Source organism: Ceratotherium simum, chromosome 9 (assembly GCF_057802395.1).
Source record: "Ceratotherium simum simum isolate JZ-2026a chromosome 9, ASM5780239v1, whole genome shotgun sequence".
In the NCBI taxonomy this organism is placed as follows: domain Eukaryota; kingdom Metazoa; phylum Chordata; class Mammalia; order Perissodactyla; family Rhinocerotidae; genus Ceratotherium; species Ceratotherium simum.
Genome location: NC_141908.1, coordinates 2,816,492 through 2,960,670, shown reverse-complemented (window position 1 = coordinate 2,960,670; position 144,179 = coordinate 2,816,492). Strand labels below are relative to the sequence as shown.

General features: G+C 40.0%; 1 protein-coding gene and 1 pseudogene across 14 annotated transcripts; one reads left to right on the top strand and one right to left on the bottom strand.

Annotated features, from left to right (window-relative positions):
• Nucleotides 1-27,200: 27,200 nt before the first annotated feature.
• LOC101391723 (archaemetzincin-2 pseudogene) lies at nucleotides 27,201-28,292 on the top strand (annotated as a pseudogene).
• Nucleotides 28,293-39,633: 11,341 nt separating this feature from the next.
• Nucleotides 39,634-118,081, bottom strand: SAP130 (Sin3A associated protein 130). Of its 14 annotated transcripts, none has more exons than XM_087435004.1 (21): nucleotides 117,939-118,081; nucleotides 116,228-116,345; nucleotides 108,853-109,088; nucleotides 107,979-108,137; nucleotides 106,662-106,773; nucleotides 105,270-105,394; nucleotides 104,260-104,384; nucleotides 94,569-94,728; nucleotides 94,323-94,413; nucleotides 94,013-94,117; nucleotides 89,917-90,058; nucleotides 86,794-86,915; nucleotides 81,539-81,841; nucleotides 80,628-80,805; nucleotides 74,375-74,479; nucleotides 62,323-62,678; nucleotides 59,924-60,172; nucleotides 59,615-59,740; nucleotides 42,047-42,150; nucleotides 40,817-40,930; nucleotides 39,634-40,576 (listed from the first exon to the last, which is right to left on the bottom strand). In XM_087435004.1, the coding sequence occupies exons 2-21, from the start codon at nucleotides 116,337-116,339 to the stop codon at nucleotides 40,418-40,420; spliced, it is 3,183 nt and encodes a 1,060-aa protein (XP_087291130.1). In that variant the 5' UTR covers nucleotides 116,340-116,345; nucleotides 117,939-118,081; the 3' UTR covers nucleotides 39,634-40,417. The 14 variants fall into 14 exon arrangements, with proteins under 14 accessions (XP_087291130.1, XP_087291127.1, XP_087291129.1 ...); XM_087435001.1 differs by lacking the exon at nucleotides 117,939-118,081 and adding an exon at nucleotides 117,140-117,256 and having other exon boundaries at nucleotides 59,924-60,169; XM_087435003.1 differs by lacking the exon at nucleotides 117,939-118,081 and adding an exon at nucleotides 117,140-117,256 and having other exon boundaries at nucleotides 107,979-108,062.
• Between the last annotated feature and the right edge of the window lie 26,098 nt (nucleotides 118,082-144,179).

Sequence of the window (144,179 nt, the reverse complement as noted above, 5' to 3'; positions counted from 1 at the left end):
ATTCATAACATTATAGCTAATATAGTCATATCATTATAGCTTGACCAAACTAACAATAAAAGATTTCAAAGGCAAATACAAAAAGCTACATAGCTGTAAGCAAAACTTAACTCCTATTAAGAAGACTCAGTTTTACTAAGTAAGTAAAGACCTAAAAAAAGCAACACAAGAAAGTATTTTAATAAAACACAAAATTCTGTTTTCTATGCATACTACTTAAAAAGTAAAGTAGCTTTCACAATCTGTTATCAAAAGCAGACCATTGGCCCAAGAAAACCTTGTCCTTTTAACAGACAAGAAAGCCAAATTTTAATTTTTCATCAGCTTACTTTTGATATCAAAACTCATTCCTTCCAATCTTAGCCAGTCCTGACATCACATAAAATTTATTTCCCAAAGTTGCTTTCCAAAACCTTCTACAACTTTCTTTTTCATTCAGATTTTGTCCTATGTTTTTCTCTTTCCCATTCCAAAATAACCAGCCTCTCTTTAGGACAAAATTGCTTTCTTTTCCCTCAACAATATTCATTTCCGTTCCTCATACCTTCTTTCACCGAAACACAGATCCTACTTTCCTTGCACATGGAGATGTTTTCTTTTATGTTTCTAATAGCTTTAGTTACATTTATCAGAATTTTTAACACGTAGAATCCTTAATTTCTAGTGAAAACTAAAAAGTAAGCAATTTTGGATTGGCAAATTAATAATCTTTCAATGTGGCACAAGACATGGTTACTAACAGACCCAAATTTATCTTTAGTTTCTTTGCAATAGGAAGTCAAAGTAGATGAGCCTATGCTCAGTAATTAATGTTTCAGTATTTTGTCTTGTTTGGAAAATGATATAGATATTCAATGAAATTCTATCACTTAATTTAAATTAGCAAAACTCTAAAGTTTCAAGTTACCAAAAAGATTTTGGAAGGCATTTTTCAAGCACACATTCCATAACATAAAAATTGCACCAAAAAATTCTTAACCCATTTTCATCTATCTAAATTATTTGTTCCCAAAAATTATGTTTAGGTTACTCAAAAAACTTCATGTGACATTAAAGCAGTGAGCCATCTTCTTGACTTATTATTATTATTATTTTGGTGATGAAGATTGTCCCTGAGCTAACATCCTTGCCAATCTTCCTCTACTCTGTATGTGGGACACCTCCACAGCATGGCTGAAGAGCGGTGTGTAGGTCCACACTGGGATCTGAACCCATGAACCCCAGGCCGCCAAAGCAGAGCACGTGATGTTAATCAGTATGCCACCAGGCTGGCCACAAGTTATTATTTTTTGATGACAAATTTTTTTTTTAAATAATTTTATGTATTTATTTTCCCCCCAAAGCCCCAGTAGATAGTTGTATGTCATAGCTGCACATCTTTCTAGTTGCTGTATGTGGGACGCGGCCTCAGCATGGCCGGAGAAGCGGTGCATCGGTGAGCGCCCGGGATCCAAACCCGGGGCGCCAGCAGCGGAGTGCACGCACTTAACCGCTAAGCCACGGGGCCAGCCCTGATGACAAATTTTATAACAGAGATAACATAAATTTTATAAACCCAGGTAGAATGAAAGTTGTATGTCTGTATTATATTCAGCATTGATAACTTTAAAGATATGCCTGTTTCAATTAAACTAACAACCTTAAGCTAGCTTTTATTTATTAAAGATTAATCTTAGATTATATAAACTTTAAAAGCATTTGGATTAGTTTCTATTATATTTCTCAGATTTAGGAATACTTAATTTATAAGCTCTTAGTTTCAAGCCAATTAAATAAAGCTATTTTACAAATTAATTTTGTTAATACCATCTGGAGGTAGAAAAATATCACATCTCTATAACATACATATGTAGACATACATAACATACAGATATGTACAGACAGAGATGTTATACCTTTCATTTAAAAAATTTTAGCCATGTCCCAAGTACAAAACTCAAAAGAATAGTTGGATCCAAATATATTGCTGGCAGATGGACTAGGTTGAGTTTACTTGCTCAGATGGTCAAAGTCTTTTACTAAAGATTTTTATTTGCATGCTGTCAAACTCTAGAATTATTCCCCACTTTTGAGAGAAAGAAAATACAGCATAGCACTTTTCAAAGAAATTTTGGCCTAATAAGTGAATAGGAGTGAAGGTGCAGAAAAGAAAGAGGAAGATGGCATTAGGGGTGGAGCCTGAGCACCAGATAGCTGCCAGGACAGAGCCTGAGACAAAAGAGCTGGGGAAGACAAACAAAATGGCACCTGGGACAAATAAGTTGGGGACAGGGGAACTCAAAGAACATGAGGCTTCAAAAACCATTTTGTCCTCCTTCAGTCTTTCAGTTGTTTCAGCTAATTTAGATATAGTGTCTTGTAGTGAGGCAATTTTAGAGTTTTGTGAACGTTTGGAAGCCTCCAGATACCAATTAAAATAAACACACCATTTGTTTTGCTTCATTTTACAGACGTAGTCTTCCAATTTGGTTTTAATAAGTTTGCCGATACCAAAAGTTCCATAGTGGCCATTGTAATTCCAGACTACTCTTGTTCTCTTTGGCCCACTTGGGTAAAAATGCACATATGGGGTAGAGAGTGACATTAGCATCATGGCGGAGTGAGCTTTCTCCCTTAGACTCTCCCCCCCCAAGATACAACAAAAAGGACATTCATATACCAACAGAGGACATTCACGCAACACAAAAGATGTCTGAGACCCCCACGCAGCCTTACATCTGAAGGTAGAGGTGCTGGAACCCCTAAGAGAAAGTGGAAGGAGGTAAGGAGAACCACTCTCCATCCCCAAAGGCAGTGACTCCAGGTCCACGCAGCTCTCAGAGAGAGAGGGAGGAGAGACGGCCCTCTGTGGGAAAACTGTCGCTCACCAAGTTCTCTCACAGCCTGTGGGAAATTCCCATACAGAGGGGACTGAACTGTTGTGGGGGTGTCTTCATCAAGCTAGCACCCCAGGAGAGCAGAGAGCAAGGGAAACGCGAGAAGCTCCCAGGATCAGGCAGGCAAAAGATAGACCCCTCCCCCCATCCAGCCCACCAGCACAGCCCGTCAGCCAGAGTGCCTGTGGCTCACAACAGGCTTAGAATACACAGCTCTTGACCCCCACCCAGTGGCGGCAGGTAGAAGCCGCAACCAGATATCTTCAGCATGAGGAAAAATAACCCCACTCCCTTAAGCACTATGCAAAAATATATTAAATCTCCAGACCAGAAGGAAAATGACAAGCACCCAGAAATCAAACCTGAAGGCTCAGAAATTTATAACCTAAATGACTGAGAATTCAAAATAGTTATCATAAAAAAGCTGAATGAATTACAAGAAAATACAGATAGACAATTCAATGAAATCAGGAACTTTTTCACAAAAGAGATTGACACTATAAAGAAAAACTGATCAGAAATGTTGGAGATTAAAAACACAATGCAGGAGATAAAGAAAAATCTAGAATCTTTAAAGAACAGAGCTAACAATATGGAGGAAAGTATTAACAACATTGAGGATAGGAATGCAGAAGTGCTCCAGATGGAGGAAGAGAGAGAACTAGGACTAAAAGGAAATGAAGCAATTCTCTGAGAAATATCTGACTCAATTAGGAAATGCAGCATAAGGATTGTAGGTTTCCAGAGGGAGAAGAGAGGGAAAAAGGAGCAGAGAGCTTGTTCAAAGAAATAATAGCTGAGAACTTCCCAAACCTGGTGAAGGAGCTGGAAATACGAGTGAATGATGTCAGTAGATCTCCTAACTATGTCAACATGAAAAGATCCTCTCCATGGCATATATTAGTAAACCTGGCAAAGTCAATGACGAAGAAAAAATATTAAGGGCAGCAAGACAAAAAAAAAAAAAAACATACAAAAGGAATTCCTACCAGGCTCTCAGCCAATTTCTCTGCAGAAACTTTACAGGCTAGGAGAGAGGGGAATCATATATTCAAAATTCTGAAAGACAAAAACTTTCAGCCAAGAATACTCTATCCAGTGAAAATATCCTTCAGATATGATGGAAAAATAATAACTATCCCAGATAAATAAAAGCTAAGGGAGGGCCGGCCCCGTGGCTTAGCGGTTAAGTGCGCGTGCTTCGCTACTGGTGGCCAGGGTTCGGATCCTGGGCGCACACCATCACGCCACTTCTCTGGCCATGCTGAGGCCACGTCCCACATACAGTAACTAGAAGGATGTGCAACTATGACACACAACTATCTACTGGGGCTTTGGAGAAAAAAAGGAGGAGGATTGGCAATAGATGTTAGCTCAGAGCCGGTCTTCCTCAGCAAAAAGAGGAGGATTAGCATGGATGTTAGCTCAGGGCTGATCTTCCTCACAAAGAGAAAATAAAATAAAATAAAATAAAAGCTAAGGGAGTTCATAGCCACAAGACCTGCACTACAAGAAATGCTCAAGAAGGCCCTCATGCCTGAAAAAAAAAGAGAAAGTGGATACAAAGCTTTGAGCAAGGAGAAAAATAGGTAGATAAAATCAGAAAAATTGCAGCTGCTTATCAGAATAGTCTAGGAAATACTTAATTATAACATCAAAGATTAAGGGGAGGAAAACACCAAAAATATATATAACCTCATCACTCACCATAAACTTAACCATAAACTCACAACACAAGATAAAATAAGTTGTGACAATAATAACTTAGAAGGAGAAGAGGAAAGGGATGGAATCAACTTAGTTTAAGGAAATAAGAGAACATCAGAAAATGGATTATCTCATCTACGAGATTTTTTATACAAACCTCATGGTAACCACTAAACAAATAATCAGAACAGAGACACATACGATAAATAAAGAGAAAAATAAGAAAACCGTCATACAGAAATACTGAATTTGTAGTCTGAAACTCATGGGACAAGAAACAAAGGAAATGCTAAATAACTGGAAAATGAGCAATCAAATAGCAACATTAAACCCTCATAGATCAATAATCACTCTAAATGTAAATGGATTGAATTCTCCAATCAAAAGACAGAGAGTGGTGGGAAGGATTAAAAAACAAGATCTATCAATAGGCAACCTCCAGGAAACACATCTCAGCTCTAAATTAAAACACAGGTTCAGAGTGAAAGGATAGAAGACAATACTCCAAACTAATGGCAAACAAAAGAAAACAGATGTTGCCATACTTATGTCAGACAAAGTAGACTTCAAGATAAAACAGGTAATGAGAGAGAAAGAGGGAAAATATATAATGATAAAAGGAACACTCCACCAAGAAGACGTATCACTTATAAATATTTATGCACCCAACACAAGAGCACCAAAGTCCATAAAGCAACTATTAACAAACCTAAAAGGACACGTTAACAGAAACACAATAATAGTAGGAGATCTTAACACCCCACTTACATCAATGGATAGATCATACAGACAGAAAGTCAACAAGGAAACAGTGGGCTTAAACAAAAATCTAGACAAGATCGACTTAAAAGATATATAGAGAGCACTTCGTCCAAACACACAGCAGATTACACATTCTTCTCAAATGCACATAGAACATTCTCAAGAATAGACCATATGTTGGGAAACAAGGCAAGCCTGTATAAATTTAAGATTGAAATCATAATAAGCATCATTTCCAACCATACTGCTATGAAACTAGAAATTAGGTACAAGAAAAAAACAAGAAAGTGACAAAGATGTGGAGACTCAACAACATGTTATTGACAACCAATGGATCATTGAAGAAATTAAAGAAGATATCAAATATCTGGAGACAAATGAAAATGAAAATACACCATACCAACTCATATGGGATGCAGTAAAACAGGTCCTGAGAGGGAAACTCAAAGCAATACAGGCCCACCTTAACAAAAAAGAAAAATCCCAAATAAGCAACCTTAAACTATGCCTAACAGAACTAGGAAAAGAAGAACAAAGTCCAAAGTCAGCAGAAGGAAGGAAATAATAAAAATTAGATCAGAAACAAATGAAATTGAAACCAAAAAAAAAAAAAAAAAAAAAAGTAGAAAGGATCAATGAAACTAAGAACTGGTTCTTCAAGAAGATAAACAAAATTGACCAGACTTAGCCAGACTCACTAAGAAAAAAAGAGAGAAGGCTCAAATAAATAAAATTAGAAGTGAAAGAGGAGAAATTACAATGGATACCACAAAAATACAAAGAATTATAAGAGGATACTATGAAAAATTATGTCGGAGCCGGCCCAGTGGCTCAGCAGTTAAGTGTGCGCGCTCTGCTTCGGTGGCCTGGGGTTCGCAGGTTCTGATCCTAGCCGTGCACCGACGCACCACTTGTCAAGCCATGCTGTGGTGGCGTCATATATAAAGTAGAGGAAGGTGGGCATGGATGTTAGCCCAGGGCCAATCTTCCTCAGCAAAAAAGAGGAGGATTTGCATGAGATGTTAGCTCAGGGCTGATTTTCATTGTAAAAAAAAAAAAAACTATATGCCAACAAATTGGACAATCTAGAAGAAATGGATAAATTCTTAGACTCATACACTGTCCCAAGACTGAACCAAGAAGAAATGGAGAGAGCGGGTCGGCCCCGTGGCTTAGCGGTTAAGTGTGCGCGCTCCGCTGCTGGTGGCCCGGGTTCGGATCCTGGGCACAAACTGACGCGCTGCTTCTCCGGCCATGCTGAGGCTGCGTCCCACATACAGCAACTAGAAGGATGTGCAGCTATGACATACAACTATCTACTGGGGCTTTGGGGGAAAAATAAATAAAAATTATAAAAAAAAGAAGAAGAAGAAATGGAGAATCTGAATACTCAAATCACAAGTAAAGAGATTGAAACAGTAATCGAAATCATCCCACTTGTTTTGTTTCAACAAAACAAAGAATAAAAACCACATGGTCATCTCAATAGATGCAGAGAAAGCATACGACAAGATCCAACATCCACTTAAGATAAAAACTCTCAATAAAATGGTTATAGAAGGAAAGTATCTCAACATAATAAAGGCCATTTATGACAAACCCACAGCCAACGTTATACTCCACAGGGAAAAACTGAAACTGTTCCTCTGAGAACAGGAACAAGACAAGGGTGTCCACTCTCGCCCCTCTTCTCTTTTTTCTTCTTTTTTTTTTGATGAGGAAGATTGGCCTTGAGCTAACATCAGTTGCCAATCTTCCTCTTTTTTGCTGAGGAAGATTGGCTCTGAGCTAACATCTGTGCCCATCCTCCTCTATTTTGTATGTGGCATTCTGCCAAAGCATGGCTTGTTGTGTGGTGTGTCGGTCTGCACCCAGGATTTGAACCTGCAAACATGTGAATCTGTGAACCCTGGACTGCCGAAGTGGAGCACACGAACTTAACCACTATACCACTGGGCTGGCCCCTTGCCACTCTTATTCAACATAGTACTGGAAGTTTCAGCCAGAGAAATTAGGCAAGAAAAAGATATAAAAGGAATCCAAATAGGCAATGAAGAAGTGAAACTCTTGCTGTTTGCAGACGACATGATTTTATATATATAAAACCCTAAAGAATCCACTGGAAAACTATTTGAAATAATCAACAACTACAGCAAAGTTCCAAGGTACAAAATCAACTTACAAAAATCAGTTGCATTTTTATACTCAAATAACGAACTAACAGAAAGAGAACCAAGAATACAATCCCATTTACAATCGCAACAAAAAGAATGAAATAGCTGGGAATAAATTTAACCAAGGAAGTGAAAGACCTATACAAGGAAAACCACAAGACATTATTGAAAGAAATTGATGATGACATAAAGAAATGAAACGATATCCCATGCACATGGGTTGGAAGAATAAACATAGTTAAAATGTCCAAACTACCTAAAACAATCTACAGATTCAATGCAATTCCAATCAGAATCCCAATGACATTCTTTATGGAAATAGAACAAAGAATCCTAAAATTCATATGGGGCAACAAAAGACCCCAAATAGCTAAGGCAATCCTGAGAAAAAAGAACAAAGCTGGAGGCATCACAATCCCTGACTTCAAAACATACTACAAAGTGATAGTAATCAAAACCACGTGGTACTGGTACAAAAAGAGACATGCAGATCAATGGAACAGAATTGAAAGGCCAGAAATAAAACCACACAACTATCAATAGCTAATCTTCGACAAAGGAGCTAAGAACATACAAGAGAGAAAGGAAAGTCTCTTCAATAAATGGTGCTGGGAAAACTGGACAGCCACATGCAACAGAATGAAAGTAGACCATTTTCTTTCTCCATACACAAAAATTAACTCAAAATGGATCAAAGACTTGAAGGTAAGACCTGAAACCATAAAACTCCTAGAAGAAAATATAGGCAGTACACTCTGACATCCATCATAGTGGGATCCTTTCAAATTCCATGTCTACTCGGACAAGGGAAACAAAAGAAAAAATAAACAAGTGGGACTTCATCAGACTAAAGAGCTTCTGCAAGGCAAATGAAACCAGGATCAAAATGAAAAGACAACCCACCAGCTGGGAGAAAATATTTCCAAATCATATATCCAACAAGGTGTTAATCTCCATAATGTATAAAAAACTCACACAACTGAACAAGAAAAAAAATACAACCCAATCAAAAATGAGCAGAGGATATGAACACACATGTTTCCAAGGAAGATATACAGATGGTCAATAGGCACGTGAAAAGATGTTCAACATCACTAATCATCAGGGAAATGCAAATCAAAGCTACACTAAGATGTCACCTTACACCCGTTAGAATGGCTATAATCACCAAGACAAAAAATAACAAATGTTGGAGAGGTTGTGGAGAAAAGGGAACCCTCATTCACTGCTGGTGGGAATGCAAACTGGTGCAGCCTCTATGGAAAACAGTATGGAGACTCCTCAAAAAATTAAAAATAGAAATACCTTATGATCCAGCTATACCATTACTGGGTATCTATCCAAAGAACATGAAATCAACAATACAAAGAGGCTTATGAACCCCTATGTTCATTGCAGCCTTATTCACTATAGCCAAGAACTGGAAGCAACTCAAGTGCCCAACGATTGATGAATGGATAAAGAAGATGTGGTATATATACAATGGTATATATAATATTATGTGGTATAATACAATATTACTCAGCCATAAAAAAGACAAAATCGTCCCATTCGCAACAACATGGATGGATCTGGAGGGTATTATGTTAAGCGAAATAAGCCAGACAGAGAAAGACAACCACTGTATGATTTCACTCATATATGAGTGTCCACACATGGACAGAGAGAACAGTTGGGTATGTTGGGGGGTGGGCACATGGGGTGAAGGGACAAAATAATGTACAACTGAAATTTCACAATGTTATAAACTAATATGACATCAATAAAAAATAAAATAAAATAAATGTGCAAATGGGGGTCTGACAGTTCCTCAACATAAATCTGGCTGGGGTCCCTGAAAGAGGGCTACACTCACAGTATTTAGATGACTGGGATTACATTTCTCAAATTCTTCTGAAAACTCAAGAAAGTTGATAGAGTCCTAGCTCTGATTCTAGAAGGAATATAAAAACCAAAGAAGGTTGCTGGATTCCCAGACCTGATTCCAGAAGGAATCTGAAAGCAAAAGATAATTCCTGGATCCCAGCTAGCCTGATCCTCAAAAGGAACCTTGCTAGCCCATGCTTCAGAAAATAACTGAGTACTCACCAAGGGCAAAGCCTTGAACTGCGAAGGACAAAGTCCCTTCCCTGGAAAGATAAAGGCTTTTCTCATCCTGAAGAAAGTCAGAGAGCTCAAAATGCAAAGGGAATGAAGCTCAGAATCCAAGAGACTTACCAAACTGAATGTAGGTGGCAAGTCATGGAAGCAATGAGCACAGGGAGCTCAGTGCAGGTATCTTGCTCAATTCTGGGGCGTCATCGCCTTTGGATCCCACTTCTGACACCAAATATGTCAACTTAAAAAGTAAATTGGCCAGTTGTTTTACTTGCAAAGGATTTTATTTGGGGACAACCTAAAGAATTGCAATTCAGGCTATGCAGGCTATGGAGGACTATAGGCAAATCCATAGAAACAAAGGAAGGGGCTTGCTTTTTATTATTATTATTATTTTATTGAGGTCATAATAGTTTATAACATTGTGAAATTTCAGTTGTACATTATTATTTGTCAGTCACCACATATATGTGCCCCTTTACCCCTTATGCCCACCCGCCAATGGAAGGGGCTTGCTTTTATAGAGGAAAAGGGGAGTTGGGAGGGGCTGTAATAAACAAAAAGTCCATTGGAGGAAACTGGGAGTCCAAAGTGTAGAGGCTTCTCATTGGTTGGGTTGCTACAGTCTCTCACTGGCTCAGCTGTTGCAGGAGGTTGGGGCGTGGGGGTGGGGAGAGAAATCTTCCTTCCTCCCACTGGGTAGTAAAATAGAAAACACCTTCCCGTGGAGATGCAAGTGTAGGTCTCTTCCTGTTTGGAGTAATTGACATGTAAGACAGGGCATGAGAGTTCCTCCTGCAGGCCTTATAGACTCCAATTTAGTTGAGGTTTCTTTTAATAATTTCACAAAAATAAATGTCCCTGAATGTTCTAGGGGAAAAAAACTTGTTTGGTTAACTTAGGCCCATGCTAACTTGCATGAATGTTTCATATCCAGGCATAAGAGAGCTTAATGTTCAGAAAAGAGGCCAAATTAGGAGATTAATTGTTTTTTTTTTTTCCCTTGAAATGAGATGATAACATCAAGGCATTAGTAATGTTTGCTAAGAAGATGGTGAATGAAAGGGGAGTACTAAAATTGTTAGGAAAACAAAGCTAAAGAGAAAATTTTACACTGGGAAAAATATTTTCAACATTCTTAATAGTAAAAAGGTTAATATCCAGAATGATTATAGAGTCACTGCAAATCAATAAGAAAAAGAAAAAAAGACTCAGAAGAAAAACTGGCCATAATATGAACAGGCAATGTATAGTGTAAGTGATGTAAAGGGCTAATGATCATACACTAGAATCATCAAATCCTACTGGTGATTAGGAAAATGTAAATTAGAACAATTTTCCATCATTAGGCTGGTAAAATGTAAAACACTGACACTTTCTAGTGTAAGGGAACGTGGAGAAGTGGGGAGCGGTGCTGCAGCCCTTTTGGGGAAGTGACTTGTCAGCACCTCTCAAAATCCATCCTTAGTCCCACTTTCATTAGTGTACAGACACTGTGGTGTATTTCTAGGTTTGCATGTATTTCTCTGGTGCTTATCTATCTGCATGCCACAGCCTGGATAAAAGACTGGAAAGATTCATAGCAACCGTTAGCAATTTCTTCTGGAGAAATGCCTTTCTCAGAACTCCTTTTCTAGATATTTTTTGCACATGTGCACAAAAACATGAATACAAGGTTGTGTAGTATTGTTTATGATGCAAAAAAGAATTTTTACTGCCTAATTTCATCACTAGGGAAGGTGAGTCCAGAATGCACTATGGTGCATTATATAAGGAAGACCATGCAGCTGGGAAAAAGATCCTAGTGGAGCTCTACACCTGACAAAGAAAACTCTCCAAGAAATTATGAAGTGAAAAAGCCAAAGACCTCATCGGTCCCATTTCATTAGTGTAAAATCACTGTGATATGTCTCTGTACATGCTTATCTATCTGTGTGTCACTCTATGGATAAAAAGACAGGAAGAATATATATAACTGTCAACAGTGGTTTCCTCTGGAGAGAAGAGGGAGATTTGGAAGGGCAGGGGGAGAGGTGAAACGGTTCTTGTTTTCTTTCCTTGTGACTCGCCTGCAAGGCGGAGGGGCCAAATGTGAATTCCTCACGTCAGGGGGAGCCCCTTCTCACTGGACATATTAGACAATGCTGTTTTGAAAGTTTTTGTGCTTTTAATAATAAATGTTACTGGCATAAATTAATACATAAAAATTAAATAAAATATCTAGGATTGATATTAATTTTTATTAAAATAAGGAAACAAATATTTGTAAAAGGAGAGAAGGAAACTCTAAGTTTGAATACGGGTTTTGTTAGCCATAACCACACATATCTTTATTTTTTATAGAAAGAAAATGTAACCTAAGAGTTAGAAATTATCCAGTCCAAATTTTTCATTTTACAGACAAGGGAATTGAGGCCCCGAAAGGTAGAATGACCCACATATGCCACAAAAGAGTTGCCAGCCACTTCAGGAGCACCATCACAGTCTTGGAACCACCAGGCCAGTATTTATTCTGATGTATTAGAAGCCAGCTTTCCTAAAAAGCAGCATCTTCTATCCAAATACTAACCATCTTCACCATGTTGAACTTTTGTGATCAGAGATTTGTTATATTAAAGGTGCATTGGTGCACGTCGAGATTAGATCCTCCAGGCTAGCTACTAACTCCAGAGGCATGGATGGTGGGATGAGGAAAGAAATCTCAGATGTTCTATACAGAAATCTAGAGTGCATTCATTCCCTTCTACATTATCGTAATCATGCAGAGGTCTTCTGAGGTCATTCCTGTACCCAAATCCTGAACCTGATGCTGGGTAAACATGCTTAGGCTCTCACTTCAGTCTTTGGAAAATGCTTCTTTGACAAGGAGAGGGAGATCCAGGGGTAAAAGAGTTAAGCATTGAATAAATTTAATAGTATTTAGGCTCAAACTAATCTGTTATTCCCCAAAGCAAAACTTTACCCCTTACTAGCAAGAGGCTGATCTCTTTTCTTCCTACACTATCACTTTGAAAAGCTGAAAGTGAGAATAACAAACTTGTTCAAACCTTTAAAAAAAATCTGAGCAAAATAGCTGTTTGTCGTATGTGTACTTTCAAAAAATAACAGTTTTATAGAGATGTAATTCATATACCACAAAATTCACTCTTTTAAAGTGTACAGTTCAGTGGTTACTAGTATATTCGGCATTGTACAACCATCACTGCAATTGATTTTTAGAATGTTTTCATCACCCCAAAGAAAAACCCCACACCCTTTAGCAGCCACTTCTCATCCTTCCTTCCTCCAGGCCCTGGTAACCACTAAGCTGCTTCTGTCTCTATGGATTTGCTTCTTCTGGGCAGTTCATATGAATGGAACTATATAATATGTGGTCTTTGTGATCAGCTTCTTTCAGTTAGCATAATATTTTCAAGGTCCCTCCGTGTTGTAGCGTGTATCAGTACTTCATTCCTTTTTATGGTCAAATAATAATCAATTTTATGGATATACTGCATTATTTTTATCCATTCATCAGTTGATGGACATTTGAATTGTTTCCACGTTTTGGCTATTATGAATAATGCTGCTATAAACATTTGTGTACAAGTATTTTTGTGGACATTTGTTTTCATTTCTCTTGGCTATGTACCTAGGAGTAGAATTGTTGGGTCATATGGTAACTCTAGGTTTAACATTTTGAGAACTTCCAGATTGTTTTCCAGAATGGCTGCATCATTTTACATTCTCTCCAGCAACGTATGAGGGCTCCAATGACTCCATATCCTTGACAATAGTGGTTATTATCCATCTTGTTAAATTATAGCCATCCTACTGGGCATGAAGTGGTATCTAATTGTGGTTTTGATTTACATTCCTCTAATAAACTTTAATGTTTATATCTTTGAGTTGTATATCATTTTGGAGAAATATGTATTCAAATCCTTTATCCATGTTTTAATTGGGTTGCCTTTTTTTATTGTTGGGTTGTAAGTATTCTTTATATACTTTGGATACAAGTCATATATATGATTTGTAAATATTCTCTCCCAGTCTGTGGGTTGTATGTGTCCTATTTGTAGCTGGAAACTGCTTGGCATCTCACTTTCCTTCACAAAATGGGTTTGGCAGTTAGCTGCAGTTTATTACTTGAGAAATTATTCCTATCTATCTCTCACCCTGAAGTGCTGGCAGAACTATAGGTAGTGTTCAATTACTGATGGAAAAAGACACCCAAAGTTCTCAGTTTTGAGGAAAAAATGGGGCATGTATGACTGTGTCCTTGCATATTTGAGAGGATGCATTATTTATTTTGTTCTTGTTATTAAAAGAAATAAAGGTCTTGTAAAAGCCAAACTAACAAACATAATTCTAGTAGTGGCCCCATTTGGGGACTGGGAATAAAATCTTTTATGTGCGACCCACAAATTTGGCTTTTCTACCATAGGCACAGAACAAGTTAATGAGAATGAGCAATTTTCCCAACTGTGATTGTCCTAACTGCTGTATGTCTAGCAGTCTCCTATTAGTAAGGGTTCTCAATTTCAAATGACAGAAGTCTTCTGGCTGCTTTAAGGAGGGGAAGAATTTTTGGAAAGACACAGGCTTCTTTAGAGAGCTGGTGAAGCATCTTGGCTCCCAGGCTCTGAGGGGAGAACCATGGTCAAAACTGTACCTCACTAAGGTCCTGCAAGGATAGCAAGGCTGCCACTGATGGGTACAAGATCCCAAAGCTGATCCCATGGATCCAGTGCTGCTGGTGTTAGCACCCCAGAAAGGGGGTGTCTTTTTCACAATCCCTAGAAGCATAAGATTCTCTACCATTCCTGACTCTTTATAACTTAGTGAGGTACTTCAAGTCCAGGGAAGACAGACATGACTGGCTCGATCCAAGTCATGTGCCCTGGGTGACCTTCCTAGAGCTTGCCCATGTCCAGTCCTCCCTTTCTGTCAGGAACATTAGAAGTTATGCTCTCTTGTCCCCTTGCAGTTAAGACAGGACAAATTTCTGTGAATCAAATGGGATAGTGAAAGGGCTATGAGTCAGTGACAAGTCTCTCTTCTGGGCTAAAACATTTCATTGCCTGTGTGAACCCCTTCCAGAAATCTATTTCCTTGGGGTGTTGGCAGTGAGGGCCAGGTATTCCCAGTGTTGCAGCTACAAGATGGTGAACCTCTGTCAGTCTTTGTCTCAAGGTGACTGTGTGGAGCAGAGCCCTGGGAAAAACAGTGAGATATGTAACATAAGCAAGGAATGACTTGTTCTGCTGAGCCACTGAGATTTTGGAGTTGTTTGTTCCTGTAGAATATCATGACCGAGAGCCCATACTGACTACCTTAAATAAGACATTAAAACAACAAAAGCAAAGGGTAGGAGGAGGGGAAGAGGAAAGAAGTTTAACATTTTTCTCCTCATCTCTAAAAGAAAGGAGTCAATTATCTCCCTCTGTTTATAATATTTATATTCTATTTCAAACCATATTGTAAGTGAGCATAAGTGAGGCCATTTTGTTACACTAAATGGCCCCAGCCTCTCCTCTGTGTGACTACTCCCTGCTCTGCATGTACTCCAAAAAATTCACATGCTCTCCTGATTTATGGCCTCTGCTTATGTATGTACTCCCCAATAGCTGGATAAATTAAAAACTTTGTTCTATGAGTTTCTCTCCAGGATCAGGCTGACCACAGGTGGGAAACACACCTACAAGGTATCCATCACAGCTGAGAGAAGAATGGAACAGTGTAATGCCTGTAGCCCATCACGCCTGGAGCCCAGCATCTCTGGACCCCCTCCTCACTGCCCATTTTCCCTATATAACTGTCTCAAGATTTTGTAATCTTCGAAGATGGGTTTTTGAGACATTAGTCACCTGCCTTCCATTTTGCCAGCTAATCTAATTAAACTTCATTTCTCAGTCTCTAACTTGTTGTGATTAATTGGCTCAGATCACAGCGAGCAGAGCAAGCCCATTGCTCAGTGTCAATATTTCCCCTATTGTTTAATCTTGATTCTATATTTAACTTGATTCAGTTTTCATCTCCAATCCTTTTACCTTGACTTCTCTGTTGTCGAATTCTTTAATTTGAATCTTTCTTGTTTGGGTAGATTTTATCTTGAGTAGCTTTTCCAGCAGTCTGTTGCTCTTGTATTTGAATAGACATCTTGACTGTGTATAAGATTCTTAGGTCAGTCTTTCCCTCGGAACTCTGCAGACATTGCCCTATAATCTTTTGTCATTGAATTTGGCATGGAGAGGTCTTAGGTGAGTCTGAGTTTTGATGCCTTGAAGAAACTTGTTTTTTTCTTTTTTTAAACAGCTTTATTGAGATATAATTTACATACCATAAAATTCACCTGTTTAAAGTGTTAAATTTAATGGATTTTAGCATATTTATAGAATTTTTCAGCCATCATCATAATCTAATTTTAGAACATTTCTATTGCCCCAAAGAGAGACCTCCTATCCATTACCAGCACTCCCCGTTCTCTACTCTCTTCAGCTCCTGGCAATCACTGACCTATGGATTTGCCTCTTCTGGACATTTCACATATGTATGGAATCATGCAATGTTTGGCCTTTTGTGACTGGCTTCTTTCACTTAGCATAATGTTTTCAAGGTTCATCCATGTTGTACCATGTGTCAGTCCCATTTTATGGTCAAATAATACTCCACTGTATGAATGGACGTATCACATTTTATTTATTCATTAATCAGTTAATGGATATTTGGGTTACTTCCACTTTTAGGTTATTAATAATTTGTTATGAACATTTATACACAAAGTTTTGTGTGGACATACATTTCATTTCTTTTGGATATATACCTAGGAGGGGAATTGTTGGATCGTATAGTAACATTATGTTTAACATTTTGATAAACTGCCAGACTGTTTTCCAGAGTGGCTGCACCATTTTACATTCCAACCTGCAAGGTATCAGAGTTCCAACTTCTCCACACTTTGGACACACTTGTTGTCATCATCTTATTTATTATAGTAATGCTAATGGGTGTGAATTGGTATCTTATTACGGTGTTGTTTTGCATAAATAATGATGGTAAGCTTCTTTTCGTGTGTTTACTGGCCATTTATATATCCTCTTTGAATAAATGTTTATTCAAATCCTTTGCCCATTTAAAAAATTGGCTTATTTGTCTTAATATTGAGTTGTAAGAGTTCTTTAAATATTCTCGATACAAGTCCTTTAGCAGATACAAGATTTACAAATATATTCTCCCATTCTGTGGATTGCCTTTTCACTTTCTTGATGGTGTTGTTTGAAGCACAAAAGTTTTAAATTTTGATAAAGTCCAATTTATTAATTTTTTCTTTTATCACTTGTGCATTTGGTGGTGTATCTAAGAAATTATTGCCTAACTCAGTGTACTATGTTTTCTTCTGAGAGTTCTATAATTTTACCTCTTTTGGTTTTTGAGCCATTTTGATCCAATTTTCCATATAGTATGAGGTAAGGATTCAAAATCCTTCTTTTGCATGTGGATATCCAGTTGTCTTGGTATCATTTGTTGAAGACTCGTCTTTCCTCATTGACTTCTCTTCTCATGGAGGCTTGCTCTTTACGCTTGGATGTCTGAAGAATTGTTTATCCTTAAAGTTCAGAAACGGAAGCAGATAGGGACTTTATGGCAATTGTTCTGTGGCACATTTTCCTTGTGTCTGTCCCTTTGAGATGCAGTTTAGGTACGTTCATTTCAGGGAAAACTACTATACACTAGAAGAGGAATTTTTAAAAAAGAATGAACATCTCTTGTACTAAAATTTAGTAATTCCTTCCATTTCATTTTAGTTTCTTGGTCTTTAAGTTCAAGGAAAATAAAATTTAATGCTTTTATATAAAACAATAGCTTGTGTGTTACAATCCATTCTATAAAATGATTTCTGCCTTTCATCTAAATTATCTCACCCTTATTGCAGAATAATGTCTAGAGCTATGATCACCAAAGTTAAGATTGATTTTTTTCCTTAATTATAGTGATACCAAAAATCTTAATCTCAAATTCATGTGCCTGATGCACAGTAAGCCAATCACTGAGACGTCAGGGCTTGGAGAAAGGTTTATTTGAATTGGCCAAATTCTCTCAAATCTACCTTCCCAAGAGAAGAAAGCTGGGGTTTTTATAGAGCTAAAGGGCTTGGGAGCAGGAGTTTCAGAAAAGCAAAGATGAAACTCATGTTTCTTTCACATAAGCCCTTAGGCAATCTGACTTCTGGGCATCAATGGCAGCTGGGGGCTGGTTATCTGGTGATTGTATCTTCCTTGAAGGCATTCTTTTTCTTCTGCAAACAAGCTCATAAATCCTTGTGACTGTTGAGTCACCCCACAGGTTAAACTAGAAAACAGCAAATTAACAAGATTAAATTCTTGTCATCTATGTCTGTGTTGGGAACAAGGTTGAAGGGTAATCCTGTTCTTATTGAATATTTTCAGTAACCCTCAGGTACCCAGCTTCAGTAGAACTTTGGGATATTTACTAATTTATTCTCAAAATAAAAAGAATGTATAATTTTTATATAAAAGTAAAGTTATGACAAAAAAATTCACCATCTTCAGTTTTTCAAACACCTTTAAACATGTTTCAGAGTGATTTCATTCCTTACTGTCATTGCAATGTGATTACTAATCACACTTGACTAATTTTACTAATCTCTTTTACTTTATTAATCTTTTTTTCCAGTTTTATTGAGAGGTAATTGAAATATAAAATTGTATTAGTTTAAGGTGTATACCATAATGATTTGATATATGTATATATTGTGAAATGATTACCACAATAAGTTTGGTTAACATCCATCATCTCACATAGTTACAAATTTTTTTTCCTTCTGATGAGAACTTTTAAGATCTACCGTTATGGGACCTGCCTGGTGGCGCAAGCGGTTAAGTGCGCATGCTCTGCTGTGGCAGCCTGGGGTTTGCCGGTTCAGATCCTGGGCGTGCACCGTTGCACTGCTTGGCAAGCCATGCTGTGGCGGAGTCCCATATATAAGTGGAGGAAGATGGGAACGAATGTTAGCCCAGGGCCAGTCTTCCTCAGCAAAAAAAGAGGAGGATTGGCAGATGTTAGCACAGGGCTGATCTCCCCACACACACACACAAAAAGATCTACCCTGTTAGCAACTTTCAAATATACAATACAGTATTGTTAACTATGTCACCATGCCAGAATTACATCCCTGGAATTTATCTTATAACTGGGAGTTTGTACCTTTTGACCCTCTTCACCCAATTCCCCCTTCCCCAACACTTTACTAATTTCTGACCTAGAGATTCTTCCTCTTTGATCAAAGTAGCTAAATATTCATCACTGTCTGAATATTGGCCCTTTGGTACTAGCTCAAAGGCTTTGCACAGACTGTCCCATTTAATCATCTCATCAACACCTCAGAAATAGAAACTATTATTACCTCAGGTTCACAGATGTGGCAGTTGAGGCTTAGAGATGTTAATTAGCTTGCCCAAGGGTACCTGAGTAAATGCAGGAAAAAATATCCTATTTGGTGCCTTTAGTGCCCTCCACTTCCCTCTCCAAGCCCCTTCAAGAATTCTCAGGACTCTTATGGTTAAGTCAAGATTATGTAGCAGGGCACACAAGGCCCAAGACTTGGTCTCTGACACGTTTGTCATAATGTCTCTCATTAACTCCTTCCTCTTGCACCCTGCCCTTCAGCTTCGCCATTTCTTGCTTTTTCCTTTTTCTGCAAAAGTATTTTAAACCTCAACCAAGTGGCAGACTCCTATTTAGCCTTTAAAATTTATAGGGTTTCTCTCCTATGTGTTCTATCTCTAATCTACCAACTTTTTAATCTGCCTGTAAGTGAGCATAAGTGAGGCCGTCTTGTTACACTAAATGGCCCCAGCCCCTCCTCTGTGTGACTACTCCCTGCCCTGCACGTACTCCAAAAAATTCACATGCTCTCCTGATTTATGGCCTCTGCTTATGTATATACTCCCCAATAGCTGGATAAATTAAAAACTTTGTTCTATGAGTTTCTCTCCAGGATCAGGCTGACCACAGGCGGGAAACACACCTACAAGGTATCCATCACAGCTGACAGAAGAATGGAACAATTTAATGCCTGGAGCCTGTCATGCCTGGAGACCAACATCCCTGGACCCCCTCCTCACTGCCCATTTTCCCTATATAACTGCCTCAAGATTCTGTAATGTTTGAAGGCGGGTTTTTGAGACATTAGTCACCTGTCTTCCAATTTGCCAGCTAATCTAATTAAACTTTATTTCTCAATCTCTAACTCGTTGTGATTAATTGGCTCAGATCGTGAGCAGTGTGAGCCCATTGCTCAGAATCATGCCCACATTTATTTGGTTCAATGTTTGTCTCTCCCACCAGACTGTACATTCCTGGAAGGCAGACACCTTCTGACTCATCTTTCTACCCCCATGGTGTTGCACAGGGCTTAATAAATAGTTGTGAGTTCAATTTCATGACCCAGCTCAGTCCCTAACCCTACTCTGTCACTTCTGTCCTGTGATGATTTCCTTCTCTAAACCCTGAAAGCACTTTTATTTTATACCCCTGATTTATCACTTAGCACATGCTGATATCTATTGCTTCCTTTCTTTTTTATGTACACAATCTACAATAAAAGAGCCAGAAAAGAACAAACCATGCTTTGCTTTGTTGCCAGACTTAGTCCTAAGTCTTGCTCACATCAAAAACTCAAGATGTGATGATGATGATAACTGAAAAGCAAGCAGCATGTTTTCCAAAATGCAATTTTGTTACACACTTTAAAAAGACCCACTCTTAAACCCACTAGTGGTAGGCAGAAGTCTAAGATGGCCCTCAAGATTCCTATCCCTTGGTGTACATGACCTCTATAAGCTCCACCCCTTCAGTTGGGGGTGGGACTTGTGAATATAATGGGATTTCACTTCCATGATTTGGTTTCATTATATGGTAAAGCTGAAGGGATTTTGCAGATGTCATTAGGGTCCCTAATTAGTCAACTTTAAGTTAATTAAAAGGGAGATCATCCTAGGTGGTCCTGACCTAATCAGGTGAGCCCTAGAAAAGAACTTCCCTGAAAGGTCAGAGGTGAAGCCAGAAAGACACTCTTTTGGGTAAGACACCATAAGTTCAACAGGACACAAATTCTGCTAAATAGTATGTGAGCCTGGAAGAGGACTCAGATGGGATCCCAGCCCTGGATGGTACCATAATTGTAGCCTTGTGAGACTTGTGACCAGGCTCCCAGTTATGCTGTGCTGAGCTCCTGAATCATGGAAACTGTGTGCATTAGGGTTCTTCAGAGAATCAGAACCAACAGGAGGTATATGTGTATATATTTGCATATATCTGATATATGTATATATATCTTTAAAGAATGTGTGTGCACATACATATATGTATGTGTCTATCTATCTATCATCTATCTGGAGATTAATCTATTTATCATCTATCTATCATCGTTCTATCATCTGTCTGTCTGTCTATGTATCTATCTGGAGATTATGGGAACTTGCTCACTGGTTATAGAGGCCAAGAAGTCCCACAATCTGCTGTCTGCAAGCCTGTGATATAATTCAGTCTGATCCCAAAGGCTCAAGAACCAGGGGACTGCTGGTATAAGTCCTGGAGTCCAACAGCCTGAAAACTAGGAGCTCTGATGTCCAAGGGCAGGAGAAGATGGATATCCCAGGTCAAGAAGAGAGAGCAAATTTGCCCTTCTTTCACCTTTTTGTTCCATTTGGGCCTTCAGTGGGTTGGATGGTGTCTGCCCACATTGGTGAGGGCAGATCTTTTTACCCAGTCTCCTGAATCAAATTCTAATCCCTTCCAGAAATACCCTCTCAGACACAACCAGAAATGTTTTACCAGCTATCTGGGCATTCCTAGCCCAGTCAAGTTGACACTAAAATTATCACAAATCCACCCCTTGTCAATTTGACATATATACTTATACATCTCCTTAAACTGTACTCAATCTCCAGATAAACACAATAACAAGGTGATAATTCACCAGAACATGATACAACTATCCTGTATACAACCCAAAATGCACTAACCCCTTCCCCAGAAAAGGAAGTAAAGCCCTTGAGTAATGTTTACGCTTCTCCTTGATATCCTGTAACTTAAATATGTAGAATTAATAATACTTAAATATTATGGTTTAAAGTCAACATATCTTATGTGATAAGAGAATAAAAGAAGAAACAAAACAAAGATATTTGCTCAATATATGTATGTATACACACAAATGTATTCATAACAAAATAAGGAGGAAATACTCATGACAATTACAGTAACTAGTCATGTGATCATAGCTGGTATTTATAACCACCTTCTTCTACTACCCATTCTGTATTCTCTTTGCCTTCAGCAAGCACCTCAACTGGTTGTGGTTCTTTAGCTGGTGGGGTGACTCAAACCTTCATTCCTGAAGGGTCTCAGGTCATAGATAATGGATCCAGAGCATATAAATAGTATAGCTTTAAAGAATGTGTGTGTACAGATGTCCATTGCTAGTCCTGCCTGAATTGGGCTGTTGTGGTTTTCCATTGACCTTAATCACAGGGCATGATAATACTAAGAGACACCCTAAGGGATCTCCTGTGTTCCAGACATATTCTTCGTTATCTCCATCATGGAGTAGGAGTCCAGTTTCCCCTTGGTAGTTAGGATCCATCACCCCAGTAACTCCCTTCCTTACCTATTGATTCAGAGGCATGAGGAACACAAAGTGGCTGGGTGGCAACCTTAACTTCCAGTTCTATGGAATCACTGTTGTGTCTCCTGGTGGAAGCCATTTCTTCCTTTGGAAATAAAACCTCTGGGCCAGCATAGCATTAAGTCATAGGAATAGGACGCAAAAATTTTGCTAGTGGGTCACTAGGAGGTAATAGTGACTGGTACCACCCCCATTTTCACCCCTTGATTCCTGGATCTGTGAATCCTGGCTATAGGAGAAACGGCACCATATATTGGACACTGATTCAGAGTATATACAGCCTCCTGGAGAACCTTTCCCCAGCCCTGCAAGGTAGTGACACCTAGCTGGCACTGTAAATGACTCTTCAAAAGGCTTCTCCACCATTCTATCAAGACAGCTGCTCAGGATGGTGGAGAACATGGTAAGACCAGTGAATTCCTTGAGCATGGGCCCATTGCTGCACTTCTTTTGCTGTGAAGTGAGTTCCTTGGTCTGTAGCAATGCTGTGTGGAATACCATGGCAGTGGATAAGACATTCTATAAGTCCATGGATGGTAGTTTTGGCAGAAACATTGTGTGCAGGGAAGGCAAAACCATATCCAGAGTAAGTATTTCAGTTGGGATGATGGAAGCAGTCCAATGTAATCAATCTGCCACCAGGTAGCTGGCTGATTACCCTGGCGAGTGGTGCCATATTGGGGACTCCATGTTGACCTCTGCTGCTGGCAGATTGGGCACTCAGCAGTAGCTGTAGCCAGGTTGGCCTTGATTGTGAAAGGCCACATTGCCGAGCCCATTCTTGACACTATGGCCACTTTGTTCTTGAACCCGTTCTTGACAGGGGTGGCTGGGGAAAGAGGCTGACTGGTATCTATAGAATGGGTCATCCTATCCACTTGATTATTATTATTTTGTGTGTGTGTGAGGAAGATTAGCCCTGAGCTAACATCTGATGCCAGTCCTCGTCTTTTTGCTGAGAAAGATTGGTGGAGTAGGAAGCTCTAGGAATCTGTCCCTCCACTGAACCAACAATCAAATTGCCAGGAACCTTATGAAGCAACTACTTTGTAACTTGAGTGTAGTAGACCACTTGCAGCATCCAGGAAAGAGTTTGATGAAGAAGCTGGTAAATTTTTGTCAATTTCAGCTTTAGTGAGATGGTGGCTACCATTCACCATCCTCCAGCCGCAGAACAAGCAAGTATGGAGACAGTAGCCCACGTTCCTGGTGTGGCTTGCTGGAGCCAGAGTGGACAACAAAGACTTTGTCCCCCAAAAGTCAGGGTTGTGGTTTCTGATTGCTGTTTTTGATTGGTGAGAGGCAGGCATGGAGGTTGACTCCTGTTTCAACCCCCATGGGCTGAAATGCCTCTCATTCAGCCAAGAGAGAATTTAAACACATGGGATGTATTTTTTTCTCTCTCTTGGGGGCCAGACATTTAAGGAAATCTTTGTCAGGTCACTGGCTGATGGTAGATACAATAGAAGGGTAACTTCAGTGAACACACACAACAAAGAGTAAACACTTTGCAAAAATAGCATGGAAAAGACACAAAAGGATGGCTTCAGCCATCAACAAACAAAATATAGCAATCCCTGATGAGTGGGAGAATTAGAATTCCAGAGTTACCACAATATGATGCTCAGAATGTCCACTTCTCAACAAAAATTACAAAACATACAGAGAAATAGAAAAGTATGGTCCATTCACAGGAAATAAAGAGTTTGATGGAAACTATCCCTGTGGAAGTCCAGATTTTGGAATTATTAGTCAAAGATGTTACATAAACTATCTTTTTTTTTTCTTTATAATTTTATTTATTTATTTTTCCACCAAAGCCCCAGTAGATAGTTATATGTCATAGCTGCACATCCTTCTAGTTGCTGTATGTGGGACGCGGCCTCAGCATGTCCAGAGAAGCGGTGCATCGGTGTGCGCGCAGGATCCGAACCCGGGACGCCAGCAGCGGAGCACGCGCACTTAACTGCTAAGCCACGGGGCCAGCCCTACATAAACTATCTTAAATGTGTTTAATGAGCTAAAGAAAACCATGGACAAAGAACTAAAGGAAATCAGTGAGATGATGTCTGGACAAAATGAGAATATAAATAAAGAGATGGCAATTATAAAGAGCAACCAAAAAGAAATTCTGGAGCTGAAAATACAGTAACTGAAATGAAAAACTCACTAAAGGGATTTGACAGTAGATTTGAGCAAGGAGAAAAAAAGATCAATGAACTTGAAGATTAGACATTAAGAAATTATCCAATCTGAGGAGCAGAAAGAAGAAAGAAAAGTGAACAGTCTAAGGGACCTGTTGGACACCATCAAGCATACCAAAATATACATTATAGAAATCCCTGATGGAGAAGAGAGAGAGAAAGGGGAAGAAAAGATATTTTAAGAAATAATGGCCAAAAACTTCCCACATCTGATGAAGGACATGCATATACACATCCAAGAAGCTCAACAAACTCCAAATAGGATAAACTTAAAGAGATCCACATCAAGATATACTAAAGTCAAATTGCTGAAACTCACAAAGTGAGAGTCTTGAAACCAGCAAGAGAAGTGACTCCTCATGTACATGGGATCCTCAATAAGGTTAACGGCAGGTTTCTCCTCAGAAGCCATGAAGACCAGAAGGAAGTGGGATGACATCCTTAAATGCTGAAATAAAAAACCACCACCCAAGAACTCTATATCTAGCAAAACTATCTTTCAAGAATGAAGGGTAAATTAAGACATTTCCAGATAAACCAAAGCTGAGGGAGTTGATTACCAGTATACCTTTCCTACAAGAAATGCTAAAATGAGTTCTTCAGGCTAAAATGACAGAACATTAGACAGCAACTCAAAGACATAAAAAAATATTAAAGAACACTAGTAAAGATAACTTCATAGGTAAATATAAAAGCCAGTATTATTGTACTTTTGGTTTATAATGTCTCTATTTTTCCTATATGATTTAAAAGAAAAATGTATAATTATAAATCTATGATAATGGGTATATAATGCATAAAAATGTAATCTTTGACAATAATAGCATAAAAAGGGAGGGATGGAGATGTATAGGAGCAGAGGGTATGTATACTATAAGAACTAAGTTGATATTATTCAAAGCATATTGTCATAAATTTAGGATATTAATTGTAATCCCCAAAGTAACTCCTAATAACTTCACAGAAGACACACTGAAAACAAATAGCTAAACGACACAAGTAAACCTTTCTTTATCAGGATTCACATTAAATGTATGTGGATTAAACTCTACTATTAAAAGATAGAGATTAGCAGATTGGATTTACAAAAAAAAAGAACCCATCTATATGCTGTCTACAACACACTCACTTAAGATATAAAGAAACAAAAAAGTTGAAAGTAGAAGGATGGAAAAAGATATTGCATGAAAATAGTAATCAAAAGAAAGCTGGGGGCGAGCCCTGGCGGCCTAGTGGTTACGTTTCGCACGCTCGGCTTTGGTAGCTTGGGTTCGGTTCCTGGATGCAGACCTACACCACTCATTTGTCAGTGGCCATGCTGCTGCAGCGGCTCCCATACAAAAAGAGGAAGATTGGCAACAGATGTTAGCTCAGGGCAAATCTTCCTCATCAAAAAGAGGAAGATTGGCAACAGATGTTAGCTCATGGCAAATCTTTCTCAGCAATAAAAAAACAAACAAAAAGAGAGCTGAGGTGGCTATATTATTGTCAGAAATATATTTAACTGAAAAAAGATTAGAAGAGACACAGAAAGACATTTCATATTGATAAAACTTTCAATATAGCAAGAAGATATAACAATTATAAACATATTTGTACCTAAGGAGCCCAAAAATATATGAAGCAAAAATTGACAGAATTGAAAGGAGAAGCAGACAATTCTACAATAATAGCTGGAGACTCTATACCTCCCTCTCAATAATGTATAGAAGAGCCAGAAAGAAGATACATAGGGAAATAGGGGACATGAACAACACTATAAACTGATTAGACCCAAGAGACATATACAGAACACTGAGCAACAGGAGAATACACATTCTTCTCAAATACATATGGAACATTCTCCAGAATAGACCATGTGTTAGGCCACAAAACAAGTCTCAGAAAATTTAAATAGACTGAAATCATACACAGTATCTTTTCCAATCACAGTAGAATAAAACTGGAAATGAAAACAGAAAGAAAACTGGAAAATTTACAAATGTGTGGAAAGTAAACAAACACTCCTAGCCAATCAATGGGTCAAAGAAGAAATAACAAGGGAAATTAGAAAAGACTTTGAGACAAATGAAACAAAAACATAACATAGCAAAACTTATGGGATGCAGTGAAAGCAGTGCTTACAGAGAAATTTACAGCTGTAAATGTATATGTTGAAAAAAGAAGGAATATCTCAAATCAGTAACCTAATTGTACATCTTAAGGAATTAAAAAAAAAGGAGAGCAAACTAAATTCAAAGCTAGCAAAAGGAAATAATAATAGTAGAGCAGAGACAGAAGATAGAAAAAAATCAACAAAATTCACAGTTGGTTTTTTTGAGAAGATGAACAAAATTGATAAACCTTTATCTAGACTGAGAATAAAAGAGAGAAGACTCAAATTACTAAAATCAGAAACAAATGTAGAGACATTACCACCAATCTTACAGAAATAAAAAAGATAATACTATGAACAGTTGTACACCAACAAATTAGATAACCTAATCTAGAGGAAATGGACAAATTTCTAGAAACATATTCTACCAAAACTGACTCAAGAAGAAATGGATGTTTGCAAAGGCCACCATGGGAGGCTAGTGGGTGGTGTCAAGGCTTGTGGGAAGTGAAGGGACCCTACACAATTCTATGGTCAGGCCTACACATTCCTGTTCTTGTAAGGTACAATCTTCAACGGGAATCTTCCTCTGTAAAGATGCAAACAGTATGGCTCTCTGAACAGACACTAAAACAGCTCTTATCTCAAAGAATCCGGCACTTGTGTAACAGTAGAACTTAGATGCTGGGGAACAGCATTGGATGAACGAATCCTTCCAACCAGATGGTGATATCTTTGGACTCACTACCTTGCATTTGCAGTCAGATTGTATCACCTCCCATCACGAGGCTCGTGAAGACTTTGAACAGTTTTTCAATGATCACTACAGAAATGCAGTATTTACACACAGTCCATTGGCATATACCAGGTCTCTAGGGAACACCAGGATTACCAGTGAAGAACATATTAAATGGCATAAGGGTTACTAGGAAGCACTTTTCTATGGCTTGACACTAAACTCGCAGAACCACTGCCTGTTTCTGCACTGAAGTATTCCTTTAGGGTCAGTGATAACACACAAAGCCCACAAATTCTTGCAGGGCACATCCTCAAGTTTTCAAAAAGGAAGAAACCTGAAGATGCACTCTGTGTTGGGGGTTAACAATGACTGACCTTTCTTGAGAGACTCCTGGAATTTTCTCTTTGGACAGGCCTCTTTGACAGGTGGCGTGCAAATATTCAGCTCTGCCTGGTATGGCAGTAATTTTTATAGCTCATGATATGAAAACAAAGTGCAAGTGCTCCAGAAAATATCTTCAGGCGACTATTCAATTTTTGATAACTATTATATTCCAGTAATGCCTAGTATTTTGCTGCTTCAATCCCATAAGACTTAAATCTATGAGACAGAACATATATTTGGACTGCAACACTGTCAGGGGCTTGCATGCCTAATGCAAGGCTCCAACCACTTGGAAGAAGCCAACCATCATCTCTAGACCTTTAGCCCATCTATTTACGCAAGTTGCAGTGTGCTACTGGCTTCAACATATTGTAGAAAGATACAAATGCTGGTGAGGTGGATTGATAATAAATCTGCTGACATACCTGGACTCACTCTGAAACAGTGCTGAGGACAATGTGAATTTGCTGAAACTTGTGGAAACCTTTAAGAAATGGAAAGAGTGGATAATAAAATGCCTTGAAGTCCTCCAAAAACAAGGACCTTGAAATAGGAGCAGTTAAAGTAAAATACTTGCACATAAAAAAAAAAAAAAAAGAAAATCTGAATAGACTTATGCTATAAACTGGATGTTTGCGTCCCCCAAAATTCATAGGTTTAAATTCTAACATTTAATGTGATGGTATTAGGAGATGGGCCTTTGGGAGGTAATTAGGTCATGAGGGTGGAACTCTCATGACTGGGATTAGTGTCCTTAAAGAACAGACATGAGAGAGCTTGCTTCCTCTCTCTCTCTGCTCTCTCCCTTGTGAGGATACAAGATGGTCATCTGAAAACCAGGAACAGTGGTCTCACCAGACATCAGGTATGCAGCACCCTGATCTTCTCAGCCTCCAGAACTGGGAGAAATAAATGGTTGTTGTTTTTTATTTTATTTTTTTCATGAGGAAAATCAGCCCTGAGCTAACATCCATGCCAATCCTCCTCTTTTTGCTGAGGAAGACTGGCTCTGAGCTAACATCTATTGCCAGCCCTCCTCCTTTTTTTCCCCAAAGCCCTAGTAGATAGTTGTATGTCATAGTTGCACATCCTTCTAGTTGCTGTGTGTGGGACGCCGCCTCACCATGGCCAGAGAAGTGGGCATCGGTGCGAGCCAGGGATCCGAACCCAGGCAGCCAGTAGTGGAGCGCGCGCACTTAACCGCTAAGCCATGGGGCCGGCCCCAGTGGTTGTTGTTAAAGTGACCCAGTCTATGATATTCTGTTATAGCAGCCTGAATAATGATAACCTATAAGTGATAAGGAGATCGAATTAGTAATGAAAATTCTCACAACAAAGAAAATCCCAGAAACCAGATGGCTTCGCTGCTAAATTCTACCACACATTTAAAGAAGAATCAACACCAATTATTTGTAAACTCCTCCAACAAATTGATGAAGAGGGAATACTCCTAACTCACTCACAACTCACTCACTCTGTGAGGACAGCATTCCCCTGATAGCAAAACTATACAAAGGCACTACAAGCAAAGAAACTACAGATGAAAATCATTTATGAATATAGATGATTAATCAATGTAGTAAATCACATTAATACAAGAAAGGAATAAAACTACATGATCATCTCGATTGATGGAGAAAAGCATTTAATAAAACACTGTAAAAATACTCAATAAACCAGGAATAGTAGGGAAATTCCTCAACGTGTTAAAAGCCATATATGGAAAACTCACAGCTAACACCACACTGAATGGCGAGAAACTGAAAGCTTTCCTCTAAGATCAGGAACAAGACACCAGCACCAGCTTTCATCACTTCTGTTCAACATAGTTCCGGAGGTTCAGACCAGAGCGATTAGGCAAGAAAAATAAATACAAAAGCAACCAAATTGGAAAGGAGGCAGTAAAGTTATCTCTTTTTGCAGATGACATAATCTTACATGTAGAAAAATGTAATGATTTAACAAAAAACTGTTAGAGCTAATAAACAAATTCAGCAAATCTGCAGGATACAAAATCAACACACAAAAATTCCGTGATCATGGATTGGAGGAATTAATATAGTTAAAATGGCCATACTTCCTAAAGCAATCTACAGATTCAATGCAATCCCTATCAAAGTTCCAATGACATTTTTCATAGAAATAGAATAAAGAATCCTAAAATTTATATGGAACAACAGAAGACCCCAAATAGCCAAAGCAATCCTGAGAAAAAAGAACAAAGCTGGAGGTATCACACTCCCTGATTTCAAAATATACTATAGGGCCGGCCCCGTGGCTTAGCGGTTAAGTGCGCATGCTCTGCTGCTGGCAGCCCGGGTTCAGATCCCGGGAACGCACTGGCGCACCACTTCTCCGGCCATGCTGAGGCCACGTCCCACATACAGCAGCTGGAAGGATGTGCAACTGTGACATACAACTATCTACTGGGGCTTTGGGGGAAAAATAAATAAATAAAAAAATAAATAAAAAATTATTAAAAAAAACAAAATATACTACAAAGCTATAGTAATTTTATTTAAAAAAAATTTTTTTTGTGGTAAGGAAGATCAGCCCTGAGCTAACATCCATGCCAATCGTCTTTTTTTTTTTTTTTTTTTTTGCTGAGGAAGACTGGCCCTGGGCTAACATCTGTGCCCATCTTCCTCCACTTTTATATGGGACCCCGCCACAGCATGGCCCGACAAGCGGTGCATCGGTGTGTGCCTGGGATCTGAACCCGGGCCGCCAGCAGCAGAGCACGTGCACTTAACTGCTATGCCACGGGGCCGGCCCCTCAATATCGGTTTTTGCAGCATATTTTCAAATACCATGTCTGATGAGGCAAGCGAAACAAAAGAAAAAATAAACAAATGGGATTACATCAAACTAACAAGCTTCTGCACAGCAAAAGAAACCATCAAAAAAACGAAAAGACAACCTAACATTGGGAGAAAATATTTGCAAACCATATATCTGATAAGGGGTTAATATCCAAAATATATAAAGAACTCATACAACTCAACAACAAAAAAACAAACAACCCAATTAAAACAGGCAAAGGATTTGAATAGACAGTTTTCCAAAGAAGAAATACAGATGGCCAACAGGCACATGAAAAGATGTTCAACATCACTAATTATTAGGGAAATGCTAATCAAAATTACAATGAGAGGGAGGGGGGCAAAAATGATGATTAGGCCTATGTGTGTGGTGATGGATTGTAATTAGCGTTTGGGTGGTGAACATGATGTAATCTATGCAGAAATAGAAGTATAATGATGTACACTTGAAACTTATACATGATAAATCAATGTTGGCCCAATTAAAAAAAAAAGAAACACCTTAACTCAAGGAGAGATAAATAAATAAATACATACTTGGAAAACAAAACAAAACAAAATTACAATGAGATATCACCTCATGCCTGTCAGAATGGCTATAATTAACGAGAGAAGAATTAGCAAATGTTGAAGAGGATGTGGAGAAAAGAGAACCCTCATACACTGCTGGTGGGAATGCAAACTGGTGCAGCCACTATGGAAAAACCATATAGAGATTCCTCAAAAAATTAAGAAAAGAAATATCATATGATCCAGCTATTCCATTGCTGGGTATTTATCCAAAGAACATGAAAATATGAATGCATAAAGATATTTGCACTCCTATACTCATTGCAACAGTACTCACAATAGCAAAGACTTGGAAACAACTTAAGTGCCCATCAATGGATGAATGGATAAAGAAGATGTGATACATATACACAGTGGAATACTACTCAGCCATAAAGAAGATGAAATCTTGCCATGTGCGACATGGATGGACCTTGAGGGTATTACGCTAAGTGAAATACGTTAGGGAGAAAGTCAAATAGCATATAATTTCACTCACAAGTAGAAGATAAAAACAACAATGACAACAATAAACAAACATATAGATACAGAGATTAGAGTGGTGGTTACCAGGGAGAATAGGGGAGGGAGGAGGGAGAAGAGGGCGATTTGCACATGCGTACAGTGATGGGTGGTAATTAGTCTTTGAGCAGCAAACATGATGTAGTCTACACAGAAATCAAAATATAATGATATATACCTGAAATTTATATAATGATATAAACCAATCAATATTACCTCGATAAAAAAATTCAAAATAAAAAACAAATCAGTTGTAGTTTTATGCACTTGCAATGAACAAGTCAAAAGCAAATTTAAAAAACAATTCCATTTACAATAGCATCAAAAAGAATAAAATACTTTAGCAATACAAAATAGTAAAGCCACTACGGAAAATAGTTTGGTGGTTCCTCAGAAAGCTAAACACAGAATTATCATATCATTCAGAAATTCCACCCCTAGATATATATTCAAAGAAACTGAAACCAGGTACTTGAACAGATGCTTGTATGCCAATGTTCATTACAGCATTATTTACAATAGCCAAAAGGTGAAAACAATCCAAATGTCCATCAATAGACACAGGCACACATCCTTTCACTGTGCTTTGCAGACACTGCGTTTTTCACAAGTTCCTCCACTGGCAAAGAGATTACAACTCATTGAAGGGTCAGATGATGGTTAGCATTATCTAGTAATAAAGTATTTTTTTTTTTAAGTTTTTTTTTGTGTGTGTGAGGAAGATCAGCCCTGAGCTAACATCCATGCTAATCCTCCTCTTTTTGCTGAGGAAGACCGGCTCTGAGCTAACATCTATTGCCAATCCTTCTCCTTTTTTTCTTCCCCAAAGCCCCAGTAGATAGTTGTATGTCATAGCTGCACATCCTTCTAGTTGCTGTATGTGGGACGCGGCCTCAGCATGGCCAGAGAAGCGGTGCGTCGGTGTGTGCCCGGGATCCAAACCTGGGCCGCCAGTAGCGGAGTGCGTGCACCTAACCGCTAAGCCATGGGGCTGGCCCAGTAATAAAGTATTTTTTAATTAAGATATTTACATTGTTTTTTTAGACATAATTCTATTGCACACTTTAAACAGACTACAGTATAGTGTAAACATAACTCTTATATGCACTGGGAAAACAAAAAATTCATGTGACTCGCTTTACTGCGATATTCACTTTACTGCGGTGGTCTGGAACCAAACCTGCACCATCTCCACGGTATGCCTCTAAGTAGATAAAATAAAACGTGACATACACATATAACAGAATATTATTCAGACATAAAAAGGAATGAAGTTCTGATGCTGCCACAACCTGGATGAAAACTTGAAAAGCTTATGCTAAGTGAAATAATCCAGACACAAAAGGACAAATATTGTATGATTCCATTTATATGAGTGTTACTTAAAATGGCTAAAATGGCAAATTTTATGTTATACATTCTTTTACTACAATTAAAAAAATTAAAAATATATCAAAAACCACTGAACTGCATACTTTAAATGGGTGAACTGTACAGTATATGAATTATATTTCAGTCAAAGTTTCAAAATAAAGAATACAATATTTTAAAAATCAATTGTATCTCTATACTGTAGCAATGAAAAAAATTAAATTATTAAAGCTATTTCATTTACAGTAGTATCAAAATAATAAAAGTTAGAAATGAGTTTAACAAATGAAAAACTTTTACTCTGAATACTATAGAACACTGTTGAAAGAAATTAATACTAAATAAATGGAAAGATAGTCCATGTTCATAGATCGGAAGACTTAATCAAGTGGCAAAATTTCCCAAATTTATCTATAGATTCAACATAATACCTATCAAAATACCAGATGACTTCTTTGCAGAAATTGACAGGCTGATCCTAAAATTCACCTGGAAACTCAAGGGACCCAGGATAGTCAAAATAATCTTGAAAAAGAGTAACAAAATGGAGAACTTATACTTTCCAGTTTCAAAACTTCGTACAAAGTTTCAGTATACAAGACAGTGTGGTAGTAGCCTAAGGCTAGACACACAGACCAATGGAATAGAACTGCGAGTCCAGAATAAGCCTCCACGTATACAACTAGCGTATTTTTGACAAACTGCCAGGACAATTTGATGGTGAAAGAACAGTCTTTTCAATAAATGATGGTGGGACAACTGGCTAGCCACATGCAAAAGAATGAAACTGGACACTCTACTTCACATCAGATGCAAAAATTAACTCAAAATGTATTCAACTCCTAAATGGGAGTAATGGTACATGCAAGATGCAGGGCCTATTTTGGAGGCAATGAAAATATTGTAAAATTGATATAGTAAAAGTCATTGAATTATACACTTCAATAGGTGAATTGTACATTATGTGAATTATATCTCAATAAATCTTTTTAAAAAATGTAATGAAAGAAGTTTATCACTATTGATCCCACAGACATGAAAAAGATAATAAAGGAATACTATAAACAACTCTATGCCCACAAATTTAATAACTTAGATGAAATGGTCCAAATCCTTGAAAGACAGAAACCACCAAAGCTTACACATGGAAAGACAATCTTAATAGATCTGTATCTATTTTAAAAATTGAATCAATAATTAATAATTTTCCAAAAAAGACAGTACCAAGTCCAAATGTTTTCACTGCTGAATTTGATCAAAAATTTTAGGAAGAAATTATACCAATTCTCTACAAACCCTCCAGAAAACAGAAAACAAGCCGAGAGAACACTTCCTAACTCATTCTATGAGGTCAGCATTACCCCGACACTGAAATCAGACAAAAACAGGTACAAGAAAGAGACTGCAGATCAATATGTTCATGAACACAGATGCAACTAAATATTGGCAAACTGAATCTAACAACGCGTAGAAAGAACTATACAGCATAACCAAGTGAGATTTACTCTGGATTTATGCCAGTTTGACTGGTTGGTTGAATAACAAAAAACCAACTAATGTGACCTACTATATCAACATGCTAAGGATGAAAACTCGTATGATCATATCAGTGATGCAGAAAAGTATATGACAAAAACCACCATCCATTCTACGACAGAAAACTCTCGGCAAACTAGGAGTAGAGGAGAACTTCCTCAACTTTTTTTTTTTTTTTTGGTGAGGAAGATTGGTCCTGAGCTAATATCTGTTGCCAATCTTCCTCTCCTTTTTTGCTGAGGAAGGTTAGCCCTGAGTTAACATCTGTGCCCATTTTCCTCTATTTTGTATATGGGATGCCGCCACATCATCGCTTGATGAGTGGTGCTTAGGTCCTCACCCAGGATCTGAACCCACGAATCCCTGGGCTGCTGAAGTGGAGTTTGCAAACTTAACCACTACACCACTCGGCTGGCCTTAGAAATTCCTCAACTTGATAAAAAACATCTACAAAAAATCCTACAGGTAACATCACACTTCATGGTGAGAAACTGGACACTCTACCCCTAAGATTGGGAACAGGGCAAGAATATCCCTTCTCACCACTCCTATTCAACATCTAGTGCAATAAGACAGGAAAAGGAAATAAAACCTATACAAATTGGGAAAGAAGAAATAAAACTGTATTTGTTCACAGATGGCATTATTAAGTAGAAAGTCTCAAAGAATGGACCAAAAAACTTCTGTGAATATAGCAATATCACAGCATACAAGGTTAACAGTATATAAATGTTAATTGCTTTCCCACATACCACCAGTGAACAATTAGAATTTGAAATAAAAAACATATGGGCCAGCCCAGTGGTGCAGCAGTTAAGTTTGTGTACTCTGCTTCAGTGGCCCGGGGTTTGCAAGGTTTGGATCCCAGGTGCAGACCGATGCACCGCTTGTCAAGCCATGCTGTGGCAGCGTCCCATATAAAGGAGAGGAAGATGGGCACGGATGTTAGCCCATGTAGCCCAGGGCCAATCTTCCTCAGCAAAAAGAGAGGAGGATTGGCAACGGATGTTAGCTCAGGGCTAATCTTCCTCACAAAAAAAGAAAGCAAAAGATGAAATAAAAAACAGTACCATTTACAACTGCACACACAAAATGAAAACTTAGGCATAAATCTAAAGAAATATGTACAGGATGTATGAGGAAAACTATAAAACTCTGATGAAATAAATCAAAGATCTAAATAAATGGAGAGAGAGTCCATGTTCATGGACTAGAACACTCAACGTTATTAAGATTCAATTCTTTCCCAACTTGACCTATACATTCTATGTAATCCTAATCAAAATTCCTGCAAGCTATTTTGTAGATATTAACAGATTCTAATATTTATATGAAAAGGCAAAAGACCCAGAATAGCCAACACAATAGTGAAGAACAAAGTTGGAGAACTGATACTGCTCAACTTCAAGACTTACTATAAAGTTACAGTAATCAAAACAGAGTGGTATTGGTGAAAGAATGAATAAGTAGATTAATGGACCAGAATAGAAAGCCCAGAAATAGACTCACACAAATATAGTTAACCAATCTGCGACAAAGGAGCAAAGGCAATTTAACAGAGGAAGGATAGTCTTTTCAACAAATGGTGCTGGAATGACCGGACATCTGCATGCAAAAAAAAAAAAATCTTTACACAGACCTTATAACTTTCACAAAGATTATTTAGAAATGAATCATCATAGACGTAAATGTAAAACATGAAACTATAAAACTCCTATAACAAAATATAGGAGAAAATCTAGGTTACCTTCGGTTTGGCAATGAGTTTTTATATATAACCCAAAAGCACAGTTCATGAAAGAAAAAACTGATGTACTTTCCTAAAAATAAAAACTTCTGCTTTTCAAAAGGCACTGTTAAATAAATGGAAAGATAAGCCACAGTTGTGAGAAAATATTTGCAAAACGCATATCTGACAAAGGACTTGTATCCAAAATATACAAAGAACTCTTAAAACTCAATCAGAAAAGAAACAACCAATTAAAATATGGGCAAAGGTCTGAACAAATATTTCATCAAAACAATACAAAGATGGCAAATGAGCACATTAAAAAATGCTCATCTTATGTCATTAGGGAACTGCAAATGAAAACAGTGAGATACCATTACACACCAATTAGAACGGCTCAAGGCCAAAACATTGCTCACACTGAACGCTGGCGAGGATGCGGAGCAGCAGGACTCGCGTTAACTGCTGGGGGGGGGTGCAAAAGGGTGCAGCCACTACGGAAGACAGTTCGGCAGTTTCTTACAAAACTAAACATAGTTTTACCTTAGATCTAACAATCACACTCTTAGGTTTTCACCCAACTGATTTAAAAATTTCCACAAAAGAACTTAGATGCGAATGTTTATAGCAGCTTTAGCCCTAATAGTCAAAAACTGGAAGCAAGATGCCCTTCAATAGGGAAATGGATAAACAAATTGTTGTATATGCACACAGCTGAATACCACTCAGCAGTACAAGGAAACAACTTATGATACGTACAACAAATGGATGAATCTCAAATTATGTTGAGCAAAAAAGCCAGACACAAATAAGTATGTAGTATATGATCCTTTTTATATGAAGTTCAAGAACAGACAAAACTAATTTATGATAACGGACAGCAGATTGGTGTTTACGTTTGGGGGGGTGGAGCAGAGGTGTATTGACTACAAAGGGGCACTCTTTCTGGGGTTATGGTAGTGTCACGCATCTGTATTCGGATGTTAGCCATGGATGTACATATCTGTCAAAACGCATAAAACTGTAAATGTAAGATTTAGGTATTTTAGTCTATATAATTACACCACAAAAAAATTGGTTATTTGAAAAAAAAGTCAAGGCGGTTATTTCTGGGGGAGGCAAAGGGTTGGGTTGTGATTGGGATGGAGCAGTTGTGGGGCTTCTAAGGTGGCTAGCAAAGCTCTATTTCTTACTCTGGGTGGTAATTTCAAAGTTGTTCTTTTAAGAATTTATGAAGCTATACATCTGTTTCATGTAGTTTTCAGTATCTGTGCCATATTTTACAATAAAAAAGTATGAAAAATTACATCCTTTCAAAGGTGTGCATTTCATCACAGGTTGGGTTGGACTATATAACCTCTAACCTTTTAAACTCTAAAATTGTGTGATTCTATATAATTATGATAAAAATCACTGAAAATGAAAATACTATAAGGCATTTTCTATTTAATGATCTTTTGAAATATCTAGGTTTTAAAAAATAATATGAAAGATTTTCCAGACCAAGTAGAGGGGTTAAAACTCTTTTTCCAGATTTACATTTCTTTGAATTTCCACTGTAAAGAACAGAAGCCAAATCCAAGTCTTACCTCAAATATATTTCCAATTCTTTCTAATCTTTAAGTATGTGAACAATAGTTTTCTGGACCAAGAGTCACTTTGTGTCTGGACTTCTCAGCACTGTCTTCTGGTCATGAATCCCTGGAAATCAAAACTAATATAAAATCAATTAAAAACTGTGCATAAGCACATGTCCACACAAGGAACAGAGATGTGCAAGACAGGTGTATTTGTAATAACCCAAATCTGCTGACAACCCGATGTCTTCACACGGGCAGAGGGAGAAACAGCTTGTGGGTTATCCACACTATAGAATGCTCGCGACTCAGCAATAAGCTATGGAAACAAGCCACATGACTCAGTCTCAGCATAAATTTCCCTTATGTGGAGTAAAAGCCAGACTCCTTCCCTCAAAAAAGAACATACTGAATTTCATTCATATAAAATCCCAGAAAATGCAAGCTAATCTAGAGTGACAGAAAGCAGATGAACATTTGCCTGGAGATGGGGAGGCAGGTGGGACGAGAGTCGAGGAATCACAGAGGCCCAAGGAAACTTTTGGGTCTGATAGGTATGTTCACTATCTTGATTGTGGTGATGGTTTCATGGGTGTAGGCATGTGTCAAATCTTATCAAATTGTATACCTTAAAAGGCTTACTTTATGTCTATTAGTCCTCAATAAAGCTGTTTTTAAATAACATTGTGTACATGGACAAACGTCATGTCCCCTGCCTCTCTCAAGTTCTGATTGTATCATCCTCATAAGGTGAGGGAAAACTGAACACACTATTGCTCTAACTGCACTGACATCAAAGCTTGCAGTAACAGGCTTCTTTTGACCAGGGTTATCTAAGTTCTGTTTAAATGGAAGTGACGCTACTTTTAGAGAGAACACATCTGTAACGCAAGACCCCAAATACCCGAACCCTGTCCTTTACTAGCCAGCACACCACATGAGATCACCGGGATGAGATGCAGATGAGAACCTGAGGCAAAGACACACTGTTCTAGCACAGCCACACTACACTGGCGCCTAGCTGTCAATCAGGAAAATCTTCTAAAGTTGGCTCCATACCCCAATGAAACACTGGTGAAGCAGCCTCGATTGTTCCGAGGACTTCTTTAGCCTAGGCTACGCAGTCCTATGTGGCCTAACCGGAGGAAGGCCAAAAGCCTGCTTTGCTTCTTTCTTTTCCAATCCTATACCAGGTGAGAGCTTACCTTTCTGATTCGACTAAGGCTGTCTCAGGTGAGCCAGTCCAAGGAGAGCCAGAGCACTGGTCCCAAAGACCACGTCAGGACTGGCACAGACTCCCTGTCTCAAATCTGTTCAGATCAGGGCAAAGAGACGAGTTGGCAACTGGAAGCATGTCTAGCTGGAAGGAGACTATCCAGTTAGAAGGGAGAGAGAGGGTTGCTTGTGCCCAAAGGAAGCAAGGCTGGGCTACCTTAGCAACCCAGCTAGATCACAGGAAGCAAGAGCAACCTTGTGAAGAAAATCTACCCTCCTGGAAGCTCCACCCCCACTATTGCAGTCTTAATTGCCCTATAAATTGACCAATTTATATCTGCAACGGGATACAATATACTTTTATATTTAAGATAACCAAGAGCCAACAGACTTCACCATTGTGACATCTTCAAAGTACCTGGATAAGCAGAACTTTTTATGTGGAGTAACAAAACTTGAACAAAGTAGACTCAACCAAGCGTGAGAACCTACAGTAGCGTAAACACTCAAGAGTAGGGTAAACACTCAAGCGATGTTCAGTACAGCACTGATTAACTTTATAAAAAGATGCAAACTGCTCATGTGCAAAAACCTCTTTGAGTCCTTTATTAACGTTTGGAGATGTGTGGTACATACAATTAACAGCATCACACCAGCTACAGAAGTACAGGTAACCAAGAATGTACTTCAGAACAAGGATCTCAGAGCAACTTAGGGTGTTGCCTGCTCTGAACCTCCAAAAAAACTCAACTCTGACACACGCAGGACAGACAATATAACAATTTCACTTTGAAATGGTTCGTTAAAAAAATGACAAGAATTGATAGTTCAAACCCTTTAGAGCGTGAGATGGGGCAGATCGCTCGGTGCCATGGCGCTGCTGTAAAAGGCCAGCTTGGGAACTGGAAGGTCAGACAGAATAAGAACTGACTGGGGGGAGGGGAACAGGTTTGATTTTCAGTGTAGAGAGATAACAGATGGTCCGAGTGGAAACTTTCAGTCTAGGCTCAGTATGGGTCCTGCAGGAATCCATCAGATAAATACAGTTTGTGAACCGGAAGGCTGAAAAATGCCAGCCATTCATTTGTGTCACTGATTCCAACTGGTCGACACTGATGCATCAGGAGTCATATATGACACAGTAAGTTTAAGAGGGATACGCCTAAAGAAAGAATGGAGTTCACTGTGTCAGATCAGCTCTGATCCTTTTGTGCCACTGGATGCCATGGGTCCCTCTGCTTTCACGTGTGAATTAAGGAACGCTTCCTTTATTTCAATGTTCCACTTTCAAAATAACCAAAACCCTCCCCCCACCCCCACCATCATTCTTCATAAATTCTGTTTCCAAAGTCCTGATTCTTCTGGGTCTAAACTTTTTCTTTTCGCTTCAATTTTGACACCTTCTTGACAGTCCCATTTTTGTTTAGAAGCTTCAGGACACGATCTTTATGATCTAAAACCTTAAGCATGGAGTCTCTGGCCTCACTGATTTGATCCATCACAAGTTTACACCTTTGCATATTTCCCTGAAACAAAAGACATTACATTATCAATCAGTAATCTTGAGGATGACTAGCTTTTAAAGAACCTCTCACCTTTGGATTGAGGCCATTTTGAGGCTTTCATATAGAAAAAATATTTTAGTGTTTCTTGGTAACGCAAGTGGAAGTAAATAATAGGTTTTTACTAAAGATATTAGTGGAAGAGGGAAGAAAAGGGAGAAGTAAGACTATAGTCAACCCCATAAGGTGGTTGATCATTCCAACCTGTATTAGCTCATTTATTCGGTGTAGATCATCATCAGTTGCTGCTTTTTTCTTTGGGATGATCCCTTCCTGTAGGTTGGTCAGTCTTTCATAAACATCATGTTCTAGATTCGTCTGCAACACACAAGAGGGAGGGCATTGTGACTTCAGAGATACTTTTCATTGTCAACTTCAGGCAAATGAACCCACCTTGAACCACGTTTGTAAACTGGTATAAGAGCTGTTTGGGTGATAAAATCATTCCTCCCAATGACTAAGGTACTAAGGTATAGTAAGGGAAATTGATCAAACAGCAATTTACATTATAATTTGCCATAATTCAGAGTCCATCCTCAAGGATAACTTTTAAATACTGCCTTGAATTCACAATTCCTCCGAGAAACGAGTTTGCAAGTTTCACAGAAATATGCTTTTCTGCTAAGTACAAAAACTAGCCAAGGCACTACATTTGTTTTAGATATTCATAACAGACAATGTTCTTCAGATCATTGCTACTCCAAAGATGGAAAAACTTGATGAGGTTGTTGTTTTTGATCACCTCCCTTTCACCTCACTGGTCAAGGAAGGATTCCCACCCTAGGGTTATGAAAATGGCTGAACACAGAACACCCGCCAACACTGGACAGATGAGATCAACAGCAGTTTACTAGTCAATATACTCACAGCCCAGGGGAAGAGGACATCGCACACCACGCAGGGCCACACGGGGGCTGCACTCGGGAACAGAGTGAACAAGCAGGGGCTGTAGGAGGCAGGCTTTGTAGTATCAAGAGGGAGAGGTGCCCCCTGGTTCCCATGGGAGGATGTAAGTGGCTTATTTGAATACCATCACAAACTGGCAGAGAACTGAAGCCCACTATTCAGGGAGACTTGGGAACTGTGCTTGGTCCCCATGATAAGGAGCAGGGCGGAAGGGGATTACAGTTAGGCCATTTGAGGCTCCCCCTGTTTCAGATGTCACAGCAATACATAATACTGAACCTTAACTGTAGGTCTTACACAACAGCTGTTCAATATATTTTGGTTCTGGGTACCAGAATTAAGATATATTTAGATTATATCTATGGAATAGATATAATATTACATGGCACACATAAAAATTCTGCCATGACCCATGTTAGTTGGGAATGTTTCTGGATTACTCAAAAGAAAATGCTCTACGAACTCAGACGTCTCCAGCATCTGTTCCTCTCTTCAGCATGACTTAATGACTGCTAGAACTCCACCTACCAGCTGGAGCAACTGGGCAGCACAGAGGTGGACTTTCCAGCCTTGGGCACGACAGGATACTCCTTTCTGATTAGCTATTTCCTGTAGCATAGCTTTCTTCTCCTCTGGAACCATAAAAAAAACACATACATATATTTTTCTATTTTTATAAAGCTAAAATCATTTGTGTTCAAGCCGCCTAAGTGCTACTATTTGATCAAGAATTTCTTTACTTAAACATCTTTAATAAATCCTTTGCATTTAAGTCATTAGGAATCGAGGTCACAACATGAATAAAAGCTCTTTTTGGGGGCCAGCCCAATGGCATAGTGGTTAAGTTCACACACTCTGCTTTGGTGGCCCGGGGTTCACAGGTTCGGATCCTTGGGCATGGACCTGCATATCACTTGTCAGACCACGCTGTGGCAGCGTCCCACGTATAAAGTAGAGGAAGATGGGCAAAGATGTTAGCCCAGGGCCAATCTTCCTCACCAAAAAAAAAGCTTTTTGTCCACCTCAGAAGAATACTTTAAAGACATACTCTGATAATCTAGTGAGTTCAAAAGAGAGCAAGTTAATATTATAATCTCTTAAAAGAGAGGAAATAGTCTCTAGTGGGTTGGAGCCTTGCTCATATGTGATGCTTTTGCAAGCATGTGGAGAGCTGAGCATGAAGTCTTTGAAGCTCTTTGGTGTTATCTAGATCCTGGAGAAATCACAGGAATCAAATTTGAATAACATTTAAATTTGGGTAGAAAAGTCCAGTAACTAGAACTGTAGTGAAATAAATATGAAATGTATCATATGGAATGGGGAGAGACAAACTAGGATTGAGGGATACTTGTCAAAGGTGAGTATAGCTTTTTTGTGAAGTTTTAATTACTGTAACTAGGACTTAAAACGTATTTACACGTTACATGAATAATTGAAATTATTTTTTAAAATTAAAAAAATTTTAACTTATTATTTTAAAAATTAATCTTGAAAAAACCCTATCTATATATTCGTCAAAACCCATAGAATGTACAACACCAAGACTGAACCCTAATGTAAACAATGAACTTTGGGTGATAATGATGTGTCAGTGTAAGTTCATCAAATGCAACAAATGTAGCACTGTGATGGGGGATGCTGAGAGTGAGGGAGGCTATGCATGTCTGGGGACAGGGGATATATGGGAAATCTCTGTGCCTTCTGTTCAACTCTATTGTGAACCTAAAACTGCTCTAAGTAGCAAAGTTCATCAATTAAAAAAAAATCCCTATCTGGTATGCAAATATTAGCATGAATATGATTAAATAAGTTTTAAACTTTTTCGAGATAATTGTAGAGTTACATGCAGTTGTAAGAAATAATACAGCAAGATTCTGTGTACTCTTTATCCAGTTTCCCCCAATGGTAACATCTTGCAAAACTATAGTACAACATCACAACCAGGACATTGATAAAGTCCACCAACCCTAGCCAGATTTCAGCAGTTTTAGATGTACTTGTGTATTTCATTACAAGCATTTAAAAAAACTTTAGTTTGAAATAATTATAGGGCCGGCCCTGTGGCTTAGCGGTTGAGTGTGCGTGCTCTGCTGCTGGCGGCCCGGGTTCGGATCCCGGCACACACCGACGCACCGCTTCTCCGGCCGTGCTGGGGCCACGTCCCACGTACAGCAATTGGAAGGATGTGCACCTATGACATACAACTGTCTACTGGGGCTTTGGGGGAAAAATAAATAAATAAATAAAATTATGAAATAATTATAGATTCTCAGGAAGTTGCAAAGACAGTATAGACATATACCTGATAAGGGACTAGTTATTTAGAACATATGAAGAATTCTTACAACTCAATAATAAAAATCAAACCAATTAAAAAGGGACAAGGATTCAAATAGACATTTCTCCAAAAAAAATATACAAATGGCCAATAAACACGTGAAGATGTTCCACATCATGAGGCATTAGGGAAATGCAAATCAAAACTGCAGTGAGGTACCATTTCACACCCACTAGGGATGCTATAATCAAAAAGACACACAGTAAGTGTCAGTGAGAATGTAAAGAAATCATGCATTACTGGTGGGAAAGTACAATGTATCCACTTCAGAAAACAGTCTGGCAGTTCCTCAAATGTTAAATACAGAGTTACCAAACAACCCAGAAATTCCATTCCTGGGTATATACCCAAGAGAAATGAAAATAGATATCCATACAAAAATGCGTACACAAATGTTCACAGCACCATTATTCATAATAATCAAAAAGTGGAAACAACCCAAATGCCCATCAAGTGATGAATGGATAAGTAAAATGTGGTATATCCATAAAATAGAATATTATTTGGCAAAAAAAAAGGAATGAAGTATTGATACATGTTACAACATGGATGACCCTTGAAAACATTATGTGAAGTAAAATAAGCCAGTCACAGAACACTGTATATGATACAATTCCATTCATATGAAATGTCCAGCATTGGGAAACCTAGAGATAGAAAGTAGATCAGAGGTTGCCCAGGGTTGGGGGGGTAGGGAGGAGTGAAGATGGCAGGATTGGGGATGATAGCTAAGAGGTGTGGAGTTTCTTACTGGTGCAGTGAAAATGTTTTAAAACTAACTGTAGTGATGGATGCACAACTCTGTAAATATACTAAAAATCACTGAATTGTACATTTTAATAGGTGAATTGTACGCTACGTGAATTATATGTCAGTAAAGGCATTATTAAAAAAAATTAAAGAGAGGTTAAGTGTTTCCCTTCACCAGGTTTCCCCCACTGGTTACATCTTACATAACTACAATACAGTATCAAACCCAGGAAACCGCCATTGATGTAAAGTGTGAGTGTAGTTCTATGTCATTGTATCGCACGTGTAGATTCATGTGACCACCATCACAACTGAGATTCAGAACTATTGCATCACTACAAAGATCCCCCTTCTGCTCCTACACCTCTATGGTCACACCGCCCCTCCCCACCATTAACTCCTAGCATTCTCTATCTGTACAATCGTGTCATTTCAAGAATGTTATATAGACATAATATCTATATCCTTTTAAGATTGGCTTTTTCCACTAAGCATAAGCATAATGCCCTTGAGAGCCATTCAAGCTGTTACATGATCACTAGTTCTTTCCTTTTTGTTCCTGAGTAGTATTCAATGGTACCACAAGTTGCTTAATCATTTGCCTAATGATGGTCATCTGCATTGTTTCCAGTTTTTGGCTATTACAAAAAAAGTTGCTATGGACATCTGTGCACAGATTTTTCTGTGGACACAGGTTTTCATTTTTCTGGGATAAATGTCCAAGAGTGCAACTGTTGGATCATACAGTAAGTGTATGTTTAGTTTTTATGAAACTGTCAAACTATTTTCCAGAGTAGCTCAGCAATGTATGAAAGACAACTGACTTGTGGTATGACAGTATTCTGCTAACCTGCTCCCTAGTGAAACTGTCAAAATTAAACAACAACAACAACAAAAACCATTTAAACCTCTGGAAAAGGTTCTAACATTTGCAAACAGCAAATGCAGAAACATCTATTCAAGAAAATCTACTAAGATGTGTTAAGAACAGCAAGTCCGAGGTATCTGAACAAAGACTGTTCCCTCTCTTCTTCTCCCTCCCAGCTCAGTGAGGTGGAGACTCCATTCCAGGCTGCTAGAGCACAGAACACAGGGTTCCCTCTCCTCCAGTACCCAGGTGGAGGGCTTTCTTCCCAGGAGGAGCAGGACATCAGCATTTCTCATCCTGCTTCCCAGGCTGAGGTCTGGAAGGCCCATCCTGAGGCTCAGTCCCAGGTAAGTACAATTGAGATGTGGGGGCTCCCTTCTGTTCAACCTACACCCATGGAATGGAGACTGTACCTTAGGCAGGGAATGCTGAGAATACTGAAGGCCCAGGGAGCCCTTCTCCTTGCTTGTGAAGTGGTAGTTTCACGCTAGGAGAGGCAAGCCAAGCAGACCCTAGGCTGCTCACTCCTCTTCCCCTCCACTGAACACTCACCTCCTAGAGTAGGGTGTTAGACAGAAGGCTGCCATTGTCCCCACTGCCATTTCTAGAGCCCTAGGCTCAGAGATTCTGCTGGGGGTGGGATGGGTTGAGAAACAGGCCATAAAATAGGTAGCTTCTAATTTCTTCTCAAAGTAATCAACTCCATTTGCAACAGTGTGTGAAGTTCAAACATAAAGGTGCTCCCAAGAACGGTGAGGTTGTAGTGAAAGGCAACTGGGAGGAAATCTGTAGATCTCATGAAGATACAGCCTTGACTGTGGGCTGACTAGTTTACAGGAGACAACAAGGACGAAGAGAGCTGGGAGAAGCCCTCGTGGGGGCAGAACAAATATCAAACACTGACCTCAGAAACTATTCTGGCAATGAGCTACAATTTGACTACAGTAATTTGTGGAGGAATTTAATTTGTGTTCCACAGTAAATTCCAGAACTGTGCTCTAGTAGAGTAAACAGCAAGCAATTAGTGGGGTCTATCAGCTGAGTGTGGTCAGGGAAAGTGGGAGAGAGCCCTGCCAGTGCCACTGTCATCAGGCAGACTGTGGGCATACCCAGGGCTGTGTCTCCCTGAGTAACATCAGAGGCTCAACACCTGCACTGGTGCTGTGGGTGGGGGTGACGAGATGTCACTCCAACAATCCAGCCAGTCACTAACACACAAACAAGCAAATACCAACAACAATCCCCAGGGAGCCAGAGACCAGGATCCAGTGGTGCCTCCATATATACCTAAGTTTGTTTAAGTTATCCAGTTTCCAACAAAAAATCACGAGGCATGCAAAGAAACAAGAAAGTATAACCCATATGAGGGGAAAAAATACCAGGCAACAGAAACTGCTTGTGACAGTGGCCAGATGTCAGATTTATCAGAAACAGATTTCAAAGCAGTCACTATAAATAAATTCACAGAATGAAAGGAAGGCATGAGGGAAGAAGTAATGGAAGGTATGATGATCATGTCACATTAAATAGAGAATATAAAAAAAAAGATAGAAATCTTATATACATATAAAAAAGAACCAAATGAAATTTTGGAGTTGAAAAGTATAATCAACGAAATTTTAAAAATCCACTAGAGGGGCTCCACAGCAGATGTGAACTGGTACAAGAGAATTAATAAATTTGAAGACAGATATGCAAGCTGAAGAACTGAGAGAAAAAGGAATGAAGAAAAGCGAACAGGGCCTCAGAGAAATGTGAAACACCATCGAGAGTACCAACATACATGTAATGGGAGTACCAGAAGAGAGAGGAAGCCGAAGAAATAGTTAAAAAAAAAATGGCTGAAAACTTCTTAAATTTATTGAAAAACAATAACCTATACATCCAGGAAGCTCAAGGAACTCCACGTATGATAAATGCAAAGACACCCACAGACACACATATCATAGTAAAAATGTTGAAAGTTAAAGTTGAGAAAATCTTCAAAGCAGCAAGAGAAAAAAAATGATGCATCATTTACAAGATAACCCCAATAAAATCAACAGCTGATTTCTCAGGAGAAACAATGGAGGCCAGAAGGCAGTAGGATAACATAAAGCGCTCAAAGATCTAGCTTCTCTACACCTTCACTAGCACTTAGCATTATCAGTATTTTTTATTTCCGTTGTTTTGACAGGTGTGTAGTGACATCGCAATTTAAATTTCTCTAATGACTAGTGATGCTGAACATTTAACAAGTTTTTTTTACTGTTTTCAGTTCCAGGATCCAATCAACATACCATATCACATTTACTTGTCATGTCTCCTTAGACTCCTCCTGGCTTGATGGTTTCTCAGACTTTCCTTGCTTCTGATGACCTTGACAGTTTTGAAGAGTACTGGTCAAGTATTTTGTAGGATACCCTTCTATTTGGATTTGTCTGATGTTTTTCTTAGGAATAGATTGAGGTTATGGGTTTTTGAGAGACACAGAAAGGAAGTACCTTGACATCACAGCCTGTGAAGAGTACACGCTATTAACATGACTCATCACTACTGATGCTGACCTTGATCACTTGGCTGAGGTGGTGTTTGTCAGGAGTCTCCACTGTAAAGTCACTCTTGCCTTGACTCTCTTCCACATAGTACCCTCTGGAACAAAGTCTCTACGCACAGCCCACACGTAAGGACTCAGATTTATGTTCCCCTTGCGCATTTTCTCTTGTGCTTGCCATCTGTGTATCGTCTTTGTGAAATATTTCTTCACGCCTTTGTCCACGTCCTTTGTCCAAATGGATTATTGTTTTATTTACTGTTAAGTATTGAGAGTTCCTAATATTTATTCTATATGAGTCCTTTATGAAATATGTTGCTTGATAATATTTCTTCCCAGTCTATAGCTTGTCTTTTCATGCTCCTAACACGGTCTTTCACAGATAAGAAGTTTTTTATTTTTACAAATGTTTAATAATGTTTAATTAAAATCTCAAAAAATAAAAATTTCAACTTTAAATAATTTAATATTCATTAATTATAATTTGTAATTGGCCACTTATTTTATTTTTTTATTTTTTATTTATTTTTTAAATTTTTTGTTTATTGCAGTAACATTGGTTTATAACATTGTATAAATTTCAGGTGTACATCATTATACTTCTATTTCTGCATAGATTACATCATGTTCACCACCCAAATACTAATTACAACCCATTACCACACACATGTGCCGAATTATCCCTTTCGCCCTCCTCCCTCCCCACTTCCCCTCTGGTAACCACCAATCCAATCTCTGTCTCTATGTGTTTGTTGTTGTTATTATCTACCACTTAATGAAGGAAATCATACAGTATTTGACCTTCTCCCTTTGACTTATTTCACCTTGCATAATACCCTCAATGTCCATCCATGTTGTCACAAATGGCTGGATTTCATCGTTTCTTATGGCTGAGTACTATTCCATTGTGTATATATACCACATCTTCTTTATCCATTTGCCCCTTGATGGGCACTTAGGTTGCTTCCAAGTCTTGGCTATTGTGAATAACGCTGCAATGAACACAGGGGTGCATGTATCTTTACGCATTGGTGTTTTCAAGTTCTTTGGATAAATATCCAGCAGTGGAATAGCTGGATCATATGGTAGTTCTATCGTTGATTTTTTGAGGAATCTCCATACTGTTTTCCATAGTGGCTGCACCAGTTTGCACTCCCACCAGCAGTGTATGAGAGTTCCCTTCTTTCCACATCCTCTCCAACACATGTTGTTTCCTGTCTTGTTAATTATAGCCATTCTGACGGGCATGAGGTGATATCTCATTGTAGTTTTGATTTGCATTTCCCTGATAGTTAATGATTTTGAACATCTTTTCACGTGTCTGTTGGCCATCTGTATATCTTCTTTGGAGAAATGTCTGTTCAGGTCTTTTGCCCATTTTTTAATTGGGTTGGTAGTTTTTTTTTGTTGTTGAGATGCATGAGTTCTTTATATATTTTGGAGATTAACCCCTTATCAGATGTGTGGTTTGCAAATATCTTCTCCCAATTGTTAGGCTGTCTTTTTGTTTTGTTGATGGCTTCCTTGCTGTGCAGAAGCTTTTTAGTTTGATGTAGTCCCATTTGTTTATTTTTTCTATTGTCTCTCTTGCCCAGTCAGACATGGTGTTTGAGAAGATGTTGCTAAGACCAATGTCGAAGAGCGTACTGCCTATGTTTTCTTCTAGAAGTTTCATAGTTTCAGGTCTTACATTCAAGTCTTTAAGTCATTTTGAGTTAATTTTTGTGTATGGTGTAAGGTAAGGGTCTACTTTAATTTTTTTGCATGTGGCTATCCAGTATTCCCAACACCATTTGTTGAAGAGACTTTCTTTTCTCCATTGTACGTTCTTGGCTCCTTTGTCAAAGATTAGCTGTCCATAGATGTGTGGGTTTATTTCTGGGCTTTCGATTCTATTCCATTGATCTGTGTGTCTGTTTTTGTGCCAGTACCATGCTGTTTTGGTTACTACAGCTTTGCAGTATATTTTGAAATGAGGGCATGTGATACCTCCAGCTTTGTTCTTTTTTCTCAGGATTCCTTTAGCTATTCGGGGTCTTTTGTTGTTCCATATAAATTTTAGGATTCTTTGTTCTATTTCAGTGAAAAATGTTGTTGGAACTTTGATAGGGATTGCATTGATTCTATAGATTGCTTTAGGAAGTATGGACATCTTAACTATGTTAATTCTTCCAATCCAAGAGCACGGAATAGCTTTCCATTTCTTTGTGTCTTCTTCAATTTCTTTTAGCAATGTTTTATAGTTTTCAGTGTACAGATCTTTCACCTCTTTGGTTAAGTTTATTCCTAGGTATTTTATTCTTTTTTTTGCAGTTGTAAATGGGATTGTATTCTTAATTTCTCTTTCTGCTACTTCATGGTTAGTGTATACAAATGCAACTGATTTTTGTATGTTGATTTTGTATCCTACAACTTTACCGTATTCGTTTATTAATTCTAAAAGTTTTCTGGTGGATTCTTTAGGGTTTTCTATGTATAAAATCAAGTCATCTGCAAATAGTGACAGTTTCACTTCTTCCTTTCCAATTTGGATCCCTTTTATTTCTTTCTCTTGCCTGATTGCTCTGGCTAGGACTTCCAGTACTATGTTAAATAGGAGTGGTGACAGTGGGCATCCTTGTCTGGTTCCTGTTGTTAGAGGGATAGCTTTCAGTTTTTCAGCATTGAGGATGATATTAGCTGTGGGTTTGTTTCTTCTTTGATTTCTTCATTGACCCAGTCATTGTTCAGCAGCATTGTGTTTAATCTCCATGTATTTGTGGCTTTTCTGATTTTCTTCCTATAGTTGATTTCCAGTTTCATACTCTTGTGTTCAGAAAAGATGCTTGGTATTATTTCAATCTTCTTAAATTTATGGACATTCATTTTGCGGCCTAATATGTGATCAATCCTGGAGAATGTTCCATGTGCATTTGAAAAGAACATGTATTCTTCGGTTTTTGGATGGAATGCTCTGTATATATCTACTAGGTCCATCTGTTCTAGTGTGTCATTTAAGGCCAATGTTTCCTTATTGATCTTCTGTTTGGATGATCTATCCATTGGTGTAAGTGGAGTGTTAAAGTCCCCTACTATTATTCTGTTACTGTCTATTTCTCTTTTTACGTCTGTTAATAACTGCTTTATATATTTAGGTGCCCCTACATTGGGTGTGTAGATATTTACAAGTGTTTTATCCTCTTGTTGGATTGTTCTCTTGATCATTATGTAATGCCCTTCTTTGTCTCTTTTTACAGTTTTTGTTTTAAAGTCTATTTTGTCTGATATGAGTACTGCTACCCCAGCTTTCTTTTCATTGCCATTTGTGTGGAGTATCTTTTTCCATCTCTTCACTTTCAGTTTGTGAGTGTCTTTAGGTCTGAAGTGTATCTCTCGTATGCAGCATATATATGGGTCTTGGTGTTTTATCCAATCAGCCACCCTATGCCTTTTAATTGGGGCATTTAGTCCACTGACATTTATTTATTTATTTTTAAAATTTTTATAATTTTTTTAATTTATTTTTTTCCCCCTAAAGCCCCAGTAGATAGTTGTATGTCATAGCTGCACATCCTTCTAGTTGCTGTATGTGGGACGCTGCCTCAACATGGCCGGAGAAGCGGTGCGTCGGTGCGCGCCCGGGATCCGAACCCGGGCCGCCAGCAGTGGAGCGTGCGCACTTAACCGCTAAACCACAGGGCCGGCCCAGTCCATTGATGTTTAAAGTAGCTGTTGATAAGTATGTACTTACTGCCATTTTTTAACTTTTTTTCTCAGTGTTTTAGTAGTCCTTCTCTGTTCCTTTCTCCTTCTATACAGAATTGATGGTCTCTTTAGTTTGACCCCTGTCTGAAAGCTCTACTCTCTAACTCCCCTCCTCCCTCCTTTTATGTTTTTGATATCATATCTAACCTCTTTTTTGTGTATTTGTATCCACTGCCCTCTTATCATGGAAATAGATAATTTTTCCTATTTGTGGTCTTCTCTTTTCCCCTTAAATCAGTCCCTTTAACATTTCTTGTAGCACTGGTTTCTTGGTGACAAACTCCTTTAATTTTTGCTTGTCTGCGAAATTTTTGATCTCTCCTTCCATTTTGAATGATAATCTTGCTGGGTAGAGTATTCTTGGCTCTAAGTTTTTTCCTTTTAGCACTTTGAATATATCTTGCCATTCTCTTCTAGCCTGTAAGGTTTCTGCTGAGAGGTCAGCTGATAGCCTTATGGGGTTTCCTTTGTATGTAACTTGTCTTTCTCTGGCAGCTTTTAGGATTCTCTCTTTATCTTTAATTCTAGACATTTTGATTATGATGTGTCTTGGTGTGGGCCTCTTTGGGTTTATCTTGTTTGGGGCTCCCTGTGCTTCCTGTACCTGGATGTCTGCTTCCTTCCTTAGGTTAGGGAAGTTTTCATCTATTATTTCTTGAAATAGATTCTCTGCCCCTTTGTCTTGCTCTTCTCCTTCTGGGACACCTATAACACGGATGTTAGTGTGCTTGATGTTGTCCCAGACGTCCCTTAGACTGTCCTCACTCTTTTTAATTCTTTTCTCTTTTACCTGTTCAGCTTGGGTAATTTCTCCTAGTCTTTCGTCCAGCTCACAGATCCGTTCTTCTGTATCCTCTACTCTGCTTTTGAGTCCCGCTAGTGAATTTTTCATTTCCAGTATTGTATTCTTCATTTCTCATTGGTTCTTTTTTATATCTTCCATTTCTTTGTTGACATTCTCACTGAGTTCATCTATTCTTCTCCCCAGATCAGTGAGCATCCTTAACACTCTTAGTTTGAACTCCCTGTCGGGTAGGTTGCTCATTTCTGCTTCACTTAGTTCCTTTTCTGCAGTTTTGTCCTGTTCCCTTACTTGGAATGTATTCCTTTGCCTCCTCATTTTGCCTCTTTCCCTGTGCTTGTGTCTGCGTATTAGGTAGGTGAGCTATGTCTCCTGCTCTTGGATAGGTGATCTTATGTAAGTGATGCCTTTGGAGTCCTGCAGTGTGCTTCCCTTAGTTCTCAATGTTCCAGGGGTGACCCCTATGTGGGCTATGTGTGTCCTTCTGTTGTGGCCTGTTTTCTCTCCCTGTAGGCGCCCAGGTAGGCAGAGTTATGCTCCTGGTCAGCTGTTGTAATGCTCAGCTGTTTGTAGCTGTTGTGGGCCCTTCAGTCTCTTTATCAGGTGTGGGGAGCCCCAGCTCAGTTGGCTGCAAGTTCTAATACCACATTTGTGTTGCAGTATTTCTTTTAAGTGAGAAGGCCCCCAGCGTGGCAGGTTGTTAGGCTCAGGGGCTTACAATTGCTATAAGCCTCCAGCCTTTAGGTCTCTTGTCAGCTCTCTGAGGATTGCAGCTGGGTGGGGCTGGCCTCAGGCATGGGAGCACCCAATTGTTTCAGGCTTTGGAAGGTGGGGCAAACCCCCTATGTGGGTCTTTGAGAAGCACAAGTCGTCTGCAGCTGATAAGCCCTGCCACCCACAGGTCCACACACACAGTCAACACAGTACTGCCCCGTGTGTGCGCCCCGACCTCCCGAAGTAGACTCAGTCTCTCCATGGCAGGAGCCCCACACACTCCACCACTGCCCCACACTCTCCACCCGCTCCTTGTGCACGCTCTGCCCCACTGAAGTCAGCTCAGTTGCCAACTCTGCCCCACTGAAGTTGGCTCACTTGCCAGGCTGCAGAGAATCCAGTCACCAATCTATGCAGGCCCACCAGTTGCCTGAGGGCTTGTTGGGTGGGGCCAGTCTCTAGGGTGGGCTGCCCGCCCTGACTGAGCTGGATTAAATGGGTGCTCTAGTGGGTGGGGCAGACCTGGGCTAGCAGGCCCCAGGGAGAACTCCAATGGTGTCTGTGTCAGCAGACCACAACGGCCGCCGCCAATGTCCCAGTCCCTGGAGAGGTCTCACCTCTCACTGAGATGCACTCAGGGCCTATGAGGTGAGTCTCTTTTCACCAAAGCACTGTACACCTTTCTTTCTGGTGATTTTAGGATGTTTTCTGAAACAGGTGAGTTTGCGCATGGGCCCTTTAAGAGCTAATTTTAATTTCTTTGGGAACCAGGTTTTCTGGGGGTACTCCTCAATGTTTTAGTAGCAGGCAAAGTCAGATATTATGCCACTGGTCTCAATTGTGTTGGGTCCACAAAATGCCTACAGCAGGGACGCTCCCTGGCTCAGGGCCCCGTGCCTCCAGGGAGGCTGCGTACCTTTGGGTTGCTCCCGGGCAGCTGTGAAGCTGGCGGCTTGTGAAGGTGGTGTTTCTCCTCTCCAGAAGGTGGAAGAGTTTCTGCCTCTTCCACCTCAGTTAGGATTGTCCTTTGTTGCAGGAGTTCCTATTATCCAGTTTTCAGTTCTGTCTCAGGGGTAATTTTTCCACAAGTAGTTGTAAATTGGCTGTGTCTGTGGGAGGAGGTGAGTTCAGAGTCTGCCTATGCCGCCATCTTGACTTCAGACCTCAGATAAGAAGTTTTTATGAAGTCCAACTGATTGACTTTTTTTCTTTTATATAAGATGGTGTTTTTATTGTCCTAAGAATTGTTCTCCACGTCCTGGGTCCTGAAGACTTTCTCCTAGGTTTTTTTCCTAAAAGTTTTATATCTCCCATTCAAATCTATTATCCATTTTGAGTTAACTTTTAAGGTGTGAGGATTAGGTGGGCATTTTTTAAAATTTATGGATGTCCAGCAACACATGTTAAAAAGACTCTCCTTCCTCCATTGAATTGTGTCTGCACTTTGGTCAAACATCAGTTGAGCATAGTTGTGTGGGTCTATTTCTGCCTTTCCTAGTCTATTCCAGTCATCTATATACCAATTCTTCCGCAGATACATACCATTTTGACTACTGTAGCTAAATCGCTGGCTTTAAAATTGGTGAGAATGATTTCTCTTGTTTCTCAAGATTATTTTAGCTATTCTAGCTCCTGTGCCTTTCCATAGAAAGTTTAGAATAAGTTTTACTATGTCTACAAAAACCTCTCTGTGATTTTGGTAGGAACTGTATTAAATGTATCGATCAATCTAGGGAGAACTGACATCTTTATGTTGAGTTTTCTAATCCATGAACATTGTACGTCTCTTCATTTATTTAGATCTTCTTTCATTTCTTTCATCAGCACTTTGCAGTTTTCAGCAAAGATGTCTTGTACATGTTTTGCTCGATTTATACCTAAGTATATCATTTTTGGGGGAACAATCATAAGTGGTATTATGTTTTCATTATCAGTTTCCACAAATTCATTCCAAGTATCTAATATTACAATTGACTCCTGTGTGTTGATGTTTTTCCTGTGACCTTGCTGAACTCATTTACTAGTTCCAGGATTTTTTTAAATAGAATCCTTGAGACTTTCTATGCAGACACTGACGTCATCTGCAAATAAAGACAGTTTTATTTATTCCTTTCCAACTTGTATAGCCTTTTATCTCCTTTTCGCCTTGTGGAGGGGCTAGAGCTTCCAGTTCTCTGTTAAAATTGGTGAGAGAGGACAGCCCTGTCTTTTTGCTAATCTCAGGAAGAAAGCAATCAGTCTTTCACCATTAAGCATAACGTTAGCTGTTGGTTTTTTGTAGACATTTTTTTTATTAAGTTGAGGAAGTCTTCCAATTTTTGAGAGTTATTATCATGAAAAAGTGTTGAATTTTGTCAAATAGTTTTTCTGCATCAACTAATATGATCCTGTGATTTTTCTTCATTAGCTTTTGTTGTGCGTTAAGCTGGGTCCCCCCAAAAGATATGCTTAAGTCCTAACCCTTGATACCTATGAATGTGGCCTTACTTGGAAGTAGGGTCTTTGCAGAGGCAATCAAGTTAAGAAGCCATACAGAATTAGGTTGGCCCTAAATCCAATGACTGACATCTTACAAAGCAGGAGAGAACGAGTCAAGGCACACAGGCCTCTGTTGAGATGGAGGCAGAAAGTGGAGTGACGCAGTTGCAAGCCAAATAATAGCAAACCAAATGTCCGCAACCACAAGAAGCTACCAAGAGGCAGGGAAGGATTCTCTTCTAAGGCCTTCAGAGAGTATGATCCTGCTGGCATCTACATTTTGGACTGCTAGCCTCCAAAACTACGAGACAATACATTTCTGTTATTTTAGGCTATCCAGTTTGTGGTACTTTGTTATGGCAGCTCTAAGAAATACAGCCTGTTAATAATGGTGGATTACATTGATTTTCAAATGGTGAACCAGCCTTGCAGAACTGTAACAAATCCCACCTGATAAAAATGTAAAATTCTATTTATATATTGCTGGATTCAATTTGCTAACTTTTTTTTTTTTTTTTTTTTTGGTGAGGAAGATCAGCCCTGAGCTAACATCCATGCTAATCCTCCTCTTTTTGCTGAGGAAGACGGGGTCTGAGCTAACATCTATTGCCAATCCTCCTCCTTTTTTTTTCCCCAAAGCCCCAGTAGATAGTTGTATGTCATAGTTGCACATCCTTCTAGTTGCTGTATGTGGGAGGCGGCCTCAGCATGGCTGGAGAAGCGGTGCGTCGGTGCGTGCCCGGGATCCGAACCCGGGCCGCCCGTAGCAGAGCGTGCGCACTTAACCACTAAGCCACGGGGCCGGCCCTGCTAACATTTTGTTAAGGAATTTTGCATCTACATTTACAAGGAATATTGCCCTGCAGTTTTCTATATTTGTACTCTCTTTGCCTGGTTTTTCTATCAGGGAAATACTGGCTTTATCAAATATATTTGGAAGCATTCCCTCCTATATTTTGGAAGAGACTATGGAGAGCTGGTGTTGATTCTTCTTTAAACGTTTGGTAGAATTTCCCAGTAAAAGTATCTGAGCCTAGAGACTTCCATTTGGAAGCTTTTATAGATTCAACTTATTTAGTAGTTATAGAACTATTCAGATTGTCTATCTCTTTCTGGTTGAGTCTTGGTAGATTGTGGTTTTCAAAGAATTGGTCCATTTCATCTAAGTGGGTGACTGTATGAGCATAAAGTTGTTCACAGTACTTCTTTATTATGCTTTTAATGGCTGCACAACAATATCCTGTTTCGTTCTTGATATTCATGATTTATGTCTTCTCTCTTTTTTTCAGTGTTGCCTGAGATTAATTTTATTGATTTTCTCCCCAAAGAACCAGCTTTTTGTTTCACTGATTTTATTATTTTCCTGTTTTCAATTTCACTGTTTTCTGCTATCTTTACTATTTTCTTTCTTGTACTTGCTCTATGTTGTTCTTTTTCTAGTTTTTTTTTTGATGTAGAAACTTGGAGATATTTCCTCTTTCCTGTTGTAAGCATTTAGTGCTATAAATTTCCCTGTTGGTATTGCTTTCTTTAGTTGCCTCCCACATATTTTGATATGTTATATACATAAAAATAAATATTATTATATTATTTATAAATATTAAATATACATGTTTTTTGGTGAGGAAGACTGGCCCTGACCTAACATCTGTTGCCAATCTTTCTCTTTTTGCTAAGGAAGATTGGCCCTGAGCTGACATCTGTGTCAATCTTCCTCTATTTTGTATGTGGCACACTGTCACAGCACAGCTTCATAAGTGGCGTGTAGGTCCGCGCCCAGGATCCGAAACTGCGAACCCCGGGCCACTGAAGCAGAGTGCACAAACTTAACCACTATGCCACTGGCCTGGCCCATATTTTGTTAATTTTCCTTGTTTTATGTATTTTTTCAAAATTTCCCTTGAGATTTCCATTTTGACCCATTGCTTAGAAGTGCATGGTTTAATTTCCATGGTTTGAAGGTTTTTCTGTTATCTCTCTGTTATTGGTTTCCAGTTTGATTCCATTATGGTCAATGAAGATATTCTATATGATTTCAATTCTTTTAAATTTGTTGAGGCTTGTTTTATGATCCAGGATATAGTCTATCTCTATGTTTTGTGGGCTCTTGAAAGAATATGTATTCTGCTGCTGTCTGAGTGTTCTGTAAGTATCTAGTAGATGTTGTTGGTTTGTGGTGTTCAGTTCTTCTTGATTTGATTTTCTGTCAAGTAGTTCTATCAATTGCTGAGAGTGGGGTGTTGAAGTTCTAACTATAACTGCACGTTTGCCTACTTCTCCTTTCAGCTCTACTGTTTTTGCTTTATATATTCTGAAGCTCCTGAGTTTTTTCTGCCTATATTCTTTTATCAGTATGTAAAGTCCTTCTTTGTCTTTAGTAATTTTCTGTCTTCCTAAGTCTCCTTTGATATTAATATAGCCACTCTTGTTTTTTGATTAATTTTCACATTATATTTATTTTTCCATCATTTTACTGTCCATCTACCTATATCATTGTGTCTGAAGTGAGTTTCTTATAGACAGAAGGTAGTAGGATCTTTGCTTTCATCCACTCTGCCAATCTGTGTTTTAATTGGTATGTTCAGACTATTTACATTTAAGGTAATTACTGATACTTAAGGCTAAGTCTGCCATCTTATTGTCTCTTGTGCTTCTTGTTCCTCTTTCTCTTTTCTTTCCTTCCTGTGAATTTACTTGACCAATTTTTAGTATTCCATCTTTATTTATTTGTACGAATATGATTTTAAATCTTAGGCAAAGCAGTTGAATAAAGTTTTAACAGTCAAGAGACTTAGAGCAAAGGTGGTGATTAGTATGTACATATCCAAATAGAAGATTTAGGAATCGTAAATATTTTCAGCTGTCAAATTACCTTTCTTGAGATAGTTTTTGAAGAGTGAGTCCCAAAAAGCAATAATAATCTTTTAGTATGGCTTAAAATGTTACCAGGCAAGCTTTTAAATATATTACTACTATGATATGGCATGTTTGTGGTATAAAAAGATGTTTAGTGGCCCATATCCTGTTTCCACCAAAGGCCAACATTCCCTGACCTTTGGAAATCTCACCCTCTTTTCAAACCTCAGGGTATACTCGTGAGGCAGAATAAGTAGGAGGTGCAGCCACTCTTGTACTTCCATTCAGAGACTCAACTGTCAGGACCTTCACCCCTGCTCACAGACATCAGTCAGTGCCATCCATCTCTGACTCATCTTGAGGCTTCAAAGAAACTCTCAGAAGTTTCCAAGTAGAATTCACGTGACGCAATGGGAAATGTGAGCGATTCTCTGAAAACTTACACTTCTCTGCAATGACTGTATTTAAGATGAATGACACACAGTCTATCAGGAGAAATATTTGCAGGTATTTGCAAAGTACTATCAGCCATTTTTATTATATGTAGGCTTATTAAAATGCTATTCTCAAGTTCAACAACAACAAAAACATTTGTTGAGGGCTTGCCCTGAATCACTCCAAAAGTGTCACATATGTTAAACAAAAGGTCTTCTGGAAAATAAACTTCCTGAGGCTTATGATGCATGTACATCTGAGCATCCTGCGGACTACTGTAGACTGTTAAGTAACAATCTAGTACAGCACTTCCACAACTACTGGGGGCTAAGGAGGTCATCCTGTCACCACCTGGGGAGACGGTAACACATGAATTTTACTAAAACCAATGCTGTCACTTATTCATTAGATTGGGTTTTCAATCAAGTACACATAGCCTTCTGAGGCAAAGGATAATTATGATTTTTCTTGAAACTGGAAAATTGTGACTCTGTCTTTCCATTCTACTGTGATTGCAATACAGTCAAGTGAAAGACCAATTTCATGCATTTATACTGGATGTTTCTGGGGAAACTAACCTTTGACCCGGACATCACTGTACCGCTGAAAGTGGTGGTAAGCAGCCTTCCAGGGGTTCCGATAATGACGGAGCAAAGTAATGGGAGGTCTTGGACGCACTGGGACGTACCTCACCCCTTCTTCATCTATTCAGGAGGGAAGAAAAAGAAGACATTCAATAGCTTATTATATATTTCCAAGAATCCCCAAGGTACAATTCTAATAGTGAGCCATAAGTGAAATCTGACTATGGAAACAGCCTCAGGGATGGACTCCTGACGTAAGTGGAAAAGCTTCATGTGACAATAGTTAGCCCAAGTGACCATTACCGATATACTCCTTGGGAGGAGACTTGCGCTTCTCAGCCTTCACCAAAAGACTCTTAGCAGTGGACTTCTCATCATCCGTGCTGTTCGTCTCCATCATATCCCCTTCTTCTGTTGAAATCACGTGCTGTTGCTTTCGAGGCTTTTTCCTTGGGGAAGCACCAGGTGGCAGGTCACTTGTAGGCATGGACAGGTTGTTAGCCAGCAATGCAAGAGCTGGAGATACAGTGTTGGTAGCCAGTGGAGGAACTGCTGTCATAGAAAGAGTGCGCATATGTGTGAGAAACCAAACATAATGGAAAACTTCACTTGACTGCCACCGAGGAGAACAATTAAGACAGAAAAGAGAGCTAACATTCATTGAGTCTTCCTATGCGCCGAGCACTGTGCTAAGCACTCTAACTGTGGCAGAGGCTGCCAACTGCTTCCTAATACCCCACAACTTCACCTTCCTTAGTACAAGGACCCTTACTTTTAGAGGGGCACAATGCCATTCAGCTGGAAGACTCTGTTTACTAGCCTCCCTTCCCTTACAGTTAGGTGTGGCCATACGCAATGAACATAGAAATGTTTTGAAGCACTTTTAAGAAGTTTCCTTAAAAGAAAGGTGTGACCTTCTACTCCTTGTCTTTTCTGTGACCCTGGAACTCAGATGTGATAGCTGGAGTTCCAGCAGCTATCTTGAATCAAGAGCGTGGGAGTCAAATCCTAGAGGCAGTAGGAGCCTGGATCCCTAATGATTTTATGGAATTCACATACCATCCCTGGACTGCCTTCGCTATTCTTGGAGTACACCAAGCATGCTCCTATTCTGAGGGCTTTTACACTTTGCTGTCTTGGTCTGGAATGGTCTTTTTCCAGATATCCTCATGGCCAGCACTTCATGTCTTTAATGTCTCTACTCAAAGATCACTTCCTCAGTGAGACTTTTCCTTTAAAACTCTGTTTTGTGTGTGTGTGTGAGGGAGATCAGCCCTGAGCTAACATCCGTGCTAATCCTCCTCTTTTTGCTGAGGAAGACCGGCTCCGAGCTAACATCTATTGCCAACCCTCCTCCTTTTTTTCCCCAAAGCCCCAGTAGATAGTTGTATGTCATAGTTGCACATCCTTCTAGTTGCTGTATGTGGGACGTGGCCTCAGCATGGCTGGAGAAGCAGTGCACAGGTGCGCGCCAGGGATCCGAACCTGGACGACCAGTGGCGGAGCGTGCACCGCTAAGCCACCGGGCCGGCCCTAAAACTCTTTTTAACATCACAGCTCCAGCCCTAATGTTCCCTTCCGTTTTGTCCCTGCTTTATTGTACTGTCTGTCGCCCTTGCTAGAGTGTAAGCTCCAAGAGGATGGAGATGTGCTTGTTCTGTACAAGACTCTACCATCAGTGCCTGGTGCAGAGCCCTCCAGTTTCAGGTGGGATTACTGGATTACTGCCAGCTTCCCAGCAGAGCGGTGAGAAGAAATATCCCAAACGAGAGCGCAGATGAGCAGCAAGATGGAGAACATTTCGTTTCCCCTCCTGCGTTATCTATGGTATCTTTCAATGCAAGTGCCGAGGCTAAATGTGGGTACCAGAGAAGGATATTTCATGGCATCATAAATGAAAATAAATAAGTAAGCAAACAAATAAACAGCAGGTTTAAAATCTGTAGACACAGCACGACCACGTCTCTTTCCAAACAAACGGCATGGAGAATGGAGGCCTTCATGTGCTGAAACGGTGAGAGGGCGATGCCGGGTGACTGGAGCAAAGAATGATTTGCTTTCCACTTGGGCTCTGTCAGTAGTTTATAAATTTCCCACACTGAATGTTACTTTTGTAGTCAGGAAAAACAAGGTTCTACAATAAATTATTAAACAAAACAAAACAACAAAACCTCCAAAGTGACGTGCCTTTCATAAACTGGAAGTTTAGAGTTGAAAAGAGGAAAGAAAAGGGGTAATGAATAGTTTTAAGATTCTACTTATCACATATAAGTTTATCAAGAGTATTTTCAACAACATAAATCTCACTTTATTACATAGCAAGGCAACAAAAATTAGCATGAAACAAATTATAAATAACCAGTACTTAGCTATGATCATATCTTGACCCCTTTTACACGGTAGTATTTTCTTAATGAATACAAAGAAGCTCTATTTAAGGCTATTCTTGGGGAAATATTAATCTTTTCCATGATTTTGGCAAGAAATAAAATTAATTATAGAAGGCAGCAAAATGGTTTGTTTTCAAAAGAAGTTTAATGCTTTCTTCTATTTATTAAAAACTAACGTTATACAAATTTAAAATGGGCATCAAGGAATCAGGCTTCCTGGCAGAGGCTTACACAACTGTCTGGACGCTGAGGCGAGTTAGGAAAAAGGGAAGAAGCAACTACCAATGAAGAGGATTCTGTGAATGAACTCACCAGAAACCGGCCTCATGATGTCCATAGGTTCCACTTCTTCTTTAACTTTTATCTCAGGTACAGGAGGGCCCAAAACGGAGGAGAGACTGCCACCCACAGCTGCTGAGGGTGCAGGGGCAGCTGCAATGGTAGTGACGGGTGGAGTGACGGGAACTGCTCCAGGAATGGTTGAAAGGGCGACCGCTGGTTGTGAGGGGGGACTAGCTGCTGTAATCATGGTTGGAATGGTTGGTGGTGGCTGCTGAGTGGTGGGAGGGACTGCAATGGTGGGCTGATCATTTTGATTGGACACGGTCTCCACGGACACAGTGACTGGAGTGGCCATCGATACGTGGATTTCTGACTTAGGTTTGGCACTGGAACACAAAAGCAAAGATGATATAGCAAACAACAGAAAACTGCCTTAACCCACAACATCTCAGAGGATGGGTATTTGTCCAATTCTTTTTGTACAATACACAGCACAAGTAAAATTCTATTCCTTGATTCTAAAAGTTGAACTTTAAGAAACTTTTAAAAGGAATTCAAGTTTTCTTTTTTTTTTTTTGATGAGGAAGATTGGCCCTGAGCTAACATCTGTGCCAATCTTCCTCTATGTTGTATGTGGGACGCCGCCACAGCATTGCTTGATGAGTGGTAGAGGTCCGCGCCCGGAATCTGAACCTGCGAACCCTGGGCCACCAAAGCAGAGCATGCTGAACTTCACCACTGTGCTGCCGGGCTGGCACCTCAAGTTTTAATAATATCCCCTCCTTGCTCCACTCCCACCAAGTTTTTATAACCAGTAACAAAATTAACTTAGAAATCACTCAAAGTCATGTCAATGAAAGACAACCAATTTTCATTACATGAAGTCCATTTTTTCTCTAACAATTCCTTAACGCCTATCCTGTCTTAGAAGGATTTTTTTAAATTACAATTGTACTCATTCTTCATGTGTAGTTTCTCGTAAACTTATTTCTTATAAAACAATAAACTCACACACGGCAAAGATCCAAAAGAACACGAATTGAAAATAATTTCCTTGGGGCCGGCCTGGTGGCATAATGGTTAAGTGAGCACACTCCACTGCGGCGGCCTGGGGTTTGGATCCTGGGCATGCACCAACACACTGATTGTCAAGCCATGCTGTGGCAGCGTCCCATATAAAGCGGAGGATGATGGTCACGGATGTTAGCCCAAGGCCACTCTTCCTCAGCAAAAAGAGGAGGATTGGTAACAGATGTTAGCTCAGGGCTAATCTTCCTCACACACACACACACACACACACACACAAAAAATAATTTCCTTCCACTTATCACATCCAGCCCTCTACCCAAAGGCACCACTCCTGTAACTCTCAAGGATATTTACCAGAGATCCTCCAGGCATCTCAAGTAGCTACAGATACAATGTTCAAAAATGTATACCCTATATTTTCAGTTTTACAGAAAGGATTCATTCATCTCCTGACAAATTCTTCTTAAACATTATTTTTTTAAGTAAAATATTTCATTTAATAGCTATAAAGGTTTACCTACTTGTATTACTACTGCTGAAAATTCAGGATTATCAAAGCAACATGAAACAATACCCCTCAAGTTCAAAGCCAAAAACAGTTTGACTTCCATAGGCAAAAAATTCAACACTGATCTAAACTCACACCATATACAAAAATAAACTCAACAAAGATCATAAATCTAAATGTAAAGTGTAAAACTATAAAACTTTTATAATAAAATACAAAATAAAACCCAGGATTAGGTGAAGTGTTCTTAGATATGACACCAAAAGCACAATCCATAAAAGAAAAAACTGACAAACTGGGCTTCATCAAAATTAAAAACTTTTACATTGCTAAAGACCATTTCAAGAGGTTGAAAAGACAAGGGCATAGATGGAAAGAAAATACTGGTGAAACACATATACAACAGGATGGACCCTGAGGACATTATGCTAAGTGAAATAAGCCAAAAGGACAAATACTATATGATTCCACTTACATGAGGTACCTAGATTAGTCAAACTCATTGAAAAAGAAGTAGAATGGTGGTTCCCCGAGGCTGGAGGGAGGGAAAATGGGGAGTTGCTGAATAATGGGTATAGAGTTGTAGTTTTGCAAGATGAAGAACACCTTCAGATCAGTTGCACAACAGTGTGAATATGCATAACACCATTGAAAAGTATACTTAAAAATGGTTAAGGTGGTTTAAAAACAAAACAAAGAAATCCCACATTGATAAAGGAATTATATTGAGAATATATAAAGAACTCTGTCAACACTAAGAAAACATACAATCCCATTAGAAAATGGGCACAAGATATGAATAATGAACAGTCACTTCACTAAAGAGAATTTTCAGAAGGCTAATAAGCACATGAAAAGATTTCCACACCACCAGCCATCAGAGACATGTAAATTTAAGCCTCAATGATATACCACCACACACTTATCAGAATGGGGAAAATAAAAATCTAAAAACCTTGTAATATCAAGTATAGGAAGGACGTGGAGCAACTGGATCTACAAAAACCCTCCTAGCACTAATAAATGAATTTAGCAAGGTTGGAGGCTAAAAGATCTCCTATGGCGACCGTGGGAATTTAAAATGGGATGGCCACTCTGGAAAACAGTTTGGAAGTTTCTTATAAAATGAAATATATATGTACCATGCAACTCAGCAACTGCACTCTTGATAATTTTTACCCTACAGAAATGAAAATGTATGTCTACCAAAAAAGATGTATATGAATGCTCATAGTAGCTTTATTGGTAATAGCCCAAACTAGAAACAACGCCAGTGTACTTTAATAAACAAATGAATAAACAAATTCTGCTACATCCATACGATGCAGCACTACTCACCCAAAAAAAGAACTACTGATACACACTACAACTTGGATGGATCTCAAAAGTACTATTTTGAGTGAAAATAAGCCAGTAACATTAGGTTACTGTAAGCCAAATATATATATACATATATGTAATAATTATGAGATTCTATTTACATATAACTCTCAAAATGACAAAATTATAGTGATGGAGTGCAGGTAAGTGGCAAGGCATTGAGGTTGGGCGAAGAGTGTGATTGTAAATGAAGGAATGTCTTCGTGGTAATGAAACAGTTCCATATTCTGATTATGATAATGGTGATACAACTCTATTCATGTGATAAAACTTCAAAGTCATATACACCAAAGGAAAAAAAAAAGTGCATATAAAAACTGGTGACATTCTAATAAGGTCTGTAATTAAGTCAATAGTATTGTACCAATGCCAGTTTTTTCATTTTGAAAATATACTAGGGTTATGTAAGATGTAATCATTGGGGGAAGCTGGGTAAAGGGTACTTTCTGTACTACTTTTGCAACTTTCTTCAACTCAATTATTTCAAAATAAGTATTTAAAAAATAAGGTTGGGGTAGAGGTTAAGGATTATTCTGGAATTAAAGAGAATTAAAAGACAAAATAGGGCCAGCCCTGGTGGCCTAGTGGTTAAGTTCAGCGTGCTCCGCTTCAGCGGCCCACATATTTGAAAAAAAGAGGAAGACTGGCAGTGGATGTTAGCTCAGGGGGAATCATCCTCAGCAAAAAAAAAAAAAAAAAAAAAAAAAGGCAAAATAACCAGAGACACCAGCAAAAATGTGGGAGTAAGGATCTCGGAAAATTCTCTTTCATAAAAGCAACAAAAAATTGGCAAAAAAAAATGTCACAAACAACTCTTTCAGAACTCTGGAAATTAACCAAAGGCTTTCAACAATCTGGCAAAACTATTTAAGAAAACTGGCCAAATCTCAGAACAGTCAACTTCGTGGTATTTTAACCTGCCCTGTTTCCATTTCTTCAGCTCCAACTCCATGGTAGGCTTGCAAACCAACAGTCCACACTCACAGTCAAACCAGCAGCCTGGCAGCTACCAGGGGGTTGGAGTCCCTACAAATCCTCTTTACCAGAGAATTATCATTATATGACCTGTCTGGTTGCTCCCATTTGCAAGACTGTCTTATTTGACCTGACTTGGAACTTGTCCAGTGCAAATACCCTTTTCCCAAGGGATGTTTGTCGGAAAAAATTAGAGGCACTTGACCAGCTTCTGAGCTGACCAAGAGGATGCTAACAATTGGGCAAACAATAAGCTACCCAAAAAGCTTTAAAGGAAAAGCTGGAGAATGAAACATCCACAGGGGCTTTGAAAAGCTCCAACATATTTCTGGCAATCTAGGAAGCAACACACACATGTAGGACTGTGTGCATACCCAGGGCTGTGCACATGCCCAGGACAGAACTAAGAAGGACCAAAGCTCTCACCTCTGGCTGCCTGTGAGGCTCTGTGCAAGCAGGAAGAGAAGGGTAAGGCAGAGTTGTAAAACAGGGTACCCACCCCAGGACACACACAGAGCCCCCTGGCAAACAACGGGAGACTTACTGGTTCCCGGCATTCAAGCAAAGTTGTTCTATCACTAGCTGACTACAAAGTTAACTGAGTAGAGAATTCAGTGGCCATACTAGACAAAGATATAGAGGTTAAAGAATTAGTTCAGAAAAGTCACTAAACAAACAACCACAACTACAACAAGCAGGAGCCAACAACAAACGCCAGGCAGAGGTGGAAATCTCATTTTCAGAGTTCATTATATTGTTTAAAATGTCTAGTTTTCAACAAAAAATCCTGAAGTATGTAAAGAAACAAGAAAGTACTGTCAAAAACAGCAAAAAAAGCAGTCACTAAAACTGCCACTAAGAAAGTTCAGATGTTAGACTTACTAAAGAATTTCAATTACCTATTTTAAATATGTTCAAAGAATTAAAGGAGATCATGGCTAAAAATCAGCATGAAAATGACGACTTAGCAAATAGAGAATATTACTAAAGAGATAGAAATGATAAAAAAGACCAAACAGAAATTGTGGAGTTGAAAAGTATAAAAACTGAAGAAAAAAATCAATCGAGGGACTCAAAAGCATATTTCAGCAAGCATAAGAAAGAATCAACACACTTGAAGACAGGTCAATTGAGATTATCCAGTCTGAGAAACTGAAAAAAAATGAGAGGAAAAATAAACAGAGCCTCAGAGATCTTTGGGACAGCAATAAGTATACCAACATATGCATAATAGGAGTCCTAGAAGGAAAAGAGAGAAAGGGGCAGAAAGACTATCTGAAGAAATAACAGCCAAAAACTCCCCAAACTTAATGAAAAACATTAATCTATACATCCAAAAGTTCAATGACTTCCAAGTAGGAAAAACTGAAAGAAACCCACACCTAGACACATCATAATTAAATTGTCAAAATGCACAAGTATTTAAAAGTGAAATTCTGTAATTTAACTGCACCAAAAAAGGTAATATATGGCAAAATATTAAAACAGTTAAATCCAGTTGAATATTATTATTTTCTCTATTTTCCTCTACATTTATAGATTTCCATACTAAGAACTTAAAAAAAGAGAATGTTTGGGCCGGCCCCGTGGCTTAGCGGTTAAGTGTGCACGCTCCACTACTGGCGGCCCAGGTTCAGATCCCAAGCGCGCACCAACGCACTGCTTCTCCGGCCATGCTGAGGTCGCGTCCCACATACAGCAACTAGAAGGATGTGCAACTACGACATACAACTATCTACTGGGGCTTTGGGAAAAAAAAGGAAGAGGATTAGCAATAGATGTTAGCTCAGAGCTGATCTTCCTCACACACAAAAAAAGAGAATGCTATAAGTTGAAGACATCACCTAGAAAAAACAGACATTTCCAATTTAAAATTCTCCCAGCTATTATATCATTTAAGAATGTGGGTAGGACTTCTATTTATAGAAGATGGCAAAGACATACTTTTTCCTATTCCTCCCATTAGTATAGCTAAAAATCATGAGTATTATATATAAAACAAACAAAAAAGCTGCTGAAAGGTGAAGAGAAGATGGACTGGCTAGGGATCTCAGGACCCAAAGACTGACACAACAATGAGTTCTTTGGGTTTCCTTTCTCCCTCGAGTATCCCAGACTGGGTGCTGGAGAGCTGGCAGCCCAGAAATGTCAAAGGACACAGACAAAAAAAGTCCCAAGAAAAGTCTGCTCTCTCTAGGCACAGAACCAAGAAAGGAGCAACTTAGCAAGACAGAAAGCCTTTAGACAATAACCTCTCTACCCCAGAGAAACATCACAGAAACAGTTGTGGCCCCATCCCCATTCCCTCTGGCAAAGGCTGAGGAGAACCTACACTTAAACACTTGCAAGGCTGTAATGAGGCGCCTTAATCTTACTCTCTCCCCCAGCTCTCTACTGAAGTTGTGTCAAGAGGCAAAGCAGGGAACCTGGACTTCAATTCCCACCTGGCAGTAATGAGGCAATGCTTTCTCTTCCCCAGCTGGGGTAGTCTGAGTGGAGAAAACAAAGCTATAAATAAACTCCCATGTCTCATAATACCTAAAAGGTCCAAATAGAAAACCATTCATCCAATCAAGAGCCAGGAAAATCAAGTTAAGTAAGAGATGAATGATGTAGGAAATATCTCACAAGGACTTTAATACAGATATCATAAGAATGCTTCAATAGGCAATTACAAATTCACTTGAAACAAATGAAAAAATAGAAAAATCTCAGCGAAGAAATCAGAAGTTATAAAAAGAACCAAATGGAAATTATAGAACCGAAAAATACAGTAACCAAACAAATAAACTCATTGGATGTTCTCAGCAGTAGTTATGAGAGAGAACAGAATCAGTGGACTTGAGGACAGATCAGTATAATTTACCTAATATGAACAACAGAGAGAAAACAGACTGAAGACTGAGGGTAGAATAGACATTTTCTGATATGCAAAGTGTCAAAAATTGACATCTTATGTATTCTTTCTCTGCTACAGAAGAGGTGCTCTAACAAATCAGGACAGTGAACCAAGAAAAAAGAAATATACAGGCTCCAGGTGATGAGTTGAAGGGAATTCAGAGCGTGGAGAAAGGAAACACCCGGGCTAATAGCTGGGCACCCAGTCCAGAGAGCAACCAATGCAGACTGGGGCAGGTGGAAGCAAGGCTTCAAGGAGGCGTGCCATCAGGAAATGTGGAACTGACAGAGATCTCGTAGGTCTGCCTGTATTTAGGGTTTTTCTATAGTTTTGGTAGAGAGTTTGAGGATGAATTAGTGATTAGCAGAGAAAACCTACGCAAACATTAGTAGTAGCCTTGCAGTACTATGTGACGTTTTTAAATTCAAATTTTACATTTATTTTGACCAGTTTTTGGATTTACTTTCTAAATCTGTTTTCTACTTTATAGTATTTTAATTTTCCTTAATTTTTTTGTTTTGAATTAGTAATGTATTCACATTTCAAAAGATGTATTGAGAAGTCTCCCTTCCTCAACCCACACACTACCATCTCCACACAATATCACTCTATTTCAGTACTTCATTGAATCTAAGCTGCCAACACCATACAGTACACCTGTATTTTGTGTACCACTTAAAAATAATGATAGAATATTAACATGTACTCAATTTTAAATCACATATTGATTTCAAAGATGCTGACATGTATGTCTGCTCTTACTTGTAACATAGTATGTTCTGTACGATTTTTTGTCCACTTTTTTCATTTCTATCCTCTATGTTTACACTGTTTTCTGTTTTAATTTTGTCTTCATTAAGTGATAGTTTGCTCTAGATCTTTACTGAGTTCTGTCAACTTGTGTCATCTCTTTAAGTTTTGTCATTTACTTGGGAGTCTTTGCATTTCATCTTTGTGTGTTTTCCTTCATAGAAGTTGTGGTTACTTCATCAAGTAATTTATATTCATAGTCAAAAAATTTTGTTATACATTTCATCTGTCCCCTGTAAATGTTTTTCTGGTGAGTGTTTTTTTTTTTTTTTTTGTGAGGAAGATCAGCTCTGAGCTAACATCCATGCCAATCCTCCTCTTTTTGCTGAGGAAGACCGGCTCTGAGCTAACATCTATTGCCAATCCTCCTCCTTTTTTTCCCCAAAGCCCCAGTAGATAGTTGTATGTCATAGCTGCACATCCTTCTAGTTGCTGTACGTGGGACGTGGCCTCAGCATGGCTGGAGAAGCGGTGCGTTGGTGCGCGCGCGGGATCCAAACCCGGGCGACCAGTAGTGGAGCGCACGCACTTAACCACTAAGCCTTGGGGCCGGCCCCCCTGGAGAGTGTTCTTAGTGAACAAATTAGTCTATTTTGTTGCTCTTTTCCTACTTTTTAATTTTAGTTATCCTCATATCCTTCTTTTATTACTCATCAGTGAATGAACTGGGCTAGTCCTAAAAACAGGTATTTCCATGAGATAGCTATTTCCTTTCACTTGGGCGTGGGAGAGTGGGGAGCTAGTTATTTTCACAACCAAATGCCCTCTTTTTCGGGTGCCACAGAAACAGACTGCCTACCGCAAATAAGGCTAGTCTGGGCACCTGTGTGGGGCCCCACCTCCACAACTTTTCTGAACGATGCTAATTCTAGGAAAGATTCTACAAATAGCCCCTCCTCACCCAAGTTTCTGCACATGTTGTTGCTCGCCAAGGATATACTTTTATACTTCACAGTGTGCTCTTCACCTTCAGGAACTAATTTTTCTAGCACTTTAAAAGTAACTCCATATGTTACTTTGATAAAAAAAATTTTCATTTTAAACAATGAGAAACAATGTATTACATTTGTAAAATTTTACATTTCGAGTTGGCAAGAATATGGAGAAAATGGGAACACATATTTCATGAGGATGTAAACAGGTATAGTGATTAGAAATCAGAATTTAACCTGCACATTTACTCTGACCCAGCAATGCTACTTCTAGAAATACATCCCAGAGACCTGTTTGCAAAGGGGCTCGATGATAAAGAGATTCACTGCAGCATTGTTTATTACAGTGATAAATGGGAATAACTTAAGTGTTCATTAACTGAGGACTAATTATGGCACCAACACATCTGGGAAGATCACACATTATAGAAACATGTGGTTTTTCACCTTCCTGACCTCTAAAGATGGTATGTCCTAAGGCGTAGTCCTTGTACCACTTCCATTCTCTATTTATACTGTCAGTGGGATCACTTCCACTTTCATGGTGTTAAAGAACATACATCTGCTTTTAATTCCCAAATCTTTATCACCAGCATAGACCTCTATCTCCAATTCTAGAACTGTATAGACTTCAGAATTTTATATCCAACTACGCACTTGACAACTCTACGTGGGTGTGTCTAACCACTTGGAAATCTCAAAAGTAAAATGTCTAAAACCAAACTCTTGATTTTGCCCCCCGCTATTCCCATAGGCTTACTCATTTCAGAAAAGATAATTCCTGATCTATAGTTGCTCAGGTAAAAATTTGCAGCTATCATTGACTCCTCCCTTTCTTTCTACTCCATCAGAAAATTCTGCCAGCTGTACCTTCAATACATATCCAGAATCTGAACTCTTCTTAAGACTTTTATTACCTCCATGCTGGTCCAAGCCACTAAGAAAGCCTAAGGTTCTATCACATCTCTTGCCTTCTTGCAGTTTATTCTCAGCATAGTAGTCAGAGTAACCCTTTTAAAAATAGGTCAAATTGTGACTCCTGTGCCTTAGTCCTCTCACGGCTCTCCATCTCACCCAGAATAAAATCCAAAGGATTTTGAATGGCCCACAAAACCCAACATAACCTGGCCCTCAATTATATCTCTGAAACATCTTGTACAACTCTTCTCCTTGTTCTAGGCTGGTCTCTCTTGCTACTCCTTGTGTATTCCTAATACACAGCCAGCCCTCACTTGGCACAATGCTGATATGTGTGAATTTCACATATATATGTGTAACTATATTACACCAGTCCCCCACCAACACTGTTCAAATTTCAGTTACCACAGCATATTAACTTGAGTAATTGATAAAGTGCAAACTTTGCTGCTAGCTCTCCAGTCCACAAATCACTCTGTAACAGTTGTGCACGATGATTTGTGACCAATTACATGTCTTTTGAAGTGTGTCGGTGATTGGTCACTGCACATCTGTTATTCCATTCACGCAGACAGCAAAGCATATAGTTGTGCTGTCTCATTTCCCAGTGATAAACCCATCTGAAATTTTACACAAGTGGATGATCGAAAGAGAGAACTGGTCAATGAAGCTGAAAATGTAGGGAAAAAATGTGAAACTTCTGGAAGTAAAATTGGACGTGATTAGAAGATTTGAAAATGGCAACAGCAACGAGAAGACAGGATGAAACCTAGGCTTGTATGAAGCTATGGCATGGACCGTAAGGAGAAAGTCCAGTGGATACAAAAAAAGATTGTGAAGTCATTTCATATCATTTTTTAGTTTAAACTGGAGTAGGAACAGAAAGCCGTTACAGTGACATGGAGTATTCGCTTCCACTCTGAAGAATGTAAAAAAAAATCCCAAACATTTAGGCCAAAGTGTTGAAGTTAGATGCCATGCTTAAGGAAAATGGCAATTACAAGGAGAATGAAACAAAAAACCTTGTACTGTCAATAAAAGATGGTTTCATTGTTTCAAAAGTTAGCATGAATTTGATTAATGTTAAGCTATCTGGTGAAGCTGCTAGCCCAGATAAAGATGCTGTTGTGAAATGTGCACCCAGAGTCCAAGGATTAGTTAAGGCAGATGGTTTTGACGAAAAAGATGAAGATGTCCCTGGAAGTGATGCTGGCAAACAACTTCACCTTCAAGGAACTCTTGGAGATAATTTACAACATTGAAAAGACAATGGATAAAATGTCAGAAGCAGATCCAGACTTAGAATGGAGTATGACAACTCACCAAGGCAGAGAAGGACTCTTGCTCTATACAAATTATACAGTGTGAAGAAGGCAAGTGTTCCAACTACTCTTGATTAGTTTTTAGAAAGAACTAAAACACTTTAACTCTCAATGTTTCTAATGTTTAAATTACAGTGTACTAAGTAAATATTAGTTTTACTATTTTTTTCATTTCCCTATATAGAATAACTGACAGTAAGACAGTTTTTAATATTTTCACAAATGTTTTTAAAGGTCACAGAATAATGCTGATTTCTCACAATGATTAAAGTCACTCTGCACAGTTTCAGCTTGTGTGGTTATTTTTACACTCTGGCACTAATGTGTGAAATGAGGACTGCAAGTCTTCCTACATCAAAACCTTGGTCCCTGCTCTTCCGTCTGCCTGACATCCTGCTCCAGACCAACGCCAGGGAGCATGCTCTTAAACCTCTGCTCAGGGAAGCCTTTCTATAAGTCATCACCTCTTCCTCCCATCACTGATGTTCCCTGTCACAGTGCTTTCTTTTTCTTCACATATTTATTATTTCTCCACACTCACTAGGAAAGTAAGCTTAAGGAGAATGGACATTTTGTCTGTTCTAGTCACTTTTATATACCCCCAGATTTTAAAATGATACTTGGCACACACAAGGCATTCATAATTTTTTTTCTTGAATGAAGCTTTATGAAGAAGTAGGATCTAAATCTATTAACATGGTAAGCTATTACTGATATAAGTAAAAATGCAAGATAGAGATCAATCAGCAAGATCCTGTTTTTAAGAATCTATCAATCTATCTACATGTATATGTAGAAAAAGATGTGCAAAGATATTTAAGAAAACTGTTACCAATCAATATTATTCTGGGGAGCAGGACTGGAGAGGTGGGTGGAGAATAGGACAATGATTTTCATTATACACTTCAAATATTTTTACACTGTCTCATTTTTTTCCCCAAAATAATATTACCTTTAGAATTAAGAAGATAAAGAAAAAGGCATGTATTAACTATTGTCATCATCCCATTTTTGATAGCAACAACTGGGTGTTTACTATGAGGCAGGCTCTGTTCTAAATGCTTTAAATGCATCATTTCATTTAAATACACAAGAATTCTATAAGGTAGATGTTATAAGTATGCCCATTTCATAAACGAGGTAAATTAGGATCAGAGAGGTTGAGAAACATGTCCAGGTCATGCAGCTAGAAACTGGATATAAAAAGATGCACATAGACAAATTATGTGATATTTGTCACATCTATTAGACTTCTTCCTCCCCAGTTATGTGCAGCTGGAAGCAAGAGTGACAACATTTATGTGCTCACCCCGCAGGCCTAGGTGACCCGGATGTACTCCGCATAGAGCTCTCCACTCGGGGACTAGCCACTTCAGGAGGCTGAGGAGGAATGAGGGTTTTCCGAACTGCCATTCTGAAACAGACAAGAAACAAACCCGGAACACAGCAGTCCGAGGGCATTAAAGGATAAGAAGTACAACACACACATTTGCTAGCCATACTTATGGCAAAATAAAAGCACTGCATAGGCTAGGTATTTTTTAAATGGATTTCTAAATTTTATCAAAGTAATATGGGCATGTTATTTAAAAAGCCAAATAGTAATAAACTATTAGTAATAAAAAGCTTTTAACAAAATACAGCCGATCCCTTACTCATCCCTCTCCACCTCCTGCCCATCTTTCTCCAGGAAGTAACCATTGTGACTCTTTCGGATGCTTTTTTAGCATGCCATGTCTCCTTTCTACTTAAATATTACACTTTCAATCCCTATTAAGTCTGTACAATCATTATGATGTCTATGTATTTATACTGACCTGAGCCAGGTAGTTAGTGATCAGCTGTGGCATGCAGGAGAGAGGCCACATATGGCTTAGACTGGAAATTAACCACTGCGTTTAGCAATGTGACAGTCGTGAGTGATCGTGACATGTTTAGTTTTGGCAGAGTGGTGGAAGCAAATGCTAGACGAGAGTGGGTTGCAGAGAAAATGGCTAGAACCAGAACATACCATTTTGCAATGCCCAATAGTTAATGGATCCAGATACTGATCCTCAAGACGGCTAACATCTCAAAAAGAGTGACCACCAGACATCATATTTCTCCGGTTAAAAGACTAAACCACCAATTTACAAAGTAGTCTCGCCAAAAGAAAAGAACAGTGAATCTAATCAGGCCTTTAGATTCAAGTAACAACTTAGAGAAAACGTGGAGGAGAGAAAAAGTGAACTACACCGTGGGTGTAGTGGACTGAATTGAATTGTGTTCCCTAAAAAGATACATCCAAGTTCTAATCCCTGGTATTCCTGAATGTAAAAAAATAGGGTCTTCGCAAATGTAATTAAGTTAAGAATCTCAAGATAAGGTCATGTTAGATTTAAGGTGGGCCCTAAATCCAATGACTGGTATCCTTATAACAGAAAGGAGAGGGCGATTCAGACAGACACAGAGGAAGGCCATGTGAATATGGAAGCAGAGATTGGAGTGATGTGTCCACAAGCCAAGGAAGGCAAAGGATTGCCAACAGCCAGCTAGGAGACAGGCCTGGAATAGATTCTCCCTGAGAGCATTCAGAAGGAACCAACCCTGCCAACACCTTGATTTCAGACTTCTAACCATCAGAACTGTGAGAATAAATTTATGATTTGTTATAGCAGCACTAAGAAACTAATACAATGGGGGTGCAATCAACAAAATCCAAGGAGAGGGTGTGGGAGAAGGAAAACTCTACAGGACAAAAGACCAAGTTTCTTCAACAAATAAATTACAAGAAAAAAAGACAGAGGAAACCTATATATTATAAGAGTCTTGAGAGACATGCCAACTAATTATAACGTGTGCACCTTATCAGAATACTGATTCAAACAAATAACATAAAACAAAAGAAACCTTGTGACATTTGAGACCACTGGAAATTTGAACAATGCCTAGATATTTGATGATATTAAGTAGTTATATATTTTTTAGTACGTATCTCCCAACAGACACATGCTGAAATATACACAAATGAAATGACGTGTTGCCCGGGATTTGCTTCAAAATAATACAGTGGAAGGGGCTGAGTAGGCATATAGATAAAACAAAATCGGCCATGAGCTAATAAGTTGATAACTGAAGTTGGATGATGGGTATACATTCATATGTTCAAAACTGTATTATATCTACACCTTCCCATAATAAAAAGAAATAAACAAAAAAGTAAGACCAACTCCACTCCACTACTTACCCCCCAAAACAAAAAAAAAAAACACAAAAAAACTAATGATACACCACTACAAACCTATAGAACAACCAAACTTAAAAAGAGTGCCAACAACAAGCGTTGGTGACGATGAATGCAATGATCTGCACTGCTGGTGAGTGTGGCTGGGTGTAAGCACTAGGAAAAACTGTTGGCATTATCTGCTAGACTTGAACATAAGCAGAGCCCATAACACAGCAAATCCCCTCCTAGAAACACAACAAATGCATTTAGGTACGCATCAAAGGTCATGCACAAAAATGCTCAGGATAACATTACAGCCCCCAACTGGAAAGAACCCGAATATCCATGGATAAACTATAGTACTGTTACACAATGGCATTTCATAGAGCAATAAAAAAATTGCAATAACATCATTTCATTTGTATATATTTCAGCACGTATCTATTGAGAGATACATACTAAAAAAATATAATAACCCCTTAATACCATCAAATATCTAAAACTTCAAAACCAAGTAAAGGCAGACAGATACACAAAAAAGCATAAAATATGATTCTGTGTAAGTTCAAGAAGAGGCAAAATAAATCTACAGGATCAAAAGAAAAACTGGTTAGTCACCTTTGGGAGGAAGTGCCAGTAATGTGCTATTTCCTGATCTATACAGTGGTTGTATGTTGTGCTCACTTTGTGCTAACTCATTATGCTGTAAACGTTATCTGCGCAGTTCTCTATACTCAATGAAAATGCTGCAAGAAGCAGAGACTGGAAGAACTGGAGATAGCAAACATACATGACTCCTTTATTTTCTTTGCAAATAGGAACAAACTAATGGGGTAGATAGTGGAGCAAAGTGGACCAACAGAAAAATTTTTTTTTAAGATGGAAGAAATGACAGCAAGTTTATACTTTTTATGTGAATGATCCACCAGCAAGATAAAACTGATTCAGTAGGAAAGAGGGAGAAGAGCTAGAGCACTGTTCTTGAGTAGGCCAGAGAGGCTCCAAGAGTTCACCAATCGAGAGATGGGAAGGCAGAGCACGGGCACAGACACGGGCAGGTAAGGAGATGTGAGAGCTAGAGTTAGGGGAAGTTCTCTTTTGGTTGTTTCCATTTTCTCAAAAAAGTAGGCAGCTAATAGTGAATACAGAAGAGGAGCTGTGGAAGTTTTGAGTGGAGCAGATGTAAAATAGTTCCAGGAAGTTGGTTTAGGAAAGTATACTGTGTTGGTCCACTGTAAGATCCCAGTGGCGGTTTGTGAGGCTAAGCAAGACCAGTTCAACATTGTGTTTTCCCTCCACGATCTGCTGTACACACGCATGCACAAAGCAAATTGAGCAGAAAGCTGGATTTAAATCTGGTTTTGACAAAGTGAAGAGGAAGGCAAGGAAGCTGAGGCTGTATGAAAGGAAATGATTGCAACAGACCACAGAACCTGAATGAGAGAGAGCAGAGAAAGAGGCCACGAAAAGCAGTGAAGAAAAATGAAAAGGGAGAAGGATCAATGAAGGGAAGGCTCCCAGCTGGGCATTGTTGGAGGCGCAGTACTGCTGCCAGTGAGGTGGAAAAACAGATAGTGCGACTGCGGGACCCTGGAGTACTACAGAAAAAGAGGGCAAGGAAGGCGTGCTGAACTTCTCTGCCGAGGAGGGCAAGTGCTTATGGATGCGCCCTGCTGAGGGAGGGCGGAGGGAGGGGAAGCATCAAAGCAGCGGAGAGGCCAGAGAGCTATGAAATCATTTCTGTTTCCATTAAGTTCAAGACAGAATGAGAGCCAGAAGTTATGAACCTTCTGAAGGACACACAAACATAACTCCAAAATCACAGTTGAATCTGATCAAGCCTCTAGAGCCGCCCTGTCCAACAAAGCAGCCACTAGCCATATGGGGCTACTAGTACTTGAAAGGTGGCAAGTGCAACTAAGGAGCAAAGTTTAGCGATATTTCATTTAAATTAATTTGAATTTAAAAACTGATATTCGATTCAGTCACTGGAAAATTTTTCAGTGTGTCTGGAATAACCCGGCTATGTGAAATTACTTTTTCCACTGCCAATTTTAGAAAATCTAAACACTGACCAAGTGCTTTTGAAGAGAAATGGCCTAGAAATGGCCTGAAAGTGGCAGTGAGGCACGCAGAGGACACCTACCCTACCTCCAGGCCCAGTGACAGGACGGATCGGGAGCAGAGAGAGACACCATTGTGGACGAGCTCACGGAAATCAAGACCCCCAAGCAAGAGCCAGTTTCAGTTAGAGCAAGAAAGCATGCTCCAAGAAGAGGTAAGGATGCGGGACTCTGATAATGACAGACTGATTGCAGAGGGCACAGCAGAAGGATTTCTGGGAGGTGATGAAGTGTGGGAGAAGGGGGCAGATCTTTTGTCTCCAGTGTTGTGAAATTTCAAAATATTTTACCTTGGTGCCGGTTTATTTGTGTCCATTGCATTTACTGTGCTGAGCATTTCACGGTTCTTTACATCAGGAAAATAATACCCTTCAGTTTTGGTAATTTTGTATGAATTATTTCTAAGGGATCCCCCTTCCTCCTTTTCTCTGATCTGTCTTGCTGAAACTCCATTACTTGGAAGCAGGCTCTCCTGAACTGGTTCTTTAATTTTGTCTTTTCTCTCCTATTTTCTATTTCTTTGTCTTTTTGCTTTACTTTTGAGAGATTTCCTCAACTTTACCTAATGACTCTTCTACTGAGTTTTCCATTTCTGCTATGATATTTCCAATTTCGGGACACACTCTTTTGTTCTCTGAGAGCTCCTTTGTGTAGCATTGCCTTCCTATTTCATGGATGCCTTTTTTTCTATTGTCCTTTGAAGACAGCACTGACAGTTTTGTCTTTGCTCATTTGTTTTAATTTTTCGTTTTCAGTTTTATTCTCCTTGCCTAGCCTCTGCATCTTTCAAGCTGCTGTTTCAGTACGTTGACTGCGGTTTCTCTCTTGCATTGTTAGCAGCCCCCTCGAACCCCTGGTTATCCTTGGTTGAATGTTCATGATGAGGAATAGGGGTACTAAAAAGCTGGTTGGAAGTTCTGAGCCTGTGAAAGCCTTGTCTACTTTCAGGTTCACTGCAGGGTGATCTGATCCTCGTCCTTAGGGAACCCCTAGTGTTGGTATCTGTAGCTCTTTCCCCTGGGGCTAGACGGACCCCAGAAGGAGAGCAGAATCCTCTTCTCACTTTCTGTCTACAGAGTTAAGTTCAACTGCCAGGGTTCTGTCAGCCAAAAGAGAGAAGTGGCCTGGGAAGTCTCAGCATTTCATAAATGCTTACTCACTTAATCTGTTTCTGGCAAAATGCTCATGGCCTTCATTGTGCTGGTTGATCCCAGTGGACTGTCTGCAGAGTTTAAATCTGCAGGTGCCTGGGGTTGGGGTGGGGCAGTGTACCCCACAGTGTGGGCAGGGAAGGGGATGCAGAGCTCTAACCACCTCTCACACAGATCTCAGCCCAGCCTCCTTTCAATCCCAGTTCTTCCTGTTCCTGGTCCTTTTGAAGATTCAGCAATTTAAATGAGGATGGTTCTCAACATTCTCTTTTATAGCCTTAACATGCAGCTTTCTCCCAGCTAAGCAAGCAATCACTTGCCTATCTGCTTTCCAGCTTCAAAGTTTTGTTGCTGTTGTGTCCTCTCCTACTCTCCCCATCCTCCTTGTGTGTTTATAACCTTTTTTTACTTTAAGAAGCCTCTTTACTAAAAGTTCTGTAGAGTTTGGAGAGGAAAAGAAATTGAGAAGTGTGTGTTCAATGTGCCATCTTAACTACAAGCTTTGCCTTGCATTTTCACTGATAAGATTACTTTGCCATGGACTGACTTATCCTTAAAAGACAGAGACTCGGGTCTATGTTTCATAGCATATCACGTACTTTCCTGCCTAGGACCTACCAACTCAGAAGCTTATATGGCAACACACAACACCATCTGATACTAAATATGACCCTTAATACACTTAGGAAATTGCTCACCCTGAACAATTCATGCTGGACAATGAGGAAAAATACACAGTACATGTTAATGTGATTACTTAGACGAGCCTGAAGAGTTCATTATAAGCTACTTTAGGGGTTCTGGGATTAAACTCCCAGAATTACAGAGAGCTCCTAAAGTAGTATGCAACAGATGCTTATAAAGTAACACCCCACTGACTCATGGATTCTTTACCATCCTACAGTCTGAGCCTGGCATGGCTCTACTGAACAACCCTGTAATCAGTTATTTTGGAGAAAATTCAAAAAACTCTACAGAAGATGAGAGATTACAGTCTGCTACCAGCATTGGACAAGTGCCTATCATTTGTGCCAATTATATCCAGAACTAGAGGTGTCATTTGGCACTAGTGGGTCTACTCACCCATCTGTGGCAGGTTTCTTCCGGAGTATACTTGGCCGGGGGGACGAGCCCTGGGCTGGAGCATTGGTGCTAGCACTCTGGCTGTGGGTTTGCACCACGGTTGTTGCCGCTGGAGCAGCACTGAATGGACTGCTAATAGGGTTGGCTACAAGTGTGGCTCCATCTGCCAACACCACTGCTGGAGGACAGGGAGGGGGCAGAAAAGAAGGATGGAGAGAGGGCAATGGAAGAAACATTACTAAAATGTCACATAAGACAAACAAAAACCATTAGACCACCAGAATTAGACGTCCCATGTTAAGACTGTCCAATTTCAAGAAGATAAGGGATAGGAACACAACTTTCATCTGCCTAAAAGCAGATGGCAAAGTGGGAGAGGTTACTAAGTCTACTGATGCATAATCAGTATCCATTTTTCTTTGCTCTATAACTGTAATTACTAATAAATGAGGTAAAATACACAAAGAACATAATATACTTCAAGAAATGTTCTACAGTTTTTGTAAAATACCACTCTCTGCCTCTCAATCCCTAATAATGGGATTACTAACATTCCAATAATGGGTACTAACATTCCAACCTATCTTAATTTTACAGTTTTACACACAACTCCAAAGAAAATCTTAACAGAATGAGAACACTACCATTATAAGGAGAATTTGCTTTCTCAACTACGAGCTCTTTACAGAATGCTTCTCACCATGTGCAAATGCACATTAGGCTGCTTATGTAATTTCTAATACATACAATGACCCTGACAGATAAATTCTAAGAAACTCATGTTACAAAGAGGAAACTAAGGCCTAGAGAAATTACCTGAGACCACAAAGCCAGCAAGTGGCAGAACCAGGATTTAAATCCAGTGTATCTCTTTCCTCCACACCAACTTCCATGCAAAAAATTAAAATTACCTGAAGTCTTTCCCTCAGGCTGAGGCTGCTGAGTACCCATTGGTGCAGGCTGAAGTCCTTGTGTGCTGATTGGGGTTGCTGAGTGAATTCCTTGTGTGCCAATTGGTGCTGGCTGTATTCCTGGGGTCCCAATGGGAGCTGGCTGTATCCCCTGTGTACTGATGGGCGCTGGCTGGATCCCTTGGATATGTCGAGCATGAGATGCATCCACTGTCATCAACTGCATGGGATTTAGGTGGACTGTAGATGCCACTCCAACACCAGTCTGAGCTGTGATGGCAGAGTTTGGAGCCTGAGCTGAAACTAAAAACGATGCAAAAAGTGAGTACAAGAATGTTAGCTCTGGTTAGACACAGTCCACATAAGGAGAAAAACTCTAAAACGAAAACAGAATTTTTCTCATTGTGCAAGATCTAAATCCTCAGTTGAAAAAAAAAAAGGTACTACATAAAACTCTCTATATAGGATTTTTTCCCCCTCATTTCCTACCAATTTGATATGATCTTTCTGCAGATTACTAGAAAAAGCATTAAAACAAGAAAAAAGCAATCACCTATAAATTCCAAATGTGAGCCAAGCAACTGTGCTAAATAATTAATATAAAAGTTCTGAGATACATCCATGGCTCCCAGGTCAAGAATCTTTCCTTTAATTGATAGAACCATTATCACAGGCATTTCTGAAATATAGTAGTTATGAATTTTAAATTCAATATATCCACTGAAGAGAGACAACATGCAAGTTTCCTTTTTTCTGTAAGGCAAATATCTCACCTACTGTGTATAAAAACAAACTCAACAACAACAAAACTGAAAACAAAAGCATTCCTAGGGAGCAACAAAAAAGAAAGGATTTGTCACTATTTGTGGAAAGAAAATAAACACAAAAGACTTTTCTTCTCAGTCATCAAAACAATCCAGAAAATGACATATGCACCCTCATGTTCACTGCAGCATTATTTAAATACCCAAGATATGGAAACAACCTAAGCGTGCATCGATGGATGAATGGATAAAGAAATATGATATATATATACATGTAACATAGCACATAACACAACATAGCGCACGCACACGCACACACACAAAGGAATATTATTCAGCTATAAAAAGAAAGGACATCATGGGGCCGGCCCAGTGGCATACTGGTTAAGTTCATGCACTCCACTTCGGCAGCCCAGGGTTCGCAGGTTCAGATCCTGGGTGTGGACCGACGCACCGCTTGTCAAGCCATGCTGTGGCAGCATCCCATATAAAGTAGAGGAAGATGGGCACAGATGTTAGCCCAGGGCCAATGTTCCTCAGCAAAAAGAGGAGGACTGGCAACGGATGTTGGCTCAGGGCTAATCTTCCTCACCAAAAAAAAAAAAAAAAAGGAAGAAAGAAAGAAAGGAAATCGTGCCATTTGTGACAACATGGATGGACCCCGAGGGCATTTTGCTAAGTGAAATAAGCCAGACAGAGAAAGACAAATACCGTATGATCTCACTTATATGTGGGAAAAAAAAAACAAAGACAAACTGAACTCATAGATACAGAGAATAGACTGGTGGTTGCCAGAGGTGGGGGGTTAGGAGTGAGAAACACGGGGGAAGGGGGTCAAAAGGTACAAACTTCCAATTATAAAACAAATAAGTCATGGGAATATAATGTACAGCATGGCGACTATAGTTAATAATACTGTATTGCGTATTTGAAAGTTGCTAAAAGAGTAGATCTTACAAGTTCTCATCACAAGAAAAAAGAATTCTGTAACTATGTATGGTGACAGATGTTAACTAGACTTATTATGGTGATCATTTTGCAATACATATAAATATTAAATCACTAAGTTGTACACCTGAAACTAATGTCAATTATACCTCAATTAAAAAAAAGGTTTAATTGAATAAGTTTTATAAACCATATAGAGCTTAAAAAAAAGGTAAGTTAGGGGCCAGCCCAGTGGCGTAGTGGTTAAGTTCACATGCTCCACTTCGGCAGCCCGGGGTTCACAGGTTCGAATCCCAGGCATGGACCTATGTACCGCTCATCAAGCCATGCTGTAGTGGCATCTCATATAAAGTAGACGAAAATGGGCACGGATGCTAGCCCAGGGCCAACCTTTCTCAGCAAAAAGAGGAAGACTGGCAACAGATGTTAGCTCAGGGGAAGTCTTCCTCACCAGGAAAAAAAAAAGTTATTATTATGAATGAAAAAAGTATAGCGAAAAGTTAGCACATGTAAATTTATAGTCAATGCTCTATTGCAATTCTTGCATTGTTATAAAATAAATAAATAATCCATAGAGCATTATTAGTTTCTTCCTGAGAAGTGTACGTTTGTTATTTCTATTCAATAATAGTTTTTGGGCATTTGCCTGTTGTAGAACATGCAGTCTAGTCATCATTCCAAGCCTTTTCAAGATCCAGTCTTACTCCATGCTTCGTATCCTCACTCGCACTATGCTCCTGCCAAAACCGATGCTGTTCCAAGCACACATTCTATGCTAATGCTTTAGTCACAGGCAGAAACGTGCTGTTCTCCAATCCCACCACAGCTCTGTCCTACCATTCTGAGAGATGCTTTCCCCATGTCATTTCCTTTAGGGAATCATTCCTGACCCCTCCCCCCGACCCCCGCCAAGTGGAAGTAACTTCTTGCACCTCAGCAGCAGCATGGCTTTGCCCCAGCCTCTCTTCCGGGCCTTAGCACACTCCCTCTTGTAAGCTCTCTTCACATCCTATCTCCCTACTAGACTCCAAGCTTGTTGAAAGCAAGGTCTGTTTAAGAGTCAATTTAAAAAATAAAACCTACACAGGACCTTACATATACTTTCAATAAATATATGTGGAATTAATAAATGTATGAATGAACTGGAAAACATCTCTGAAACAAGTAAAATTTCAGGAACAATTTGAGAGAGATCAATTACTTGCAAACTATATAAATTATGTATATATACTCATCATCATATATTCATAGCTATATTTAACTAATAACTAAAGGACCAAGAATCCATCTTTATAAGCAACCGGAGACTATGAACAGCTGGTCTAATCTATCATAAACTATATATTAGGGCCGGCCCTGTGGCTTGGCGGTTAAGTGCACGCGCTCCGCTGCTGGCGGCCCGGGTTCAGATCCCGGGTGCGCACCGCTTCTCCGGCCATGCTGGGGCCATGTTCCACATGCAGCAACTAGAGGGATGTGCAGCTACGACATACAAGTATCTACTAGGGCTTTGGGGGGAAAAATAAATAAATAAAATCTTTAAAAAAAAAAATAAACAAATAAAATAAACTATATATTAGAGTAACCCCATATTTGGCAAGATCAGAGCCTGTTATATACAAATTTTCCTATCCTCTTCTTGATTTGAAGAACATCTGCCTTAAAATCATTTAAAATAAGCCACTGAATTCATAATGCTTAAAAATAGGACACTGTAGTTTGGTTAATAAATCATTTCTTCAGTCATGTCCGTTCATGTTTAGATTCACATGTCTGAAAAATAATGTAGCACTTCTCATCTGCATCAACAATGACAAAACAATGAAAGTGTTTTGACTGTACTATTCATTTTTCTGTGTTAGTATCCACCAGGGCTACTGTAGTAGTGAAAGAAGAAACTTGGAAAAATAATAATGCAGAGAAACAGATGATTGGCAGAATCCCCAACACTTCTGACAGTGCTCATATGATGGATTTTTACAATAAACGTTTATATAAATGATAGTGTCTGCATAGACAGTTTTAGCTCAAGAGAGACTCTGCATGTACTTTTCAGCTGGCTAGCATTCAGAGAAATACGTTTTGGTCATGAGTTACAAAATGACAGCATTGCTACAGAAGTATCACCTAGCAGAGGAACCTTAAGGTAGGTGTTGTTACTGACAGACCTGAAAATTGTCAGCAATAATCCTAATCACACACACACACACACACACACACACACTCGCTCGCTCTCTCATGAAATTTACTTCCTAATTGTCAACATGATACTTTCTGCATCCTACTTTTGGCAACAATCAATTAAACATGGTTTTATCTTTATAAGATTGTTAATAAAAAACACTGTTATGAATTTCCTTTAAAAAGATGTTATTACTTTGATGTACAGTAAAACATGACAGAACATTCAGAATAATTCAGATATTTTTCCACATTAAATGAAAAAATTAAAATAAAACTTGGGGAAGGTTTTCAGGGAAACAACAACAAAAAACCAATTCAGAGATGGAGAAATCTGTTTTCAAAACTATCTAAACACCTTACAGTGTCTGAAAGTTTTAGACCAGCACTGTCCAATGGAAACCTAAGTCATACGTGCAATTTTAAATTTTCTAGGAGCCACATTAATAAAGTAAAAAGAAGCAGGCAAAATTAATTTTAATGATATATTTTGTTTAATCCAATATATATCTAAAATATTATCATTTCAAAATGCAATCACTATAAAAACTTTTAATAAGATATTTTACATTCTCTTTTCCACAGTATGTCTTCAAAATTCACTGTATTTTACTCTTAAAGCACATCTCAATTCAGATACTAAATTTTTATCAGAAATATCTGATTTGTATTTTGATTCCATAAAATCTAAAATTTTGAAAAAGTAATATCACATTACTAAGTTGTTTCAAACATATTTGAAATTCCCCTAATTTTAATTAAGTATAACAAAAAATTCAGTTCTTCATTTGCACCAGGTCCCCTTTCAAGTGGTCAGTGGCCACAAGAGGCCCTGGCTGTAGCCCTAAATTGCACAACAGAAAGCAAGGTCCACAATCTGGACAATCTGGCCGTCTTATGCCTAAAGTGAGCTGAGGGTCCCACAGGAAAAGATTACACAAACCCTGAGGTTTAAGTATTGTTTTTTCTGGATTGGCAAAAAGAACACTATTTACAAGTCAGGATAATAAGTGGTGAGCATAACTGGACTAACATTAAAAATACAATAGATATCCCACAGAACAATAGAAGCTCCATAGGAGTATAGCTTTATTCATTTTAACGGTACTACCAGTTTAAGGTCTAACAAAAATTAACGTAATTATCCTCAGGGTGGGATAAAATCATGCAAATATCACTAATAAATAACAACCTTTTAACAGATCACAGAGATGATTTAAAATCTTAAACCTTCAGATTTTAGCCTAATCTGCAAATAGAAGCTAGAGTAATTAAACCCATACCAGAAATACTGATCAATTTCTATCTTATTGCTTGCAAAAATTAATATGTTAAAAGTCACGTTAACAGCATCACTCATACCTGGATACTGTCGGATGGTGGAGACAGAGCTGGTGATTGGGGTGTATGTGTGCGCAGCCAGTGGGTATGCAGAAGGTGGGTACGTTGGCAAAAAGTACTGGAACTGAACAGGAACAGACGGTCTATAGATAAAAAACAGATAATATGAAACAAAATGGTCTCCTTTCTTCTTTACCTTCAAATGATCCTATCCCCTAGGTCCCCTTCATACTCCTAACTGCCATACCAACATTTCCCAAACTGTGTCCCAAACTATTAGATCAAAGGACAAAGATCTAGTGAAAATAATGTTTTAAAAAAGAAATGGATACTATAAATAACTATTATCAATAAACATAAAAAATATATAGAATAATAATTACCAAGACCAACTCAAAAAACTCAGTAATCAAAGTTCTTCCCTACTCAATTCCACTTGAAAGACTAAAGCTCAGATTGTTTTTACTGGCAAATTTTATCTAACATACATAAAACAGATAATCTCCAACTTACACAAACCGATTCAGAAACCAGAAAAAGAAAAGGGATCTAACTTATTTTTTAAAATGAGCTTAACATAGCCTTGATACCAAAACTGGACAGGAAGAATATGAGAAAAGATTATAAATAAATCTCACTCTCTACACTTACACAAAAATTCCTAAATAAAACTGAATTAAGTACTATATAAAATTAAATACATCATGATCAAATAAGGTTTATCACAGAAAGATAAGATTGATTCAGTATCAGAATTTCTATTACTGTCTTAGATCATATTAAAAATTAAAAGAGAACAATCGTTTGAAACTTCGCAAAAGATATACAAAAAATATTTAATAGCATTCAATACTTAGTCATGATGTAAATGCCTAAGAAAAAAGGAATAGAAAGAAACTTTGTTCCTCAAACTGAAAATACTATCTACCAAAATCTATAAGGAAATTTCAGAAGAATTCCCATTCAGGTCAGGAATAAGACAAGGATGCTCACTATCTTTGCTCCATTCAACATCATATTGAAAACTCTAGCCAACAACATTAAGAAAAACATAAGTATTCAAAATGGAAATGAGAAAAAACTCCCTCATGCCTCAAAAAACTGTTTTTATTTGCAGATGAAATAAACAGCTACATAGGAAATCCAAGAGAATCTACAAACTTTAAGAGCTGATAGGTGTGTTCAGTAAGGTGGATGGACACAAGATGAATATATTAAAACCTGTAATGTAAGTATTCCTATACACCGTGATAATCAAACAAGAAAATTTAAAAATGATCCAGGGGCCGGCCTGATGGCGTAGCAGTCAAGTTCACGCGCTCCGTTTTGGCGGCCCGGGGTTCGCAGGTTCGGACCCTGGGTGCTGACCGACACACCGCTTGTAAGCCGTGCTGTGGCAGGTGTCCCAAATATAAAGCGGAGGATGATGGGCACGGATGTTAGCCCAGGGCCAGTCTTCCTCAGCAAAAAGAGGAGGATTGGCAGATGTTAGCTCAGGGCTAATCTTCCTCACACACACAAAAATAAATAAATAAAAATGATCCAATCCTGAAGTCACTTACTTCATGTGTAGTGTACCAGGTCCTTGCTATGGAAGAAGGGAGACGTAAACGTGGAACGGGGGAGGTAATGGGGTTAAACTAGAGCTATCAGCATGTACTACAGGGTTTTTAAAATGTTACATACTTCCCACCTCTGCCTGCTGAAAGGGCCTAGAAGAAATGACAATCAATAACAATGAACAGACCTTAGTTTCTAAATGATGAAAAGGAACCAGGGCTCCTTGAAGAAATGGTAGATTCCAGGGCTCAGACAGACAATGTTCAGGAGGAGCTTGGAGTATCTTGTGGTGGGAAGTTAAGGAAGGGCTAGAATGACCGGGACATGGCAAAACCCATGTCCTAGTGTGTGGAACAGGAACTAGTGTGAAGTGGCTCCCAAGGACCAACCCGGAGACAACTGAGCATCAAAACAGATGACAGTAATGGATTATAACAATGAATAAAACCAAATCCATGAGCCCATGCTGATTTTAAAAATAAAATACACAACAAAATAAATGGGGATAGAGAAAATTTCTCTTCATCAGAATGCCAAGTGAAAAATGTGGATGAAATGATAGTTAGAAAAAGTCATTATTGAGCCAGCCCTGATGACCTAGTGGTTAAAGTTTGGTGTACTCCATTTCAGAGGCCTGGGTTCAGTTCCCGGGCACGGAATCACACTACTCATCTGCCAGTGGCCATGCTGTGGCGGCGGCTCACATAGGAGGACTTACAACTGGGATATAAAACTATGTACTGGGGCTTAGGGGAGGAAAAGAAAACAAACAAAGAGAGGAAGATTGGCAACACATGTTAGCTCAGAGCAAATCTTTTCTAGCCAAAAAAAGAAAGAAGAAGTCATTATTTTGCAAGCATCAACTGATTCAGCCAAGAATCGTCAATAGACACTAAAACTATTAAGTGCAAGTTTACTGGGGTACAGGATATCTATAGTCTCAAAGTATTTCCACACCGACTAGTTGTTTACAAAGGAGAATAATACACCTTTCTAGTAGAAAAATCTGGCAAATGTCACCTTCACCAGTAATTAATGTTGACATAACTAACAATGGAACAAAGGCATAGCATGAGCTCTCTGGTGTAATAACAGTGAGAAGAACATATCACCTAAGTGGTATTTGCTCCAGAAAAGCATAACCTGCATCTAACTATGAGGAAACAATCCGACAAGCCCAAATTGAAGAATATTCTACGAAGATAACTGGCCTGTCTATACTCTTCAAAAATGTCAATGTATGAAAGCAAATGGAAAGCTAAAGAATCATTTCGGATAACTGTACTGTGGTTAAGAGAATGTCTTTGTTCTCTGGAGATAAAAATGGAAGTACTCAGGGATAAAGAGCCACAATGGTGCAACTCTTGTTCTCGAAATCACTCACAATAAACAGAGAAACACGAAACAAAAAAATGGATACTAGGAGAATGACCATCAAAAGGAGAATGGCTGAATACATACAGCACACTTTCATAAAACTAAAAAGGAAATTATACAACGTATTATTTTCAGGGGGAAAATTTGAAAAATCAAAACAATTAACGGGGCACAATGGGGCAGTGTAACTGGCACATTCCCTCCTACCTATTGTCACTTCGGGTTTCCATGGCCACGGGATTTGGAGAGGCCCGATGTCCTGAAATGGGAATCAGGCTACTTCTCTCTGCGGGATAATCAGGCTGGATCCGGGGAGAAGTGTGTGTGATCTGCTGAGGCACCACCTTAGCTAGAAGCAGTAAAATCCAGTTACATTATTGCTCATATGCTATTACTGGCATGCCAAAACATTCTTGGCCAGCAGCAATCTTACGAAGGCACACTAAAAAGGATAGATTTTTAATCAAAATAAAAAATGAAAGATGAGAACGTAAGGTTCAACTGAATTATTTCAACCCAATAATCCACTGACATACTCACATTGTTATTTCTCAAAGCAGGGTTCAACATTAATACTTTAACAAAAATATCAGCAACCAGGCCCTTTCCCCCCTCACCTAGCTTCTTGGAGACCTTTTCTTCAAAAGGAGAAAACTTTTTAATTAAAAAAAAATTCAACAAAAATTTGAATACACAAATGGCAAAGACCTGAGATTCTACTCTATGGTCCATAACTACTTACTAATATGTAGCTAATTAGTAATGAATAGATCATTTTAATTTCTAAGTCTCAGTTTCCTCATCTCTGAGGAGGCCTTCTTTTCTAGATAATCACTTAATTTCTTATGTCCTATGATTCTGCATAACAGTTTACAGCAAAATCAAAATGACCATAGACTTTCCAAATTTCATCTGGGCTCAAAGTTGCTCTCCTCTACAATTTGCAATCAGATTTTGTTTAGAAGTAGAGCTGAACTGGGACACACTTTACTGTTCTTACAGACCTGTCTGTTAACTCTTGGGAACTTGGAAAGAAAAGCTGTGACCTCAGAGACATAGAGGGACAGCTTCCATCTGTGTAAAGAGCCAAGTTACACCAGTGACAGGCACAAAATCACTGGAGACTAGGATGATGCCACCACGTTACCCAACGTGCAGCGCACTGAAGACCAAAGGAAAGCAGCACAAACCCACCACGATGCCCAGCTATTTCCTGAGGGAGGCAGCTGGAGAAGCTTCTGCAGGATGATAGCTGGGCTGCCCAATTCGACCACTGATGATGGCATCGATGGGCTAATGCAGAGAGAAGCCGGCATGACACATTTTCCATCAGTAATCATTAGGGGGGGTGCCGAGTGGAAAGCAACTAAGCCTTGTTTTTTCACTGTGCCCATAAAAGGTAGGAGAAAATAATGCTTTCAATAGGAGTGCAGCTGTCATGTAACAGAGTAGCTAACCAGTGGCTGGTAACCATAAACACACCCATGAATTTATACCTTTAAGTTTTTTCTAATTAAAAAAGCAACACATTCTCAATTATTAAAAATAAATATATAAAACTAAAGGAAAAATATAATGCAGAAATTGTAAGTTGGCCATGATGCTATCCTGCAAAGATAATCCATTTTCTGAATGCTATAATCATCTGACTCTGCTTTTTATAATTCTGAGACCACTGTCATGTGTGGGCCAGAGCATTGGAGAAAAATAAGGAGGGTACTCTATTGGAAATGCACATTCATTACATGTGAAAACTCCATGCTCGTGGTTAATCAGGCTTTCTTCCCCTGACCCAACACACGCCTATTAGTAACAATGGCTGAATTCAATATTTAATCTCACCTGGAGAAAGCAAGTACCACTTGGAAAAAGCCGCTTAGTTGATTTTAATATATCTCCCATACCCCAACCTGAAAACCAATGCTCTAGAGTTAATATCAGGTTTCCCTTCTCAACTGGGGTACCTTTGTACAGGGATCCTATTATAATGTAATAAAGAAATATTTGGGTTGCTATAAAAGAGGAAAACAAAACTAGAGCCTGAACCTGATGCAACTTGACAAAACCAATCACAGTAAGTGGCAGATGTTAAATTTGTTTGGACACCTCTGTCAAATGATTTGCATATCTAGAATTTGGTAAATGGTTAAAATTCAAAGATAAATGAGCTGGGGAGATATAGAATACAGTCAACTTAGGACAGGCAAAAAGCTACTAATTTTAGCCAAATGAAGAAACATATTTCCGTCTCCTGGTACTTTTAGTGAATTTACTTCCACAGTGTGATCTTTTAGCAAGGTACAGTGACATTAACAAGAACTATTCTCCAAATAATTCTTCACAGAGAGGGTTCAAGACAAAACCCGAGAGCACCTAGGGTACACTGCCCCCTCTTTACTGGTATGATTTTCTTTAAAGTTTCAGATTCCCTAGTGAGACTCTCGACTGTAAACATTAAAAGAATGGGTGTGGTTGGCTCTGACGTTACAGGGCTGAGGATAACTCATGACACTCTTGGGTACAGCCAGAAAATGACAATATGGAACGATCGACGACTTTTTTCAACAACAGTGCATTAACACTAAAACCACACACACACAAAACAACTTCTTTTCACAGCAGCAAAATTAAATTCAGAGGGGTATGAGAGAAGTCTGGTTTCTCCAATGCCAAGCTGTAGTGAGCAGTAATGTGAGACAGACCCAGCAGCAGCATTCTCTCTGCTAAAAGCCTTCTGTGGGGCTTAGTGCCAATTTAAGGGCTGGCATGGCCCAGTTATCTAAAAGAGGAGAAGGGGTTTCCTGGGTCTACCATTGTTCTGGAACAGCGTCCTCAAAGTTCAATAAGAGGGCTATGAAGCTGCATCCTGTCTCGAATGCGAAGGAGGAAGCAGGGAGGCAGGGACCACCTCAGGGCCGGGACATGGCAGGCAGGGAAGCCACACTTCTGTGTCTGGGCACCAGATTTCTGATCAAGTATGTCAGTGTCCCCTCTCACAAAAAGCAGTCCTACTTCTAAAAGTACAGTATATTAAAAATAGAGCCGCTTTCCTATATCTTTGGGAGTGGAGAACAGTAAGATGACATACTCACCGTTAGAGAGCCAGGGCAAAGGTAACACTAGCAACCAAAACCTGGGGCTTCTGGGTTCAAGAGAGCAGTGTTCTGCCTCACAGGCCACAGTCTCTGCTTTGGAAGCTGTGACAGTGAGATATCAGCCCTGAGGATAGGCATCAGCAGCCTGTAGCCTGCGGGCCAAATCCTGCCCAATACCTTTTCGTATGGCTCGTGAGCTGAGAATGGGTTCACGCTTTTAAATGGTTGGGGAAAAAAATATAAAAAAGAATATTTCATCACACACGAAAACTATATGAAATTCAAATTTCTGTGTCCATAAACAGTCTTCCTGAAACAGGGCCATGCTTATTTGTTTACATCTCACCCACAGCTGAGTCACTGAGGCACAGGCCTACGAGGCCTACAGAGCCTAACACATTTCCCATCTGGCCCTATGGAAACAGTCTGCCAATCCCTGCTGCCAGAGACTCAAAAATCTCCAAGATTTCTCTTTTTTTTTTGGTGAGGAAGATTGTCCCTGAGCTAACATCTGTGCAATCTTCCTCTATTTCATATGTGGCCGTCACAGCATGGCTTGACAAGGGGTGCATCAGTCCGCGCCTGGGATCCGAACCCGCGAACCCCTGGCCGCTGAAGCCAGAGCAAACAATCACTATGCTACTGGGCCGGCCTCCTCAAAGATTTTTTAATATTCCCTTAATATTTGAAAGGGGACTAAACAAAGCCTAGAAGAGCTTTTGGGATGGCCATGCAGTACGTCAAGCAGCACTGAGACAAGAGCCAGGGTGAAGGACGTGAGGTCTAGTGCTCTCCCACTGCTGCAGCTCAGGGATTTTTCCTGAACCATCTATCAGTGTTCTCTTCACTCCAGATCTTTGCTTCTTTCTTGCTTTTCCTGTAGTTCTTGTCTAACTATGTCAGTCAGGTTAACTTATTTCTTTAAAAGGTACACAGAGAAGAGGTCAAGTCTGATGAAGGAGGAAGTCAAAAGCAGAGTTACAATAAAGTTTACTTTGAGCTCTCAAAAACTGTTATCCTCTTTCTTTCCCCTATTGTCAATGCCAAATCTGTATGACAGATAATATTAAAAGTTAAATTCAGTGTTGCTTTGAAAATCAACAACAATAAAAAAAAAAAAATCAATGCTAGCCATCTATATGAAGACCTGGTCAGAAGGGCTGAGCAATTCCTCTGAAGCGTCCGTCTGAAGGCCACACGACACTTACCAACTGGGATGTTGGAGGTGGTCACTGCAGTCGCATGGGATGAATGTGAGGGCATTGTCATGGTAACAATTGTACTCGTGGGAGCTTGCGTGTGGGACACAGATCCTGAAATAGGAGAAAAAAGGAAATTCTTCAACAATGGTCTCGGCACACATTACAGATTCTGAAAAACCTGAGAAAAGCTCTTGGGAAAAGTCAAGAGAGTTTTTCTAGCCTATTCTTTTCCTCTGACTGAAGCTGAAATGTGAAAAATTAACCCACCGCTTATGTCTCAATCTTCCTTGGCAGGAAAGCAAGGTTGCCAACTTACCGGCCGTGGTTGCTGAAGGAATGGTGTTGGTTGCCAAGATTGGCGCTACTGTTGCTGCAGCCACTGGTGTGCCTGTACTGAAGATAGTTTTCTGTGGGGAGAAATCCCACAACACAGAGTTATAAACAAGACTATTTCCCACTCAACCCAGTTTAAAAGCAATCACTGCCTTCAATATTGCCAGGTTCTTGGCAACTTTTGCACAATTCTGGTTTTAACCCACAGAGTATATAGATGGTTCTTCACCTCTTGTTTTACCTGAGCCATGGTATGAAGCTGCTGTTTTGGTGTCCCTAAGGCAGGGTGAGATGGCAGTGTGATTCTTGTTGTCACATCCCGTGACTGGGCAGGACGCTGAATACTAATTGCTGCAGATGGTGGATGCTGGATAGACAAAGTTGGCCGACTGAAAAGAAAGAAAAGACATTATGATTTATAACTTGTCTCCAGACACAATGCAGGCAGTGGAGGCCATTTAACATCTTGTACTATGTCATAGTCACAGAGTTATGTTTCTTCATAGGTCTGTGAGGTCCACAGTTGAACAAATGAAGTAAATGGCCCAGTGAGTTTCTCTCCTGAAACTGCTGTAAGCCTCATTTTAAAAAGTATCAACGCATACTAGGAACCAAATAAATCAATCCCTAGTCATTACAGTTAATCAATACTCAGTGACAATCTCCAGTAAGCATTATCATAACAAACACACTTCCCTTTGTGGACAAAGCTGAAGATACACACTAAGGTTCTCACCGTTAGGACAGACGATTACAGACAACCTTGATTAACAGCAGCTTTACCTACGACCCTTGAAGCACTGACCCTCACCCCAACTTTATCTCATTCCTTACCAGATGACAAAAAGTTAGGTATGATTGCCTAACGATTGAAAGGGATGTCAAGACAGACAGCATGTCAAATTAACTGGCAGCAAGCTACTGAAAATTGCAGCAATGGCAAGAAAACTTGACAGTATAACAAAGTTGGCACCTCAAGTCAGAGGGGGTAGAATTAACTACTTAATAAACGATGTTGGGAAGACTATGTAGCCATTTGGAAAAAATAAAATTGGATCCATACCTCACACAGTACACCAAAATAAATACAAAAATGATTAAAGATGACAGAAAATAAAAAAGTACATGAAGAAAAGACAGTAGAATTCTTTTATAACTTTGGAGTGAGGGAGAGCTTTCTAATTATTAAAAGCTTTTCAAACTCCAAAAGCTATGAAAGATCAATAAATTTAACTCTGTGAACAAATAAGCAAACCTCCCACATAGCAAAACACACTATAAGCAAAGTCAAAAGACTCAGAGATGAACATGTAATCTTCTTAATATACTAACAGCTCCTAGAAATCAATGAAAAAAGTAACAGGCAAATAAAAAACAGGCAGAGGATATGAATAGCCAGTTTGTTAACAAGAAAACACAAATGGCCCCTTAACAAAGAAAAGATGCTCACCCTCACTCATAGGAAGAGGAATGCAATTTAAAGTACACTAAGGGCCAGCCCCGTGGCTTAGCGGTAAAGTGCGCGTGCTCCGCTGCTGGCGGCCAGGGTTCGGATCCCGGGCGCGCAGCGACGCACTGTTTCTCCAGCCATGCTGAGGCCGCATCTCACATATAGCAACTAGAAGGATGTGCAACTATGATGTATAACTATCTACTGGGGCTTTGGGGGAAAAAAATAAATAAAATTACAAAAAAAAAAAACTTGGGCCGGCCCGGTGGCTTAGCGGTTAAGTGCGCGCACTCCACTGCTGGCGGCCCGGGTTCGGATCCCGGGCGCGCACCGACGTACCACTTCTCTGGCCACGCTGAGGCCACGTCCCACATACAGCAACTAGAAGGATGTACAACTATGACATACAACTATCTACTGCGGCTTTAGGGGAAAAAAAAAAAAAATTAAAAAAGCTTTAAAAAAAAAAAAACCCTTATTTAAAGTACACTGAGATGTCCTTGTTCACCTATCAGATTGGCAAAAATCCAAAAAATTGACAGCATACTCTGTTGTTCAAGCTATAAGGAAACAGGTACATTCTGGAGGGAGTATAAATTGGTATAAACGCTAAGGAAGACAATTAAACAGCAGCTATCAAAATTATAATCTCATATACCCTCTGATTACTTTTGGGAATTTATCCTACAGATATTCTTGCACACATGCATAATGACATAAGTATGAGGTTATTCACTGCAATATCATTTATGACAGTAAAGTACTGGAAACAACCTCAAATTCATTTATACAATGGATCACTTTATTGCTACTAAGAGAATGATGACACTCTCTGTGTACTAAAATGGAAAGCTTTCAATATATGTTGTGACATGAAAAAAAAAGTAAAGAAGATTATATCAATTAAATAACATTTTGGGTAAAAAAGCATAAAAGTAAGAATTGCATTTGAAATTGACTGTATTTAAGAAACACTGGAAGGTACTAAAAAGCTATTGGGGGTTACCCTGGCAAGGCAAAGGGAAAGAACCACAGGAACTTGGTAGCTGGGGACAGAGGAGAGAGGGATACTCCTTACTACATACATTACTATGCTTTTATATTTTGGAACCATGTGAACAATGAACTAGGAAGAAGAAAATGTGATTAAGTAAAGATGAAAATGTGATCGGGACTTCATGTGTCCAAACTAAGCAATGGTTTCAACATAAGGAGGATCCTCATTCAAAAATGCTTTAAAATCAGACCTGGTGGGATACTGGTGAATAAAGTTTACAAACTGAATAAAGGATGGTTCTTCTCCCTGTAGAAAGAGAACTCAACGACACATCATTTGAGTTCAAAGGAAAGCTGAAAGCCTGGCTACAGACGCAAGTATGGAACTTGGTGGAACTCACTGAAGAGAAAGCCTACTATTGGAGATTGGATTTTTAATAGTTGACAACGTAGCTCACCAAGTACTGTGCCATGAAAGCCATCCACTCCCAGTATTTAAAAAGAAAAACATTCCGAGAGATACACGTATACACAATTAAAATAATGACAAATTTTAGGTTGGATGAACCTAATTATGGAAACAATTTTGAAGATCTTTGTAACAAAGAAGAACGCCAACATTCACCAGGAAAGGGTCTCTCAATTCCAACTTAAATGTGCTCACATTTTAGGAGGTCCAGCTCATACAAAATATACCCCAAAAAGAATACTTATATTAAATAGATATGTTTTTAAGTGTTTTTGAAAGCATGGACGATAGTAATCTTTGATTTTCATTTATTCTAATGAAAAATAAAGTGTTAATTTATATAATTGCACATTACATGCTAGGCATGTTTTAATTGCTTTACAAATATTAATACAGTTACTCATAAGGGTCTCTGAAGTAGGTAATATTATTGCCATTTTCTAGGTGAGGAAATTAAGGCATTTACTCTTTGACCACTTCCACAAATATACCTTGAAGGTACACCACCATAAACATGCAATAGCATATGCCAAAATCTCCATCAGCACATCCATAAGCTGGGGTACCAGGCAGCCAAAAAAAAAAAAAGAATGCTCCAAAATATATTAAAGAGAGAAATGCAAGGTATGAAGTATATATAAATATAATATGCTGTATTTTCTGTAAGAAAGAAGTGGAAACAAGGAAAATGTGTTTATCTGTGTTTATACTTAGTCTCATAAAAAGAAACTCTGAGAAGGCACATCGGAGGATAATAAAATGGTGACCTACCGAGAGCAGATGGCAACTTGGGAGGGGACAGGGGTACTCATGAATCCATCTTTTTATATAACTTTGACTTGTAAGCCAAATCAATATTTCATATGTTTAAAAGTTACATCAAAATGCAAATCCTAAATTTAAAAACAAGTTTACACAAATAATCCTAACTATACATTAAATTATAATAAACACACTTGAAAGATAACCAAAAAACTAATAACAGGCTACCTTAGAAAGCAAAGGGAGAGGAACATGGGACGCTGTCATCTGTGGGACAGAGATGAGAGTGACATTCCTCATTTTATACCTTTTTGTATGTTTATGTTTTGGAAATGTGAATATAAATTAGAAAAAAGAAAATGTTACTACCTATCCCACAGAGAAAAGAATCATTTCAAATGACTTTCCCACTTGAACACATTCCCACTCTGCTTAGTGGGATCTAGTCTGAGGACAAAAAGAACAGTGAAGAAATCTTCAACCTCACTCAGTACTCTTACTGTTAGTAGTAATCCAAAGAAAATAAGGGGTTAATTGATGACAAGCAGGCTTAGGACTCTGAATTGCTACTTTGAAACTATTTTTTTATGGATGAATATGTATATTATGGATGAAAAAAAAACCAAGAAGTTATATTAATGTCTTTAGGAAACAGGGTTTTCAGTGTAAGAGGAAAGATACACAAATATAAAATCTAAGAAAGAAAAAATCTGTAATCCTGAATTTCTTTTGGAGATTTCAGTGTGAAGACATGACTGTCTTTACTATATTGACTAACTCTGTCCAAAGAAAGAGCCCAAAAGCAATGACAGCCCAGAAGCCATGTACACTCCTAGCACCCAGATCTTGGGCTGTAAACACCATTCTCCACTAAAAGGAACCAAGGATCCTTGGAAAAATGGATGATTTCAAGACTACAGAAGCAGGGAAAGTAAAAAAGAGCCTGATTTATCATGTACCAGAAAGAAACCACTCAAAGACTAATAGGACTTATCAAAAGGACACGAGTCAGTTCACAGGGGCTCTCACTAGCCAAATTTGGGGCAACTGAGAGAAAAAGAAAGGGATTTTGATTAAAACACAGTGAAAAAATAAAACATCTCCGAGTCCATAATGGCAACTCCCCCCTGTCCCAAATAAGGTCAGCCAGCTAGAAAGTACTTCCCAGTCTGTTGTCTTAATTACTGTACCATCTCTCCCAGTGATCAGTTTACTTTCTTAATGGCCTCAAAGGCAACTCCTGGGATAGAGACCCAATTTAGAAACTTGACATATAGAGAAAATATGGGGTTAATTTACAACAAATGGACTTGTGACCATCCCAGTGTTCAGCTGGGTCTTTGACTTCTTTAGAGTGAGGACAAGAAGTACTGCAGGCAGAGACTGCCAGTTTGATATTTTCTCCTTTTCCTCTCAGAGAATAGTAACAAGGAAAACAAAGAAGAGGAATGCAGTCTCCATCTTTGGCAAAACTAGGAGATACCTGAAACCTCAAACCACAGAAGAGGTAGCAGAACTGCCAAAGGCAGCGATAACCAGACAGGGACACAGGAGCCAATGGAGGGAAGATTTCTGCAGCTATGATTTAAAGGATAAAATCCAGTAAAGTAAAATTCTCCAAAGTGAGGAGCATACTCTGACACAGGAAGCCAAAATCTTGTTTGTAACAGTAGGAGCTGGCAGTGAGGCAGGACCTGGACTCAGACCAGTTCCAAGATCCAAGAAGCAAAGCATGAATCAGGAATCACACAGACACAGATAAGCCCCATGTGAGAAACAGTGTGTGGTGAGACCCAGGGAAGAGAGAAACTTTGCCATTTTGAGCAGTCTATCTTCATTGGCAGGAGAGAAGTAACGGCCAAAAAACTCAAACACAGAATCCTGAGTTATTAGGAAAATTTCTCCTAACCCAGTACATAGCCCAGCCTACAAGGAGAACCAACTATAAATAGCTGATCCAGAATAAATTCAATTCATTCAAAGGTGAGTAGTCAGAAAGAAACCAGCACAGATCTATTTAAAGATGCTACAGGAAAAAAGGTGGACAGAAACGGGGGAAGTTCACTAGAAATGCTTTGATTAAGTAGAAGAAGAAACTCAATGAAATAACTGCTTCCAGGAAATGAACACACAAAGACAATAAGAGCTCACTGGAAGAGATGACAAGATAGCAGAAGGAGACAAAATAAACAGGCAGAGCTTAAAGGAGAAACAGAAGAAAACCATTCAGGTATTTCAGGCATGAAGGCAAAATTAAAAGCAGAACATGAAAGACAATGCTGAAAATTCAGTAGGGGACAGAGAAGATCATGAGAAAAGTAAGCAGAGTCAAAAGGGGAAAAAATAGTTAAAAAGGATTAGGTAAGGAAGTCATGTAAAAACATCCAACAAACACATAATTGGGTGCCCCTTCCAAATAAAAGGGAATAGAACATATAAAGATACAATGCAAGAAAACTTTTCCTAAATACAGTTTTATGCCGCAGATTAAAAAGGCACATCATGTTCCAGAACAAAACGATACATAATGGTCATTACCAAACACATCCTAGTAAAGCTGTTGAAATTCAAGATAAAGAATCAACCTTAGGCAATCAGGCAGAAACTTCAAGGTACTTTGAAGGGGTTAAAAAAAAATCAGGCTGGCCCGAGACTTCTGTACAGCATTATTCAGCTCTAGAAGGCAGAGGAAAAATATCTATCAAGTACTCATGGAAAGAATAAAGAAACCAAAAAAATTCTTTATCAAACAAACTACTGTTTATGCATAAGGATATCTGGGAAACAATTCTGACCAAGTGAAAACCCAAAATATTGGTCTGTAAGCCCTTCTTGAAGAAAGCAATAGAGAACAAATTTCATTCAACCAAGCAATGAACAACAACAATAAAAATGATCAAAAACTGTCAGGATTGAATCTATTTAACAGAAGGAGTAAGACTTACCACTTAAATTTGGGGGGGATCTGTCCTTTTCCTATGCCTTGAACCAATTTAATTATCATTGGTTTATCTGGTCTTTGAGAGTCTAGCAGAATTCAACGAAACCGCCTGGGCCTGGTGCTTTTCTGGGGGATAGAGTACTCTGAAATGTTTTTCTATTTCTTCAAAATGGAAATTGGCCTGTTTAAACTTTCTATCCCCAGAATTCAAGGGGAGTCACATATTAGGAATTTATCATAGTTTTAGATATAAGAAATATCGTCTGATCATTAGTTTCTGCCTGTTGAATGCACCAGTGTATTCTGGTGCCTAGAGCAGTGACTGGCACACAGGAGGTACACAAGGAGTTATTTGTTGTATGAGTAAATGCTGAATGTGTATCTGACAAAATTCAATATCCATTTTTATTAAAAACGCAATACATTGGAAAAGACAGATGCTTCGATAACATGGTTTAAAAAACAATACAACTGGGGCCGGCCCGGTGGCACAAGCGGTTAACTGCGCGCGCTCCGCTGCGGCGGCCCGGGGTTCGCTGGTTCGGACCCCGGGCGCGCACTGATGCATCACTTGTCAAGCCATGCTGTGGCAGTGTCCCATATAACGTAGAGGAAGATGGGCATGGATGTTAGCCCAGGGCCAGTCTTCCTCAGCAAAAAGAGGAGGATTGGCAGATGTTAGCTCAGGGCTGATCTTCCTCACAAAATAAATAAATAAATAAATAAATAAATAAACAAAAAAAGCACAATACAACTTAACCCTAGCTTTCACAGTATACACATTTATACCTTTTGAATTTGTAACACCATCTGAATATGTTAACTTTTTAAAGGTAATATAAAGTTAAAATGAACAACACACAGTCTGTTTTACGCTGGGCAGTTGTTCTCTTTGTACCTCAGGCAATATATTCAATTACCAAAAAGTGAAGTGTCCTCATTTTATTGAAGAGAGGACTAATGATCAGGGAAGTTAAGAAACTTGCCTAATGCTACACAGCTAGTAAATGACAGGGCTAATGGTAAGTCCTAGGCACTATTCTGCAGTTAAATGTTACATTCTTCTGAGTTCTGTTCCAGGCCTTCTTCTTACTCTATTCATTGCCCCTGGATAGACTCAGACACCGCAAAGCTTTCACTGCAGCCCACATGTTGATGACCTCTAAACCCATTCTCTCTGGCACAGACATCTCTTCAACCATCACTGACAACAGCCACTTAATTGTTCCACAGATAAACTCAGTATCCCAAAAGTCAACCTTTCTAAAACCTGCTGTCTTTCCCTTGTTTCCTTTTCATTTACTTGGTCAAGCAAGAAACAAACCCAGGAGGCATCTGACACTCCTCCCTCTTCCTCACCACTCTGCCCTGCTTCCAGCTGGTCATCAAGTCTTAGGGACGGTCTCTAGGTTTCTGACAGCTCTATTCTCCATGCCTACTATTCCTGCTTTTGTTCAGTGAATCACTTCTTGTTTATATTGCCAAAGTGTCTTTCCCTGGCATCCCTATAACCAGTGGCAAGAATCAAGAAAGACCACTGGAACTCTGTGCACTCCTGGCACGACACACATGCCACTGCCTTCCCCAACTTCCATAGCTTCACCACCACCACATGGCTCAGGGATGAGGACAAATACCATCATGTCTTGATCCCTGATCGTGTCACTCATAAGAAGTATCAGAGACTACCCCTCATTAACCAGACTTTACCCCTGTATGCCTTCATAAATCTCTTAATTGTACTATTTTCCTTTTTCAAACACCCAACCCTTGCCTTCCACTGTAGTCTCTGGATTTATAATCCATCTTTAGCAAAATCCCCTATATCCTCAACCTCTTCTCTGACTACATCCTTTACCTTTCTGCCCTAATGAATCTTGGTTTTCCCCTGAGAACATTGTTTCTCCCACAGCCCTCTCAACTGGGAGCCATTTTCTCTCTCATAAACCTCTTCCCCATCTATATTGTCTTCCTTTATTTCCTCCAGAATTCTTCCCTGGACTCCACTCATATATCAACCTATCTCAACATCTCCACTTGAGTACTTAGAAGTCAGCACAACCTTAAAGTACCCAAAACCAAAGTCTGGAATTTCTTCCCCAAACCTATTCCTCCCACTGTTCTCTACCTCAAGTTAAAGCAAGTCCACCCTCCCAGCTGCACAGGCCAACTAGCACTGGCATTATGCTGACTCTTCTCATTCTCCCACAGCCCCTATGTAATTCCTCCAGAATCCTGTCAACTATCTTCAAAATTCTCTTCAGAATCTAACCGTGTCTTTCCACCTCCAACAATCATCTCTCCTGGATTCCTGCCATAGCCTTTTTTTTTTTTTTTTTTTGCTGAGGAAGATTGGCCCTGAACTGATATCTGTGCCAATTTTCCTCTTTTTGCTTGAGGAAGATTGGCCCTGAGCTAACATCCGTGCCAATCTTTCTCTATTTTCTATACGGGATGTCGCCACAGCTTGATGACGGTGTGTAGGTCCATGTCCAGGATCTGAATCCACGAACCCCGGGCCACCAAAGCAGAGCACGTGAACTTAACCACTACGCCACCAAGCCAGCCTCCATACCCTTCTAAACAATCTTTCTTCCAACTTCACTTCTCCACAGCATCCTCTATCCAGCAACCAGACTGATCCAACTAAAACTTCAGATCATGGCACTGCTCTGCTCAAAACTCCACTAAGGCTTCCCACTGCACCCCAGCAAAGTCTATATCCTTAGAATGGTTCATAAGGCCCTATGTGATCTCGGGACCCTGTTACCTCCTAAAATAACCCCTTGCTATTCTCCTACCATTCGCCTCTTGCTGCTCCTTATGTGTGACAAAAATACTCCTGTCTCAGGGCCTTTGCACTTACTGTTTCCACTGCCTAGAATGCTCTTATCCCAGACAGCCCTCTGGCTCACTTCATCACATCTTTCAATTTTCTACTCAAATGTATTATCAAAAAAGCCCTCCCTGATCACCGTATATGAAATAGTAAGTCCCCGTACTGCCTACCCTGTCACTCCAAATCCCATTCACCCTAATTTTCCACCAAAGCACTTTTCACCATCTAAAAAACTACGTATTTTTTTTTTATTGTATGTCTCTAGCCCCTAAAGATAGACACTCTATGAGAACAGGAATTTCTTTCTGTTTGCTCACTACTTTACCCTCAGTATCTAAAACACTATATGGCTTATTTAAAAAGCACTCAATAAATACTGAGTTGAATGAAGGAATGAAGGAAGGAAAGGAAGCGAGAGAAGGAAGGATGGCGGGATGGCTTATCTTCAAGCCCCCAACTATACCTGAGTGCTGAATCAGTAGCATGTGCTGCTGTTGTAGTAATGACTGGAGACTGAGCTCTCGTGGCTGAGACAGTTGCTACCACAGCAGGAGGGATGGTATTAGAGGTGGTCACAGGTGGACGAGACTACCAAAAGAAGAGAAAAAATATTTCATTTAAAACAAAAAGCGAAATAAAAGACAGTAAGCCAAACACTAAAAGGATAATTTGAAACTTAGGCCTCCAAATAAGTATGTTTGTATCCAAATAAAAATAAACGTCTTTTATTTATTTTACTTTGAAAGCTCTAAGCTGGACATGGCCTAATCAACACTCTTCCTTATTGTCTTAAACAACCCCCAGCTGTTTCATACATATTACCAGTCTGGCCCCTAAGGGAATTTGAATTTCTACCTCCTGTATGTAATTCAGCTAGATTAATCTTTCAAAGACATTTCTTTGTACATTACTATGTTCAAAAAACTCAGTGGCTCTCTGCTGTGTATAAAATCAAGTTTACACTCCACATCCTAGAGTTCTGAATTTAGAGACACCACAAGTATCATCTAGTAATATATTATACTTACGTAGTACTGAGGCCATAGATTTCCTTGAAGAAAGCTTGAAAGGCATGGACTGGCTTCCTCAAAAAGCATACACATGTGCATAGAACATTCAGGGGTTCATAAACCCCTATCCAAATCAGAATCTCTCAGATTTAGCTAGCCTCTACTAAACATCGTATATAACCATCACTGTCTTCCTCGCCACTGTTCATAGTTTTGTCCCCCTTCACTTCTCTGAAGCTCCATTACCACACCCAACCCAACAAAAAAGCCTTCCCTTACTAGCTCTCTTCTAAATTCCTACAACCAGTCACATGACTCTGTATACAATTCAACCTTCCCTACAGCTTGGCAACTAGATCAAAAGTCATTTGAGGTCAAAGGACTCTCACAGTGCCTAGCAGAGTGATAACTCAAGAGTAGGCACTTAATACTTGCTGGCTGACTACCCACAACCTTGACGTGCCTGGATTGGTTGGTGAATGATGTGCTGTACCGCTGGTTGAGCTGTAGCAGCATTTGGCAATTGGGAAGTCGGCCTCAGAACTGTGGTTACTTTAGAACTGGACATCACAGCAGCAGCAGCTGCACCTAGAAAAACAATTTTTTTCATCAGTATGACTTATGGGGCTCAATTTAAATAGTTCCAATTATATTCCCTAGGGAAATATCAGAATAATTTCTAAAATTTAGTATATCAATATTCAGCTGAAGCGCTTTATGTGCACTTCTCATTTCATCACAGAGAAAATTAAGAAAATGTGCACTCAAGGGTTGAGATTTAGTAATTTAATAACCCGTACTGGACCAGCCCCAGTGGCCCAGTGGTTAAGTTCAGTGCGCTCTGCTTCAGCGGGCTGCGTTCAGTTCCTGGGCACAGACCCACACCACTTGTCTGTTGGTGGCCATGCTGTGGAGGCGGCTCACATACAAAATAGAGGAAGACTGGCAACAGACGTTAGCTCAGGGCGAAATCTTCCTCAGGAAAAAAAAAAATCGGTATTACTTTTTCAAGGACATTCTTACATCAAACTGGCTTTTTGCTTTTTTCGCTGCAAGCATGTAGCAGTGAAGCACAAACTGCACAGCACAGCATGGTGCTGCTGCCCTGACTCAGGCCAAGCCCCAGCAGTTTAACCAGCAGACAGTGTGAGCTCACTTGAACCACCATCAGTGCAAATGTCAACACTGCGAAAAAGGCAAAAGATGTCTTAGTATTTTCATGAAAGCAGTTCTGACCTTACACAGACCCTCTTGAAGTCTGTGACCCTCACTCTGAGAATCACTGAGTTATGTTAGGACCCAGGAAACCTGGTTTTGTATTTGTCAGCCTGATTTTGTCAATAATGATTTTACACTCTCCAATAGAAGGTAAAAATTTCTGATCAAGTAGCTGACAAAACTCATTAAATTTAACACCTGACAACCTATTAGAACTTAATTGTAAGAATAAATTGATTTTATTGCTATGTAAGTAAAAAAATTTGAGTAACCATTATCACTAAACTTTAAAGATCTTCAGTATTAAAATTTGTGACTTATTAAAAATGAAGACCATGCTTAGACTATCATAGCTTTGAGGAGTTCCTCATTATAAAGGACAAACTTTAGACCATACTAAAAATTCAAACTGCTTCAAGTTTACACACACAAATATACACACATACACACTTGCTGGAATGCAACTAGAATAAGCACGTACTAGACCATGCAAAAAATGTTATTGCTCTAAGTATATTTCTGCTGTCCTGCAACTTTAATAAGCTAATTCTAGACATGTTTTGTGTTACCATATCGTCTACCAAATGTAGATCTGCCACTGCAGTTCCAAAGTTTGAACAAAACATGCAGTCTTTACCTCGAGGTAAATGAGAAGCTCCGATGTGCAGAGGGGGTCCAGGAGCATTGCTGCGGATAATAGACATCTGTACATTTGTGGTCATGATGTGATGCAGGTTACTGGGATGGCCCTGCAAGAAACAGAATGTAATATTATTTTCATGTGCTTGCTCTTAGCCATTGGTGCTTAGCCATTGCTTCTAGGAAGTTAGTTGCCTCCAAATGTGGGTCAGGGTGTTCTCTTTAGACAGTGAGTGCCCAAGGAAAAGGACATTTAGCTTTTTGTGCACACCACGCTGCATGATGACCCATCCCAGCAGGCATGGTAAGTGACTGTGAGGACCTAGCAACTGCCCTGAGCCTAGCTAGCTGCTAGGTCCCTACAACGGACGACACATGTGACTGTCCACCCTCAAACACTCGCATCTTCAATATTAGTCTCTCATACTTGTTTTCTCTGTCTTGGCCAAGAGCTTCTTTTTTCCTATGCTCACTACTTCCTTCACCTGCAGCTTCAGTCATCCATTCCTCACGCCCTGTAAGATTTCTAAGGAAGAGTCAGTTAGTGTCCAGCAGGTACTCCCCTACCAGTTCTTGCGCTCACCCCTTACTGTCCCTTCCTCACATTCTCCCAGGCTGATGCCACTGTGTCTCAGGTGGGGGTTCCAGTACTTCTGGGAGTACTTGGCAGTATGACAAAAGGAAAAAAAACACAGTGCATCTTTTTGGAATACCAATTTTTTTCTTGAAAACCTCAAGAGAAAGAGTTTTGAGATTCAGTTTTTTTTCACTGGTAATTTAAAATATTTAAATAAATCAAATACATATTATGGAGTAGGACTATAATTTTAAAAAGACATTTAAGTTAAAACACAAGACTTCAAAATAAATCTTCATGACTGGTGCGCCGCTTGAGGGAACCCACCAGCTGCTCAAGAGACGCACATTTGCTCTCCTCAGAGAAAAACCTGGAGAAGCACTACTGCTGTAAGGCTGTTGTCAACCCCTCAGTTTTGTACCCATAACCAAGCACGACTGGACCCTGAGCTCCGTAAAGACGCTGACTGTCCTATCTAGATTCGCATCTCCCACTGAGGGTAGTGCCTCGCACAGAGCAGATGCTCGATACACACTGGCTACGTAACAAAGACCACCGTGCATACTGCTGTTACTCCCTACAGCTATCCTTCTCTCACACCTACTGTCTTCCCCTTGCAGGTATCAGTGACTGTTTAATTTTTCACTTAGTACAGTGCCTAATGTACTGCTGGCATTCAATAATGATCAACAGCTTGGCATCTCAGTTTGAAAATCAGCAAATTAAGAGGAAAAAAACCTGTTGTCCACTGATTGTTGCCACAGGAATGGCTGAAGCTTGAGGGATGCTACTCTCCATGGTAACGGTAACCTGCCCTGGAACCTTGGGGGGAAGTGACAAGGTAGAAGGTGGAGCAGGAGCAATGGGACGGCTAGGCATGGTGGGCTTCGGGGGCGGCTGCAAACAGAAAACCACACGAAACATATCAACAGCTTTTTACTAGTGATGCATTTCATTCTATAGTTAAAAGTACACAAATCAAACCTGGAGAGCGCCAGCAAAGATGCCAGAAGCCTTATATATTTTATCTCTTAGCATCACAGTTATTCCAATGAAGTACCAGCATTTCCATTTTACAGACGAGGAAACAGACAAAGCAAGGCTAAGTCACTTGCTCAAAGCCACACAGTGAAAACTAGAACTGGGACTAAAGCCCAGATCTGTATGGCTCACAGCCCACATTCTTTCTTCTATACAATGCTGCCTCCCAAGTCTGTGCGGAAGTAAACAAAACTCCCAGTAACTGAAACATCATCACAAGGTAATACACAAGGCAATAATCTCAGATACCCCCAAATTAGCGAGCTATTAAAACAAAACCTTAGAGAAGGGTGCCACTCCAAGATACAAACTGAGTTAGCATGCCCATAACCTGAATAAAATCAACGTCAAAATGGATACTAGAAAAGATCCTGTGATGCCAACTGCCCAGCGGCATGAGACTAGGCACTGCGGAAGAGCAGAACTCTGCGTTCCAGAGAAGAGCTGAACTGAGAGGTCAAAAGAAAAAACTATGATCCTAGGACACAGCCTAACACTTCGTGAAAACTGTCAGGAACATTAGCCAGTCTTTAGCTGCGGTTCAACGTGAAATTTTAAACCTCTCCATTACCTTCATAAGTCCCTCCGAAAATGAGAGTGGCACTGCTGGCGTCAGATGTGCTGGTGGGGCTGTCACTGTGACAGGTGTGCCCGATGCCACAGCATGGTGTGTAGACAACATCTGCACCTGTGGATAGGGCCTTACCACAACAGGCTCTTGCTTCTCTTCCCGGGACTGTAGGGAGCTGCTGGAACCCATGTGCTCCCTGGCAGTGACTTCAGCATCTCGACTAGATTCATCGTTGACTAGTAAAGACAGTAAAAGTGAAAGAGCATGTCATATCCTTCCAATATTTATTAATATAACAGCACATACAAGAATGGCCCTTGCAGTCAAGTTTCAGGGTTGATAAACTGACCATTTCCTTGTGAGATTTTCTTAACAAAGAGGATTTGGGCATTAGATTCCCCTGATGGGTATTTAACCCAATAGTCACACCTGTGGAACACAGAACTTGTTTTGGATATTGTGGCTTTCCCACTCCTATCTACAAAGGACCTGAGAACTAATCTAAACTGAGCTCAAATACTTGAATGCGCAATACAAGATATAAGACAATTTCATTTAAAATATTTACGTAAAAAGTTATAAAAACCTAACATTAAAAAGATAATTTAAATATAGTTATTAAGTGCAAGAACACATAATTTTTCAAAACAAATTCTCCAGTTCAAATCCCTCCAGAGTGAACATGGAAATCTCTGTCGTTATGACAAAGCATGCGCCTTTTGAGACTCAATAATTTCACTTGCAGGAATGTATCCTATAGATACACAGCATATTTGTAAAATGACTTCTGTACAAAGTTATTTGTTTCAGTTTTTTTATACTAGTAAAGGAACTCAAAAAACCTACATGTCTATCAATAGGGGACTGGCTATATAAATTACGGTACACTCCCACAAGATTACCATGCAACTGTAAAAATAAAGAAGCTTTTCAGGTATTCTTATGGAAAAATCTATAATATACATTATGAAAAAATATATGAAAATATAAAGGTGAAAAAAGCAAGGTATAGAATGGTGAAAAAGTAAATAAAATACACATAAACATATATGCACTTATATTTGTATATGGATAGAACAGCTCCAAAAGCATCTTGCTTGCTTGAAGGAAAGAATGTGAATGACTGGGGGACAGGGATGGGAGAGAGACCTTACATTATGTATATTCTTTTTCTTTTGGAATTTTGGACCATGCAAACATGTAATCTATTTAAAAATAATGTTAAAAAAAATCAAGAAAATAATGTAATGAAAGAAGAGAGTCTGTAGAAATATTAACTCATACTTTTCTATCATTTTTCCAAAATAATATTAACATTATTTTTCTGAACATAAAGATCATACTTATGTAAAAAATTTTAATTATTTGAAAAGCTATAAAGAAAGTAAAGTTGCCCCCAAAGTCTATCCCTCAAAGGCACCAACACTTAATATTTTGGTAAAAGCTTCACACACTTCTCGCCTCTAATTTGGAGCGGGTTTTTATTTATTTAATTTTTTATTGAATTATAACCTTCATAAAGACAAGTGCACAAATGTCAATTGTACAGCTCGGTGGATTTGCACAAACGGAATACACCTGAGTAACCAGCACCCAGATTAAGAAGCAAAACATGACTGGTTCCCCAGAAACCTTGTTCAGCCCAATTGCAGTCGCTCTCCCTCCCAAGTACAATCACTATCCTAACTCTGACACCACAGATTACTGTTGTCTCTTTCTGAACTTTACATACACAGACTCACAACAACTGTACCCTGTTGTGTCTTGCCTCTGTCACTTGTAGGTATGAGATTCGTCCATGTTATTGCACGTAGCTGTAGACATTTCATTCTCAGTATAGTATGCATTGCGTGAATAAACCACACATCATCCATTTTACTGCTAATAGGCATTTAGTTTTCAGTTTTTTGCTTTTATGAATAGTGCTAGTAATATTCTTGTACATGTCTTTCAGTGAACATTTGTACCAATTCTATTGGATATATATGTAGGAGTGGAATTTTGAGTAATATAGAATATATACTGCATCATTTTCAAAATGTTAAACGGACTTCCACTTCACAGATATGTAAAAAAGCATATACGCTTTTTTAATCATTATATCATTGATGGGCTTTTAGGTTATTCCTCAATTTTTGCTATTATCAACAACTTGGGGACAAATATTCATACATACTTTGAGTCCTTATTCAATGATCTCCTCAAGAAAAAATTTCTAAAAGTACAAGTGCTGGGCAAAAAGACTGATGTACATTTTATATTTTGCTATATAATGACTTTTCTCCCAGGTCATTCATATTTTTTAAAATTTTTGTTTTGTTTTTTTTTTTGAGAAAGATTGGCCCTGAGCTAACATCTATTGCCAATCTTCCTCCTTTTTTTTCCCTTTTCTCCCCAAAGCCCCAGTACATAGTCATATGTCATAGTTGTACATCCTTCTAGTTGCTGTATGTGGGATGCCACCTCAGTACGGCTTGATGAGCAGTGAGTAGGTAGGTGTCCAGGATCCAAACCGACGAACCCCGAGCCACCGAAGCAGAACGTGCAAACTTGACCACTACGCCGCTGGGCCGGCCCCCATAAAATTTTGATTTTTAAAACCACTTCACTGAGGTATAATTTACATAGAATAAAATAGCTATTCTAAGAGTAGAGAGTTCAATTTTTTTTTACAAACGTTCTCACCAACAACCTAGCAGCAGAATGGCTCGGTGAAATGGTAAATAAATGTTTAACTTTGTATGAAACTGCTGAAGTACTTTCCAAAGTGGCTGCATCATTATATGTTCCCACCAGTAGTGTATTAAGAGTTCTAGATGCTCCTCATCCTCACCAATTCTTGATACACAGACATTCTAGTGGGTGTGTAGTGGGTATCACATTGTAGTTTTCATTAGCATTTCCATGATGACCAGTTATGTTGAACCTGCTTTTATGTGATCACATCCATTCACATATATCTTCCTTTGTGAAGTGTATGTTCATATCTTTTGTCCATTTTTTAATCAATCAGCTTTACTGAAGTACAGTTTACATATAAAATCCACTAATTCTTTGTATGAAATTAGATAATTTTCACAAAAATATACAGTACTGTAACCACAACACAATTACTCTAACCGCAGTTAACAATTACTCTAACAAGTTCATTCATGGCCCTGTGCAGTCAATTCCTCCCTCCCATTCCTACTCCTTTGAAACCACTGATCTGCTTTCTATCACTATAGCTTTGTCTTTTCTGGAATATCACATAAATAGAATCATACAATATGTAGTCCTTTGTGTCTGGCTTCTTTCTTTTAGTATGTTTTTGAGGTTCATCCACATTGTTGTGTAGACTGGTAGTTTGTTCCTTTTTATTGCTAAATAGTCTTCATTGTATGGATAAACCAAATCTTGCTTATCTAGTCACCAGTTGATAAAATTTGGATTGTTTACAGTTTTTGGCTGTCACGAATAATGCTTCTATGAACAGTGAGGTATAAGTCTTTGTACGTATGACATACATTTTCATTTACCTTGGGTAAATACCTAGGAATGGGACTGCTGGGTTGTATGGTAAGTTTATGTTTGATTTTATAAGATAATGCCAAACTTTCTTCTAAAGTGGCTAGACTACTTTGCATTCCCACCAACAATGTATGAGTTCTACTTGCTCTACAAATACATCAAAAATTGTTTATTACTGGTCTTTTAATTTTAGTCATTCTAGTTGATGTATAGTAGTTTCTCACTGTGGTTTTAATTTGCATTGTCCTGAGAATTCATATTGAGTATCTTTTATGTGCTTATTTGGCATTTATATAGCGTTTTTGGTGAAGTGTCTATTCAAATATTTTGCCTGTTTTTTAAAAATCAGGCTGCTTGTCTTTTTATTATTGCATTACATGAGTTCTTTTTTTTTTTTTTTTGTGAGATCAGCCCTGAGCTAACATCTGCCAATCCTCCTCTTTTATTCGCTGAGGAAGACTGGCCCTGGGCTAAGATCCGTGCCTACCACTTTATATGGGACGCCGCCACAGCACGGCTTGCCAAGCAGTGTGTTGGTGCGTGCCTGGGATCTGAACCGGTGAACCCTGGGCCACTGCAGCAGAGCGTGCACTTAACTGCTTGCGCCACCGGACCGGCCACAACATGAGTTCTTTATATATTCAGGATATAAGTCCTTTGCAGATATATTTATCGCAAATGTCTTCTCTCAGTCTGTGGCTTGCCTTTTTATTTTGTTAATGATGTCTTTTGAAGAGCAGTCATTTTTCATTTTGATGAAGTAAAATGTATCAATTGCTTCTTTTTGTTTATTTGGGTTATTTTGGTGAGAAAGATTGGCCATGAGCTAACATCCGCTGCCAATCCTCTTTTTGCGGAGGAAGATTGGCGCTGAGCTAACAGCTGTGCCCATCTTCCTCTATTTTGTATATGGGACACTGCAATAGGATGGCTTGATGAGTGCTGCATAGGTCCGTGCCCAGGATCCAAACCTGTGAACCCCGGGCCGCCAAAGTGGAGCGCACGAACTCAACCACTATGCCACTGGGCTGGCCCCCTCAACTGCTTCTTTTATAATTAGTGTTTTTTGTGACCTAAGCTATATTCGCTTACCCCAAAGTTTCAAACAGTGTCTTCTGTTTTCTTTAAGTAATTTTAAGTTTTATATTTAGGTCCATAATGATACACTTTGAGTTAATTTTTGTGTATGTGAAGGTAAAGGTCAAGGTTCATTTTTTCCATACTGGTGTGCTAACACTAAACTGTTGAAAAGACTCTCCTTTCCTTATTGAATTACTTATGTACTTTTGTCAAATATCAACTGACCATTGAATGTGTGGGTCTATTTCTGGATCCTCCACTTTGTTCCAATGATCTTTATTTCTGTCTTTATGCCAATATCACACTGTCTTGATTAGTGTAGCTTTATAGCACGTCTTGAAGTAAGGTAGTGGAGTCCTCCAACTTCTTTTTTAGTCAAAATTGCTTTAGCTATTCTAGGTCCTTTGGTTTCCACATAAATTTTAGATTTAGGATGTCAATTTCTACAAAAGGGACTGATGGAATTGTGATTAGGATTTCTTTGAACTATACATCCCTGTGGGTAGTATTGATATCTTAAAAATACTGTTTTCCAATCCATAAACATGATAGATCTTTTCATCTACCTAGGTCTTTAATTTCTCTCAGCAATGTTTTACATAGTTTTCTAACCCCAGGTCTTACATATATTTTAATGTATCCCTAAGTATTTTGTGGGGTTCTTTTTTGGATGCTATTGTAAATGATATTTTTAAAATTTCATTATTCATTGCTAGTATTTAGAAATATAATTGATTTTTGTACACTGAACTTTTATCCTGCAACTTTTACTTATTTCACTTATTCTAACAGCTTTTTAAAAACATTCTTTAGGATTTTCTGCATACATGATCATGTTGTTTGTGAATAAAGACAGTTTTACTTCTGTTTTTCAATTATCAATTTTTAATCTTCTTCATTGTCCAGAGTTTCCCCTAATTAAATTTTTGAGGGATGGACAATTTTATAACTTTCTCCCAAACCTATTTGTCCAAGAATACTTTGATTTTTGACAATTTCATTAAGATATAATGTATTAACCATTTCCCATTAAGCTCTTTTTGTAACCATTTACCACTTCCTTCCAGACATTTGGAGGTCTTTCACGTTATTTTTACCAGAAAAGAATCTTGAAGCAGTAGTTAAGAAAACTGGATATAATCTATATTTCTGAACTTTGATAGGTAGTTGAAATCCTGACATGCTTAGGATTCCAAATTACTTCTTCTGATAAGAGCAGTAGGAAATTGCTCTACTCCAGGGAAACTTTTAAGTTCTTTTTTAAGAGCAATTGAAGGAAAGAAGATACACACTATTCAGAAGTAAAATTATAGACAATTTTGGTGTAAGTCAATGACTTCCTTCTCAAGAAAATCTGAGAGCAATTATTGCTAATTGACACCATTTTTAATAAGTAGTATACTTTCTTGCAAATAGACGTTCAAAAACATTCTCCTTAGTTATGCTCCTTCAAATTATTCTGCTGTGAATTTATACCAAAGACAAAACATTGTCAAAAGTATTTGTTAAGGATCAAGAACTTTAAGTGGCTCTACAGGAACCTGTTGATCACTACTTTGTGCCCTACACTGCAGCAAATATAGCACATGCAAGTGCACGAGACACACATGGTCCCTGCCTTCATTCTAAGAGGAGGTCCTAACCTGAAGTGTTGTAGATGATGGAGTTAGCAAAGACATCCCAGAAAAAGTGACATCTGAGATGAAACCTCAAGGAAGAACAGGAAATAGCCAGATAAGTGAGTGGAAAGGAAGAAGAAAGATGTGGCAAAAGGAACAGAATAAAGTATAAAGTCCCAAAGTCAAGAAAACTGGGAACTTTTTATCATTCATTCAGAAAATGAGTAGCTACTATTAAGCAGGAAGCAAAAAGTAGTACTTAAAGTTACTTCAAGTCTAAAGAGAACTAAAATAAACTTGTAACAAAAACTAAGTCGGCAGGAGGGAGGCAAAGCAATAGAAAATGAGGCTGAAACATTAGACAAAAGGCCACAGCTCATAGGTAAGAGACAAAGGCAGAGGAATTAAAGATGACGCCTGAGTTCCTAGTCTGAGCAACCAGTACACAGTGGTACCATTTCCCATGATAACACAGAAATCAAGCAGTGAAAAAAAAGGAGTACTTTACTTCACTTTGAAATGCCATCTTTTTACTTCCTATATATAACACAGAGAGCATTTGAAGGAGTTCCTCAATATTTTGTTATGGGGTGCCGTCCCGCACATTGCAGGATGTTTAGCAGCATCTCTGGCCTCCAAATATCAGATGCCAATAGCACTCCCTAGCTGTGACAATCAATAATGTATCCAGACATTGCCAAATATTCCCTGGGAGGCAAAATCATCCCCCACTAAGGACCACTGATCTATAGCACTCAAAGGGTATACAACTAAAAACCAAGCTGTATATACACTTTTTTTTTTAACCTCTTTTCCTAGATAGTGAGCTCTAAAAGGCAAGACCTATGCCTTATGCACCTTTGGGCTCCCTGACGGCACTATTATTATATCTCTGGACCTCAATTAAAGAAGAACACAACACATTTAAAAACTAGTTCTTGGGGGCATGCTTTACTGTAAGTTTCCTGTAGACTCTAGTACATGTGAATGAAGTGGTTAATATAGGAGGAAAAAGCCTTGTTTAAATTAGAATTGTAATATATCCTTTCTTCAAATTCAATAACCTAGTATTTACCAAAATCCCACGAGACATTTGCCAATTTTTAAATTAGAAAACTGGCAATATTTTTAAAGCAGGAAACAATACAGAATATCACTCATCTCACCTGTAGCAGCTGGGTTTATCAATCCTGCAGAACCACTGTTTGCAATCTGTGAAGGTGCCTGGCTTAGTCCAGTGGAAGGGGTTCCTAACCGGGGAAACTGTTGAGAACTCATTTCCACCTGCAATGCATACAGTCATATGGTTATCACCGGTTTCTGAGATTAGAATCAATAATGCGAAATTAAAACATCTTTAGTTCGTCGCTTAGAAAAGCAAATGCAGCATCACTTATCCAAAACAATTACTTGTGATCAATATACGGTGCAGCAAAGGCCTAAATTCTGTAAATTTCTGATGTACATAGGTTCAATTAACAGTAAAATCGTTTCCGTGGTGTTGGGGATACTCTGACCCTCCATAAATACTTGTGGAATGCCACACTAAATATCGACATTGAATCCTGTACAACCACCACACGACAGGTATTAACACAATACCTATGTATCTATGTAACAAAGTTTTACGGAAAACGGCACGTCCCTTCCAAAGACTTATGCCTTTCACCAAAGTGAACAGAACTGTCATCAGTATGTCATAGAAGGAATGGGAAGGGAGATGCCCTGTCCTAAAAAACCTTACATCAAGAGCAGGTCCAAAAGCAATTCTCAAATGCTTTTCTCCACAGGCATCCATTTAGAGTTTCCTTCCCCGCCACCTTTTTTCACAGACCCCCACCGAGCCAGAAGGACCCGAGACCTTCACCACCCTCTCTAAAATCGACCCCCACGTTTTCCTCGGGAGCCAAGATCTGTCGATATCCCCGATTCGCCCACGACCCCACCCCCACCTCGCAGCCCACCGCTGACATGGGAGCACACAGCTTTCCAGACACTCCGGGTTTCTGAGCCTCCGTCTCCGGGGAGGGGCGGGCAGGCGTTCTCGGAGCCCCTGGACAGGCAGCGTGCCTCTTTACCTGCAGCCGCCGCCCGCCGCCCGCACCTCCCGCTTCCATCTCGCCGGGCTGCGGGTGCCGCGGAGGGCTCATCTCGGTGGCAGTGCTGGGCTCGGGGTCGCGGGGTGGACTCGTGCCGGAGCCCACCGGCCCGCTCGCCCCGGCGCCGCTCCGCTCCGCTCCAGCCCTCTTCCCCCGAACCTGCCTCACCTCCCCCGCCCGCCTATTGGCCCCACGCCGGGCGCGTCACTCGAGGACCCGCACCAATCCACTGCGGCCTGCGCGTTCTGAGCCCGCCCCACCCTCCCGCCGACTGCCAGCTAATCAGGCGCGAGCCTCCGCGGGGCGGCCCAAACCCCTCAAGGGCGGGCCAATGGCAGAGGGAGACAAGCGCCCCCGGCGCGGGGGGCGGGCAGCGGGGAGGCCCCGCCTCGGCCGGGGTCTGAAAGCGGCGGGCGCAGGGCCCGGATGTGGAGAGTCACTTTAAACTGCTCCAGAAGCCAAACTCCCTGGGCCGGCCGTCTGCCTGCACCGCCCCGCTTCCCCGCCAAGGCCCACGCCCGCCACGCCCCCACGCCCGAATCAGCCACCCCTCCCGGCGCCTCTCCCTTCCTTGCCGCAGGACACCCTGCTCCTGCCGCCGGCCCAACCGCCGCGCGCAGCTCGCGAAAGAGCCCAGGTCCGAGCGCAGGAGACGCGGCACCGCTGCCCTTCCCCGGGGACGCGCAGCGGGACGGACGCTGCAGCCCGGCTCGCCCGCCCCGCCCCCTCGTCTCCTCCCCTCCGCTCCCCTCCCCTCCGGCGCCCGTCCCGCCATTACCTGGGTGCTGCGCCGAGTGGCCGCCGCGCCGCCTCGAGCTCGTTCCTGTGCCCTCCACGCCTGTGCCGGTGACGTCCTCGGCCTCCGGACCCGCCACCGCCGCCGGGGCGAGAGCACTCTGCCCCCCACCCCTCAGTCCAGTGCCGCTGCTTCCGCCGCCGTAACGAGCCTGTCGCCTATTGGCTGGGGTAGGCCCCGCCCCCCTCCGGGGAAGCCAGTGACCGCCCAGTGAGAGCGCCAGAGCGGACGGGCCTGCCCCCGGGGCCGCGGGAGACTCTGGGAAATGTAGTCCCTGATGCGGGCCTGGGCGGGGCCTCTGGGCGACCTGGCTGGGGTACACACCCCTCTGCTGTCCCGTGGCGGTCCTGCCTTTTCTTTTTGCCTGGTAATGAGGTAGTGGCTCCCACCCTTTAGCCTCAGCTGACAGCACTAGGTTTCATTTTCCCGAGGGAGGTGCGGCGCGGAAAGGGTAATGGAGGCTGAGTGCAGTGGGCCGCAGAGGCTGCAGCAGGGCCAAGGGTTTTCCTGACAGTGGTCGCTGCCCCGCGCCGCGAGTGGGACTTGATGTCGCCCGCGAAGGCCACGGCCAGCAGAGCCTAAGCGTCGTGGAAGGGTCGGGTGCGCTGAACTGGAGCACCTCTGTCGGGTTTGCGGCGGGCGCGCCGCCACGGGGCTGTGTGCCCTCTGGTGAAAGCAGGCCGGCGCCGAGAGGGGCTCCTGGCACTGGACTCGGGCACTGTGCGCTTGCTCGGTTTTTCCAGATTACGAAGAAGCGAAGGGGGGTGGCGTTGTTTTGTTTGGGGTGAAGGGTTGGAGTTTATACACCTGTAGAAGTCTTAGCCAAAGCCGCTGAAGCAAAATTTGGATCTGATAGTAGAGATTAGTCCTCCTCCTCCCTTCCCAGGTGGTAATTTAGGCCTGTAGTTTTGTTATTAAGAAGTAAAGGGGGCTCAAATCCGTTTTTCTTATCGTGCACGGCTGTGTAAGGTAACTGCTTGCTAGGAAGAGAGTAGCTCATGGCAACAAGGATAAGCCTCATATACCCTCCGTCCTTCCTCAAGCCACTTTCCTTGCTCACTTTCTTCCCTTATAAAATTTATTCTAAAAGTAACTGATGTGATATACTTTAGCCTTCTCTCTCCTTGGGCAGTTTCTACCCCTTGTTGGATTCTGCTCCTGCCGCCCTTCTCAAACTGCTCCCCGGATGTTGCCGGTGACCTTCTCAACTTCACCAAGTGGTCCTAGCTTCGTTCTCGTCTTGTCTAGCTTATTGACGGTAATTTCTCCTTAAAACGTTCCTGCGTTGGCTTCTATAACCGCACCCTCTCCTGGTTCTGCTTCTATCCGTGTCAAGCTCCATTATATATCCTCTTTCTCACAAAGCATTCTCCAAGGCTCCAACTCTCTTTTAATGCTATCTTGTCTTCATAACTGGTTTAATGCCTTCTCATAGTTTCAAATATCATTCTTGAAGATGACTCAAAATTTTATCTACACGGTGACCTCTCTGAGTTGTACACCTGCAGTTCCACATATATGTCTTACAAGCCCCTGAAACGTAACATAGTGAACACCTTTATTGATTTGCCTCACCTATGTACACCCCCTGATTTCTGGTTTGGTTAATGGCATCACCATCCTCTCTGCCTTTGGTTTTATTCTTGTTGTTTTCCACTCCTCCATCTCCCAAAGTCACTATACGTACCCTCTGTATGCCTTTTCCAGTCACTTCCATAGCCTTGGCTCAAGCCTTCTTTATTTCTTATCTGGATTACAGCAGCTCTGCCTGCACTCAAATCTCTTCCTATCCAGGTCTGTCCTCCACAGAGTTCTTTTTCTAAAGCATTAATCTGAGTCTGTTCTTCCTATCCATGGTGTTCCAGTGACTTCAGAATATATTCTAAACTGCTAAACCCAATATTCAAAGGCCTTAATAATTTAGTCCCTCTTACCTCTCTAAACCCTGGATACTCTCTCAACAATAATTTCCACCTGTTCTCCGCACGATTTGGCTTCCAGGGTTTTACTCAAGCCTGATGTGCCTTCTATAAGGTCTCAGCCTTCAGCAATCATCTAGTAGAGTTCTGCCAGTTCTACAATGCCTAACTGGAAAGAAAATTATATTCCCCAAGAAGCTTTCCTTGAATTCCTCTCCTTCCTCCTACCCTATAGGATACTTCCATGAAACTTTTCAGTACCTCTATTATAGCACTAATCTGCCTACTCTGTATTCCTCCTGGAGTAGGCAGAGAGAGAAATTACTCATCTTTCTATCTCCCATCAACAGGAAGGATCAATAAATGTTTGGTTAGTATAATCACAAACACATCATAGCACATGGATGAAATCTGAGTTTTCATGAGTTGTTATAGACAATTTCTGCTGCTTTATTCACTCATGTCTAGTCCCTCCCATTGTGCACACTTGAAGGAAAATAGGTGTTTCACCCATGATTGTGTTGCTAGGGCTTAGAATTTGCATTCACTGAGCTTGGTGTGCTGAAGACAGCTTCCTTGTGCCCCGGCTGGGCTGAACCTTCCACATTTCTCCGGTATTCAAGCCTCCTTCCAGTTTCAGGGGCTTATTACTATCTTGGGTTCTTGAAAATGATATTGTCCACACAAGATAGTTTGGATGGATTGAGCAAAAACACCAACAGGCACCACATCTGTGGGTGGTTATCTACAGAAAGGCAAATAATGACTGCCCTCTGCCAACAAAGAGGACAGGTTCTCAGTGCAAGTGTCTTGTGGTGGTCAGTCAAATGTCAGCAGGTGGTTTGCAAGTGTTGGTGAAGCTCTAGTGGGCCTCTGCCACTGGACCCAGATGGTTCTCACTCTGTCAGAGCCTGGGGGGGTCTAATGATACTGACTCTGTGGTTCTAAGTCAAGATACTCCCCTTGTCCCAACTCCCCAGCCAAGGAAATCTAGTCCCTTCCAGTTCATTCATCTGTGAAATGAGAATACCATTGCTTATCTCAGTCTTATTGTATAGATTAAATGAAGCTTTGAACTTGCTTACATCCATCGTTTTTATAAACTTCATCTGTTTATTACCCAGGCCAAACTCAGCATTTGTCTCCTCTGGGCATCACATTCTGTACTACTGTCCCCAAATGCACCTGTGCTACGTGTAGTAGACAGACCCTAGGATGACCCCTCGTGATCCCTTTCCTGGTGTTCATGCCCCTTTTATAATTCCTTTGTCTTGAGTGTGGGCAGGACCTGTGATTTTCTTCTAACCAATAGAATATGGCAAAGGTGGTGGGATGTCACTTCCTTGACAATGTTACATTACATAAGACTGTCTTGCTGCCACATTCGCTCTAGAGACTCTCCTAGCTGGCCTGATGAAGCAGCCATGTGGCTCACATGGCAAGGAACTGCAGATGACCTGTAGGAAATGCAAGCAACCTTGAGGGTGGCCTCCAGGCAAACACCTGCAAGAGGCTGCACCCTCAGTCCTACACACCAAGAAAATGAATGCTGGGGCTGGCCAGGTGGTGCAGCAAAGTTCACACACTCCACTTCGGCAGCCTGGGGTTCACAGGTTTGGATCCCGGGTGCGCACCAATGCACCGCTTGTCAAGCCATGCTGTGGCGGGTCCCGTATAGAGTAGAGGAAGATGGGCATGGATGTTAGCCTAGGGCCAATCTTCCTCAGCAAAAAGAGGAGGATTGGCAACACATGTTAGCTCAGGGCTAATCTTCCTCGCAAAAAAAGAAAAAAGAAAGAAAATGAATTCTGCCATCAACCTGAGTGAGCTTGGAAGCTGATTCTTCCTTATTTGAGCTTTTAGATGAGAACTAGTCCAGCTGATACCTTACTTGCAGCCTGAAAGACCCTGAGCAGAGGACCAAGCTAAGACATGCCTGGACTCGTGACCCACAGAAACTGTGAGATAATAAATGTGTGTTGTTCTAAGGTGCTAAGTTTGTGGTGATGTGTTATGCAGCAAAAGCTAACTAATACACCAAGAGTAGGATGGCATCTGATCTTAGGGCAGCTATTCTATGGGCTGTCTGGAAGGAAAGTTTTGTTTGCACTAGAAGGAATGCAATTAACCAACCTTCTAAATTCTCTCCAGAATTTGAAAGTGATGTAGAGAGATTAGAAGGAGCAGGACCTGAAAAGCCTACGCCCCACGAAAGCCATAAGAAAGCTGAGCCAGGAGTAGGCTGAAGCTGTAAGACAGAAAAGTGCAGCATGGAGTTCCCAGGGAAAACTGGCAGTCAGGGCAGTCTGTAGAAGTGGAAACAGGGAGGGACCAATTCACCAGGCAGTGTGTGAGAGATGGACAAATATGTCCTAGTAAGCCAGAGCAATCAGTTGATTCAGTCTCTGGAGCTGACCAGGAGCCTCATGGATCTTCATCTACAGCCCACTCTTCACGAGATGGAGCGAACATCCATCTTCTTTAAAGCCATGCATAACTTTTCATAAATTCACGTTAACTTGAGTGAGTCTGATTGTGGCAGCCAAAAGCTGTCAAGTTAAAGTTTGAAGTCTGAAGGCAGGCAATGCAGAGTTGATATGGTGGCTGCACAATCTATAAGGATCCAGATTACTATCTTCTGCTCTGCCAAATTTCATCTGCTGCCTCATGATCCAAGTCGGCAGCACCAGCTCTAACCATCTACTCCATTTCCACCTCAACTGGTCTAATGCTGAGTGGTCTGCAATTCAGTTCTGACACTAACCATCCAGTTAGTGCAGGCCCCACAAGTTGAGGGAAGAGTCCTCCACAAGCCTCCTCTCACTTCAGATGTCAGCCTCAAGTCTCAGGGGGTCGCTAGGCCACCCACACTTTGAACTGACTGGCTACAAATTTGGGGGTTCCTGTGAATTTGTTCAATAGTTTGTTAGAATGACTCACAGAACTCAGGAAAGCACTATACTCATATTCGTTATAGTTTTGTTATAAAGGATACTCATAGGGTGTTGCCCTCCCAGCACATCAGTGTGTTCACCAACCAGGAAGCTCCTCTGAACTTCAGTGTCCAGAGTCTCTATTGGGGTTTCACCATGTAGGCATGATGAATTAAATGATTGGCCTCATGATTGAACTCAATCTCCAGCCCCCTGTCCATCCCAGGAGGTTAGGCAGCTGACAGTCTCTGACCTCTACCCCCATTCTAAAGCTATCTAGAGGCCCACATGGAGTCACCTCATTAGCATAACAAAGACACTCCTGTCACCCAGGAAATCCCAAAGATTTTTGAAGCTTGATGCCAGGAACCCAGCACAAAGACCAGACAAATTATTTATTATACCACACTGTTACATCTGCACTCTAGCCAGGAGTAAGGAGCAAAGAAGGCCCCATCTCTTCCCTTTAAAGACATTCATTAGAAGCTGCACAGGACTATGCCACTTATATCTCAATGGCCAGAGTACAGACACTGTGCTGCAAGGGAGGCTAGGGAATGTGAGTTTTTACAGCAATGTATCTAGCTAAAAATTGAAGATACCATTTCTAAGAAAGAAGGGAAGATTGGCTATTCAGTAGGCAACCAGTGGTATTTGCATAGAACTCACCCAAAGAATAGAGAGAAATACAAAAGACAGCAAGTTCTTTCACTTCAGCCTCTATGGGAAGTTGAGATGTCAAGGAACCACTAACAGAGCTGAGTAGTTTCCATGGTAATAAATGCCAGTGTCCTGGAATTGCTGGGTCCTTAAAAGCAGAGTCCTTAAAAGCAGTGTCCTTAAAAGCAGTGTCCCAGTGTCCTGGACCCCAACCCATAGATCTGGCAGTGGCTGCCAGCAGCAGAGCTGAGTGTGCCCCCATCAAAGGCTAGGTTCCTGTCTGTGGTATCAGCAGGGACAGAAGAGATCAACCCAGCAGCTAGAGGAGAAAACAATGGCACACGTCCCATGGAGCAGACAGGAAGAACAGGCCACTCACTTCATCAATAGCCTGTGTGACAGGCACTCCACAGAGGCTAGCTATGCAGAGCCCAACAAAACAGACCCATCACTACCCTCAGGTTGCATTACATAAATACAATAAAACTTCCCTGCAGAGGGCTGGAGGCAGAGTCAGAGAACTAATAATTTGTGACTACTATTATGGCAATATTTTTACTCCCAGGCCCGTGTGGTCATAGAAATCTCAGTGAAGAACTGTTGTTCAAATGTTTTTTGTGGAAGAACTGTGAACTGTGAACACTGTAGTGAGCAACTGGCCTTCCTTTTAGGAGCTCCTTGTCTCCACTACCCGGAGTGTAATGATGACAATCACATGGCCCTGTCCCCTGACTACAGGAATGGGTGTGGGCCCCGCCGGGAAAATGAGTCCCCTCCCAGGAACTGAAAACCTGTGTGAAGATATGCAGAGACTGAACGTGTATGGAGCAGTCAGCCCCAGGGCAGCCCCTCAAAGTTCTGGCACACAGGATGCCAGCAATGCCTGGGCGCCTGCCCTTCCTGGAGTCTGCTCCTTGGGCTCTTCCCTTGGTTCTGTGGGCTCTCCAGTATGTATCTGAATTAGTTTCCTACTGCTGTTATAACAAATTACCACAAGCTTAAAGAACCCACATTTAATATTTTACTGTTCTGCAGGTCATTGGTCCAGTGCGAATCTCAGCAGGTATCAGTTGGGCTGCTTTCCCTTCGGGAGGATCCAGAGGAGAATCCATTTCCTCGCTCCTTTGGTTGTTGGCAGAATTCAGTTCCTTGTGGTTGTAGGACTGAGATCTTTGTTTTCCTGCTGCTGTCAGCTGAGGGCTGTTCCCAGCTTCTGGAGGCCACCCACATTTCTTGGGTCTTGCCCCCGTCCTCCATCTTTAAAGCCAGCAATATAGGTCGAGTCCCTCTCATGTTTTGAATCTCTTCTTCTGTCTCATCTCTCTGACCAAGCCAGGAAATGTTCTCTACTTTTAAGGACTCATGTGATTAAACTGGGCCCACTTGGCTAATCCAGAATACTCTCCCCATCTCAAGGTCTATACACTTAATTACATCTGCAAATTTCCTTTTGCCATGTAAGTTTCCAGGGATTAGAGTGAGGGCATCTTTGCTGGGCCATTATTCTGTATACCATACTACACATCTGATTAATCCCTGAGAGTCAGGGGACCTGATTTCTATCCCAACTCTGCTTCTAGTCAACTGTCTCCTACTGGGCCAGACACTTCCTCTTTTTAAGGTGGCTGGTCACACCAGGAGTTCATGTCCTGGTAAGCCACATTGGCAGAGCCTGCCTACAGGCTGACACAAGGCAGATGGAGCAGGTCAGATCCCTGGAGGCATCCAGGTAGATTGAGCCTGAGAGTGAAAGCAAGGCTGCTCCTGAGGAGAGAGCCGTGGGGCAGAGCAGGAGCCCTGGACCTGGGGAGTCTCCACGAGGCAGGAAGAGACTGGGCTGTTGGAGCTCACCACACAGAGTGCCAGCCACACATGAGTGGGAAGGCAAGCAGCACTGGGGCTCAGCCAGGCAAGCCAGATCTCACAGACACTCCCTGGCCCTGGGCCCTCTGCAGACTCCAGGGGCCTTTTGAGATGCTCATCCGGGCCCCTTTGACTCTTGGTGGCCTTGTGGCCTCAGGCCCTCTGAACAGTTGGGACACATACTCTACCTCCCTTCCTCCCACCACAAGGAGGCAGGTCCTATAAGAGTCCACTGGGCATTCTCTCCAGGTGCAGAAACTTGCTCCAGGCCTGCCTCACCCCTCCCGCCAGGCTTTGTTGGGCAAATTCCTGGAGTTCCGCAATGCCTCGTTACTTCTCTGACCATACCTTTGGTCAGCAAAGCCTTGAGTTGGTGTCTAGCCCCTTCAGGAAGAAGGTGATCCACAAATAGACTTAGCGGCCATTGCAACCTCTCTTGGATCTGGAATAGGGAAAAGCACAGGTGGCCTGCCAGACCTACCCAGGCCATTTTCCCTGCCTTGATCCACATATCTCGAAGTCACCTGACTTTCTCTCACAATAGGTTGGGCCATCCAGCTCAAAGACCTTTGTTCCTGGGCCTCTTTTTCCAGGAAGCTGGTCTTGAGACAAAGCACCTGCTTTAAGAACAGGAGCTACTCACCACAAAAGTTGCCTTGGAGGCCTGACTCTGTGGGGTGAGCGTTCTTGTGAAGAGTCCTCAGACGGCTCTAGAGCTGGCAGTGCTGCTTTTCAGTATTCGAGTATACCTTGCTATTTGCTTTTTTTTTTCTCCTGAGGAAGATTAGCCCTGAGCTAACATCCGATGCCCATCCTCCTCTTTTTGCTGAGGAAGATTGGCCCTGGGCTAACATCCATGCCCATCTTCCTCTACTTTATATGTGGGACACCTGCCACAGCATGGCTTGATAAGCCGTGTATAGGTCCGTGCCCGGGATCCAAACCTGCAAACTCTGGGCGGCCGAATCGGAGGGCACAAACTTAACCACTATGCCATTAGGCCAGCCCCACTATTTGCTTTTTTACCGTGATATTTTTATCTACCCCAATACTGGCATTTCTGTGGATGTAATACCATTAATTCCAACATTGGGCAGCTGCTCTGTTGACCCTTCTTGGCTCCGTCTCCAGTCCCTTCACTGTTCCCCAATAATGCCTGATGCTCTTCTAGTTCCTCTTTATCCCTCAGCTCTGACAACTTCCCAGCCCCCTCACATCTACCACAGCCACCAAAAAAAAAAAAAAAAAAAAAAAGGAAAGAAAAAAACCAAGCAGGGCCCAGCAGAGGATTCCTCTGGACAAGGGGAGGCATCAGAACACGCCAAAAGCCAGAATATGTCCCAGATTGGCCAGAGAGAAATGGAAACGACTTCAGTTCGGCCCCTGGCCAGATGGGAGGTGCTGCCCAGAGGTAGTGCTCCTGAATGCTGCGCTGGGGGGAGCCACACAGATTGGGGTAGAGAAGCCCCGTGGGCACCACAAGTAGCAGCTCTCAGGGGTTCCCTGAATGGAGGGACCAAAGGCAAAGGAAGCAGCAAAGTCTGGAGGGGCCAGAGAGACGTTTTGTAATATTTACAATTTTTTTCTGATTTTATGAATTCTGTATACTTCAAATAATATAAAATGCCAATTCTAACACTGGCGTTCCTGTATTCCCCCAAATAAAAAAGACAATACTAGACTTGTCCTCTTGCTTCACCATTGCAGTCACTCAATCACTGCACCTCAAAGAGCTGAGATGGCCCTGGAAACCAGGGGATCTGCTTCCTCAAGTGCGTGTGGACCAGGAAGCGAAACCAACTGGGCCTGTGTCCTGGAAAGCTAGAGAACCAGAGAAGAACAACAAAAAATAAGTGAATGTAGCAAAGTCATAGAATATAAGGTCAATATAAAAAAATGATTGTGAATCCACATACTATCAGTGAACTTGCAGAAAATGAAATTTAAAAGCAATACCATTTACAATAGCAGCAAAAAATAAAATACTTAGGGATAAATTTAACAAAATTTGTATATAAGACCTGTACATATACTGAAAACCTCAAAAGATTTGCTGAGAGAAATTAAAGACTAAATTAGTGGAGATATATACCATGAGCTTGGATTAGTAGACTAAATGTTAAGGTGAACATTTTCTCCGAATTGATCTGTAGATTCAACACAATCCCAATCACAGTCCCAGCAAGGTCTTTTTGCAGAAACTGACAAGGTATTAGGAGGTAGACATTTTAGAATCGGGAGATGCAAAAGACCTAAAAGAGCTGAAACAACCTTGAAAAAGAAGAATAAAGTCTGAAGACCTACACTACCTATTTTAAGTCTTTCAAGACTTACTATAAAGCTACAGTAATCAGGACAATGTGGTATTGCAGTAAGCATAGATGTGTTGTTTAACGAAACAGAATAAAAAGCCTAGAAATAAACCCCCCTAACATATGATTAATTGCATTTCAAAATGGTGCAAAGGTAATTCAACAGGGATGTAATCATCTTTTCAGTGCCTGTTGCAGGAACAATTAAGTATTCATATGGAAAGAGAAATGAACCTCGACTCCTACCTCAAACTATATATAAAAATTAACTCAGGCTGAATTTACGGATAAGCCTTTTAAATATGTTCAAAGAAAGAAAAAAGAAAGAAAATTATCACCCCAATTTCTTAGTTGTTATATAAATATTAATGAAAATGCCTTATGTCATATTTAATAACATATTGTGTGGCAATGGAAGAGGGCATATAAGAAATACTCTCCCATCATGCATGGATATAGGCCATTTGACTTTTTATAATTTGTTATAAATTTAAAAATATCTCTAAATGACAATAAAATATTTCTTCTAATCTGTGCCACTGACAAACATTTAAAAGAATACCTATAGAATTTGTAGTCCAACTTGATGAGACCAATGATGGTGTTTGTTGTGCAACCCTTTATGTCTGATATGTGTGGCAAGACTGTTGTATAGAGTGTTTGCTCATATGCTTATCACATATTTATTTAGTGCCTAGTATGAGCCAGGCATTATTCCAGGTGCTGGGGATACAGTGGTGAACATGGCACTTACAGTTTAGTGCTGTCTGAAATTAACCTCAAAGCCAAATGGAAATTTACAGAATTGGAAAAATACAATGTTTAACAGTGTAAGTTAAATTTAAAATGTAGTAAAAGAATGAGAAGTGAGGGAGTAGTGAATATAACCAGAAAACACCCCACAGATAATTACTATCTGTGCTGCTGATAGCAGTGCTGATTGGCGTCATGAAACTTTGGTATCCAAGGAAATTTTGCCAAATCTCATGGATGTACTGACAAATGCAGTGGAAACTATAAATTTTACCAAAGTAAAGTAAGCTTGCTGAGGAGCCAAATTTGAGACATATTCTGGTCAGAAGCTGGGGCAAACCAGACCCAGTTATTGTATCCTGTATCGTTGCTAGGAACAGTAGTAGGCGTGGAGTAGAAGTACTAGAAGGAGAATCACATTTTTCTAGTTGAAAAGTAGTCTCGTTTGGCAAATATTTTGAACATGATATTTAAGCAACAAAATTGGCATAGTTAATTAATTTTTTTGGTGTTATTTTTCACTACATTTGAAACCACAAGAGAAGCATGATTTCTACGTGTTCAGTGTATTTAAGGGCTCAAAAAAAATAGTTACAGCAAGTAAAAAAAAAGATTGCCCTCCCTACTATATGAAGAAAATCTTACAATGAAGATAATTTGAACAAACACAATTAGAAATATTGCTACATCTCCCATTATCTGTCTCCAGCTTTGGTTCATTACTTTCCACAAGGAAAATTTGAAACATTAAAGAAAAATATTTAGATAAAATATCCATTTGCTGATAACTGAATTAAACTTGGAGCCTGAAGAACAAACTGATTTCTTATTTACATTGAAAGATGATTAAAAGACATTAAGATGAAAAAATTTTGATTGTCAAGTAAAAAGACTATATCATTATAATAATCACTGTTCTCAGTGGCCTATTAGTGTGAACTACAATTTTCAACCCTGACCTGACAAAAATCAAAAGAAAGGCTTGACAGTGTGCATATTGCATTGTCCTGTGCATTTCTGGCTGAACCAAACATATCAACAAGCAAGCACATCCATTGCAATATATATAAAATCTTTCCTAATTTTGGGGGGGGGATTTACCTGTTACATTTAAATATTAATAAATAACATTTTATGTAAATATAGTTATGTTTTTACTTTACTATATGTTATGAGCTGAATTGTGTCCCTGCAAAATTCATATGTTGAAGTCCTAGCTCCCAGTACCTCAGAATGTGACTATATTTGGAAATAGGGACTTTAAAGTGGTGATTAAGTTAAATGAGGGCATTAGGGTGGTTCCTAATTCAATCTGGTTGGTGTCCTTATAATAAGAGGAGAATAGGACACAGACACCTGGGATGTCTGCATACAGACGGAAGGCCACGTGTGCACACGGTGAGAAGGCGGACGTGCGCAAGCCAAGGAGGGAGCCCTCAGGAGAAACCAAACCTGCTGGTGCTTTGATCTTTGTCTTCTATCCTCCAGAACTGTGAGAAAATAAATTTCTGCTGTTAAAGCCATGTAGTCTGTGACACTTTGTTACAGCCTAGCAGCCTAGCAAACTAGATACTATACATACACTATATGTAGTAGGGTATTGTTCTATGAAATTTTAGTTTCAGTTGTGTGTATGTGTACTGAGTCTCAATGCAAGATGCATTTATGATATGAGTTATAGGTCAAAATGTCTGAAAAACATTGAGCTAGAAGAAACAAAGTATTTTGCCTCCCAGCTCTGAAACAAGCCAGTTGCACTAGAACCTTCTAATAGGAAAACCTGGAGAAACTCTGGCCCCACCTTTCCCAGAGGAGGGGCTAAGGAAAAGAAATGACCTCTAAGGTTCCTTATGAAAATGACTCTAGAGCAGTTTTCTAGAGTGGAGTCTGGGGATAGAATTTACAGCAAAGTCTGTGAACTTTGATGGGAAAAAGGTATGTGTTTATTTTCACTAACATCTCCCTGAAAACTACCATTTCCTTCAATTATAAATGGAAGTAACAGATTTCAATAATATTAGCAGTGCCTGTAACTTTGTCACCAGTAGAAATCACACATATTTTCATATCACATTACACAAACTGTACCTCAAAATACAAATCGCAACCATCACTATATTGTAGGTATATTGGCTATTAGATTTACTGGCAGTGCTTGTTATCGAATACAGGATTATTGTTATTAATAAAGAAGCACAAGTATTACTATGCACATACTTGTCTTTTTATGTATTTTTTAAAAATTCTATTCAGCCCATTCTCCATTTCTTTTATTTATTTATTTATTTATTTATTTAGGAAGATTGGCCCTGAGCTAACATCTGTTGCCAATCTTCCTCTTTTTTTTTTTCTTTTTTTTCTCCCCAAAGCCCCCAGTACATAGGTGTATATTCTAGTTGCAGGTCCTTCTAGTTCTTTTATGTGGGACACTGCCTCAGCATGGCTTGATGAGCAGTGAGTAGGTCCACACCCAGGATCTGAACCAGCAAACCCCAGGCCGCCGAAGGGAAACGCGCGAACTTAACTGCTGTGCCACCAGGCTGGCCGCTTTTTATGTATTTTGATAATGACCATGTTTGTATATAATTTGTGTCCTTTGGAACCCTACTTATTTTATCTTATGCGTTTAAGAATGTTTTTCTGAGATGGGTCCATAGGCTTCATGGGACTGTCAAAGGCAGTCCAAGGCAAATAAACGGTTAAGACAATCTCTTCAGCTATATTTTTATAGACTCGGATCCTGCCTCTACTACACTTGACTTGAGTCTTATCTGTTTCTTTCAGCTTCTCTCCCTTTGGTTATGACAAGACTCTCTTTCTGACCAGTTTCTTCTAACTGAGGACTTCTTTGATTCTAACTTTGACTTGACATCTTCCAGAAGGCTGCCTCTTTGTTTACCACCTCTGCTTTTGCAGTGTAGCCCAAGGGGAGTGGCCCTGCCTGGGTACCTGGGCCAGGAAACTGACTCACAGGGCCTTGACTTCAGGACCGCTGAGCACCAGGAAGAAGATGTGTTAGCCACCTAGGGCCACAAGGCCACCCAAGGAGCTGATGGCCATTAGAGAAACAGCTAATACCATCAGCAGCACAAAACGGGAACCCTTCAGTTCCAGGCCCCATGGACCTGTTCCTCCCTCCTGAGGGTGTTCGGCTTAGTTTTGTGGCTTCCCTGACCACATCATTTCATATTTAGACCCCCAGCTCATGACCTGAATTTGTAGCCCGATACAAGGCCCTCTAGACCCAAGAAATCCACATTTCCATTGCCCACGATCAATGCCCATATGGAACGTGTTCGCTTCCCACAGCATCTCATCTGCCGGTTCACAGTAATCAGGATCTTCACTCTCTGTGGTTTCCCCGCTCACACAGCACTCCCACCTGGCCAACACTGGGGGAATTCCATGCTCTCACAAAGAACAGAATGATAACTTCCAGTGGTGGGGGAGGACTAAATCCGCTCCAACCCACCCCCTTTGCGGAGCGATCATCCTAAAGAGAAGGGTGTGTCGCTCAGCTCCTTCACGACCCGTGTGTCAGTGGCACACTCCGGCCTCTAGAGGGATCCCCATGAACGAGGAAGAGGAGGAGGAGCAGCTCCGAGCCTTCAGGGAACGTGGGTCTGGAACCTTGAATGACCAGCTGTCCAGGGGAATGGGGTTCATATCTTGGCCACACATCCTAAGATCCCTGGTGTCCTTTGGGTGGGAATGCCCTGCGTGATGACCCTGTTTGGTCCGTCCGCCCGCTGCCCACATTCGTCTATGTGGTTATCTGTGGTTAATGATGGGGATACAATCTTGACTGCTTGGGTTCAGTCTAGCCTCACCATCAGTACCCAAGTACAGGTTTCCCCCACTTTCTGCAAGCAGAGTGTTCCTGTGAAAACATTTGTTAAGCAGAAATGGCGCAAAGTGATGAGAAATTACCATTAACTTATATGGGAAAAATTTTTAAGCATTCCCATACCCCAAAAATAACCTACTAAATCGTACCAAATAACACATAAAACCTAAAATAACACTAACTTATGGTAAAAGCAGGAATGATGTGATAAATACACAGAAATAGAAATAATAGTAATAATAATAGTAGAAATAATGCATGTACAGTGATGTTTCACTTACCAGAATTGGGACGACAGCGAGCACACGGGAGGCTGAGAGGTGGTGGTGATGACGGTGTTAGGCTGAGTTGTTGGAGGTTGGGGTGGTGGGAGGTACAGGAGACTGGGGTGTAGGAGAGACGGTAAGAGGGACATCTATTAACATCTCATCGTTGTCCGATTCCACGAGGGCAAGCAGATCCCTAACATCTACACCTTCTTCTATGTCTGCTGCCTTGGTGTCAAAGGTTGAAATTTGTCATCTGCTGTGGCTGATGTGGAAGGCTTGAAATACGACAATATGCTCGACTCCTTAGCCTCTGTAATGGCTCGCTGCAAAACAAACGCTGAACGCTACTTCCACACAAGTGAAAATCCTGTTCGGATTTCTTTTGGTTAGAGAAAACAGGTACTAATGTAGGAATTTTTTAACAGCGAAGTGATGTAAAGCAAACTTTCAGATAGTGAGGGTGTGGGGGTGTGGGGGGTGGGGACCTGTACTCCTTTAATGGAGACTCCAGATTTTGGCAAACAGGTGCAGTGGATGTTATCTGGAAAGTAACCAGTTTGGGACAAATGTATGTATATCTAATCTCATCTAGGCTTCTGTCTAGGAATAAATAATGCTCTGCATCATGTTTAGTTTTGTTTTTTCCCTTTAAGCTGATTGTTGGAAGCACTTCAATATATTATTTTTCTTTTCTTACCTTTTTATTTAGAAATATTTCAAACACAGAGACGAGTTGAAAGAGTTGCATAATGAACAGCTATATTCCGTCTACCTGGATACAACAATTTTTAACATTCCGCTTTCTTTGTGCCCTAACCCATCCCTTCATATGTGTGTGTGATTGTGTTTCTTTGTATACACCCCCGTTTTTCCCCTGGACCATTGGAAAGTAGGTTCAGGCATCAAGGTGCTTCATACTAAAATACTTCAGTATGCATCTCCTAAGAATAAGAACTTTCTCTTACAAAACTTTAAAATCATAAAGGTGGCTCTGATGAGCTCCATATCCCCAAAGGACCTGGGCCCTTTGCCATTCAGTTGGGAGACTGGCCATCTCAGCAGTGTGTCGGCAGTGGCAGACACCAGGTGCCAGGCTGTTGCCTTGGGCTCTTCCCAAGGGCCAGCCACTGGGCCTGCCTTTCGTGGTTCAGCGGGGCCTAGCCCTTATTCTGGTTAAGACGCCAGAAACTCAGGGGCCGGGCTTCCCAGGCATAAATAACCCACAAGTCCTTTTATTTAAGTTTTAAAATTTATTCTTTTGAATAGCAAATACGTTCACACGTTATAAAAGGATATAGAAGGCAAAGTCTCCCTCCCACTCCCGTCTCTCAGCCCCTCAGTTCCTCTCCCTGGAGGAACCAATCTTAGTAGTTTCTTGTGTGTCATTCCCAAGATTGCTTATATGTTTACAAGCAAATGTGTGCCTATCAATGATTCCCTTTCATTAAGAAATAATAGCACATTATATACACTGTTCTGCACCTATTTCCATCCACACCTTAAAAATATATAATTAAAAGAAGAGCACGATCTTATATTTGAAACTGGTGCCTAAGTTCAAACGGCTCTGTTGTAGTCAAGCTTCAACAGTCACTTTATATCCAAGGGCTAGAGCTTCCTGCTACTGTAGGAAACAGTCTGGTGGCCACAGAAAGTGGTGTTTGCTCAGGGAGCCTCCATTCTTTTTATTTATTTATTTATTTATTTATTTATTTATATTGTGAAATTTTTGTTGTACATTATTATCAGTCGCCATATAAGTGCATCCCTGCACCCCTCGTGCCCACCCCCCACCCCTCTAGCCCCCGGTAACCATCAAACAGTTCTATCTGTCCATGTGTTGGTTTATCTTCTACATATGAGTGAAATCATGCACTGTTTGTCTTTCTCTTTCTGGCTTATTTCACTTAACATAATACCCTCCAGGTCCATCCATGTTGTTGCAAATGGGACGATTTTGTCTTTTTTTATGACTAAGTAGTATTCCATGGTATATATATACCACATCTTCTTTATCCAGTCATCAGTCAAGGGACACTTGGGTTGCTTCCCTGTCTTGGCTGTAGTGAATAATGCTGCGATGAACAGAGGGGTGCATAAGTCTCTTTGGATTGTTGATTTCAGGTTCGTTGGGTAGATACCCAGTAGTGGGATAGCTGGATCATAAGGTATTTCTATTTTTAATTTCTTGAGGAAACTCCATACTGTTTTCTATAGAGGCTGCACCAGTTTGCATTACAGCCAGCAGTGGATTAGTGTTCCCCATTCTCCACAACCTCTCCAGCATTTGTTGCTTTTTGTCTTGGTGATTATAGCCATTCTAACGGGTGTAAGATGATATCTTAGTGTGGTTTTGATTTGCATTTCCCTGATGATTAGTGATGTTGAGCATCTTTTCATGTGCCTATTGGCCATCTGTATATCTTCCTTGGAGAAGTGTCTGTTCATTTCCTCTGCCCATTTTTTGATTGGGTTGTTTGTTTTTTTGGTATTCAGTTGTGTGAGTTCTTTATATATTATGGAGAGTAATCCCTTGTCAGATATACGGTTTGCAAATATTTTTCCCAGCCAGTGTGTTCCCTGTTCATTTTGATCCTGGTTCCATTTGCCTTGTAGAGGCTCTTTAATCTGATGAAGTCCCACTTGTTTATTTTTTCTTTTGTTTCCCTTGTCTGAGTAGACATGGATTTCAAAAAGATCCCTTTGTGGCTGATGACGAGTAGTGTACTACCTATATTTTCCTCCAGGAGTTTTATAGTTTCAGGTCTCACCTTCAGGTCTTTGATCCATTTTGAGCTAATTTTTGTGTATGGCGAAAGAAGATGGTCTACTTTCATTCTTTTGCAAGTGGCTGTCCAGTTTTCCCAGCACCATTTATTGAAGAGACTTTCCTTTCTCCACTGTATGTCCTTAGCTCCTCTGTCAAAGATTAGCTGCCCATAGATATGAGGTTTTATTTCTGGCCTTTCAATTCTGTTCCATTGATCTGTGTGTCTGTTTTTGTACCAGTACCATGCTGTTTCAATTACTATCACTTTGTAGTATGTTTCGAAGTCAGGGATTGTGATTCCTCCAGCCTTGTTCTTCTTTTTCAGGATTGCTTTAGCTATACGGGGTCTTCTGTTGCCCCCTATGAATGCTAGTATTCTTTGTTCTTTCTGTGAAGAATGTCCTCGGGATTCTGATTGGGATTGCATTGAATCTGTAGATTGCTTTAGGTAGTATGGACATTTTAACTTTTATTCTTCCAATCCATGTGGATGGAATCTTTTCCCACTTCTTTATGTCATCATTGATTTCACTCAGTAATGTCTTATAGTTTTCATTGTATAGGTCTTTCACTTCCATGGTTAAATCTACTCCTAGATATTTTATTCTTTTTGTTGCAATTGTAAATGGGATTGTCTTCTTGAGTTCTCTTTCTGTTAGTTCATTATTGGTATATAGAAATGCAAGTGATTTCTGTAAGTTGATTTTGTACCCTGCCACTTGGCTGTAGTTGTTGATTACTTCTAATAGTTTCCCAATGGATTCTTTAGGGTTTTCTATGTATAAGATCATGTCATCTGCAAACAGCGAGAGTTTCACTTCTTCGTTGCCTGTTTGGATTCCTTTTATTCCTTTTTCTTGCCTAATTGCTCTGGCCGAAAGCTCCAGTACTGTGTTGAATAAGAGTGGCGAGAGTGGGCACCCTTGTCTTGTCCCTGTTTTCAGAGGGATGGCTTTCAGTTTTCCCCCATTGAGTATGATGTTGGCTGTGGGTTTGTCATATATGGCCTTTATTATGTTAAGGTACTTTCCTTCTATACCCATTTTGTTGAGAGTTCTTATCATAAATGGATGTTGGATCTTGTCAAAAGCCTTCTCCGCATCTATTGAGATGATCATATGATTTTTATTCCTCATTTTGTTAACGTGGTGTATCACATTGATTGATTTGCAGATGTTGAACCATCCCTGTGTCCCTGGTATAAATCCACTTGATCATGGTGTATGATCTTTTTAATGTATTGCTGTATTCAGTTTGCCAATATTTTGTTGAGGATTTTTGCATCTATGTTTATCAGGGATGTTGGTCTGTAGTTTTCCTTCTTAGTATTGCCTTTGCCTGGCTTTGGTATCAGGGTGATGTTGGCCTCGTAGAATGTGTTGGGAAGTGTCCCATCTTCCTCTATATTTTTGGAATAGTTTGAGAAGGATAGGTATTGTCTTCTTTGAATGTTTGGTAAAATTCTCCAGAGAAGCCATCTGGTCCTGGACTTTTATTTTTTGGGAGGTTTTTGATTACTGTTTCAATCTCTATACTTGTGATTGGTCTATTCAGATTCTCTATTTCTTCTTGATTCAGTTTTGGGAGGTTGTATGAGTCTAGGAATTTAACCATTTCTTCTAGACTGTCCAGTTTGTTGGCATAGAGTTTTTCATAGTATTCTCTTATAATCTTTTGTATTTCTATGGTATCTGTTGTAATTTCTCCTTTTTCATTTCTAATTTTATTTATTTGAGCCTTCTCTCTTTTTTTCTTGGTGAGTCTGGCTACGGGTTTGTCAATTTTGTTTATCTTCTCAAAGAACAAGCTCTTTGTTTCAGTGATCCTTTCTACTTTTTTTAAATTTCAATTTCATTTATTTCTGCTCTGATTTTTATTATTTCCCTCCTTCTACTGACTTTAGGCTTTGTCTGTTCTTCTTTTTCTAATTCTGTTAGGCGTAGTTTGAGGTTGCTTATTTGGGCTTTTTCTTATTTGTTAAAGTGGGCCTGTATTGCTATGAGATTCCCTCTCAGGACCGCTTTTGCTGCATCCCATATGACTTGGTATGGAGTATTGGTATGGTGTATTTTCATTTTCATTTGTCTCCTGATATGCTTTTATTTCTCTTTTAATTTCATCAATGATCCATTGGTTGTTTAGTAGCATGCTGTTGAGTCTCCACAGCTTTGTCACTTTTCTGGTTTTTTCCTTATGGTTGATTTCTAACTTCATGGCATAATGTTCTGAAAAGATGCTTGTTATGATTTCAATCTCCTTAAATTTATATAAGCATGCCTTGTTTCCCAACATATGGTCTATTCTTGAGAATGTTCCATGCATGTTTGAGAAGAATGTATAATTTGCTGTGCTTGGATGGAGTGCTCTGTACATGTCTATTAAGTCCATCTCATCTAGTTTTTCATTTAGGTCTATTATTTCCTTATTTATTTTCTGTCTGATCTGTCCATTGATGAGAGTGGGGTGTTGAGATCCCCTACTACTATTGTGTTGTTGTTAATATCTCCTTCTAGGTTTGTTAATAGTTGCTTTTTGTACCTTGGTGCTCCTGTATTGGGTGCATATATATTTAAAAGTGATATGTCTTCTTGGTGGAGTGTCCCTTTTATCATTATATATTGCCCCTCTTTGTCTCTCATTACCTGTTTTATCTTGAAGTCAACTTTGTCTGATATAAGTATGGCAACACCTGCTTTCTTTTGTTTGCTTTTAGCTTGGAGTATTGTCTGCTGTCCTTTCACTCTGAGCCTGTGTTTGTGTTTAGAGCTGAGATGTGTTTCCTGGAGGCAGCATATTGTTGGGTCTTGTTTTTTAATCCATCCCACCACTCTGTGTCTTTTGATTGGAGAGTTCAGTCCATTTACATTTAGGGTAATTATTGATATATGGGGGCTTGTTGTTGTTATTTTATCACTCTTTTTCTGCTTCTTTTGCATTTCTTTTGTTTCTCATCCCGTGTGTTTCAGACTACCAATTTAGTTTGGTAGTTCTGTATGGGGGATCTCTTAGTTTTGTCATTTTTTATCATGTGTGATTCTGTTCTGATTATTTGGTTAGTGGTTACCATGAGGTTTGTATAAAAAAATCTCGTGGAGGGCCGGCCCCGTGGCTTAGAGGTTAAGTGCGTGCACTCCGCTGCTGGCGGCCCAGGTTCGGATCCCGGGCGCGCACCTACGCACGGCTTCTCCGGCCATGCTGAGGCTGCATCCCACATACAGCAACTAGAAGGATGTGCAGCTATGACATACAACTATCTACTGGGGCTTTGGGGGGGAAAAATAAATAAATAAAATCTTTAGAAAAAAAAATCTCGTGGATATGATAGTCCATTTTTTGAAGGCCTCTTATTCCCTTAGACTAAGTCGATTCGACCCCTTTCCTCTTCCCCTTCTAAGTTATTGTTGTCACATCTTATTCCTTCTTGTGTTGTGAGTTCATGTTTAACATGATGAGGTTATATTTATGCTTGGTGCTTACCTTCTCTTGATATTTGGTTTTTTATATTTAAGTGTTTGCTAATCTATTTTGGTAGAGGACTGCAATGTTTCTGGTTTTGTTGACCTATTTTCCTCCTTGTTCAAAACTTTGACTCCCCTTTCTCTTTTTTTCCTCATGGATGAGGGCCTTCTTGAGCATTTCTTGTAGTAGGGGTCTTGTGGCAATGAACTCCCTTAGCTTTTGTTTATCTGCGATAGTTATTATTTCTCCATCATATCTGAAGGGTATTTTTACTGGATAGAGTATTCTTGGCTGAAAGTTTTTGTCCTTCAGAATTTTGAATATATCATTCCACTCTCTCCTAGCCTGTAAAGTTTCTGTAGAGAAATCGGCTGAGAGCCTGATAGGAAATTCTCTGTATGTTATTTTTTCTGTCTAGCTACCCTTAATATCTTTTCTTTGTCATTGACTTTTGCCAGCTTTACTACTATATGCCTTGGAGAGGGTCTTTTCGTGTTGATATATTTAGGAGATCTATTTATTTCATTCACTGGTATTTCCAGCTCCTTCCCCAGGTTTGGGAAGTTCTCAGATATTATTTCTTTTAACCGGTTCTCTGCTCCTTTTTCCCTCTCTTCTCCCTCTGGAATACCTATAATCCTTATGTTGGATTTCCTAATTGAGTCGGATATTTCTGAGAGAGTTTCTTCATTTCTTTTTAGTCTTAGTTCTCTTTCCTCCTCCACCTGGAGCATTTCTGCATTGCTGTCCTCAATATTGCTAATTCTTTCCTCCATATTGTCAGCTCTGATGCTTAAGGCTTCCACATTTGCCTTTATCTCCTCTATTGTGTTTTTCATCTCTAAGACTTCTGATTGGTTTTTTTTACAGTTTCAATCTGTTTTGTGAAGAAACTCCTGATTTCATTGAATTATCTGTCTGTGTTTTCTTGTATTTCATTAAGCTTTTTTATGATGGCTATTTTGAATTCTCTGTTGTTAAGTTTATACATTTCTGTGCTTTCTGGGTTGACTTCTGGGTGCTTGTCATTTTCCTTTTGGTCTGGAGATTTAATATATTTTTGCATGGTGCCTGTCGGTGTTGCCTTACTTTTCCTCATAGTGAAAATATATGGTCGCAGTTTCCTCTTGCTGCCGCTGGGTGGGGGTCAAGGGCTGTGTATTCTGGCCCACCTCAATCCATGGGCACTCCCGCCAGCCCCTGGCTGATCTGAGGCGTGGCTGAGTGGAGGCTGCTGTGGGGGAAGTGTGGGAACAGCTGGGACTGGAGCACAACTAGGCTGAAGCAGCTGGGGCTTGGGTGCAGGTGGGTTGAAACAGCTGCAGCTGAGGTGCCACTGGGCCAAAGAAGCAGGGGCTGGAGTGCTGCTGGGCAGAAGAAGCTGCAACTGGAGTGCGCTGGGCCACAGAAGAAGAAGGTGCTGGACACCACTGGGCCAAAGAAGCTGGAACTGGAGTTCAGTGGGCTGAAGTTGCAGGCACCAAGTCAGTTGGAGCCTCCTTCCACTTCCTCTGGGGATTCCAGCACCTCTGTCCTCGGATGTACAGCTGCCTGGGTGCCTCAGACGTCCCTTGTGTTGTTAAATAGCTTCTGTTGGAATATGAATGTCCTTTTTGTTGTGTCTTAGAGGGGGAGAGTTCAATGTGGGAAGCTCACTCCACCAGGATGCTCAGGGAGCCTCCATTCTTACAAAGGGGTTTCCCCAGAGACTCCTGCCAAGAACGCCCAATAGAAATCCAAACTCCATCTAATATGAAGACAATCCCATCTGGTATAACCACAGGCCCTCTAGGACCAGCTTATCAACAACAGAACGTTGAAGTTGTTTTTCAGGGGAAGCAGCCCAAACTGCAGGTCATGTAACTGGAGCATGGTGGAGGAGAGAATTTTGACCTGAAATAGCCCCCGTAACCAAAGATTCTCCTTCCCAAAGGACCAAAGGACCAGGACACGACTGGAACTCGAAAGCTGGGCTCTCAGCAGAAGTGAGGGGTCCGTTATCTGGGAAGATCCAGTGTTAGAGCCCCTTTCCACACCTTACCATAAATGTTTAAAGCCCTCCAATTGAAACCTGCCCCCACAGTGCTTCCATGGACCAGCCTGTTCCCCCTAACCTCTTAAACGTTGCCCTAAACCCTGGATTGGGGATATAGATTTGAGAGCTTTTCCTCCTGTCTCCTTGCCAGTCGAACTCACAACAAAGCCTTTTCTTTTCTCAAAAGCTGGTGTCATAAGTATTGGCTTTTTATGCACATCAGGTAGCAGACCCCCTTTTGCTTGGTAATGCTAGTACCTAACATATTCCTAACTAATAATATATTGACACTATCTCTTCCCAGCATAATGTATACCATATTAACAAGTACCCTTCTTTTTTTTCTTTTTGAATATGATTCAAAATTTCTATCTTTTTAACATCAACTGCATTTTTTTCTTTTTACCTTTTGACTTCCTTCACCCCCATCTCCACCTCTGGCAACCACCAATCTGTTCTTTGTATCTATGAGCTTGGTTTTTTTTAGATTCCACATATAAGAGAGAGCATACAGTATTTGTCTTCCTCTGTCTGACTTATTTCACTTAGCATAACGCCCTCCAGGTCCATCCATGTTGTTGCAAATGGCGAAATTTCATTCTTATTATGGCTGAATGATAGTCAGTTGTATATATATATATCACATTTTCTTGACCCATTCATTCATCAATGGACACTTAGGTTGCTTCCATATCTCAGCTATTCTAAATAATGCTACAATGAACATGGGGGTGTATATATCTTTTCAAGTTAGTGTTTTCATTTTCTTTAGGTAAATACCCAAAAGTGGAATTGCTGGGTCATATGGTACCTCTATTTTTAATTTTTTGAGGAATCTCCATACTGTTGTCCATAGTGATTGCACCAATTTACATCCCCACCATCAGTGCACAAGTGTTCTCTTTTCTCCACATCCTCACCAACACTTATTATATCTTGTCCTTTTAATAATAGCCATTCTAACAAATGTGAGGTGATGTCTTATTGTGGGTTTGATTAGTCTTTCCCTTATGATTAGTGATGTTGAGCATCTTTTCATGTGCGTGTTGGCTACCTGTATGTCTTCTTTGGAAAAACGTCTGTTCAGATTTTCTTCCCATTTTTTAATTGAATTGTTTGGGTGTTTTTGCTCTTGAGTTGTATGAGTTCTTTATGTATTTTGGATATTAACCCCTTATCAGATACGTGGTTTGTAAACATTTTCTCCCATTCAGCAGTTTGCCTTTTCATTTTGCTGATGGTTTCCTTTGCTGTGCAGAGCTTTTTAGTTTGATGTATTTCCACTTGTTTAATTTCCTTTTGTTTCCTTTGCTTTTGGCATCAAATCCAAAAAATTCATTGCCAAGACCAATGTAAAGGAGCTCACTCCTTATGTTTTAATCTAGGAGTTTTTATGGTTTCACGTCTTATGTTCAAGTCTTTAATCCATTTTGAGTTGATTTTTCTGTATGGTGTAAAATAGAGGTCCAGTTTCATTCTTTTGCATGTGGCTGTCCAATATTCTCAACATCATTTATTGAAGAGATTGTCCTTTCTCCATTGTATATTCTTGGCTCCTTTGTCATAAATTAATGGACCACAGACGCATGGGTTTATTTTTGGGCTCTCTATTCTGTTCCATTGATCTATATGTCTGCTTTTATGACAGTATGATGCTGTTTTAATTACTATAGGTTTGTAACTTAGTTTGAAATCAGGGAGTGTGATGCCTCCAGCTTTGTGCTTCTTTCTCAAGATTGCTTTGGCTTTTCAGGGTTTTTTGTGGTTCTATACAAATTTTAGGATTATTTTTTCTGTTTCACTGAAAAATGCCAATGGAATTTTGATAGAGATTGCATCGAATCTGTAGATTGCTTGGGTAGTAATTTTAACAATATTGAGTCTTCCAATCCATGAGCATGGAATATCTTTCCTTTTATTTTTGTCTTCTTCATTTTCTTTCATTAATATCTTATAGTTTTAAATATTCAGGTCTTTCACCTCCTTAGTTAAATTTATTCCTAGGAATTTTATTCTTTTTGGGTGTAATTGTAAATGGGATTATTTTCTTTATTTCTCTTTCTGATAGTTTGTTATTAGTGTTTAGAAACAAGCAGATTTCTGTGTATTGATTTTGTATCCTGCAACTTTACTGAATTCGTTTATTCGTTCAAACAGTTTTTTGATGAAGTCTTTAGGGTTTTCTATATATAATATCATGTCATCTGCAAATAGTGACAGTTTTATTTCTTCCTTTCCAATTTAGATATTTTTTGTTTCTTTTTCTTGCCTAATCACTCTGGCTAGGAATTCCAATACTATGTTGAATAGAAGTGGTGAGGGCATCCTTGTCTTGTTCCTGATCTTAGAGGAAAGGCTTTCAGCTTTCCATCATTGAGTAAAATGTCAGCTGTGGGCTTGTCATATATGGCCTTTATTATGTTGAGGTGCAATCCCTCTATACCACTTTGTTGAGAATTTTTATCATAAATGGATGTTGAATGTTGTCAAATGCATTTTCTGCATCTTCTGAGATGATCATATTTTTATCCTTCATTTTATTAATGTCATGAATCACATTGATTGATTTGTGGATGTTGAACCATCCTTGCATCCCTGGAATAAATCCCATTTAATCATGGTGTATCGTTTTTAATGTATTGTTGAATTCAGTTTGCTAATATTTTATTGAGGATTTTTGCATTTATATTTATCAGGGATGTGGGATTGTAATTTCCTTTTCTTGTGGCATCTTTGCCTGGTTTTGGTATCAGGGTAATGCTGGCCTCATAAAATGAGTTTGAAAGAGTTCCCTCCTCTTCTATTTTTTTGGAAGAGTTTGAGAAGGATTGGTATTAATTCTTCTTTGAATGTTTGGTAGAATCCACCAGTGAAGCTGTCTGGTCCTGTACTTTTGTTTGTTGGGAGGTTTTTGATTACCAATTCAATTTCCTTACTAGTGATTGATCTGTTCAGATTTTCTATTTCATCATGATTCAGTCTTGGTAGATTGTATGTTTCTAGGAATTTATCAATTTCTTCTAGGTTGGCCAATTTATTGGTGTATAGTTGTTCATAGTAATTTCTTATAATCCCTTGTATTTCTGTGGTATCAGTTGTAACATCTCCTCTTTCATTTGTGATTTTTTTTTTTTGTGAGGAAGATCAGCTCTGAGCTAACATCCATGCCAATCCTCCTCTTTTTGCTGTTGCTGAGGAAGACTGGCCCTGAGCTAACATCTATTGCCAGTCCTCCTCCTTCCCCCACCCCTTTTCTCCCCAAAGCCCCAGCAGATAGTTGTGCATCATAGTTGCACATCCCTCTAGTGGCTGTATGTGGGACGCCACCTCAGCATGGCCGGACAAGCGGTGCATCGGTGTGTGCCCGGGATCCGAACCCAGGCCGCCAGTAGCGGAGCGCACA

Excerpts from the sequence above, each read along its gene's own strand:
- SAP130 (XM_087434999.1), bottom strand. The coding sequence starts at position 117,211 with ATGAGCCCTCCGCGGCACCCGCAGCCCGGCGAGATGGAAGCGGGAGGT. Across the intron at positions 60,173-62,322 it reads CATCATGAGGCCGGTTTCTG|CAGTTCCTCCACTGGCTACC; the intron begins GTGAGTTCATTC and ends TTTCTATGACAG. Across the intron at positions 40,931-42,046 it reads CTGCCCAGTTGCTCCAGCTG|ACGAATCTAGAACATGATGT; the intron begins GTAGGTGGAGTT and ends TGTGTGTTGCAG.